Here is a 121,896-nt window from a genome sequence, read left to right as displayed (position 1 = left end):
ACAAGTTTTAATAATCTTGTTGAATTGCTGTGAGTGACCTTAAAGAATGAGTCTGGTGTTTAATATTTCTTTCTCATTTCCATCAGATCCCCTGTAAAGACCAAAACCAACAATGGACTGATTCTACTTTTGTTATTGCAAAAGATGCTATATAATGCAACAAATGTGCAATAATCCTAAACTGTAAATAGTCTGCAGCAAATACACTTTTTACTCATGTTTGCTAAAAACACAGAGCCCTGCTGGGTGCTGGCTGCTTCCAGTTTACTCATGCTGTATAAAATTCATGGATCCTCAGCTTTGCCAGAGTTGTACCAGGCGCTTAGAGTTATTTTATTTTGAGGGAAATTATTGTACATGAGTCACAACCACAAGAACAAACTGGCGTAAATGTGTAATTTTACAGAACATGTACTTTAAATAAATAACTGGACTAACGGCAGCCGTCCTTTGTCACCTCCCTGTGTGTACAGTTGCAAAGTAAGAAATTCATTAAAATTTGTTGGCAAAGTAACAAAAATATACAAAATCACCAGCCTCATCTAGTGGTGTGGTTTCAGATCGCCACCAACAAAATACCCCTCGCCTACGGCTACTGTAGAAACACGGCGGTGCAACTGTGGATGTGATGAAGGGAAAGTACAGTGATGGAGTCCAGTTCATGCCTATGAGAGCTGCTGCTCAGTGGCGCACAAAGCTTAAGAAGCTTGACTTCCTGGGGAGAAAAACACCTGAATCTTCTGCATTGACTGGCTTATAGAGGACAAACTTTTCAAGACTAACGTCTTCTAGACTTTCCAGATGTTATTGGACTGAATGGAGCAGATTATGATTGTGAAACGAGTCATTTTTGTTTTTGATAATGATCTTCGTATTCAATTTCTGCCAAGTGATCTTCTGAAACCCCCCTAAATCTTAAACACTGGACATTGAATCATTAAAGATTAGTTACATGAACATATTGGAACAATTCAGATTCAGTTTTGGATGAAACATGTTGAATCAAACAAACCCTGTCTGGAATAAACCTGTGGATAAACTCTGGGCCTCCATCAGTATGTATCAGCCACACTACCTCAGTGTGTGTTTAATACAGTGCATGTGTCATCTGATTGATGGATATATTACTACAGTACATCGCTGGCACATATCAGCTCAGAACACATTCAGTTTTTTTCATATAGCAGGACTGAAGTTTAGTAAGAATAAATCCCAGGATGCATTAGTGCCAGGATCCCCTGTGACCTCACGTGATGAGGAAGCAGGAGATTTTGGCGGCTGCACGCTAGTGAAGGATTAAGGTTTGGTTAAAGGGCCTTCTCTCTCTCTCTCTCTCTCTCTCTCCCTCCCTCCCTCTCTCGCTCTTTTTCCACATGACCTTTTAATTATTGATTTTTAACTCGCGAGGCCTCGTCTCTTCTCTCATCTCCATCCTTCCTCCCCTCCATCGCACTGCCGCTCCCTGTCTTTTTATCTTTCTGGCTCTTTTTCTTCCAACACAAAATCCCTCACAACAGCCGCATGCACACACACACAGACAGACACACACACACAGACACACACACACACACACACTCACAGACACACACTTCTTCTCATCTTTTTCTCTCCCACTCGCCTCTCCCGCCTCGTTTTCTCCCTGACTTGTCTCCATATTAAAATGCGTAGCTGCTGGCCGCTAGCTGCAGTGTCAGCAGGGGGGGAATGGGGAAGGTAATTCATACCCGGCTGTCACCAAGGCTGGAGGTGAGTGAGCACGCCTCCTCCCTGAGGAGACAACCAGAAATGAGCCCAGCAGAGGAGCTCGGAGGCATCAATAATCCAGCACCTCTCCCTGTACTAACGACAGCCTCACACAGTCTCATTAAGCACAGCTTGCTCCTCCTGCTGCCGTATTTGTACAGTTGGAGCTCAGATTGAGATGAATGAAAGATCTCTATTCTTCATGCGTCTACTCTGCACTTAAAGGTGCGACTGAATAACATTATTCGGTCAAAACTGCATTTTTCATTGGGGAGATAATGCAACAGTCCTCTTGATGAGATGCGATTCTTGCTCAGGGATGTCAGCTCTCGACGTGTTTACACCCACGAGAGGTTTGGGTATATTTTCCATAGAGCAGAAGCCCGGCCCTGTGGGGTGCTTCTGTAAATAGGCTGTCACAGCTCTCACTGGGGCTCTATTAGGAAACTTAGTAACACACACACACACACAAGGAAAAATACAGCTACACTCCCAGAGACAAGTACACAAACATACACTGATAAATGCACACATACCAATCCACAAGATGACGCAGCTTGATTTTCGGGCTGCTGGCAAGTTTTTTAAATTCTCAAAATTGGTTTTTGGGAAATGTTTATATAAACCCCAGATATGTAATTGGTTTTCAACCCCTGGAGGAGCATGTAAACTGTGATTAAAAACAGAATTGGAGTCGGTTACAAAATGCCAAATGTTAAGGGAGACCTATAATGTTTTTGAATTTTTGTGTTTTTTATTCCATTCCTTCAGTGTTTTGTATATATTTGTTATATGTTACAAGATCTTAAAAGTTAAAAAGGTCAAAGCCCACACCAACAGAAGCTCCCCTCTCCCACAGAAAACACTGGTCCTGAAACGCCTCGTCAGTAGTCCCGCTTTTAATTCTGTGACTTTGTGACATCACACTACGTCACCATGTCACACATTTGTATAATTCATGTCTAGCAGCTAGTTTGACATGTAAGAATTGATTGAGCTCAGCTGCTCTGTTGTTGTCGCAGTGTTGGCTCAGGCATATGTGAGCTGACCAATCAGAGCAGACTTAAAGGGTCTTAAAGAGACAGGAGCTAAAACAGAGTGTTTCAGACAGAGTGTGAATACAGTGCTGCAGCACTGGACAGTGTGAGAAAACTGATGTGTTTTTTGAGCATTAAAACATGTAAATCTATTCTTGTAACCATAAATAAAATTATCAACCTGAAAATGAGCATCATATTTCTGCTTTAACACACAAAAGGAAATAGTTCACATCCATTCCCGAGCCCCTGACCCTTGATTTAAAGTGTATTATTATATTAGTGTATTCTCATTCTAAAGAGGCACACTGAGAGAAGAGGTCAAGTACGATGCCCTCACTTTGGCAGATTCGATCAGGAGCGTTCATGCCCGCCAGGCTGCCAGGTTACTCACAAAGTTCAAAATAGGCATTTATCCACCGCCCAAAACGGCTCCCAGCTCCATTCCTACTCTCTGCATCGCCTCAGGATAATTCTGTCCGGGGTATTCAAGGAATCTGTCTCAGGATAAAATAATCCAGAGACAGCTGCGCTCTAATTTTAAGTGGAGGGCCCGAGGATACGGGTGTCACAGAGAGCGCTGGCAGCCAGTGGATGTTAAAGTCAGTACAAATAAAAACAAGGGGCGTTGCACGTGAAGGGCAGAATCTCTTATTTTATTGGCTCCTCTGACACACTATTCTCAAGGGCCCTGAAGAGGTCAGGATCTGATCTCGGGGCAGAGAGTGAACCAGCGGTCAACTCATGATTCACTCTGAGAATTTCATCTGTCATTGCCGTGGCAACAGCACCTGCAGACAGATGAAACCGCAGGCAGCGTCACCTCAGGACCACCTCCTCTGTGTTGTGAGTGCATGATTGAAGGGTGTGTGTTGTAATCATCGAGTGGGACAATACATCATACAGCGTGTCAAGAAAGAAACACTTGTTTTTGTGTTTGTTTTTTAGTGTGGTTGTTTATGCATATGGTAAATAGTCATCGTTCACTAATACATGCATCATCATCTGATGAAAACAGGTGCTGCTGGTTGGAGCTGCTGCTGTGTCAGCCATCAACTGTAATGTTGCATAAGATCCAGTTGGTTGATTATCGTGCATCAGCATCAACCTGATGATGCTCTGAAACGCTTTGGCAGCGGAGTTCTCTTCCATTCATGCCAATACAGCTTTCGGGGATTAGTATTGACGTATGCATTTGCAAATTCATACATGGAGGTCATGCAGGCCGTCGCAGAGCAGCTCCAAAGGCTGCTGCGTAGATTCCTGCGTCTGCAAACAGCCGCCATGTTTAAAGGTCTTTAAACAAGAATCTGTGGGTGCTGTTCTGTAAAGATGACCCTGACCTCTGCGGGCAAACAGGAAGGAAGAGATGTTGATATCAGCAAGCGCTCAAAAATAAAAACTGTGTTTATGTCCAGACAGAGAAAAGGCAGATGTAACAGTGTGGCATCAGGCTGACATAACAACCTGCAAAATGTGATGCAACTAAATGTATCCGTGCAATAAAATATGACCTTTGTGATGCGAACAAAATGTTGCTGATGCTTTGACAAAGAGATCAACAAAGTGACCATACACTGTGATGCTGTCGTCTTTATAATTGGATTGCATTCATTTGTACAGGTGTTTCTGTTATTTTGTCCATCTTCTGCATTTTAAGTTGGATAGAGTGAAAGCAGTCTCCACAGTCCCCCTTCCCACCGTGTTTTTCACCCTGGTTTCTCTTTCTCTTCATCAGTCGATTTCTCTCAGTTTAATTACTCATCGTTGACGTAAAATGGTGAGAAATAAGTGCGTAAATGTGTAATTTTGCACACACAATTTGCCATGTCTGGCCAACTATGTTCTGTCCCAGGGCCCCAGAGATCCCAGGATCATCATCTATGTTATCATTATCTTTTGTAATAATTTGATTCACTTGCATTGGTTGCACAATGAAACCATTATTCCTCCCAAAATTGGGACGCTGTGAAAAAAAACCAAACCCAGAATGTAATAATCTGAAACAAACTGTGTTAACTGGCAACAGTTTTACAAAGTGTTCCCAGCCCCGTAATAGTGTTCACACCAGGGCTGCCCAAAGTAGAGCCCGCAGGCCACCGTAAGATTCTATTAGTCAGTAATTTAAAATAAAATACAATATGAATCTTCAGCTATGCAGCATCATTTTTCATAATCTGAGAACGATAAACACCTTGCCCAGAGAACTTGGGATCCGAGGACCATTTTACCTCTTAAAAAAACAGTAAAATAGGTGTTTGGTTTTGGCCCGTGGCCCAACATTAAGTTTCAGTTTTGGCCCTCCATGAAAAAAAAGGTTAAGTACTCCTGCTTTGTACAGCCATGTATCATTTTACAAAGTGGTGAACCTCGCACCATCCTTGCTTGTGAAAGACTAAGCCTTTAAAGGAACCAGTGGTGTATCATGCTATCATGGTGATTTGTTAAGGTATAAGAGTACTGCTTCCTTTCAGGGGCTGAAGGTAAAATATAATGAATCCAGCCTACAGCTCATGTTAGCCTCAGGGACTGTGCAGCAGGTTAATCTTCCAGTCATCGTTGTTTCAGACATAATCATGGTTTACATTTTGTCCAATTCCACTAACTACCTCTTCCTCTGCTGCTCACCTCAGATTGGTTTGACCCCTGGGCTGAACAAGGTCACGAACAGCATTTCCTCAGCAGTGCCTGTCAGCAGTGTCTGCTCTGTGAGCCAACAGCTACAATGTCAGAGCAGGCATCAGGCTCCTATAGGCTGCCGACAAACCGTAGTAGTGGCGTGATGGATGTCAAGTCTGCCAACTCCTGCCGAGAACGCTGAGTCATTCTACGCATTCCCAGCACTGAGCAGGATGCTGCACCGGCTTCACCGCTCCAATTTTTTATCTGGGGTCAAAGTCCACAAATAGCTGAGCCCGCAGTGGGTCACAATATGCTCCATCCTGAATCTAAATGGTCTGACTCTGTGGTTCATCATGTTGCACTTGTATCCAACAGTTCATCCCTTAAGTATCAGATAGGGGTCCGATAAGATCTGTCAGCCTCTTATAACATATCGACGCAATCCAGTTTATGTTTCTGGTTTCCAGACTCCATCACCCACTGGAAAGAAAACAGAGTAATAAATACAGCTTTGATCTTGAGAGCGTGGAGTCTGTTTCATTAATCAATGCCAGGGGTGCTGCTGGCTGTGCATCTTTCTCTTCTCTCCACAACCTCCTCAGGGAGGAATTTTATCACTTTAAGGTTCAGCTCTTTGAGATTCCTGCCGCATCGGGTGATTTCAAATGAGAGAGGAAGAATTTTTTAGAGAAACTTTACCAGAAGTCACATCGGACAAAGATCTGAATTATGTTTTTCTGCCTCGCTTTCACGTTGCAGTTGTCTGCAGCACTCGTGTCTGTTGTAGTTGGATCTTCTCTAAACATTGGTCTAAGTATAAGCCGCTCCTGCAGCAACAGCCGTCACTCATGCTTATTTCAGTCAACATGATGCATACTTCCAATCTGTTTGTTGTGACAGCAAGTAACAGGCATGTCTTGATATTTTGAGACTAGAGCGGAAACGTGTGGATATATTCATAATCAGTAATTACATTTACAACATTTGGTGCGCTTATATTTCCAGAATACCTCGATTGGTCTTTTCAACAACTGTTACGAATGGAAAACATAATAATTACACAATTTAAATACATTTTCTGTACGAATCTGCATTATTACAAAATATAAGATCTTTTCACTGTAAGTTTGAGGCATGATCTGTTATCTCAACACTTCTCCATCCCTCCCACAGTGTTCTCCTCTTCTCATGTGTCATATCCAAAAACCAGAGATGACATCTCCATACATTTTGCCCACACACTGTATCATGTACAGGAAATAAACCTCACACAATGAGAGCACTGTAGTGGGAATCCTGGGGGCGGACAGGTATGTTGATCCTGAGAGTGCATTGTGGAAATAAGCTTCTGTCAAAGCAATATCTCAGCTTTAAAGAGCTCGAGCAGATGGCTGAAGTCAGTACGCCTTCAGGGGAGCAGCGTGCCATAACACTCAGGTGGGAAACAGAGTGGAAGCTGCAGATCTTCATTGCAACGGAGAGGGTCTGAGGTGGATGTGTTTAAAATAGGACGCATGTTTTTCTAATCACAAATTTGGGATTGCTGTAACACAGGTGGTCCACAGGAGCAAAGCGAAGACCCCACAGCAGCTAAACAAACACATGGCACAGATTTGGAGGAGACCAGCTGCAGAAGGAATCTGGTAGAGCTGATAAAATGCTTCTCATAACGAAGAGGGATCCCTTTTAAATGCAAGGACTAAAACTTAGGCACCGAAATGAAATGCTGCATTATGGGCTTTCAGAGGAAGCAGAAGAAGTTTCCTGTCAGCAAAATATTGTTGGAGAGCAGTTTGTGCAAAATACATAGTGTGAATGTGTTTGAGGCAGAGAGAAATATGAAAGGTGACATTTCGTCCTTCTGCTGTCACAGTTGCTGAGTGGTCACCTGCATCCAAACCCCCTAAAAATACAGTGAGAACATTTAGTCTTCTTGTTGACCTCTTAAACTCAGCTGACCTGCCAGGGTCAACCATGACAAACTCATGCTGTGCATCCAAACATCGCTCACACTCACAGAGCTTTATTTTGGATTCTAGTGTAAATTCAAAAGTTTCCATAAACAGTTAACATGTCAGGATGAATGTTAAGGAAATGTGTCGAAAATAATAGGTCATGTCAATCCCATGGAATGGTGCAACAAAAACAAAACAAAGAAATGAGAATGAAAATCAAAAAAAGAAAAAAAAACATATGGTCTTGCAAACAATGAAGCTTCAATTAAGTTGTTACAGAATAAACACGGTATTGTCTGACAGCTGGAAAGACTATTTTTTTTACCATAAATAAGCTAAGAAACTGCACACGAAGGAGCTAATTGTTGAACTACAACATGGCCGATGTTAGAAAAACTATGTGCTCTTCAACAGTTAATATGTCACTTCTATGCCATGTGAAGAGCCATGCTAGCAAGGCTGTACTCAGGTACAGCAGTGGTTTGGGCTTTACGCTGACGCTAGCATGCTAGCATGACAACATCAGATTGATAATGCTAACGTGCTGGCGGAGCGTTGCATTTACCTCAGAAGTCGGAAGATGGATTTGGGAATAACGTCATACGCGAGTTGACCACGTGCCAATACAAGAAGTCGGAGAACCAGTTCTCGCCAGGTTTGCCTTTGTTAGCCAGTGTTAGCAACATCCACTGATCCACTACACTTCCCAGTTCAAATCGAACACACCATATATATTCATTACATTTAGCAGGTATAATGTTCACTATGTTCAACCTCTTCATTTAGCCAATTGTTAACATGCTAATATTTGCCAAACACAAAGAGCAACTGAAGCTAACAGGACATTGATAAACTAAGCATCGATCAACATAAACTGTTGAGCGAGTGGTGCTACATGAAAAGTCGCCAAAATTATTATAACTCACCCTGAGGAGGGCCGACAGACAGCTGACATTGATGCCACTCGATGCTAGTAGCGTGGCTGAAACACAAAATCTATTTTGGGACCTCTCAGTCTCTGCAGTCTACAGCTGCTTTACATGAAAAATTGTTTATTATGTCATATATTTGCATCATGCTGCCATCCTCAAACTGAGGCCAGCTGCCATTCTCTGTCCTTGATTTGTGCGTGGTGCATCGCTAATGAGATCATTTGCCATGAGGCTGAGCTGAACTACGCACTCCTGGACAGCACGACTCATCTGTCAGTGGTCTGTCGAGCATTATCTTTATTAAATTATAAATTCAGGTATGTAACTGTCAGACTGTGCTCAAGCGAGAGGCTGGTGATAGTCGTGTGTGCAGGATTACAGATGAGAGAGGGATCCAAAGAAACACAGAAAAAGCTGAGCGTCTGATGCATGAAGGGATGTTTTCTGTCGGTGAAGCGAGCTTTAGCCGCTGCGAGATGAAGGAACTGAGAGCAAATCTCATCTATTAGTCATGAGGTTTAGTGTGGACTAGAGTGTATCTGCAGAGCTTTGCGTTGGGCTGTGAGTGACTGTGCAGTGCTGCATTACTCCACAGCATGTGCCCTCCCTGTGCCTGCATGCCTCTCCCTCCTCTTCTCCGGGTTCCTCCTGGCTTGGCTCGATAATGTTGAGTCATAAGGTGGGAGGGAGAGTCACCTCCCTCGCTCCTGGAGCTTTGAAGATGAAAGGTGGAGCTGATCACATTCATTCGGGGCTGTGAAGTTATATCCTTCCTCTCAGATTTACGGGGTGGAGTTATTTAGAGCGAGGTCGGGAGAGTCATGTGGTGTAATAAAGGCCTCCTTCCCAATTATGTCGAGTTTAAACTCTGTCAAGATGTTAGAAATACTGAGGTCAAAATGTGGCCAGATACCAGGAATACTAAAAATGTCTGGAAATGTTTTATATGTGTGTTTTAGCATTTCATTTGAAAACCACGTATCTCCAAGACATCACCCTTTCATGAGCAAAGAGACAGTCCTATTTTCAGCTTTGTGACAAAGCTTTTTCTCCACACTATCCAGCGGGTATTGAATAGTTCATTCAGCCTGAGAAAGAGAAGAGTAAGAATTTTTTATCTGAAGAATTCAAAATCGCCAAATTTGGAGATACATGCAACTCTGCACACTGTCAGGAACACAGCTCTGATGGGGAAGTAATGAATTTATGAATGTATAAATGTTTTATTTACTGGCCTACAGGAAGTAAAAATGAAATACACTGAGACTGAACCATCCTGGAAACGGCCTTTAAAATACCCATCAGTGCTTGGTCGATTCTTGATTTTGTCAGTGAAACTATAAATGTGCAACACGGCCTGAAAATAAAATCTTTACATCCCGTCTCACAGGCATAAAATGTAGCCAGGAGGTTGCATATGTAACTAATCTTTGCACTAATGGAGCTACTGTAGCTGTATATGTACGTTTAACTCCATTTATAGAGCTATTCTCTTCTGAAGTGGCAAACATTGCTCTCAGTGGATGTTTTTATTGCTTTACAAAAACTGTATATAATAAAAACTCCATTGAGTGGATGATTCACATTTATATAGTGCTTTTATGCGAAGTGCTAGTATCTGCTCATGCCAATTAGAAGTCGGGTGAAGTTCCACAGTTGTTTAGTAAAAATGCTGCAATGCTGTTTTGCTGTGAAACTCCAGAAATGTTTGGACTACGATGCATGCTATATCTCCAGTGAATCGAAACAGTGAATCGTTAATGAGTATGAAAATGATGTGAGTCAGTCGACTGGGAAATTTTGGCGCGACATGAGAGGCAGCGCTCTCCACCGCCATCATCAAGACATCACGTGAGGGAGCTGTCTTTGGAGTTTATGCAACGCAGCAATGAAGTTGTTCTGGCAGCTCATGGCGGCCATGCCTTCAACCCATCTGTAGAGGGATTGGCTGGTTTATCTTAGCTATTCCCTAACTGAGACATCAGAGGACTTACTGTATGTTTGCTTGATGATTACTCCTGTCAATTAGCAGGTGTGGATTGTTTTGGACGACTTACCAGCAGGCTTACATGCTTTTTTTGTGCGTTAATGTCACGTCACTCATTCTGAGGCACAGTGACTTGAAATGATCTCCTCCTCTTTTATTCCTTTGTAAAATGTCACATTATTGTGTTTCGAGGTCGTGAATATGGTCTATTAAAGCTGGATAAAGATTAAAAAAAACAATGAAATGGTCAAAGGATGTCTGGTAATAAAACTTGATAATATCACAGTAACTGTAGTATTTTCTCAAACCAGCTCCAAGATAATCAGAAATCACTTCCTTGCTAGTGATCCATGTGTGCAGTCCTATTTATGCCCAAGTATGGCACTGCAACGTGTGATGCTGTCACCCTCCTCCGAGCTCCAAGGCTCTGTCGGAAGTAGCATGTTTGGCTATATTTAGACAAAATAACAGTTTGATGTATAGTGAACGGGTGGAGGAGAAGTAGATGATGCTACAGGAGACGTTTGGGACGTTTTGACTATTTTTTCTGTATTCATGAGAATCCATTGTGACTGACAATAATTGAAGCAGCCCACAGGCACCGTTCTGTGTGAAGGCGCAAACCTTTTCTTCTCGTCCGCAGGGAGTGAGCGTTTGATACTCAAAAGTACGGTGGCCCCGAGGGTCCAAACACAGCGACATTTCACAAAGCACAATTCAGTAAAACACAATAACACCTTGGAAAACAAATCAACGTTTCACAAAACTCAAAATTTCACTTATTGTCTCTGATTATACAGCCCCTCCCTCATGACGGATCAATGTGTTCCTGTTTCTACTGTGTACAACTCTCAGAGCTAATTCTTCCAAGTGTGCTTTCACGGCCCCACATGCCATTTTAAAGGGACAGTTTATATATTTTGGATGGGGATCCACCCTCAGCAAAACTTGCCAAACACTCACTGAACGTGCTCACGCTGTGTCCTCAGTGTGTGCACACTGGGCACAGAGCAGCTACAGTGTGCTGTCCAGGCACACACTCGCGCACACACTGTTGCATAACGTGACGTGATGGTGCCGGTGGCAGTTATCGGCTGGCTGGTGCACAGACGCTGCTGCTGTGGCTCTGATCTGTCTGACATGGGATAAACACGGTGTCAAGCCTCACGTGTACAGTGAGAGAGGGAGCTTATGTGGTCGGGAGGGAGAAATGTGCCGCTGTCACATGCTGCACGTCTTTGTTTACATCTCAGCCAGCAGCAGACAGATTGTGTGTAGTGACTGCTGGGCAGCATTGTCCCTCCATGTGCTTCAGAGCTTGTGTTACAATAAAAAAATAATGGACGTTTAGGCACAAAAAAACAAACAAAATCAGTTTTCTGACTAGGAAGATGATGTTGAAACATGCTCCTCACACCAGGATCTTATGCCAGTGGTTAGAGTTTGACTACTCAGCAAACTTGCACTGGTGAGAAACACAAGTTTTAATGTCAGTAAATGACAGCTACAGTCTAAAGTCGTGCACGAACACTTTGCCAGCAGCTGGCTTGTTAGTCCCAGAGCTCGCTCCCTCTAAATCGCAGGATTCTCGTGCATCTGTGAGAAGACAGCGAGGGAACAGCGAACAGATGCTGATCATTAGCACAAGAATAACATGGAGTCCCGTTTCCAGGTTGATGACCAGACAGCACTGAATCTAGACATCTGCCTGAACACCTGACAGGAGCATGTACGAGGCAGTGGCTCGTTGTAGTTACGTGACAAGGTAAACGGCGGCGTTTCTAACCGACATGTAGATTTACAGCAGTTAAGATGTCACAGTCCCACAGAATGAGCTGCCAGTGCTGTCACTGTGAGTCTGTGTGGAGCTGAGATAATGATGCAAAGTCTTTGATTGTGATGTATTTGAATGTATGAGAGCTAACGTGGAAATAAGATCATTAAATGACTAAATCTTTATGGTGGTTTTCAAACTGGGGTCTGGGGACCAACTGAGGTCCCTGAATGGGTTGTAAGGGCTCCACGGCAAAAGTAGGAACAGAATAGTTTAACTTCTTTCATACTGTTTTTTTTTATCATAGCCGGATAACGGTTGACTATTTGAACGGATTCTTAAAGACAACATCCTTTCAAAATCTTGGGCCAGTTACTCGCTTGTTCTGAAGCTTTTGACCAGATCATACGCTCCTCATCAGCAGATGTTGTTTTGCTCAGTTGTCACTGAATAAGAAAGGTTCAAACTTATATAATTCTGAGATGTTTTTTGGGGCTTCTAGAAAATGTCCAAAAAATCGCAACAAATGAGCCACATCAGCTCAGAACATGCAATGTATGAAATATATATATGTATAATGGTCTTAGTTGATTAATCTGCTTTACATTTCAATGCTAATTTGGAGTTAAATTTTTACTTTTAATCACCATTTGTATCTTCAACCTCCCGTTTGTCCTTCCTGTCGTCTTGTATTTTATTCTCTGCTATACTGACATGAGGTCTCTACGTCGATGTGTGATTTAAAATAAAAGTGAATGAATACAGACTTGTCTTCACATACAAACTGCATTTTTCACTTATCAGACTGAACAAAAGGATCATTTTCTTCTGTACATGCAGATAAGAGGAACAAAGAAACCATGATTTTATCCCCGAGTGCCCAGCATGAGGCCCTGTCTGAAGACAAGCAGCTATTCTGCGCCCTGACAGTAAGTTTCTCATTTCTGAGCTTGCCTGTTTGAAGAGTTCATTATGGAGAAAAGAAGAAAAAGCAGCTTGTCACTGTTTAAAATATCTTTAATGGTTCAGTTGGTATAGGATTTGGAAGCATTAAGTCAAGACATGGTCAGCAGCCATACAAAACGAAACCAACTAGTCAATGTCGACTGAGAGAAAAATAAAATACAAAGGCAACACACAAAAAAAAACTCAAAAAAAGAAAAAAAGGACAATTAGGCAACGTCAGGTCATCACAGTAAAAAGATACATCGATCCTACTCAAAATCAACAGCATGCTGAAAATAAAACCGAAGCATTTTCAATGATGATCACACACACGCGCACACACTCACACAGACACATTCATTCATCCACAACTTGAACGAAGGCTGTAAAACAACCCTGATAGGTCAAATGTACAGTAAGACGCCTTTTAGAGGAAAAAAAAAATGCATAGACAAATAAAGAATGTTTTAAAACAAAAGTAAACATGAAAAGACAAATGTCTTCGTCAGCGTGACACACCTGTTGGCTGTTTACATTTGCGATGATTGCTGAGGACATTCAAATAGAAGTTATTGCCAACAAGATAAAATGGATAACAGTTTACCCATTGGAAAAAAAAAAAAAGATTTGTTTTTTTTTTTCTCTGAAACATTTTAAAAGAGCTAGTAGCTTCCACGAACGTCAAGAATGTACAAACAATGGTCATTGTGGCAAGGCTTCAAAGATCCTCCACTTGAATGAACATTATAAACCACGAGGCAGACATGCTTGGCTTCAAAACATTACGTTACAATTATTTTAAGTTATACAAGTTAACAAACTGTACTTAAAACACATTAAATATTGAGCATGTCACTAGAAAAACATGTCGATTGTTAACAAATATTTCATTTGAGCTATTCCAGTTGAGTCAATTAACAGAGAAGGTTTCTTTTTTTTTTGTTTTTTTAAATCACACAGGGAATAAAAACAGGGTTACAAAGGTTTCTTTTATCCATTGAAACAAACATAGAATCTCTGTGCTAAATATCAAAATGTATTTTTTGCAAATATCCCATCGATAATAGTGCAAGAGATACAGTACAGTCAGAAATAGCACATAGTTCTTATGTTTAGTTACAGGTAGAAAAAATTAGAGTTTGTGTATTTTAGTGTGAACAAAGAGCCGCCGCTGATGACGTGAAGGAGCGACTCATGTTAGGACTTCACTATCTACTGGTTCTCCATCTTTAATGATGTGTTGGAGGAACTGGGAGTCAATTCAGTAAACAATAAATTACAACTACAGCTCGTCTCTCATCAATTGTCTTGATCATTATGTTAATTTTATCTTACAGATAAAAAAACAACAAAAGTACAATTGGCACAATCAATTCATTATTGTATTTTTCCAACTATCTGTACAATAAAAAAAAAAGGTTTTACATGTCACAATAACCCAAAACCAGTGTGTGTTTGGGGAGAATGTGTACACCTGTGTTTCATGTGATTATATCTGCTAGTGTCTTTAATTCGTGTGCTTTCTTCAGGAGAAAAGCACTGTTGCACTCTCAACAGCCTCAGGTTCAAAATAAAGCAGCAGAAGAACAAACAGGGCCTCATTTATAAAAGCGTGCGTAGAAGAAAACTGTGAGCGCTCGTCTTAACTTAGAAATCACATCCGTCATGACACCAGCGTCATTATCCTGCCCCGTTAATTCCCATGATTAAACATGAAGGATTAATGACGGGCCTGTTGTGAGTGTTAATACACACATCAATCAGCACGTCATTCTAGTGTTTGTTATTGTGAACAACACTGCAAATGCAGAAAGAGAAATAGAGAAAAAGATGTTGAGTATGTTAAACTTATCTCTTTTGCTTTTGTTTATATTTCTAGTATGCCTAATAAAAAGATGATCAGGAAGTCGATTTATTCTAAAATGAAATGGTGAGATTGATGCAGAAGAGACCATCTTGTAGCTGCAAACTAATTGAGAAAAAGAGATTGATGTCGCCGGATCGTCTGGCTTCTACAACTGACTTTCTGCTGCAAAGAGGCGATAAATAAACAGGCCAGAATTTGATCTAAATTGAAAATAATTATCTGAGAAGAATCATTAACACATTGGATTTTATTTGACTACTTTGCCTGCGTGGGAGATGTTCGCTTCCTTTTCATACACATGAAATATTTATAAATGAGGCCCCTTGTGTGACAGAATACAAAAAGCCTTTATAACAAAACAGCTAAATCAAAAACAATTTCAGCCCCATTAGGGTAAGCAGAAATAATTAAAATCTCTCCCCTAACAATCATCACATTCGCTGCTTGACCAAAACTATATTTCTCTTTGCTTCAATCAGCTGCTGACTGGTCAATTCCTCCAGCGACCACAGCAGATATAACACGTAACACTGCCTAAAGTCTCAACACAGACGAAATAATACAAAAACCATCAAAAAGAAAAAAAACTACATTTGATATTCATCCACACAATCTGTGAGTGTTTTCACTGACTGCCTTGTTGCCAAAGCTTCAACCCACAGTGAAGCACTTGAGTGCATCTCAGGTAATGGTGTGCCAGCTTGTACGAGGAGGAGTCGGGGGGTGGGGAAAAGGTTGGGGGAGAGCGAGGCAGCCACCTCCTGGTGTCTCTTCCCCTCCTCTTCCGTCCCTCCCGGGTGCCCCTCCTCTCCTGAGCTCATCAGTGACGTGATTGTGGAGTTTGGGTTGTTGTGGATCACGTGCGGGGCGGGACGGGGGCGGGGCGGGATGCAGTGGGGTGGAATGAGAGGGAGGGGGGGCCGAGGGTCACTGGCGCCGATCCTCCGTCTCTGACCGTGAGAACGCCATCACCACGTCCTCTGCACCTGAGAAGGGACGGCAGAGGGTCAGGTAAGTCCTCCAAACAAGAACAAGTACTCTTTAAACTACACGGATGGTGAATTTCATCTAACATGCTCTTCTGCAACAAGACAAAGTGACAAAAACAAAAACAAGGACAATCTAGTTTACTTTCACTGTTGTGGATGTTGTGGATGTGGTTTTTAAACCTGTAGTGTGAAACTTTTGTCTCCCCCTTTGGCAGTGGGAGTAATTACAAGAACACGCCATTCTCCTATTTGCTGTAACCTACAGTCACTGTGGTTTGTCTCCCTTTCAGCTTTGGCAAACCAATCTTTGCTTCTTTGCGTGGGAAAGTCGCCACAGACAGAGTATACATCGAAATACAGAGAGATTGATCTGGTGGTGATCGGCTTAATCAGCATTATGTGAACTTGTTTAACAAGGGCTTGAATCTAACGTACATATAGGGCTGTCCCAATGATCATTTAATGCTTAATTGAAAATCGTCCACGAATATTTTTAAGGCTTCTGTGATTTGAGACAAATAAAACACAATAGAAGAGCTCCATTTCTTGCTCATTATTAAGTGTTTCGTTTTTTTTTTTGGTGCAGCCGACGCAACGCCTCCTTCTTCAAAAAACAAAACAAAAAGAAAGCATTTGAATACTGTTTTGGGACGTCGATCACCATGGCAACGGTCGAAGCTTTGAAGCTTCGAAGCATTCAGGTCAGGCCTCCGGTGGTTCATTTGTATATAAAAGTCTTGCACCAAATATTTTTGTGCAAGACTTTTAGAATTAAGTGTTACAGTTGATTATCGAAGCCAAAATCTGTTTCATAACGGTGCCCTCCCCCTTTTTCTTTTCAGTGCTATTGTATAAACCTGCACACTCACAATTCTTATTATTTTATTTTTAATCATTCTTTACCTTCTTTGTTCAGTTTTTCATTGCCCTTGTTTCTGGCTGTGTGTCTGTTTCTGTGTAGTACACGGAGAGCAAACTTTCATGATAAGTTCAGTTTAGTCTGGGATTAGGTAAAGTGTTGCTGTCTAGCACAGAAAAGTTATATTTACTTTAATGACTAACAGGAAATGTCTCATCTCTTTGCTTCACATCGATACTGGGTGTGACCTGTAATGGAGGGCTTGTCTGAATGTAGGACTACCAAGTGAAACACACACTCCCGCTGAGATCATCTGCATTCGGACATATCCATAAGAATCTGGCATCAGGCGCTGAAATGTGTCACAAGTAACCAACTAGGATCAGATTTTGCTTTTCTGCTCATATTTATTGTCTGTATGACAACTGCTATACAGAAGAGGACAAATCAAAAAAGTTTGGGATGCTTGTCGTGTACAAACAAGGCTGCTCAGTGTGATCATGGATGTATTTGCATTCAAACTACCCTGCTTTTCTGTCTACAGGCATCCCAGACCTGTCTGAACTATCCACTGATCACCCAAAACAAATTTTAGCTCAAAGTGTGAAGCGAGCAGAGTTTTCTCCAAGTCTTTGGATCCTGTCAGTATCCTGTAAATCCTGTCAGCTGTGAACTCTAAAGCTGAGAGGGTATACACCGCCATGGAAAACCTTTTGGTGCATTCAGGTAATTTCATAGACTGGCATGTTCACCTGTTGTGGAAAAGCCACCGCCTGCCATTGCAGCGCCCTGACAGGAGATACTGTAACACGCTGAGTGGCCTGCTGACGGCAGCATCCTGCTCTGCCATGATAACACTTAGATCTGAGGCTTCAATATTGTTCAGTCTCCTCTGCTGCTGCAGCTCAGCACCGTGAGGCGCACGATTGTCTGTCAGTAAACAATGCTAGATTACAGATGGTGATATCAACTCACTAAGCTGTGGAAAAAGAATCTATGGGCCCAAAGAAAAGAGACGAGGCTATCTACAGTATAGATGGTTTGATTTCTGTCTACTCTTTAGTGCTGCATTCACTTTTACCAAGTTAATGAGGACAAATCGATAATTACAACCTCCTCTGGGTTGAGTCAACTAATGGATCCTGCCTGCTACACAATGGGACTTCGTCAGCTGGCTGTTGTTTAACAAGGATTCGTTCGTTAGTCTTTTGCCAACTGTGATTCATCAAGTCGTCTGGGGCTGCCAACACCTGCTGAGACGGTTTTTTTTTTCTGCACGTATATAGATTTTCCGATTCTATTTGAGTAACATGACATAAAATACAAAGTGCTCCTTCAGGGCCTCATATTTCCAACTGTTCCTCTGTATAGACCTAATTTTTTTGGCAAGGACTTATAATTTGAGCAAAGCGAAAGAGAGAGCTAAAAATGTGTCTGCCAGATAAAGTAGGAAGTATTAAAATCCCTCTTGCACTGTCATGCTTGGCAGCATGGTGAACTGCATTTGCTTCTTGGTAATGGAAACTGATTGTGAATATATGAGAGCACAGAGTACATACAGCAGCATTTCTAGTGCCCTAAAACCCTTAATTAAAAACACATCTCTTACAGAAGAGAAGAGCAAATGACAACGAGGTGCCGCAGCCGACAGAAAACACGATCGTATACTGAATTACAACATTTGACAAGCTACGATCACATAATGATCATTAACACCGTGTTCCAACGCCTTTGTAGAAGGTTGAGAAGATTTTCGAACGGCGCCCTGTGCGTGTCAGCTATAAAAAAAAAAACACTTCATCACAGCCCTCAAGTGCTTGTTAGATTTAATTATTGTAGAGATATGAAAGTAGGCCAGGGACTGTATTTGGCACAAAGGGCGGACCCTCCACATCAGACAGCACAGACCCTCCAAACACTGAATTTTGTGCTTCATTTGGCTATCTCTGGGAGGAAGATAATTAGCGTGTTTCTATTCAGGTCATTGAGAGCTTGCTGAGATCGAGGCTTTTTCGGGTGGAGGGCCCTTTTTAATATGAACTTTCATGTTTTTCTTCCCATGGGATCTTATTGGCTCACCAAAGGAGGTTATGGCAAAGATAAAGCCAATCGGCGAAAGCAGCACCGGGAGAAAAAAATAAGATAGAGATAGAGATAAAAAAAAAAAATATTGGCAAAGACACGCTGTTCGACTTCAGTTAATAACATAAATCTCATCTGCTTCGAGACAGCACGTACGGATAATGATGCTCGAACAAGAGACAATTACGTAATACAACACAATAGGGACTCGACCCAAACTGCGCCACAGCTGAATAGCACGGCTGCTCGAGATGATGTTTTGGCGCATGAACTAGCAATAACACCCATTTATCACAATAACTGCCAGTCTGAATCATTTTGTGTGAAGGAGTTCACCCTTGTATAACGGGCAGTTCAGAGGAAGGACATGTCGGACTGTGTGTAACTGGAGCCCGGTGACCAGCAGAAATGCTCTCAAAATACATCCACAGAGCTGGAGATGGCAGGGCTATATCTGTTTTACTTGAGCACTTCGCCTGAGAGTCATGTTTGGACCTCGCCCTGCCACACACACACATGTACACACACAAACACACACTCACACACACACAAACAAGCTCCAGCCAACACGATGGAAACGTCAGGTCCCTCAAAGCAGTTGCCTAGCGACAGAAAAAAATCTAATGCTGCTGCCTATGAGCAAAGATCTTTTAGGTTGTTAAGATGCAGCTCTGGCCCCTCCCTCCACGGTGCACTGATCCCCTCCTCGCCCGGCCTGATGGGGGGTAAACACAGCGGCTCCGGATGGTGGATTACATAAAAACCAGCAACAACAGCCATGTCATCTGATTTGTCTGCCATAAATACTTTCAAAGAAAGAAGAGCCCCCTCCTTCATTACAGAAATGGGCTTTCTAGGAAAGGAAATGCACAGAGGTTAAACTGTTTCATTGCAAAAGTCAAAGAGTGTTTTTGTGTGGAAGAAATAATAAACAGTGGTTATAAAAAGAAAGCAGAAAGAAAGATAAAGTTTCTTCTCAGCTATGTGCTTAATAGTGATGGGAATCTCTCAGCACCACATGACTCAGAGGGCTACGATATGATTATAGAACAATAATCGTCGCATCTCAATTCATCTAAACCTTTTTTTTCTGTGTGACTATTTGGTATATTTACAATATTGAGTATTTACAATGATCCAAAATGAAAACATTTACTTGCATTAGTCTGCACCAACAGAAGCTCCTCTCTCCCACAGAAAACACAGCTCCTGAAAGGCCTCATTAGCAGTCCTGCCTTTAGTTTCATGACTTTGTGACATCACACTACATCACAGAGTCACACATTTGCATTATTTATGTCTAGTGACTGGTTTGGCACATAAGAAATGATTTAGCACAGCTGCTCTGTTGTTGTCAGCAGTGCTGGGTCATGCGTGTGTGAGCTGGCCAATCAGAAGAGACTGGGTTATTCAGGCGGTCCCTTGATAAGACAGGAGCTAAAACAGAGCGTTTCAAACAGAGGGGGAAAACAGCGCTGGAGTACTGGACAATGAAAAGAATGATGTGTTTTTTGTGAGCATTAGCATGTAAACCTATTCAAGTACAAAACCCAAAAAACAGGAACCTGAAAATTAGCCTAGTATTATGTTTCCTTTAAATTTCTGATAATAGATTTTTCTGCATTGGAACATAATCTTTCAAGATAGATTTACAATGCATCTAAGAACCCACCTCTAGCCCTTCATCCAGTGCTAAAACAATATTTCTATTCATTGTCAGAACAAACATCTGATTAACTAATCAACTGTTGAAGTCATTTAAGATTTTCTTTAGGTTTGATCCTAAAGAAGAGAACAAATTAAAGAACAAATAATTATTAATCGCAGCCTTAGCTTCATCCCACCAAAGAAGCCAGAAGCAGGAACATCCATCTATTCAGCTGAACTAATTCACAAGCCAACAAAGTCTTTCTTCACACTTCTGAGGGACTTTAAATCAATATGTTGCCTGAAATTAACAAAAGAACATACAACGTTCCACTGAAACCTGTGAGGATAAGAGAGCCGTGAAATGAACCCAAAGGGAGTTTGTTTGAAGTTGCAGGCACTGTGCTTTATCCCCCGAGTCCCTTCAGTCTGAATAAGCAGAGAAGCTGCAGCCATATGATGACTCCAGTGTTGCAGTGATGAACCACTGAGTTATTAGTCAGAGCGGCAGCAGCATTTGAGGTCACAATCTGTGCAGGGTCAGCTGAGAGGATAAAGACATGGGATCCCCCCCACTCACATGACAACGACAGCAGGGGCGGGTTAAGAAGCACGAAACACAACGGGGGAGTGTGTGTGGTCCAGCTAAACATGTCAACAAACACAGTTGGTCTTCGTTTACATAGTGTATTTAGAAATCATCTGCTATTTAAGAGTCACATAAATGATTACTGATGATTGACGCATTAGCTCCAATCACTTCTCTTTCTTTTTAACATATTTTTGTAAGCTTACGTTTTATTTTACATTCTTCTTTTCTTTATTTTTCACTTTGCCGCCAATTGGTTACTTTTTTGGATGCTGCTGGTTGATTATTATTTCAATGGTATTTTAAACATCTATTTTGGTCTGGTGGACGTTTTAAAAGACATCATGTATTTCCAGACTTCCTGGTTAATTAAAGTTAGAAAAGAATTTAAGTCCATTTGTCTATTCTAACGAGTTGCAGCCAAATGTTCGTCATAATAACATTTGATGAAACTGACCAAAAAAGATGGCAATGGCAGCGTTTTCCATAAAATCTGTTATGTAAATAAAGAGAATGTGAAACTAAAAAAATCCAATTAAGTAGATAACTTATGCAAATGAATGACTCCATGGAGTCAGATTTGTGCAGAAGTTTCACTTCACTCCGTGATATTTCAGAGCTTGATAAAGCTTATTGGGTTGAAGCAAACAGTTTTCTCTTCTAAATGTACCCTTTATAGATGCATTTAATTAATTTGACATTTTGGTGACCACATCAAGGGAGTAAATTTGATTTTAAGGCAGCAGATTTTCATGGATGGAGCAAGTCCATAACTCAATCAGTTTTGTATAAAATTTTGGTTTGTGTTGCCAGTGGCGCAGAGAGGAAATTGGCCAATTCAGCACATCCGAGCAGGAAACAAACCTTTAGCATTTTGTCTATACAACCAAATACCTATTGACTCATTTGAGAAGGTTAACAGTGTATTTAATGGAGTGCCTGTGTTTCAGTGCATAAGGTAGATGTGAAACTTCCAATCTCAGTCTCTGGCTCTGATTCATGCTGCAGTGAGGAACAGTATAAAGTCTGAATCGATACCACTCTGCCCTGGCCAAGTCGCCAAACAAAGGTGGGTCCTTGTTCCGTGTTGCATGGCTTTCACTTCAAAAGGCAGGTATAAGCATTGTGTGATACCGTGATTGTGACACAGACAAAAAGAAACAAGATTGTGTATCGATTGCTCAGGGCTGCAGTAATATCTGAAACAGGAGTGGCTGTATTTCTGTACGAATTGATGGAACTGACGGAGAGAGACTGGAATGTCACACTCTGCCTGTGTAATTAGCACTCCAGCTTGCCTCCAGGCCCCCTAATGACACCTGCTCCAATCTACCGATGTAGCACGTCGCAACAACACCAAAGCCCACAGGGAAGCTTGGCTTTCCTGGGACAACTGAGGTTGCTATAGCAACGCCTCCTCGTCTATCCTCTTTTGTTAAAGCCCTCAGACTTCCTTCTGGGAGGAGTAAACTTTTCTTGTCAAATCAGACAGGATAACAAGTCCTGAGATGGCTGGCTTTATGTGTGGCTCTGACAAACCGTATTGTTTAAAGTGACATGATGTCAGTTGTAGGAAGCTGTGAATAAGTTAAAGGACGGGAAGAACAGCAGCCTGATTATGAAGACAAAACATCTGTACTCCACATATTATGCTAACTACTGTGCCACAGAGAGACACAGTTATTATTCAGTATTACCCTAAAAGAACCAATTACAGTGAAAAAATGCTTCATGAAGCCAGGCTTCACGAAATAAGTTCACACTTCATTTCCAATCATAATAACAACATTTAATCATATCATACAGTGCCTTGCTCCCCACTGTCCTCCGCTCCTCCACAGCGCCAAAATTCAGCAACATCAAGGTAGAAAGCTGAATGGGAAAAATATTATGTGTGTGTGTATATATATATATATATATATATATATATATATATATATATATATATATATATATATATATATATTCTCAGCGCCAGAGCCTTTGGCAGAGAATTCCTCTTTGGCCCGATTAAAATTGCAAAACAAAAATCTTCATTTGCATCTATGGTAATCAGCCAATTAAAACTATCTGAAATGCAAATTCAGTGACCCATAGACTTAAAAGAAATATGAGTGGCAACCCCCGAGTTGGTTTTGTCTTGTTTCTTACAAGGAGGAACCAGATTTGGGGAATAATTTGTGGTTTCCAGTCAGTCTGATCAGATGTGATGAAGGATAACAACATTTCTGGATAGGTTACACTGCAACACTAACACATTTGTTTCTTATCAGAGTATGCTAATCTTACAGCAGCAGTGATGTTAAACAATTGTCAGATTAGCTTCTGGATGCTCTCACACCTACACTTCTATTTAACATTTCCTGAATACAGCCCGGCCTTGATTTAATCTAATCAATATGTCAGTGTGTCTTCACTCCACCACCGTGCCCTCAGCGCCCTCTAAGCGTGCTGCCACTGGATCGATGAGTCCATGTCTGACACGTGACACTAGCGAGCCATGCTGAGACCCTTGAGGACGCTGATATCAGAGCATCCTGCATCAGCATGTTTAAACTGTCCTCTGTGTGGCTGGATAGAAGCTGAAAAATCTCTCTGGTTAGAGTCATCTGACCTTTAACAGTGACTCCAGCACTAACAGCCTAAACTCTTTTCCAATTTAACAATATTCAAACAAAGCATATTGGTATGAGAGGTGAAAAAAGATTGTATGAACCTTTAAAATAGCAGACTAAATGGTATTACTTGACAAGCTGGAAGGGGTGAGTCATCCACTCTAAATTATAACTCTTAAGTGTGCTTTTTATTGCAGCTGCTACCAAACCAATATTACTCTATTTTCATCATGAGCTTGTGCAGGACACGTTCAATTTTGGACAATGCTATCGGAAACAGCATTGTCATATGGTACCAGAAAGAAAGGTGTATTTAATATCTCCAGCTCAAACTAGACATTTAAAAAAACATTTGAACTCAGTACAAGGTGGAAGACATTTCTCTTTAAGTTGTTTTTCTCACAAAGGGTGACTATTGCTCAAGCTCACCTGTACAGAATAAAAAACAATACCAGACACAGACAATCAACCTTTGCTAGCTCGTCACCGAAAGTGTTTGTCTGGCTGCAGCACTGTGAGGATCAACTACAGAGAAACACAGTGAACCAGAGAGAGCACAACCTGATTTAACCTCACACAGAGGTTCAGTACAGTAGGCCTAATGTCTACAGCTTTCACTATCTTAAACATTCCTTTAACATTCCTCAAGAGTGTGCTGCAGAAATCAACCAGGCCAGCATGAGGCCTGAAGGTGGACCTGCTGTGTGCAGACACATTAATGATACAGACACAAACAACTGTCACTATCCTTTGTGAGTGGCTGCCCAATCTGAGTGGTGGCAAGTACGACATTTGGGTACTGCAACACCACAAGGACAAGCACACGCAGATCGTACTTTGTTAATTAGTAGAGCTGCAACTGACGATTATTTTCATTACTGATCAATCAGAATCAGGAATACTTTATTGATCCTGTGGGGGAAACTGTGTGTCAATAATCTGCTGATTATTTTCATGATTAATTGTTTAGTCTATAAAATATCAAACCATTTTGAAAAAAGTTCATATCAATTTCCCTGAGCCCGAACTGGAATTTTAATTTTTTTTTGTCCAACCAACAATCCAAAACCCAGAGACTGTTCATTTATTGTCATAAATGTCATTGTTACCTTTCTTCTTTCTATCGACTAGCCGACAGATTAACTCATCATTGTAGCTCTAGTAATCGGTTATTTGAGATCTGTGCTTCACTAGAATTATGTTTTAAAAGGCACAATGACTGTGAGCAAGTTGCGAGGTAATAAAATGTTTCCTTTTATCTATGTTCCCCTAGTATGTATTACCAAGTGTAAATTAGATCAAATAGTGGACTTCCCTCTTCATATAACTGAACCTCTTCACACCACCTCAAAATGATCCCTGAATGTGCTGATACCTACAAACTGCTGTCCTTCAGTGCAGCGTTTAAAAGTGATTAACTTTCAGCTATCTCCAAGCTGCCTAATCACAGATAAGATGCAGACCACAAATTATTTATTGGCACACTGAGGAGGCGGCAGGCTGCCAAATGACACTAAATGTGTCTGTGATGTTTAATGCATAGTCGGAGCACCTTTCACCAGTCATATCGTCCATAATTAACGTGGCTCTTCTTAGCGGTATTGACACAGCACAGACATGGAGTCCTGTATTGACTTAAGGGCAATGAAGGTAGAGAACGGGGGTATGCTGCACAAACTGACCATGAGGCTGTAGTTGTTTGACCAGATAGAAAAACCTAACCCTTTTTCAAAATCATGACTTCAAATCAGTGCTGATCTCACTTCTTAAAATGTGATCTTTCCTATCTGATGCAACGCTTGATGAAGAAAAGTACTGCAAATAAAATTTCAATGATGCATCCAATATTGCAGATGAGGCAGAATATATGACAATGCAGTTTAATTCCCTGCAGGTTAAAACAAAGATGATAATAAGCGTCAGAGAAGGACAAAAAGACAAAGTCATTGTGCCATTACGTGCCTCCTTAATACCCTATAATAATAAACAATGAAAGCCACAGTTTTATCAATTCAAACAACGCTGATTGTTTCTTGCAACGGAAGGACACGCACAAGGAGACATAACACTCCACTGTAGGTAAGTGTCGCAAGCAATTTTCCCCGACTTAAGCTCCCCTGAGGGACCAATATCATGAGGGACTAAGCGAGACCCGGGGCCCCGCAGGTTTACCACAGGAGGACAGCAGGGCTCCTATCTCACAGTGTGTTTGGGCCGAGCCTGGAAAGCTGCTGATAAATCGACTTAGAGAAATTCATCTGGAACGATTTGCTGCTGCTTTCTCAGGTAACTGCAGTGCCTCTGCACATACAGCATTGTGTTTACTGTGGCGCCCTCTTGTGGTTTAAAAACACAACATCTATAGAGGAGATAAAATAAGCTCAATAGCACCCTCTGGTGCCATGAAGAAGCATGGCCATCATAGACCACATTATCAAGCAAACCAATGCTTATAATGACATATGAAATGAACAGTGATTTGCTTCACCAGATACACACATTAATATCTGAACTGTGTACTCTTTCTGTGCAACTACTCATGAGAAGCAGTGGTGAAACTGGCGATGCGCTCATGCTGAGGATGAGTCACACGTTTCCAGTCAGCCACACTGTTTGCTGTGTGAGTAATCTCACAGTACTGGTGGGCCGCTGAGTCGGCCTCGGTGCACAGTCAGGGAATCCGTTGGGCGTGCTGGTGTAATGACTCCAGAGGAGCAGTGTGTGTGTGCGTGCGTGTGTGCATGGAGGGATTTTCCCTTGTTTTCAGCACTTCTATGACCTGCGAAGGTGGTGTTTTATGAGCTACTATAAAGTGTTTCATATATTAACCCACTATAATAACACCTCTTATCCTCATACCTTCAAAAATCCAAATATTAAAGCTAAAACTATATAAACTTACACTATTACCCTGCATAGTAAATACAACTAACTCACAATTGACAATAAAAAACAATTCTTTTGAATGGTTTACTCTCAATAAAACAAACAATTTGATAAAAAATCAAACAATAATAACTGCACGTAATCTGTGTGTGCGTCACAGCCTTACCCTGGTCTATATTGTGCTGTGGTAGCTGGCTCATCTGACTGTGGACCACACCTGCGTAGTTCCGGAGAAAAGCCTCTTCACTCGGTGTAAGCTGAAGTGGAGTAAACAAAGTGAGAGTTCAAGTTATAAAACAAGTACAATTTTTTTTACTTTGCATGAGTAGTCAAGTACGCTATCATGCTGATTAGTGCAATCAAATCTTAATCAAAACCAATTCTCCCAGAGGTAGACAGGTGACATTTTGGATCCAAAATATTTATTTTTACATGAATTATTCACAGAAATCATTTGGTTGTTCTTTCTGCCCTCCTTTTGTGTTTTGGTACGCATCGCTCCCTTTAATCATTTTAGACTTACAGGAATATTTTACTGTTCTGTCCATTTAGAAAGGGAAAGAGCTATTGGTAGACAGAGAAAATGTAATTCTACTGCAGCAATAACAATCACAAAGTCTGTCACTGAAAGTAGAGCATCTTCTAATGTTGTCTCTTGCTGACGTGTTTCGACACTGTGGTTATAGCTTTGGGAACCATGTGTTTGTTGACTGGAAACCGAGACCTAATTGTATAAAAATCTAATTTATAGCAACAAGCCTAACACTTCTGTTAGGAATAGATACACCACTGACGTAGAGAAACAATCGAGACTGGGTTATTCCACGTAGAATATTAATAATGATGGCAGCTTTTAGCCATGTAAAGTGAATTTGTAATAATATCATAAGTTATTTATGAGATTCTTTCGCCTGTAATTTACCATATGACAGTTGGGCGATTGTATCTTAAGAACTGCACACTGTCGAGCTTATGAGGCAATCATGCCTCATTTCAGGGTTCTCATTTTAGCCGACTGTAGATCGCCCAAATGACAAAATGGATCTCTTATCTGTTGTCTGCATGCAGACTGTGTCTGTTGTTCAAAAAGTGCCACAGAGTGATGAGTATAAGGAGGGATGGCTCTCTGACTGGTTCGTCCTCCACACTGGTTTAAAAATAAAAACCCTGCATATACAAGTATTTAAATCTGCTTGTCATCTTTTTTAAAAAAAGGTTCGACGGTTGGCATGTTTGCATAACATCCTAGCTTCTGTAAACTTGCTGTCATTTAGAACGCACACAGGTTTTGTGTTCTCCGGAGGTTGTTAATTATCATCTTTGCTCAATTCCTCCGCTCTGTCAAAAGGCATTTTGTACCTGAGCTTAACAGAAAACACATCTCTGGAGCTGCAATCTGCTCTGCCTTATGCAGACACACAAAAATCAGGTGGCTGTATTTTCTTAGTGATGTTAGATTTGATAGCAAGTGTGTATCCCCGTGGGATTGCAGACTGCTGTACAGAGCCACCCGGAGTCTTTGACTGATCTAGATGGCATTCAACAAAACAAATTATACGTTCAATTTTAATAGAATTTTGACATGGTAATGATGGTTTCTGGTCTTGATGTCAAGGTTGGCATTAGGGTAAGGAGATTGGACAAATATATCTGCTATCAGCGATTGGCTGAGGCCATCGCTAGTTGTCTTTTAGGCGATTTTAGGGCTATGATAGGGCTTGATGGTGGGCTATGAGCCAAAAGGCCAACATTGCATTGTTAAGATGCAAAATGGTACTAGTATCCCAAGTTTCGTTAATTGACAGTGCAAAGTGTCACTCTGCCCGACATGCTGAGACTATGAAAAATATTTAATGTTATATTTTTGCGTCGCAAAATTACATTAAAAATGAATTAAGATGTCTTTTTCATCACACCATATTAAACCTTAAGCTTTGGCCAGCCCTGATCTAAAGATGTGTGTCAAGACGCTGTACTTACATTTGATCCCATTTTCTTGAGCATGAGCAGGACCCGCACTTTCTGTTGAATGTACATGTCTTCAGGAGACTTCCCCGGGGCCTCCTCGCGGTTCATCCCCCCTGCTCCCGTGGCTCTGGACACACAAACAAATCCACGTTACACAAGACCTGCGAAAAGTCGCAGCTACGCAAACAGTCAGTGTTATTAGAAGTCAAAAATACTTTTATACACTGGGTTGTTTCAGCCACATAATATGACTGGGCATAAGTTGATAGAACCAGGCAGCTATAACAGTGATTTTAGTTGTTTTTTCCGGTTTCTTTTATATTTGTGTTCTTCTGTATGACTATGGTATTATATATGAGTTCTGTACTGAATAGAACTTCGTCAAAAGCCTTTTAAACACAACATTTGTAACCACTGTGTAAGTTATGTTATCTCGGCTCTTCAGCAGACATTAGGCTCAGACTCGCACTCAGCTTTACTACTGTTATTATTATAAAAACAACATATAAGACTGACTGCATTTCAATAATCAAACGTTTTCAGACCTGACTTCTCAGACATACAGCACTGTGTGATAAGCATTTCATTCATATGATCCAAACAGTGGTCATATCAGAAGTCTGGGGCCTTGTCTCCATGTAGTCACAGAGCAGGTTTGGCATTTCACAGCGTGAATGGCTGTTATTAATATTGCATGGCAGTTTTCACACAGATCTCGCCCCTGCCTGCTCCTTCCCTCTCTTATTCTCTGTCTAACTAATGACCTATTTTCACTGTCAGTCTGCAGAGATGCAAAATATGGGCAAAGGCGGAGAAAAAGGGGGAGGGAAAAGAAGGCGATAAAAGGAGATGCCAAAGCTAATGCGGATGACAGAAAAGGGATAGGTTCCGCTGTGATAGCACACACACATCAAGGTCGGTTGTTGTCGCATTAGATCTCTGCTGCTACGCACCAACAAGACAAGGCAGACTGTGCAGCTTGATATCCAGCCTAAATTTGCTAATTGAAAAAGCTAAACATGCTGAAGAAAAAATTCACAGAAAGAGTGAAATTAATCTTTAAAAGGGATAAATCTGGTGTCACAAAAATACGATTTAATGGAGAGGATATCAGTATGCAAGTCAGGATTTGTTCTCCCCTAAGAATCTTTCATAAAAAGCCTACGGGAGCCACAATGACTATGATAGTTCTGGCAATTTATTTTGGCCTCTTATCTATACAAAGGACCACTAATGCATGTTGACAGGCTGTTTGATGTGGGGTTATATTTAATTGAGGAGCTGGCTCGCCGTCCCCCCTTCTCAGAGCCCTGGGGAGGAGGGGGGAAGATGAATGGGGCACCGTTGGCCATTGGCTTGCGTTTGGGTGCCACTGTGAGCTTGTGGATTCATCCAGATCAGAGCAGCTGGAGACCATGCTTCTGGCTATAGTCCTCATAATTACAGCCACCTTTGGTTGGCTGTTTACTGCAAGCAACTAGCACTTGACTTTTGTATTTGCCTGTGTGCAGCCACACAAAGTGGAAGCAAGTGAATACATTAGTTGGTCACTTCCACCTTCCACCTGAGCGGCAGGTGTAGTTAAACTCAGGAGCCACTGAGGACTCGAGACAGACATTAAAAGATGGAGAAAGTGTGTCGATGCAAGTTCCTCAGTGTGCCTTGAGGCTAGTGTTGTGTGAATGTATCTGGGCAGGGGTAGTGATACAGAGGGGATGTTGTTGGAGAGGGTGGCGGTGTCTCCATATCAGAAGCAGTGACACGTTTGATCACGTCTCCAAGCTCCTCGCTTCAAACAAATGGAAGAGCTAAGACTCCGGGCAGAGACCCACCAATGAGATGACACACAGAATGAATGAATCAACTCAAGAGCACCAGTCTGCCCGCCTCTGAGCCTCACTGGGAATGACACGGTCACTGTATATGAGTTGATGAAGAGGATGAAGAAATAGAGTTGCAACGATTGGTTGATTAGTCGATCAGAAGAAAATTAATTGGCAGCTATTTCGATAATTAATCACTTAAGTTCATTTTCACGCAAAAAAAGTCAAACATCTGCTGGTTTCTTAAATGTTAAAATGTGCTGTTTTCCTTATCAGTTATGACAGTAAATAACAAGACTTTGGGTTTTGTACGGTTTGTCATTTAAGGCTGTCAAAAGTGTTGATACTTTGATATCTTTTTCAATACCACAGCTTCAGAACGATACAATATCCACAATTAATAGTATTGAATACCCCAAAGTTCTACTATTGTATCTAAATTTAAAATTCTGTTATTGTAACAACCTTATTATTATTTCCTTGATTAATCGATTAGTGATTTATAAAACAGGGACTAAACAATTAACCGATCAATAGTGAAAAACATCAGCGGATTAATCGATAAGGAAAATAACCATTGGTTGCAGCACTAGGAGAATGACTGACAGACAGAATTTACCCTAATTGCCAAAAGGTGTTGTTTTGTCCTGAGATTTTCAAAAACAAGGATGATACAAACATTCATTAATATTCAGGCTTATTTTGAGACTTGATAACTTAACTATTTTCATGTCTGCTACAGCACAAAAGGCCAGTATATTTCACATTCATCATGTGTATAAATAGGCCCACCGCTTTCATGATTGAGGCATTTCTGATCTTCTGATGTTCGCTTTTGAAGTTTGAAAACTGGCCATATTTAGTAACATCGCTGCCCAGGCTGCCGACTGTTTTGAGGGTTACAATTTGTAATTTTACCAGCGAATCGCATCAAACTTTCACAGCGGTATCTGCTTTGAGATTGATTGACAGAAAGATTGATTTATTGATGACTATTTTGGCAGGTGAATAACTGCAGAACTAGAATCATTTGAATTCTGGTACTCCGTGAACTGGATGATAACATGTATAAAACAGTGCTTAACATTGTGCATATGATTATGTAACCAGTAGTTCCATCCATGCAATCCTGCTGAACAGAACAGCTTTCCAACCACGTTTATAATTCCAGCAATGCGGCAGATGGTACTCGGGTGCCTGGTGTGCAGCGCCTCACTGCGATGGGCTTAACCTCCAAATAATGTCTTCCTGGGTATCACTGCTGGATTACAGCATTTTTAACACATTGGGTCATTGTAAAGTCCAGTGGAAGATGATTTTAAAAGCCAAAAATGTCCTCATAGTCAGGTGTAATATTTGACAATATGAATGCTGCAGCTATTTTTTTTTTTAAGTTTGTACTCATAAGTACAAACAATAGTGAAAAATAAGAAATCTTAATTTCCCAGACCCTAAGGTGAGGTTTAAATTAGCTGGGGGCCATGTGATAAAATCAGGATTTTGGGGGGCTGTATTACACAACATATATCTCAACATTTTGAAATCTCCTCAAAGGCACTTCATAAATAGGCTGGGTGACATAATTGAAAATATCACATATTTTGGACCAAATACCTTGATATTACCACAGTATTGTAGGGATGACTACTGGTACTTTCATTGATATAACTGATAAAAAAAAGATATGATGACTAAGTGGCAATATTTAGAACAAGTAGAGCAGTCTAGTAAGAAGAGAAATGTACATCATTTTACTGTAATTCAGCCTTTAAAATCAGGAAAAGACTACACTTAAGCTACATCACAATATAACGATATCCACAGTCAAAGATGATTTATAGTCTCATATCCCAATAACAATAGAAAATCAATATCAATACATTGCCTAGCTCTGGTTCAAATAGCTTGTTTTGTCCAAGAAATAGTCCAAAAACTCTAGGGTGTCGGATTACCTCTTGAAATTGCTTGTTATGTCTGACCAACACCATCAACCCCCAAAATATTAAATTTAAAATTATGTAAAACATTAAAAACTAGCACATCCTAACATTTGAGAAGCTGAAGCCAGCAAATGTTTGGGATTTACCTGGTTACAAGGTAAATTTAATAAAATATCAAACAATTAATCAATAAGAAATGTTGTTGATCCATTTCTTGTGACCTAGTAAGATTGTCCCTAAAAACATCTGCCTTTTTATTACACATTAGAGCTGCTAAGCAAACAATTATTATCATTTTCAGTTATACTGCTGATTATTTTCGAGATTAAACGACTGATCGTTGAAGCCGTTTCACAAATGTAGACCGACCCATAAATTCATTGCAAGACACTGACACGATTTGTCATACGTCTCTTAACATTTCAAGCTGACTTCTGTTTCAAACTCCTCTGGGGGAACATAAAACAAAAAACTCTTCTATTTATAGAGAGAAATGTCATGAATAACATGGCTGCCACAAACAACCAAATCCATCTAGACTGCTCTTTGACAGTTTAGACTAACATGCTTTATTTGTCTGCCCTGACACATCCACTAAACCATTTTTAATTAGACTTCTCAAAGAACTGAAACATGTTTCATATTTTATATAATAAAGCTATAAAACAGTTACACAGCTAAAAACCTACACTAAGATTTGTAAGACGACCCTTCCTATGTAAAGTCTGCTAGCAGCATTAAACTGATGTAAACACTCTTCTGTGTAACATGTGTTACATCATTTCAAGGACCACAATAAGGATCCTGTCAGGCTCTTTGTCTGGGCTTGATGTTGGGTTCTAGAGGTGGGCTGGCTCAACACTAATCCCCCGGGGGATGCTCAGCCAGCCTCAGACGCATGCGGCTAATATTCCAGACGTAATCAAAGGCTTTCTTTAATGCTGATCTGGGCCTAATCCCCCCTCTCTGCCCATGTTGGGCTCTTGTCAGTGTTGTGATGTTGGGTTGAGCTGAGACATCGAGCTCTGTGAGCCCCTCTAGGCAGCCCAGTTAAACCACAGCATCAATGACACTGAACTGAGAAATCTAAAAGAGACAAAAAACAACATGACACCCAGCTTAAATCCTCCAATCGGTGGTGAGACACAAAACTGACATGGAAATATATTGTGACGCTGCACTCATTTTAACAGTTCTGCTGTCTAGCCGTTGAGAATCGTCTCAATCATTGGGTCTCAATTCATTGCATTCAAGTGTATAATAAATTAAGTTTTTATAAACACATTAAAACGTACTTTGAACATATGTACGTTGCTAAATATTGTTTCTCCCTTGTGCATACAATTACAGTATATCTAATCTTAAAAAACATGATTTAATTCTGCCTTTGAAAAACCATGACGAATCATGGACAGCTGTTTTGAAATCTTATGAAAAAACTAATTGATTAATCGAAAAAATAGTCTTCAATGAAAAAAAAAGTTAGTTGTACCATTAAAAGTGTTTAATAAATAATAATACATTTTGTTTCTAGGTTGGGCATAAAAATTATGAGTATTATATAGTAGTATATTTCATTCCTTATAGACACGTTTGACATTTTTGCTTGAAATTAATCAATGACTGAAACGATTATTTGCTCATTCAAGTAGCTGGGAATTAATTTTCTCTCCATCAACTAACTGATTAATCGACAAACTGTTGCAGCTCTAATTGAGACAGTATTGTATCACAAGTAGCATCTGCTTCCCTGCCCTCTGAGCACATAGCAGGAGACTGAATATCTGCTGCTGTAGTAGGAATATAGTTGGAATCCATATCAGGATATTAGTAGGGATTCACAATATATATTGCACAGATAATAATCCGCTAAATAACAGAATATTTACATTAACGGCAGATGAAGAAATTATAGCCGATAAATCTAGCCAATAATACAAAGCAAAATTGCTTTTGTTGACTTAACAAGTGCAGAATCTAAACACAGTAGGTGGTGGTATGCACCTGTGAAGTTGTTTTGTGAGTGGCCAACAAACACACTGATGTCGCACTTGTAACGTCATACTGCAGCACCTGTGTAGAGCCACGCAATGTAGACAAGAGCCACACATGTCATCACTGGTGTGGACATTTTTTTACAAGGAGAACATAACACAAGGTAAAAAGTCTTCAAGTTTAACCATAAAATCTTATCACAGCTATGGAAGATCAAGCAAACCATCTTTGCTCACTACATCTTAGCCGTTCATGCACCCAGGTGTGCATTAAAAAAAGCATAAAAATGTTGGTTTCTATTATCGGTTATTTTATCAGTATTGGCCATTAGAGTCAGGTAATAATCGGTTATTGTATTGGCTGAGTCCATGTCGTGCATCCCTTGATATTAGTATGAATGTTTTCTTCAGATATGCATCGTGTTATGTTAAATGTATGAGCGAGGAAAAAAGGCAGTGAACTGTGTTCCTCTGGTTCTCTGCATCCCAGAAACCTTGTGTACATTAATGTCTCTAAGAAATAAAAACATGGAGAAGACTTCTCAAGATCATTTCAACACTGTGACAGGGCCACACAGTGCAGTGAGGATCTGCTGCCAGAGATTACAGTATGCAATGTGATAGGCCCTCACATTTGCTGAGGTCCATGAAGGGCAGAGGCTGCTGCCACAGTGCACCGGCCCAGTCACACAGGGCCCGGTTCACTTGTCGAGCTTGTTATTGCCTCAAGAATCAGCTGCCCGCATGAGTCACAATGTCTGATTGTTTTAGAAATCAAATTCCTGCAGCAAGCAGAAAAACAAGAAACAGGTCTTAGGATTGATGGACAAATTTGTCTTTGACTTCAGCGCTGCTAACAGCCTGAACTCTTTAAATCCCTGAGAGGTCGACAGCCTCTCGGGAAAAACTGAGAAGGAAAAATAACTTGAATTCAATCATGAGCTGCTCCAACATCTCAAGCAAATGTGTGAGAAACTTAAGAAGGCTAGAAGCCTGGTGTGGCTGCCAGCTGGGCTGCAAACAACCTGGCCTGGTTCTGTAGAGCAGCTGTGTCACTGCAGGTACACACTCGCTCACGCACACATGCTCTCCTCTACTGATGATTACCCATGTCACGAAACCTAATTAAACTAGTAGTAGTCATGCTGAAATTAGGACAGAACAATAATCTCATTCAACACTGCAGTTCAGCATCAATTTCACTGTTTATCTTGTGACTTTATTAGACCAGAAATAATTGGGCTCCAGCTTATTATTATTTTGATTTTCAACTAATCTGCCACTGATTAATCAGTTAGTTATTTTTTATAAAATGATGTCAATAAAATGAAAGCAGTACTAAATACTCACTTCCTTTATTTTAGAAGCTAGAACCAGTAACTTTGGGGATTTCTGCTTGATTTCTGACGATTAATGATGATCAACTGTTGAAAAATGTATCGCTATCAAGAAAAAAATCCTTACACAACTTTACAGCTGCTACAAATGATCATTCGGAAAGATCATCAGAAAAAAAAACTGTGGAAAATTCTTGTCACTCATTTCACAGAGCCCAAAGGGTCATCTTCAAATTGCCTCTGTCTTCCAACCAACAGTCCAAAACCCAAAGACTCTTCATTTACTAGAAAAGCAGGAAATCCTAACATTTAAGAAGCTGGAATCAGCTTGAAAAATGGCCGAAACGTTTAAGCGATTATAAAAATAGCTGGTCACAATTTTCTTTCATTGCTCGATCGATTAATCGTTGCAGCTCTACACATTTTAATAATGATGTCAGTCTGATCGTCTGAGCTTATACCCATCCAAACCTGCAGGAAACATCATGAAAACTATTTGACCTGCCGCACACCCAGCAGACTGACTCCCTCCAGGTCGGGGCAGCATGGGGTCCTGAAACAGCGTGAGCCAGACGAGCAGACATCGCAGGCCAGAAAGGCTCTGGCTTGGACTTAACTGGATGTCTGCACGCTGCCTTTGTGTGAAGCCATCTCCTCACATGTACAGTGCCCACAACAATGGCTACAGTATTTGGGGACAATGGTGATGAACTGGATTGTGAAAACATGATTGATAAGTAGGTCATGTCTTGTTGTCACCACGTGAGGCATGAACTCAAACAATCCTGTTCAACTGCTTAGTTCATTGCTGGGTTTCTGGGTGTGCTTAACTGTCCTTTGACTATTGCTGTGCCACGTTAAGTTAATATTAGGACCTACAGAGAGTGAGTTTAAGATCATTTCTACCTTGAGTCACTGGGAAATACAAGCTTTTCCTAGATAGTAAAAAAAAATATTACCTTCAGATTATGCCAACCTAATTTTGCAAATTTCTCCAAGACACCATGTGTGATACAACAGGGTTTTCCACAGACCATGCTATATAGGCCTAACATAATTAAATCTAGTGTATGATCTCAGAACATCTTAGCTCTCTCCTGAGGGTCCCTCAGAGGAATTGAAACAGAAGCTGCTGCCTTAAGCTGGTCCCTTGGGGGTGCGGCTGCAAGATTTCAAAGGAGCCAGCGTCAAGGCAGAGCATAGAAATCTGAAAGTTATATGATCTGTGCGCTTGGAGGAATACAATGCAATGCAAATGTGCAGGATAACATGCACAACAGACAAAGAACTGCGGACAAGAAAGATAGCAGTGCTTTCTTTAACAGTTAAAAAGCCTCGCTGGTGTTATTTGGACAGGGTGCATAAGCCATGCATGGCCGCAAGCAGCTCTACTATCATCGTGTCACAACAGGCCACTACATGGGCTGGTTAATAATGCTGACAGGCTGACAAGTTTCTGTGCCAAGTGCAGAGCAAGAGGTTGTGAGATGAACCAGCCCACCCTCCCAAACTGCGCTCGCAGGCAGCTGATGAGATCCCCTCGGGGATCAGGGGGGTTGAGCAGGCGCTGAAGAGCACCTGCCCGGAGTGTGAGGAGGCAAGGAGGGGTGGGAGGCGAGGCCGGGGGTCCTGATTTCTCTCCAAAATCCATCCAGCTAGGGGAATGTGCAAACTAAGGCGGGCTTGACATACTGTGGTTCATGACCAACTCTGCTAGTTGCCAGGAGGATTGGGAGCGCTTGCCCTGTGGCCAAGCCTTGATACCCACTGGCTGCAGCAGTCATCAATGCCCTGCTGCCGGCAGGCTGCCAGCTTCGCCACTCAGAGGGTTGTCAGCTATCTGACATGTGGGGGAAAGCAGACACTGTAAAAGGCAGGGTAGCACAATGCATCCATGGGTGGTGTGATCCAAAAATAGAAAACCAATGAAGGAGTTATGTGAAAAGCAAACTTGAACATTAAAGCCAATTTGAAAGAGAGTGAACACATGAACAGGCGCAGCATTTTGAATGCTCTCTGAGTCGGAGCACTGCCATGGTTGACTGTAGGTGTTGTGAGTGGGATAAATGGGTCTCTAATTTGTATTTACATGTAGGCTTGTTTCATGTACATGTAGTCTGCTCATTTTCTTGTCAGCAGGAGACACAAGTGTTGTTATTAAGAAACGTTAAGTACAAAAACGTTAACATCTTCACCGCTGCTCGCCTACAAGTAACGTTAGTACAACTGTAACGTTAACGCTAACGAGGTTGTGCACTAACGTTAGCTGAGATTTACAGTTTTTCACCGGGTGATTTCTCGATGTTCGTACTTAACTTTAAAGACAAACTCGTAATGAAAAAAAAAAGCAAAGCAGATTAAAACGAGTTGGTTTTGTCAGAGACGGATACACATGACTGTGAACGGTTCCTGTTATCATGTTGCGGGACGCAGTCTGTTCAAACTGTAGCAGCGCTCTTGCTAGCAGGCAGCAAGCCTTCACCGCATTTTCGATATGAATCTGAAGCAATATCCGTCGTGGAAAAATGTTTGGACAGTGCTCCCACTGACTTGCAAGTCGCGTTCATTTTCACCCGACAAACATTTAATTTTAGTCTCCACTAAACCAGCGCTACCTTTGGCTAATCAGCCAATGCTAACCAGCCAAGCTAGCTCGCTAGCATGCCCGAGACAAAAGCCTGTATGAAGTTCCTATGGGTGCAAACACCATCCAGGTGCCGCTGCTCTGCCAGAAGTGTAAACGCCGGGATTCAAACACACGTACCGTTTCAGAAATCCCCTGACAACGTGCAGCTCGTCAGGAAAACGAGACATATGAGCTTACCCCTCCTGGTCCAGCTTTTCTTTCTTCTGTGCTCTGTTTGAATGGTGTGTTGTTGTAGGAGGGCGTCCTGTTCCGGGGTCACATCCCTCCAGTCGGCAGAGCTACGGCGGACTGACTCAACGCAGCCGGAGTCCTGGTGGATGTGCAGTACCGCTGCTGGCCACTGGGGCCGCTGCTGGCCCAGCATACACTGTACCTACATGTTGTACAAGACTAGACTGTCCTCTGTACACACGTCTCAGAAAATACTAATAAATAATACTACTACTATACTACTACTACTACTACTACTACTACTACTAATAATAATAATAATAATCATAATGATAATCATAATGATAATCATAATAAAATAACTGTAATAAGTTCTGTTAAAACGAATTTTACAACAAACTAAATAAACAAACTGTCTTTGTTTTCATTATTTTATTAACTGAATAAACAAACTGTCCTTAAAGGACAACACCATTTCTAACTGTCTTACTTTGTTTATATTTGGCGGACCCTGCCACCTTCCTTGCTTCAAACAGTGTCCTGGGGACCTTATTTTCCTCTGAGGACAGCTTGTTTATTCAGTCATGAGAAAAATAAATATTTCTGAGTTTTCATTATCTTATCAATATTGTTAATATTTCTGGTTGTTTCTTTTTTCCAAAACTACATAGTGCCCCTTTAAAGGAAAACTTAGCCTTAATACAATGTATATTCCCTGATCCCCAAGTCAATTATGAGATAAAATGTTAAAATAAAAGGAAAGAAAGTCAAAATTATGAATTAAAAAAGTTTGAATTGACACACATTTTTAATTATGAGATAAAAACAGAAATTATATTTTACAAATTATATTAAATTCTTAACTATGACATACGACAATTATGACTCATAATTGTGAGCTAAAAAGTCAAAATTGCGAGCTAAATGTTGACTTTTTATCTCATATTTATGTAATTTTATTTAATTTTATTTTTATTGACTGGCTGAAATGGGCTTCCAGAGATTTGCATTTTTCTTTTCCAATTTAAAATAAGAATTCCCATATTATAGTAGCACAAATGCAGTTTCTTAATTTTTAGGCAATCTGAACACTGCATCATACAGTACATAAAACATACCTGTGCTCATGATAGACATATCACTGTGAACTTTGTTATATTATTGCCAAAACAATAAACAACCGGAAACCCACCAGACAAACACTATCACATTTGCCAAAAATAAAATCTGAAATGAATTTAATTGCTGCAGCCCCAGTTGAGGAAGAAACACTCAGTGTGTTTGTTAAAAATAATAGGGGCTCAGACAGGATTATTGTGCATTGATTGATACATAAAATGAATAATTAATTTACCTTTCCTCTGTTCAGTTGTAAACAGACTGCACATCTGTCTGCTATGCTCTAAAAACTGGATCGTCTGATTTTCTAAACTTTACCTGAGGGAACGGGTAAAAACATGTTTTTGTGAAGCATGAACTCCCACTGTCTCATACGGGAGACCATGACATGAAATGGAAGCTGCAAACTGGTAGAAAATAAAGCTAACATATAGCTTGGATCCTTGAAAGCATCAGTGCGCTCTGCTGTTGCAAAGTGTTTATTGAGTGCACGTTTCCCTCCCAACAGCAAGTGAAACAAATATAAAAACAGGATGCAGATAAAGTACAGGTCTGGAGGATTTATCTGTTTTAGCTGCACACATGAGAACGAGGCTTGATTCTGAAAAGATTTGTATCATTTGACTGAATTCATGAATTACAATCAGTCCAAAAGGCAACAGCAGTACATTTTATTTTTTACAACTTGCAAAAGTAGCTTAACGCAATAGACCCACTCCTCATGGCTTAAAGCAGCTTAAAGCAGCAGTGTTTAGCTGAGCCCATACTGAGGGACAGTGATGACCCATGTTTGAAGTCTATTCCACAGTGAATATTTGAGATCTTTTAAATCTTCTCGCTGTGTAATCTACAGCAACTCTTGCTATGCTGTAAAAGTCATCATCATACAGAGACTCATATAAACGGTACAGACGGTACATTGACTGTCATGCCAAATGAAAAGGCTGTGAGAAACTCATCGTCTTCCTTGCAGGACTGATGGCAGATATACAGCATGTAAAATAATCTGAAAGCACCATAGAGTTAAATCATACAGCTTGAACAGACAGACACCATTTTGAACAGCATTAGATATGTCAAAACATGGGCGACGACACTACAAGCACAAAATCTCTTTCATGGCACCTGGCACATCAGTTCTAAAATGCAATGGGAATTACAGTGTATAACTTAAATATCAGAGAATAACACAGGCACACACACACACACACACACACACACACACAGACAGACAGCATCATCTGAGATAGTACCCAAGGTCCAGATTCACACTTTTTAAAGGTCCGCGTGTAAAGTACCAGTACATGGCTTATATGAGTCCATAGATGATTAACTTTGGGTCTTAATGCCTCATGTATTCATTATTTTGTCTGATCCTTTGACCAAACATTTATATATCTTTGCCTGGCGCTTGAGAACGTTTAATTTTCATTTGCTCATGATAGCTGTGATTAAAGGAATAGTCGTACATTTTGGAAAACACACCTCTTTGTTTTCTTGCGGAGAGTTAGACGAGAGAAAGCGATACCACTCTCATGTCCATTAAATATGAAGAGGAGACAGGCCAGGAGACAGTTAGCTTAGCTTAGCATGAAGACATTGAAACAGAGGGAATCCAGTAGCCTGGCTCGGTCATAAGGTAAACACTATTCACCTACTAGCCTGGCAGGATTTAGGCACGTGCCTCGGGCCTCCTTACCACTAGGGGGCAGAGGGGGAGGAACATCAACTGCCTATAATAACGCTGCAAGATGTAAGAATTTTGGTTTAAAAACATTTTTTAAAATGAACCACCGTACTGAAATAACCGTCTATGTCTATTTTCTGTGTTGCAGAGATATTTACTGAAGTCACCATGCAAACCAGCATTAGCTGCACGGCTAAATAAGCTAACTAAGTTAACTCGCTATCGGCAGCTTCAGTTAGCAAGAGTTAGCAGTTACTGCTATGCTACCCCATTTGTTGTGAGACCTTTGACAGGTGGTCAATTATTGCACCTTTAAATAATGTTTAACATATAACATATTTTAAAATATATAAAAAACATAAAAATCTTCCAGAATCTCCGATTTAAAAGTTCCATGTTTATGTACTCATTCATTTTTTAACATACACAACTATATTTTTCCTATAAATATATGACTAGCCAATTGCGCATGACTACAGAAATATAAATAGGTAAGCTGAAATATTTATCCAACTAAATTAATAGGCATAATAATCATCATGTGGCAGTTAAGTAATTTTGTTTGTTTACCAAATATCAAAATGTGCGTGTAGTGGGGGCCCAAAAAGTACAGCCTGCCTAATGTATGTTTCCTGCCTACCAGCACCTCTGAATAGTTGTGGTTTTATTGGTAGAAATGCAACGTGTCCTTTTTATGCATCAGTTTTTCTAGAGATAAAACAATCACGATATAACATGTTAATTCGAGGTGCTGGTAGGCAAGTTTGTTTCGTTCTGACAGAACCAGGCGGAGCTTCACATTTAACGCAGGAACATGATAGTGATCTAACTCTCAGCATATTTATCAAAATATCAAACTATTGCTTTAATGCACAGTAGCTGCTTGGTAAGAGTCTGCTGGGACTCACAGGCTGGTACAAAGGGGTGTTATTAAATTAAAGGTCCCATTTCAAGTTACTTCCTCACCTTACAATATTCTGTATAATGTTACAATGCTTCCTGTCTACTGGCACTACGAAGGCGACGTACTGTACTTCAAGGCAATATTACACATCAATAAGTGATACAGCAGTAAAACACATCTCTTTAAAATATCCTTCATGATTTTGTACAAGTACTGCAGAGTTACCAAATTAAATAAAATACCACGAAATAAAAATTCAAAAACAAGACACAATTGCAAAGAGGCAGTTGAAATGAGAGGAAATGACACAGCCATCAAGGGTTGTAAACCTTACAAAAGACTTGAGGTGAAACTGCTGCTCTGTTATTGTACTCCAAGACTTGTCTAAAGTCGTCATAAAGTTCGTTTGCAGTTTGCTCCCTGCTGAGTAATGCAGTCGGTGAGATGAACTTTCAGTCCAAGCTTCTGTTCCAGTGATTCATGACGCTTCTGCACAAGCAGGTGGTTTTCAAGTAGCAATTGTAACACATCAAAAAAGCATAGTTTATATGTATTTTGTTGATATGTCCTCAAGGCAAAGGCATTCCATTGTTTGACGGGAAAATGATGAGTGTGAGGGATTTCCTTCATTGTGAAAATACCGGTGTGTTGAAAACATGTTCCATGATCGGATCATTGTCTTTGGATGCCTCCACTTAGTCGTTATGTACCACAGACAGGCCAGTAAGTTGTAAACAATTGCTGAGTGTCTTTGAATGCCATTAATAAAGTAAAATATTTGATTGTGTTTTCATCCCTTTTATCTCCATAAATTAAAATCCATAATTTTTGGTCTTTCTTCAGGTCCCTTGGTGCAGTGTTCTTCATGGTCTATTATCTTTGGCCAAGGAGTGCATCATCCAGTTGACCTTCGTCTTCCAGCTCTCCCGCAGAGCTTCGTTGAACTTGACTTTGAAATTCTTCAGTGCCTCTTCCTCTGATTTCCCCAAAGCTAAAGAGTCCTTTTGAAAACAAATAAACAAAACATTGTCAATATCATTACCATTATCATCATCATCGTAAGCATTACCATCAGAGCTGTTGTGTACCTTTAGATACTGGATGTCTTTGAAGGAGGTGAGCTCTGGCAGTCCTGCTGCCTTCATCATTGCGAAGAGGTTGACGAACAGCGTCCCGTTCCGGCACAGGATCTTATAGGCACGCTCACAGTACTCCCTGAACCTGACAACATGGATAAAATAATCAGCCATTGGTTATAAAATATGAAGGGCTGTCATGAATAGTGTAACGCTTCATTGGTAATGTTGTTATTTGAACTCTTAATCAACATTGAAAAGCTGCAGCTTTGTTTAAAAAGTGCATATTTAAAGATTAGGTTACACTGATATTATCAGCACTATACTATTTGTAGAGTTAGATTCTGGTGCTCGCTGCATATGATTGTGTGAAAAAGGAGGTAAACACCTGTATTAAATGGTAACTCCACCACATTAAAGTGTGTTTACAGGTCTTGGGTGGGAGTACTACTGCATATGTGAATAAAGAGTTGAAGCCTTTTGTGGCTCCAGAGTAAGCTGCATGTAATCTGATGTGATGTCACACATTGGCTAAATTGCATTGTGGGTAACGTAGGCGCCAGCTTTTCAAAAGGAAGAAGAATGCGGGGAATAAAAAGCTGATATTTTTATTTTTGATCATTTGTTTTCAAACTTTCCACGATGAGGCCAACAGAGAGGGCAACGCTATATGAGTGGAATGTTTACGCATACATTACCCACAATGCAACTTCTGCTACTGAGTGACATAACTGGAGGCAATTTATCAGATTACATTCATCTTCCTCTGGAGCCACAAAAAGCGTTATACTATTTTTTTCACATATGCAGTGAAACTCCTCAAGGCCTGTAAACACAATTTAATGTGTAAAATAGGTGAAGTTCCCCTTTAATGTGGCGGTCTAGCTGCCACCTTAAATTACATGTATATTACCACATTAACAAAAAACCTGTTACGGCTTTAACACTGTTATAGTTAATTATGTCATTAAAAAATGAGTCATTTTATGTGTTTGCACTCGCTAAGTGCTCGGCGCTCCATTAAATCTGATGAATCACTTTATTCAAATTAAGAATGTTCTTTGTTTTTTCAGGTGTTGACGTCATCAGGAAAAAGACTCCCACACACTTGCAATTAATTTTAATGACAACAACGTTTCGGTACTTAGGCCTTCATCAGGTTATCTCACAAGACAAGGTGTTGAGCTCATAAAATATGAAGGCAAACAGTCAAAGCTTTATTCGAAAACCTCAATAGTTTAAAATGTTAAAAAATGACACTCTGTACAGGCCTTAAATATAAGAGCAGAATCCCAGGTCAGGAAAAAGACTAATACAAAAATATTGTACCTCTCAAACTTTTCACTGTTGTTCGTCCGTCCTTGCTGGATCACGTGGACAAAGTCGTACGTCAAGATGAAAGGCACACGCTCCCTGTTGATGCCCAGTTTCCGCTTGAAGTTGCCCAGGAAATGCCCAAAGTCAATGTGGAAGAGCTGAGGAGCAAAGGTGAAAATGAACTTCTGGCTCTGAATCCCTCAGCACAGTCAAATTTAGACATAAGGAATCACCTACTGAAAATAAAGACTGTTCTGACAACACACTCACTGGAAGTCACAATTCACATTATTACTCCTTATTAAAATTGACATACCAATCGATATTAAATCTTAAAGAGAAGAATCATTTGTACTTTTTGTATTTTTTTATTTAGCAGTGAAAATGCTATACTTTTGATTGGGCCACTAAGTTTGTACATCATGAAGTAAAGTCAGGTTCAGCATGGGCTTAAAAGGACCACCCATTCCCCACCTCATGTCTAATCGACCCTTGAGGTAGATTTCAGCGTCTTAATAAAATATCACAGTACCTGTCCAGTTTCCCTGATCATGATATTGTCATTGTGACGATCTCCGATGCCCAACACATAAGTAGCTACACAGTAGCCAGCACAGGACAGCGTGAACTCTTCTATTGCTTGATCAAGTTTGTCTCTGGTGGAAAAAAAAAAAAATGAAAAGAGGAAACAAGGAAGCAAAGCATGAGTAGGTTTCGTTCTTACAGGACACACAAATAGTCCTGAGGTGGAATTTCCTCACTGCTTTATGAAATATTCACAGAGGAGTTCCTGAGTCCTATTAATGATTGACCGTCACTTCCTTTCACAGTCTAGACGTGCAGGGGGCTCACTGTGTCAAGCTTTTACTAATTTTCTCCGCTCCATTTTGGGTGCTGCAGCATTTCAAACTAATTACCTTTCTGTTCTGTCTTGCAGTCAGCGGGGCCTGTCTTGCCAACGTGACGTACAAAAGGCTTATTCATTACATTGAATGGTTCTCTCTCTTCGAGGAGCTTTCAGAAAAGACAAGACCTTCAGACAGTCTGGCACCAAATAAAAATCTACTCTCGTTTAATGTTCCTGAAGCTGTAGTCTGCCTATGCACTTTGTGTTGGTCTGTCACGGTTTGAAAACGCTGCACATAATAAATATTTAGAAGTAAACAATTTAAACCACACGCACAGACTTCCAGACAACATTTCATGAAGCATTAAACTTGCTTGCTCCCAACATAGATGGGAGAGAATTTTGTTCATACTATCAAGAAACAACAGCTACATACTCTGCACCTGTGTGTACCTAAAGGAGGCCGATTGCATTTCTTATTTCTTTCCTTTCCTTCAGTGTTTTATATACAGTATGTTCTTGTGCATGTAAAAGATCTCGGAAGTTAAAAAGGTCAAAGTATGCACCAACAGAAGCTCCTCTCTCCCACAGAAAACACTGCTCCTGAAACACCTTGTCAGTAGTCCTGCCTTTAATTCAGTGACTTTGTGACATCACTCTACATCACCATGTCACACATTTGTATAATGTATGCCTAGTGGCACGTAAGAATTGATTTAGCTCAGCTGCTGTTGTTGTTGTTAGCGGTGCTGGCTCAGGTATGTGTGTCAGACAGAGGGGAATACAGTGCTGCAGCACTGGGCAGTATGAGAAAACTGATGTGTGTTTTTAGCACTAAAGCATGTTAATCTATTCTAGTTATAACCCAAAATACAATTATGAACCTGAAAATAAGCATGTGCCTCCTTAAGTGAAACATTTGAGGACATATTTTTTATAACAAAATTTTGTTTTCCTGCATTACCATTCATTATCTGTTTTATCTATTTACACACCAGCCTCTATGATTAAGTGCTGCACAGGCAAACCTCTAGTTGTTGACCAATTCAAAAAAACAATTGAAATGTCCTTGCATCTGCTTACAGATACCTTAGTGTGCGTTAAAGACCATTTATTACTTGCTTACATGCATTTATAAAAAAGCAAATAGGGGGAGCCTGTAAATAAAGTCTGACCAACAATACCAACACTTTCTGTTCAAAACAGAGCTGGCGGATGTGACACATTTCACACCAAGACTGCATTTCAATTCCCTACCACACAAAAAATACTTTCAGTGCTATAGTTAGTGCACTTTCATGGCAGTTTGTTCACACATCTTGCAATGCACTCGGACAAATCTTCACAAAAACTGTTAAATAAAACAATACATATATAAACAATACTATCCTATTGCTCGAAAAGGAAATTACACATATTTGTACCGATGGACGCCAGTGAAAACACAATTTTAAATTTAAAAACTTCCCAAACAGCAATTGCAGAATGGCTTTTCTGCACATTTAATACTTTTGTTTGGAGCTACGTTCTACCACTATTGTTCTCTTGTGTATAACGTTACATTACACGTAACAAAAAACAACAATTCTATATGCTGGCCTCCTAAAGCCAACTTGAGTTGCTCAGCCTGTTGTCACTGTGTGACCCCAATCATGACAAACAACTAGAAAATTGATGGATGGATAAAACACTGTGGCTTTGAACAGCGTGTCCATAATTGGACCCCATTCTGGATTCCTGGGGTTAAAGAGCGCCATCACTCCAAGAGAGGTCAATAAAATTTTCAAAGGAAATCATCAAACTCACTCAGGATTCTTCGATTTGAGCCAGTTGAGCAGGGTTTCCTTGTTGAAGGCTGCAGTGGCGGCACTGTTACTGCTGTTACGCTGGATATTGGCGATGGTGTCTGAGTTCTTCACCACCTCGATAAGACCCATCTTGTTCCCAGTGGACAAGCAGCCGTATGGGATCATCCTGTGAGTGTGTGTGGGGTGAAAAGAACAACATCAGGCTGGTCCTCTACAGGAGCTTTGTGCGCAAAAGCATCAACAGCTGCTGTAAACAACTGCTCTGACTGTACTGTACCTGAGATCCAGACCTTCCTTTTTCCATAAATTCTCCATGAGCCGGATCATCTGGAGGGTCAACATGTCTTGCCGAAGATCTAAAGGTGATGGGTGAAAGGTTGTATTTACATTTTATGCTTTAGACCCTGGTACTGAGTGTGTGTGGCCATGTACTCAGATTCTCTCGTATCTCACCGTCTCCATTCTTGAAGATGATGCCCACCATGTCTCCTTGAGCACAGTGGTTCTTATACATCAGCCAGAGCGGCTTCATCTTGGAGTCCATGAACCTGCACTTATCTGCACTGCAACGGCAAACACACAGTCATTATGAACACATGATCATTATAACTGTGTCGGGTTCATAGACTGAGGACAAACTGCACTTGAAAGTGGAGAAAATGCCTGGTTTTACAAAATACCGTTGCTTTTTGGTTTTTAATCCTGGTGGCATTTTACAAATATAGTTGTTAAATACGTATGCATTAATGACTTTTGTCCCCTGTAGGCCACTGTAGGAAATTAGACCATTTTGTCCAGCACAAACAAGCCACAATTATTACAAAAAACACTGCCCAAGGGGATGAAGATGAACAGATTGGAGACAGAGAGGAAAAATAGTACCAACTTTATATAGTAAATAGTAATAGTACCCTTTATGTAAGGGCATTAGCTGTGAGAAATATTAGTAGGTGAAGAATGTTGGGGGTGTTGGGGGTGACTAGTTATGTATACGTAACAGCGTTACTTCATTAAATTACTTAACACATGTAAATGTGATCAAAACATGTAATCAAATTACAGTTACTAATCAAATGTTGGTGATAACAAAGGGTTTACATCTTAATATATTATTTTTAGTAAAACGATTACATGTACAATATCACAATCATTCTGTTGATTCGCATCTTTTTGCCATGCAGGACTGTCTTCTTCTGTCAAGGGTCAGTAAAGCTGTTGGGACAGATTTGAGTGCATCACCATCAAAGGTAGGGTGGCTTACCAGGAGCTGTATATGTCCAGATAAGCTCTATACTATACTCACATTTTGAGCATTGTTTGTGTTTGGTTCACTTATATGAATGTGCACCGCCTCTCATCAGCCAGTCAAGTCAAGGGGCACTGCTCTGAATAACCTCGGTCTGTCATGCCCGCAACCAGCCGACCACGTCAAGGCATGTGGTCATGTTGTTGGACAAGAACCCCTCTCTGTTCTCGAAATAATATTCAAGATCATTGTCTGATCGTAAGAATTGTCTGAAACACTTTTGATGAAGGTTTAAGGGGAAACAAAAGGTATGTATTATTAATAAACTGTGTTTCTGAGCAGGAGCAATGTGCAGAATTTTTTCTCTCAAGACTGAAGTGATAATTTCCATCTGAGAGTTGGATGTGCGACTATTGCCTCTGAAAAAAAATGTGCATGAAATTCAACAATATGTTCCTTATGAAATGAGAAAAAGGGCTCTAACATTACTGTGGAGTGTATATCTTGTTTACCAGCAGTGAAAATGCTGATGATATATAAATTCTCGATGTCAAGCCTGAGACATCGAGGTCATACAATGTCTGGTTTATGCCTAAACATCTTTAAACATCTACATTACTTATTACATTTTTCTAGGAGAACTAGTAGTCTAGTACCCTATTACATTTTAAAAGTAACCTTTCAAACACTGAAGACGGCATTTAGTATAAATTAAAATACAGTCTAGGGTTCAATTGTCAATATTCAACATAAATGTATTATTTTGTAATTCAGTAAATCCAGAAAGGGACCAAATCTGCTCCTGGAAATCCAATTAGGCAGTGCAATCTGTAGTGTGTGTTTGTGTGTGTGTGTGTGTGTGTGTGTGTGTGTGTGTGTGTGTGTGTGGCACTAACCAGATCTCAGTGAGGATGATACTGGGGTTGAGTGGTGACAGCAGGTCTGACAGGGCCTCCAGGTAGGACTCCTGTTTGATACACAGCTTCAGGTCATCCACCGTCATCTTCTGGGAGCCCGACTTGACGAAGTCGCTCAGAGCCTTCATTTTGCCCAGAGCCTCGTTCTGTGCAGGAGATTTAAGACAGAGGCTCAAAACAAAAACACACACTTCAGAGCTTGAAGTCAGAGGGTGTAAGTGTGTGTGAGTTTACCTGTTTGGTTAAGAGCTTGATGTGTTGGATGTTTCCCCTGCAGTAGGCCTCCAGGATCAGGCCAAAGCGCAAACTCACAGACGCCACGTGAATCTCCGACCTGCAATAAACACAAATTCTCCAATCAAACAAAAGGCTGCAGACACACGCGATCTTGATTTTAATTTTTTTTTACTGCTGGACTGCATCTCACCTGAGATGCCAAAACAGAAAGTGTCCTATCCTCCTGTTGGACAGAGCCCTCTCTAACAGGAAAATGGTGAGGTCACAGTCTAGATAGGACTCGTACTTCAAGACCTGGACCAGCTGGATTAAGTACTGCAGCAGTTCGTCATCACTGCGTGCACAGAAAATGTTCCATTAATGATCATTTTGTAACACAATGAGTGCAACACCATCTGGGGTAGGATGGCTCTCTGAATATGAGCAAAAACATGAAAATAAATGTGTACCGGAGCTTCCTGAGGCATCTGATAGTGAAAGAACGGACCACTGGGTCGGGGAAACTGTAGTCTAAGAGCTCCAAGGCGTGGATGGCAGGAAGGTCCGGCCAGTTCCTCAGTAAACTCACCATCTGAGGAGAGTCAAAACTCTTATGTGATTGATGGCAGATTTAACTTCTCACGAGACGCGAGTGCTGTAGTGGACTGTGTTTCTACTTTAAATACATTTTCAAGAGCTTTGCTGGTTGGTAGTGCTGCAAAGATGAATCAACAACTACAACAATTAATTGTTGCAATAATTAATCAAGTAAAACCCAAAAAGGTCCATCTCTGATGGGATCATTTCCCCAATGTTGTCAGACAATAGCAGTCTAAGCCTGTTTCCTAGGACTACTGGACCAAGACAAAAAAAAAAAAATTGTACAAATTGCTCATTTAGACCCCAAAATATATTAAAAATTAGGACCCAAGTTAAAACTGTGTAACCAAGTAAACCAAAACTGATCACAGTGGGGAAATTCTCTTTCAAAACTCTCGATTTATACCTGAACTACGTCCTCACGCTTGTTCCACTTGGTGATGAGGAGCAGCTTGGACAGACTTTCAGGAAAGCGGTCGCGGACTTCTGCACGCAGCTTCCACAGGAGCTCCTTCTCGTCCTCGAAAAACTCTGTGTAGTTTTTGTTGTCCATGATTTCCTTCAGCTTCATGTACTACAAGAGAGTGACACGACATGATAACAAAAATGTGTGGTCAGCAGGAGACCACTTCTGCTTCGAACGTGTGAGAATTGTAAAATGTGAGAAAGTCTCACCTCGTCTTTTGTGGTGATAGCTGCATCACCATTCCTCTCCACGTCACTTATCTGAAAACAGATGAGGATATTTTTGACTAATGCATACACAAATATCAGTATGTCCTCAAATAAAGCCTTTAGGGAATAAGCACCTTGTCAAGTGGAGGGTAATAGAGAGGATGTGGCCGGATGTTGCTGAAGCGAATGAGAAGCCCGGCAGCGCTGTCCACGTTGGGGTTCTTCTCGACTGTTCCCATCGGGTTCAACAGGTCGCCTTTGTCATCTGTGATATAAATGTCAGATATGATTTGTTTTATTTAGAAGATTTGAATCCATTTAGTGAGCACAGTTTTCATTTTCAAGTCACTTTTGTATCTCCAAAAGTGCCAAAGACAATACAAAGCCCTCATTTACAGTCATTTCCACATCTTAAAAAGGCTATCTTGTGCATCAGCAAACACATCATGAGTGAATATGTGGGGTTTTGGTAGCGCCACATGTCACTTTGGGTATTTCAGCCCTCACTGTGTGCAGCCAGGCGCTGCGGAGGAGGCTGTTAACGTGTGAGGTGCTTTTGAAGAGGAGGAGATGTAAGAGGAGGCTGAAAGTACCAGGGACAGATGGCCAAGTGGACAAGAGGAACTCCCCGGTCTTCAGCTGGTCCTTGTAGTCAAACACCATGGTGTTCACCCAGGCTATGGGACAGTCCTGAAGAGAGGGACAAGGAGGATTAGGCTGGTTGACTGGCTTTGAAGACCAATCTGCAAGCAGTCACGCGAAGAAAGAAAGCGAAAGAGACGAAGAGTAATCTCGTTTGCAATCATGATTGTGTTAAGGTTTGATCAATTGCAACAAAATACATTAATTTAGTTACAAAATAATAAAAAGATTGTTTGTTTTCTTGTAAAAATTCATATAACGGTTAGTAATTTGTGGGATATAAAGTAAGATCTCCATCTATTTCAACATCTATCTGCTCTTTTAAAACCAAATAATTTTTGTGACATCCAAAAGACACATTTAAGATTCTTTAGAAATAAAACCTTTTCATCAATAAATCCAAAACGTATTGAATTATTAAAAATCTCTTGTATAACATCTGCTTTATTTCAGATGTCGTCTGACTTAAAATCAAATAACATGAAGAGAACATCAATACTTTAATGAAGCACGTCTTTATGGCAACTTTGACTTCATAATTAATTGTGTTAAATTATAAAATGTGAAGCAAAGGACGTTGCAGCTTCCAGTAAAAAAATGTACTTGACACTGAAGTTATATTAATATGGTCTCAAGCGTTGGAATGTGAAGCAGCAAAAATGGAAATAAGATCCAGGCAGAGATCAGCTGAACAATAACACATTATAAACACATTTAGGCTGAATGTACCCAGCTAATAAAAGAGACGACGCACAAAAATAAGAGCGGCTACAACAGCTCAACTTCCGTCTGTATGTCTGCCTGCAGGACTTCTCTTCCGGGCAAAAGAAGAGAGAAGTTGCTAAAAAGCGGAAGTGGCCTCGCTGCCCAGAAACCCACCTGGGCAACTTGTTTAGGCAAACATGTCACCCACAGCTGCAGAAAAAAGAGGAATTTGCTGTTGTTTACTGTACTTGTCAGCATACAGTATGTGGGTTTTGTGGAGGCTGTTTCAAGTGCAGCCTGTCAGTGCAGTACTACTGCTGGTACATGTAGGTCCGTGCACAAAACAGGCTAAAAACAATAAGTAAATAGTAAGAAGGAGGTAAGAACTCAACCTTAGTCTGCCACGTGTGGCATTTTATTTACTTTACTAATAGTTCAATAAAGTATGAAGTGATAGAACGTAACTAAATACATTTAATAATGTCCTGGTCTTTAGTAGAATTTTGATGTACTTGTACTTTACTTGAGTATTTTCATTTTCTGCTTCTTGATACTTCCACTACAGTGTGGAGGTATGTTGAGATACACATAAATATACAGAATTAAAACTTTAACAATTAAAACAAAAGAACAAAACTCAGTGAAACCAGTTGCACTCTGAGGTGAAGTGTTTTGAGATCATCGCCTCAAAAACACACAACAGCTGTATTTATATGTCCTGTACATGTTGAAGCTGTCTCATGCTTTTCATATTGTTGATCAGTGAATTTTACAAAACAAATTGGGTGAACTGTTCCTTTAAGAAGAATTACACTTTTCCACTGTACTGGCTCGACCTGCTTACTTACCTGGTGACTTACTGTTTACAACTCTAATATTTGCATTGCTATATATATTTTACCACCTGTTTATCCATTACAATATATATTTTTCATTTTTTATTATATATGTATGTTCATGCCTGTCTAAAACCCCTTCTCATTATATATATACATTTACTGCATTACCGCGCCAACCGTTAACATTTTATACATCTTACTATTAACTTTACAGCTGTCCCCCACAGCACTACATTTATTTTATATATCATATTTTATTTAGATATTTTAACTCCAGCACTTTTATATCTTTATGTGCCAAATTCTAATTTTATTTTCTTTTTTAAAATATAAACATTTCATATATTTTATATTTGTCTGAGCACTGTTGGAGGGAGCCAAAAAACGACTGCTTTGCACAGTTTTTAGGCTCCTGCTCTAAACTCTCCAGGTTTGGCCTTAAAGATGAGAAGTCAATTAAAAGGTAAAGTGCTCAGTGAGTGGGAGTGCTGTAAAATATGAAATGCATCAGTAAAGATGAATTCAGAATTCCTTGAAAATGTTTGCCAATTCCTTCCTTCCTTGGTGTGATGTACAGATAAAAGAGCTGCAGCGGATGAAATGTTAACCGCAGCTTTGCCACTGAACACACTTGCACAACCAGACGCAGCAGCAAAACACACCCACACAGCACACACACTGACTGTGCACACTACACACTGGAGAGGAAACAGATCTGTTTGTGCTTGCTAACAAATTCACGCCCACCAGCCCAAACACTCGCCTACTCAATCACAAGCCGTACAGTGAGGCTCGAAAAAACGGCACTGGGTCTCTGACGGACTCACCGCTTTCTTATTCTTCTTCTTGGTGCCTCGGGGCTTCTTGGCTTTCTCTATGACAGCATAGAGAGCGAAGCACAGGCGGCTCATGCGAGGCAGGTCGGCCACGTTGATGTCAAACTCCAGCTTTTGATCCCACAGTGGCTCAGAGCACACTGTCACCTCCGAGCTTGTCACCACCTTACAGAGCAGCTCGCTGCCGTGGAACAGGCCGGCCTGCACCACCAGCTGGATGGACACAAACACACACACACACACACACACACACACACAGACACACACACACACACACACAGGAGTGATTAGGTGGAGGCATGACATGTGGCTGAACAGTTTAGCACTTTGGTAAGGGAGATTGTTTGTGGAAGATTGACAGACTTCACCAGATGATTCAGAGTTTCCTGTGCAGCTCTGGCTATGAGTCAATGGGTCTACACACATTCAGAACGTAAGCAGGTGGCATGCAGAGTCAGTCAGACATGATAAACAACCAGCAGGACTCAAAATCCAATATTCTGCGACCATTAAGCTCCTGCCTTTTGGCAAATCAAGATATTCTGAATCTATATTTACAAAATCTACGAGTGGCTATTCTCCCCCAGGCTGTGTTTTCAAGCCGTCGCCTGCCAACTGCAGACATGACTGATAATTATGTGACAGGACAAATTCGCCATCAGTCATGATGTGCTCTGAGGCAGCAGCCGGAAGTGCACTTACACTTAATAACCCATCCAAACAGTAACACAGTTATGAAACTGAATCACAAACACAGACACACATTAACAGACTGCCCTACGTGTGTTCTCACTCTCGTCTTTTTCTTTTCTTGTTTGTCAAAAACTCTCTTTGCAAAATGCTTTACGTTAGGGCTGCAACTACCCTCTATTGTCATTATTGATTTATCTTATTTTCACAATTAATTACAGCCAATAAAATGTCAAAAAACTGTTAAGCAATGTTCCTCGAGCCCAAAATGACGTCCTCAAACTGCTTCTTTTGTCCAACTGACAATCCAATATTCATTCACTGTCATAAATGGCAAAGAAAAGCAGTAAATCCTAAATTTAAGAAGCTGGAACCTGTTTGTAAAATGACTTAAAGGACCAGTTCACCCAAAAATGAAAACTCTGGCTTCATACGACTTGTCCGGCGTAATTGAAGTCTCCGGAAGCCCTGAGATCCCAAATTGATTTGAAAAGTTGTTATCTACATCCTTGACATGCGGTCGAGCTTTTGCATCAGCTTCAGTCGGGCTGCGGGCTAATGCTTTTAGTTCAGCAGCGACAGTGAAGATTTCGGCATAAAAAAGGGTAAAAAATAACGTCTTTTCAAACTAATTTGGGTTAGGCTTAGGGTTGTATGGAGCCATTTTTTTTTTGGGTTGGTTTTTTTTCGGTTTTAAAACAAGTCCCCATCCACTTCAGTTGTTTAGCAGAATGCTGCAATGCTGTTTTACTGTGAAGCTCCAGAAATGTTTGGTGGACAGTGAAGCTTAACCTGACTTTCCATCAGCAGGGGGTTGAGTAGATAATGAATAATGAATAAAAAATTTTGGGTGAACTGTTCCTTTAAACGAGACTAGTTGGCAATTAGTTTGCATTCATTTTCTTTCAATTGACTAACTGATTAATCAACTAATATTTGCTGCTCTACCATTGACATTTGCAGGGAAACATCTTGAATTTGACCAACACTGACACTGAACTACACATTTCAACATAGCTTCGGGCCTGTCTGCAATAGTAACACCATGCATGCATCGGCTTCAAAAAAAGAAGTGCACTGAAAGCGAGAGAGGGAGAGACACCATGAAGTCTGCCTTTTTTCTTAGAATCTAGGCCTCAGAGTGAGACGTAAAAATCAGATAGGCCCTCCCCACTTCCTGTTTTGAAGTTTAACCAACCGCCTTGATGAATTATGGGAAACGTGTGGTCTGCACCATGTGACCCCCCCTGTCACTTACATGTCAACCTTCCGCTGTTGGTACAACTGAAATAGAGATATTGGTAAACAAGTGAATGCCGCACACTTCATTGAGCAGCAAAGTCAGAGAAAACCCACACAAAACCACACCGACCTTCATTCCTTCGTCTGCGTTGACTCGGCTGCCCTGCAGCAGGTGAATGTAGAAGGGCTCATTGATGGACCAAAGAGAGGAGGTGTTCTGCTGTAGGATGAGAGGAAATTTTATTTTTCCCTCCCATTCTTTGAATTCTGAACTACATTCATGCCATTGAATCTCAAGTCACGAAACTGTTGCTACATTTTCCTGTTTGGCAAAAGATAGTAACAACAAAGTAGACTTTCAAAAGAGAGTGAAAAAAGGGAACAAACTTTGAAACTAGGAGACACTGACAAAAACTTCTCCAAGCTACTTTGAATAAGTCTGAAACAGTCAATTTTATTGTTCTTTACTGCTAGTATTTTTTTCTTCTTCTGTGAATCATGTTAGATAAAAGCTAACAAAGTAGGCAATACTACAAAAGGTGAAATGCAAGCAGAGGTGTAAATTATCAACACTGTGTTTCACAGCATGTTTCAAAGTCCACGGTCCGGTTGAGGTACAACAGGGATGAAGAGAGAGAAAGAAAGAGTGCTGCTCTGTTAATGAAAGACGACATCCATCCGCTGACCTCTCACCTTCTTCAGGGGCAGTGGAGGAGGTCTGGACAGGGAGCGACTCTTGAATACCTGGCTGCACATTCGACCCTGCTCCTCCTGATATTTGCTGATGGTGGAGTGGTGCACCATGGTGAGATGAGGGTTTTGGCCATTTCTCAAACATGCGAAAATGTACTGAAAGACAACGGGAGGGGACAGAAGAAGAGATTTTGTTGTTTACTGGTACAGCTATCAGTCAGTTCACCCACAGATATTTCCCAGTGTTCTGATAGCACTGGTTAACTCCTGCAGGCAGTTCATTTGCTGTAGGTTAATGCAGCCCAAATCTCATTATGTGTGGATGGATGCAGTTCCTCTCTGCAGGGCTGCTAGACAGATATGAGTCACCCCTGCAGGTAGCTGCAGTTTGAAAATCAACACTGGGGTCTCCTGCCACCAAAATCTCAACTCACCCCGCCCCTGATCTGACAATCATTTCAGCTATTATAGGGCTGACTGCCGCTGCAGGGAAAAACTCACCCAAAAATACATCCAGTGAGAAAATAACAGCTCTAGCGCCAACAGAAAGTGACCACTGCTCTTGTGCTTTTTCATGTTTAATCGTGTCTAATTAGACATTTTGACACTGACCGACATACACGGACTACTTAATGCGATAGTGGAAAAATCTCTAGAAATGTATCGGAATCAAGTACAATTGATTGATTGTATCTGCTCACTATGATGCACCTAAAATACAATCAAGTGACAGGCAGTTTTAGGTTAAAGGAGCACTGTGTAGTTTTGGCGAATAAATCAGGAGTGAAAGATCTTTTTTATGCCTAAACAAACTACATAAACAAACCCTCTTCATTTTCATGACTGAATAAACAAACTGACCTTAAAGGACAACACAATTTCATACTGTTTTACTTTGTTTATATGTGGCGGACCCTGCCACCTTTCAAGCTTTAAACAGTGTTCTGGGAGCTTATTTTCCTTTGAGAACAGCTTGTTTATTCAGTTATGGTAAAAATACATATTTCTGAGTTTGTATTATTACCTCATTCATATTGTAAATATTAAAATTCTTAGGTTTTTATGTCTTCTCCAAAACTACATAGTGCCCCTTTAATGTTTTTAAAAAGATTCAACCACTGGTTGGTCAGCTTCTTGGCAAATTGGGATTTTAAACAAATCTACTGTATAACTATTAAAAAATAGCAACCTAGTGTTTTTTCAATACATATCAGTTCTGAATATTTGAAATAGTTTCATTTCTCATTTTCAGCGGTTTTGATCCGCCGGCAGCAGCTGCACTCTCTACAAAATGTTATGCCCTCAGTGTATCGTCAATTTTCCCCGTGATATTGAAAATAGTATCAAATATCGATATTTTTCAAGAAATTCCAGTATTGTGAACACCAGGGAAGACACAAGACAATGTCCAAGTCACTTAATATTCCTCAGTTATGTCAATGACAAAAAAATAGCACAGTTATATCCTCAGAAATTGAGTCCACACGAGAAGACCATTAATGAGGGAATCCCCTGAGAAGCCAGCCCAAACATGAAGACAAGGCAACACAGAATATGCTTGAAAACAACAATGCTAATGTCCAATTCCCGCAAATCCCAAATTTGTCACTTTCACTTTTTCTTCATTTAACTGCCTCATGCAACTTTCTCCCCACAGAAGAATGTGGCAAAACTGGAGCGTCTAAATACGCAAAAGCTGATGAAGACGTATTATTCACAGAGTCGAGGCTGAAATCGCTGCCAAAGGTGCAACTCAACACAACTCAGAAATACAATTTGAACAAAACAATAAAATCTGAAAAGGGCAGCTGTATTTCCACACAAAACAGCTCCGCTCAAAGACTCACTTTGAACTGGCACATGGGGTGGTTCCCATAGATGAACTCCCACCTCCCGTTGACCTGTAAGGTGTAGTCCTCGGGCTCCTGTCTCACAGAGCGAAAGACGGTGGCCTTCTTCTTCAGGGCACTCCTCATCAGAGCCACCGGGATGTCCTGAGGATCCTGCTGCAGCATGAAGCTCTCCTGTGAGGGCCACAGACAAGTTAATCAAAATAAAGGGGCCAGCTTAACAGTAAATCAGACCAAATGCAGCTTTCATGTCTGTGGATGTTGTTCCTGAGTGATGTTTTGAAGGTTGTGTTGTAGGAGGGGGATTTCCAAAGGTGCTCACACTTACTTAAAAATCATCCTCCTCGCCATTTGTTGACACAAGGTGGAACTACAGTTTTTCCAATCAAAGCTGTTGAGCTCTCTTTATGTGCTGCCCCATCATACCTGACAGTTTCACACATACTGTGTGACTCATAAAAACTACAACAGCAGATCAACTCACATCGCAAGCCTCAAACTTGACGTTGATGAAAATCTTCTTGGCGTTTTTTGACTTCACGCTCCCACACTGTGGCGGTGAGCTGCATGGCTCCAGGTCACACGGGAAGCTGAACTCCATCCACTGCTGCCACGGCAACGCCTGCCGCTCCTGAGCCTTCACTTCGCAAAAGGTGCGCATCTTCGTCCGAAACTCATTCACCTCGTGGTTCTTCTGGGCCTCAAACTCATGCAGACCTGAGAAATCATAATTAAAGGTGTAATACGTAAGAATCAGCCACCTGTCCGATTCATATGCCAAACACATTGGGGTCAGCATATCACCAGAGTTACTGCTAACTGCTGCTGTTAGCTAGTTAGCCCCGTTAGCCAGAGCCCTTTTATCTGACTCTGCCTGGACTGGGAGCTCAGAGGACCGGGGGAGGGTTGGTGTTTTCACTGCTAGCTGGTTAGCATGCTAACTTACACATGTTTAACGTCACAAGTCTTGTTTCGTTTTGTTTTTCAATTTTTGCTCATTTTTTAAATATTTACAACTTAATTTTTCAAAACAATTTTGGTATGCAACATTTACTGGATCTACCTGAGAGCTGGCCATGTTTTCATCAATGAAACCCAAAAAAGCATAAAACGACAGCTATTTTGAGTGACTAAACTGAAGCCTAGTGAGCAAAGCGTAATAGATTATACTACTGTATGAAGACATGATGAGGTCAAGATTTTACTAACTGGAATGAAAAATGTTACTTAGCATTAGTTAGCCTAGCTGCGCTCCAATTTCAATCTAAATTAGCTCACAGCTAACAAGTAACTTTATCTTTCAAGATTTTTCTGCCTCTAGTGCAGCTCAAACCAGCCCTCTGAATCACTGTCATATTCTTTGTTTGTCCATTCTATGCTGTGCTGCCGTTGAGCTTGTTGTAATGGCTGTTTCTCTGCTTGTAAAAAACAACCGAGCCAATCAGAGTTTTGTATGCGGGATGGGTCACCCTCCTGTGCCACAGGCTGAAACAAGGTGGCAGAGAAATTGCCAAGAAAAAGGCAAAAAGTGGAAGAGATTAACACCGTTTGGGTTGGCAATATATTTATATTCTATCATCATCATGATAAGAGACTATATATCTTCTTAGATTTAGGATGTTGTTGTGTCTTCATATGGCATAAGCGTTGTCTTTTCTTGGTCTTTAAATGGCTGCGTTACAGTAAAGTGATGTCATTTTCTGAACTTATCACTGTTCTACTCGTTCTAACAGTTGCCTTTAATTTTTTAACCCTTTATTTTACATTACTGATGATTATTCATAAAAAAAACCTAAAAAACAATTGTATTACAGTATTCCCTACAATACCATCATGGTATTTGCTCAAACATATTGATGTATTTGATATTGACCAAGCATTAATGAAGTGATTTTGAGGAGATTTAAAAATATTATGATATATATTGCGTATCGCGATATAGCCTAAAATATTGTCCTCAGGCCATATCATCATGCCCTAAATACCTTTGTGCAGGTTGTTGAATGTTGATTTATAGAAATAACAATTTTAAAAGAATATTTCTTCAGTCAACGTCAAAAGCATTAACTGCTTCAAGCAGCCACTACTGAAGCTTCCTTATTACCTGAAAATGATGATGACATCAGATCTGCCACTGTCAGTCAGCACTGATGGCTTAGTGGCAAACAGTCAAACTTAAAGGGGCAATGTGTAAGATTCTCAGTTGAAGACATTCAAGCGTTAACTACAATAATCATCAGAATGTGAATAAATAGCAGTTTGGGCATCATGATGTCTTGATATTGTTTATATATACCATTGAGAACTGGCCTGTCCCAGTCCAAAGCTCCTGTGCTAGCGGTGTGAACACCGGCCCTCCCCTGGTAAGCTCAGGGCAGCTACAGTACATATCACAACCTCTCAGCCCATGGCTCAAAAACAGGAGGATGCTGCTGACCTTTGCCAATCAACAGGCTGATTTGTGTGTTGGTGAGCTTCTCCACTCGGTCACCCTCCCTCGCCACCAGCCTCAGGACGCACATGAAGGGCCGCACGTCGCTTATGCGCCTCATTTCCTCCTCCAGTTCCTCCCTCTCTGCTGTCTCGTTGATGCAGGTGAAGACATATGCGTCGGGATCACCCAGTGCACTGAACAGCGCCTCGCTTCTGGCATTTTTCCAAACCATCTGAAACAAGAGACAAAAGCAATGCAGGAGGTTGAGGGCGCAGAGTTCATCAGTGTACAGTGTGTTCTCTGTGCATGTAAAACATATGCTCCAGGGGTCGTGCGCACACCTCGAGCTGCAACTTTGCTATTTTGGGAAGCGAGAGAAAACACGTTGTTGTGGAACAACATGTTCGCCTCTAATGAGCTACAATGACAAGTTATTGTGCATAAATATGACCCCGGCAGTTTTTGAACATTTTCTAAAATTCCTTGTGAATTACGCACGATTGGAAAGACATTTAATCTCTTAATCATCTTAACAGCTTCCAAGAGTATCATTACTTAACACAGCTAAATCAAACAGCCTGAAGTGGCAGAACTGTTGGCATAGAAACGGGCACATTCACATTTAACAGCAGATCTGCTCCAGCAGAGAGCTGGCCGTGTATACCAAGGAGGAGAGAGAGCTGTGGCTCCTTCTCTTTCTCACAGTTGCATCAAAACTTCAAGATGGATCAAGAGCACCAGAAAGCGTTGTTCCGATTTTAATTAGTTTAATGTCTGAAGGTGATATCAAGGCGACCAATTCGCTTGAAAGCGTATTGAGTAAATATTGTAATAAACAACAGCATTTCGCAACCGAGGTCGTCAGAGCCGCAGCGCAGCAACAGATATGATGCAATAACACCGTATATCATCCATCAGCGGTGAAATTGATTCTATCAAAGGTTTACTGGTCTCTAAAAGCAGTAACTGATTATTTAATCGAGATATTGAGGTTGACGTACTTTTTTGATGCTCTTGATGGTGTCATGTCGACGCACAGGGAATTTGAGGAAGATCCCAGTAGGCAGCAGGAAGTCCATCACTATCCCCTGGTCCCCCTCCTTCTCCCATTCCTCCTGCATCCCATACTTCCCCGGGGGCATGGTGACGGCCTCTCATTTACCGTCAGCTCCTCTGCTGCTCACCGGAACACACGCGCACACACACACACACACACACACACACACACACACACACACACAGAGGAAACACAGCCGGGGTTAATAAGTCCACTATTAACATGTGTGTTACAGTACGTGTACGTGTGCAGTGTGTTAGGCGCTGTAACGCTGTCGTTTCTCGCTGAAGCCCTGAGGGATTTATCTTTATGAGGCTGTTCAAGCACAGAGAGAGTGTGCACGACATGAATTGACACTGATAAACAGGAGCGTGTAGTTGAACAGCCTTGTGTGCACCTGATCCCTTCTTTCATCTTCTCAATGCAGTTTAAAGGTGCATTATGTAGTTTAGCGGAAGAAATTTTAATCAGAAGACAAAGATCTTCATTGACTGTTTTTTATTTTCGTGCCTGAACAAACGAAATAAACAAACTCTTTGTTTTCATGACTGAATAAACTGAATGAACCTTAAAGGACAACACACATTCATACTGTTTTACTATGCTTGTATTTGGCGTACCCCGCCACCTTTCTCGCTGTAAACCTTATTTCCCTCTGAGAACAGCTTGTTTATTCAGCTATGGGAAAAATAAATATTTCTGAGCTTGTATTATTACCTCATAGATATTGTAAATATTAAAATTCTGACTTTGACTTTAATCTCCTAAGCTACATAGTGCCCCTTTAATGCATGAATATTAATATAGGGTATGAAATAGTAAACCGAGGCGATTTTCAAGTGTGTTTTTCAAGTGCTGCTGTCAGTTTATGATCTGCAGTTTGGTATACAGACTTAAATCATGCGTCTCCACCCTCACACACTGAATATTCTGCCCGGGGGTCAAATGAGGTGAAGACACACAGAAAGGAAACTTAAATTGACTGAATAACACGCACCACAAAAAACACAGATTGTCTGGGACATTTTACGCCCTGTTTCATGTCAGCCTATTCAAATGACTGTGCAGACAGAACACGGTGTATTTTGAATGCAATCTCCAGTAGTTTGCCATAAAGTAATTCTACACTATTGATTTCAGTAAGAGGAAACTTGTGCTGTGCGAGCTGCAGTGTCTGCCAGATGTAGGCTGACTTACCATCCCGTTAATAAACATGTATTTGAGTGAATTTAGTCACACCTGAAGTGTGGATGTACTGACACAGGCTGACACATTATGTAGGATAATTGAGAAACATCTTTCCAAATCAGAAAAGAAAACAAGAATGTGCACACGCAACCAAACTCCGTTCATAAAACGACACATTTAAGCTGCCTGATTCTAAACTAACACATGTATCATGAGCGAGAGCCTTTCCAACCTGTTAACGCAGACAGACACTTGCCTCAGGTCTCTACACGCCGGTCATCTCCTCATGCTCCTTATTACTGCGAAGATGGAGGCTGGAACATCACGGGGACATGTCTCTCTCTCGGGCGGGCTGGGTGCTGCGGGTCTCTCGGCGGAGAAGCGAGGTGAGGTTGTTGTAAATCCAGCTCAGACAGAAGAAGCGCCGGCACGGCTCGTGTGAAGCGGTGAGGGGGCTTCCCTGCGTTGTCATTCATGCAGTGGTGTTGTCGCATTGAGCCGGACTGACTGAGCGGCTGCGCTCTGCTGCCTCTCTGCCTCTCCGGCTCCCTGCGCGCCAAGGGACCGTCCACCAAAACTTTAGTCAGCGCGAAGTGAAAGTAACGTCTCTCTCTCTCTCTGTCTCTGTCTCTGTCTCTGTCTCTCTCTCTCTCTCTCTGTCTCTCTCTCTCTGTCTCTCTCTCTCTCTCTGTCTCTCTCTCTCTCTGTCTCTGTCTCTCTCTCTCTCTCTCTCTCTCTCTCTCTTCAACGTCCGCCCTCAGTCCCTCCGAAATACTTGTGTGTTGGTGATCTTTAGTGTTTTATTTTTTGTCTTTGTGGTCGAATATTTGAAGCACTAGTCAATTAATCAATTAGTCAATTGAAAAGAAATTGGCAACTTTCTTGATATTTCCTTCTTCAGGCAACGTGTCAAAATATTTGTCAGGTCCAGATACTCAAATGTTTTCACATTCATTCTTTTCAACATTTTTCTCACAAAGCAATCATGATAAATGTATTTTATCCTGTAGCCTAAGATAAAGGGGCACTCTAGTTTTCGGAGAAGAAATTCAAACTCAGAATTTTAATATATTTACAATATATAATATATATATTGTAAATATATATATATATATATATATATATATATATATATATATATATATATATATATATATTTATCTTTAACTAAGTAAACAAGCTGCTCTTAGAGGAAAAATAACGTCCCCAGAACACTGTTTGAAGCTAGAAAGGTGTCAGGGTCCGCCACATGTAAACAAAGTAAATCAGTATGAAACGGTGTTGTCCTTTAAGGTCAGTTTGTTTATTCAGTCATGAAAACGAAGAGGGTTTGTTTATGTAGTTTGTTTAGGCATAAAAAAAGATCTTTCACTCCTGATTAAGATTTCTACACAGTGCTCCTTTAACCCCAAACTGCCTGTCACTTGATTGTATTTTAGGTGCACACCATAGTGATTTCGATACATTACTTCACTGTCACACAAAAAAGATCGTAAATGTCGGTCAGTGTCAAAATGTCTAATTACACACGATTAAACATGAAGAAGCATGAATCTGAGTTTCTGAATTTCCTTTTCAAAACAACATAGTGGTGCTTTAAATAGTATTATGAGTATTATAAGTATTATGAGCACTAATCACAAGTGACTCACTGCAGAGATCCTGGACCCCTGTGAGTGTTGGAGCCTACATATTTACATATAGCCGACGATTACTGGTATATTAATGTGCAATTGAGATTTTACGGTTGTATTTGTTCTATGTGATGTTACTTTTTATCTGTTTTATACAGCGATGGATGGAGTACTTCTATTTTCTAGTACTTTATACTTCCACTCCACATCTACACTTTAAAAGCAAATATTGTACTTTTTACAGGCAAAATGAATTTGATAACTTTAGTTACTAGTTACTTTTTAGATTGCATGGTGCATCAGAGCCAAATGTGTTGATGTGAATTTTATCGATAATCAGAAAAAGAAAAAAATATAATAATAATATCAGATCTGATAATTGGCCAGGCTGATAATCAATCATATACAGATTAACTGTATACAGTTTATGCATACATGTAAATATATGTATAATTTACTTTTACTTGTACTTTTGATACTTTATACTTTGATACTTTAGTACATTTAATATAAGATTCTTTAAGACTTTTACTTTTGCCAAAGTAAGATTTTAACAGTATGACTCTTGGGTAGTTCATACAACACTGATTTCATAGATTTATCACAAAGAGGTCACACGTTTTGTATGTAAAAGTGACATGAAATGGAAATACCCAAGTAAAGTACTAGTACTTCAACAGTACTTAAGTAAATGTGTTTGGTTCCTCCACTGTATTGGACTGTTGGTTGGAAAGAATAAGCAATTTGAATATGTTTCATTTTAATTATTATTGTGACTTTATTGAAAATAATGAATCAATGAATCAAGAAAAAAAGTGAGCGGATAATAATAATAATAAATCTTTTCTATTCAGTGTTCATCATCATCAAATCAAGAAAGCTTTGTCACTTTGTAAATGACTTAGTAATAAAACTGTTAATTGATGAACTGAGAACATTTGGTATGTAAAGCGTACAGTAGGTACTTTCTCCTCTTGTCTTCCTTCCACTATTGTAAGTTTCACATGTCAAATCGCTCCGACCCAAAATAAACCTGAAGTGTCTCCTAGTTTTCAGAGTTCTTGTAAGTCAGACGGAGGTTAAGTATATTTCCTGGTACTATAGTGTCACTTCAGAGAGTCCAGCCCACAGCAAGGTGTCTATTTTGGTTGAAAGGAAGTTAAATTGTGCATATGAACTTCTTGCTAATGTGCATTTAAGAATATGCAACCCTTCATGAAGCTTTCATAAAAGAAAATGTTGCATTGTATCTGTTTATGAATTCCAAAAATGTAAATATGTAAATAAATAAACATGTAAACATAATGAATATACAATTTCGTGAAAAGTTAAACTTTTTCCAAAATAAAAGCCGATAAAAATCTAAAAGATACAACATGCTGTGTAAATCAAAGTCTTCAGAAGACCCCTAACATTACCGACAGTGAGCTTTACTTTTAATATCAGCCATTATTTATTTTAAAGAGTTGTATGTCTGAGTTTGAGCTGAAACTCTGGTGGGGAACCAGCCTTCCTTTTTTTTAATATTTCCATACGGTAGCCATAAGACATGTGATAATTTTAGGTTTGCAACAATAGTGAACAATGATACCACTCTCATAGAAGTGGAACACAAACCACAGTAGTGCTCCTGTTAAAAAGGGGAAATTGAGGGGCCACCAACAGCAGCACTATATTACTGCTGCTTACTCTCAGCTATGTGATGCATAAAGACTTGATATCTTTGCCAGATTATGTCTTGGCAAGACACGTCACAGGTGAACAAAAACATACTACATATATTTATCCGTGAGTTGTTTGTATTATAGTTTGGTTTGCAGGTGTTAATCCTCCATACACGCTCAGAGTCTTGGTGGTCTAAACCTCTGAAAACTTTGGTTTCCTGTTGAATGCTGTCTTAGAGGCTACTGCCATGAGCACATTATATCTGGCAGGCTCAGTTCATGTATTTTGAAAAACACAGCATGTGTTTGTGAGTGCACTCTAGACCAGCTGGTAAAAACAGGAAGTGATCGTGCAGAAGAGAAACTTTTGGCCAGAGCTGCAGACTCCGAAAGTACGAATCTGCTTCCCACCCTTCACCCCTGAACAGTCAGTCAACTGCACAGAAAACAACCGTGTCAGTAAACAAGTTACAGTTGAGCCGTTCGTCTGTCGGTTCTCTATCTGCTGTTGATAGGAGCTCCAGCTCCTAACGATCAAGAGCCCCAAAACAGTAAGGGTTAGAGTTTAGATCATTTTCAACTGGGGTTTAAATGAAACTGCAGGTATAACTTAACTAATTTACTGGTAGTTAACAGCCTAACTGGAAACCAGTGGTTCTGTAACACACAGAAATACAGCCATCACCAGAGGCAGTGATGTTTTCAGTGCAGCTAAACACCAAATATTAAAATATCTACCCTGACAATGAGTGAACACTTATTATTAGGTTGATCATGTGATGTTCAGATATGTGACCTGTTTACTGTTTCTTACCCGCAGTTCTGTCGGGGGACTGACATGGGGGTCTTGGCTTCCTGGAGAAGAATTGCTTTGGCCCCAAAAGCCAAAGAGAACAATAGACAAGAGTTCATATAAAGTTTGCGCTTCGCTGTTCAGATGCTTTTGCTTTTGTGTTGATTTTAATAAAACATTACAAGAAAAAGAGATGAGATCATCCACATAGGGGTAGAAAAGCGCAAGTTAGTAAAAACAAAAAAAAAATGTTTTTAACAAAATGGAAAAAGCATCGCTTCACAATAACGTGTAAAACAAAAACAAACATAAAGGTGAACGACAGAACGGCGAATAGTCATTTTTACACTCAGTGTTGTTAATTATCCTTTCAGAAATTCTTTTTGTGCCAATTGTAAAACAAAACCCAGCAACATTACAACAGTTACAGTCAAATACACACATTTAACAACAAAGTGCCTCACATCATCACCAACACTGAGGAGAATATTAATATAAATACACAAAAGTGGAAGTGAGACGCAGCTCATTTCGTGAGGCTTTGTATTATTATACTATTGATTTATTTAAACGTATATTGTTTTTTGACATTTGTAACCTCTGATGTACGGCATATGAAATGTACAATGTGCTCCTTGCTTTCACACATACTGCAGCCTTTCACATCCTTATTGCTCACAGCAGATATTGTGTAAGGTCGGCATGACTGTTAAGATAACTGGTTTCACGTAAGCAGTGAGGAAGCCTGAGGTAGCCTGTACTCATCTGAATCATTTAGTACTCTACCTAGGAACAGCAATGCAAATGTCCAGAACAGATAAACACCTACACCATGATATATTTATCAGCAAGAGTCTCCGTATAAAAACGTGGTTAAAACAAGGAGCACACTGTACACTTCATGTCTTACATCAGAGGTTACAAAAGTTAAAATATCATTTTAAATGAATTATTAGTAAAATAGTCATTTCAAAGAGGAGAGAGTGTGATAACTCAAAAAAAGCAGTGTCATTCTGTGTGGGTGTTGACTTGCGCTCTTACTAGACATATTAATAATCTTGCAGTTTCCTTCTTTATGAATGAAACAAACAATTTGTTAATTGGTGAGGTCTACATGTGGAGGTTGGAGAATTTGGTCACCTCTTGACAGAGCCAGGCTACCTGATTCTAAGCTAAGCTAAGCTAAGCTAACTGGCTGCTGGTTCAGCTTCACACTGAACATGCAGATATGAAACATATCTTTCTAATCTGATTCCTTCAACATTGTCATTGTTAGCATGTAAGCATGTTAGCTCAAAGCACCACTGTATCTAATTGTGCTTACCTTCTGTGCCATCACTAATTTTAAACAGAGAGTAATTCAACATCTGTTGACAAGACAGAGAATCGAGGGCAACGTATCCAGAAAGCAAGTTTTCAGTTTCACAGACACTGGCTCTAAAGACGGACACAGGTTTGAAGGTCAGTTTAAGAAAAATGAATAGGTTTCAGACAAGAATCAAGGCTGGAGCTGTTTGAAGGGTGTAACAACCAAGTTATGTGAGACTTTTAGCATGTCCCTGGTTTTATTTAAGATTTGTCATTTATTCTTCTTGCAGATTCAGCTTTCCCACGTTACCTTTGTAGAGGCTTAGTGGTATCATGCAGAATGATACCACTAAGGTTGAACATAAGGCTTGGGCTCTCTCCTTGGGAGAGGGAAATGTTGGTCAGAGAGTGAAAGGGTGTTCTGAAGGTCACAGAGGAGGGGAGGCTCTAATTGAACAAGCAAAAGGGGAACCTGCAACAGTAACTGACACCTAGTTTAAAATGGAAGAACTAACAAAGAGCACAAAAGCCAAAAGAGCTCTGGTTAGGGTGAGGGATAGAAATTTAGGTTATTAAACACAGCTGAAGTAGATAGCCATTTCACAATTTTCAAGAAAAAAAACAGAATAATTCAGATAAAGACCTGGTATTTGTATATCTGACCGTGAGCAAGTTTGACGAAAATAACAAAATGTTTTCTTAAAGGTGCAATATGTAAGAATTTTAACTAAAAACATAAAAATTTAATTATCAACAGAATGTGAACAGTTATGACATCTTTGTACTGTGTTGCAGAGATATCTACTGAAGATAGCATGCTAACCAGCTAGCACTGAACCATCCAACCCAAAGCTGCTAGTGTTGAAAACACCAACACTCCCCCTGGTTCTCTAAACTCATAGTCCGGACTGCCAACTTCATGTGATGGAGAGTTTATTTTACATTATTTCATTAGATTGCAGGGATGTGCACACAACTTACAAAACGGAAGAACTGAAAAGGGGATAAAATGACATTAGTAGTCATGTAACCACTTTACTGACGTGCACAAGGGGATCATATTGTTGAGGGAAAAAAATACACTATATTCTTTTATAGCAGCCACATACAAACGTTTCCCAGCTTTAAGTTTACACAATAAACTGGACTGTGTTGAGTTTGCCAGCATCAGTGATGTGGGACAGGATATTTGTGGGTACAAACAGTGAACCTCTACACCTCTCTCAACAAACAGAATGATTGTGTTATTTATCTAAATCCCTACAAGCCTCTTTTTTTTGTCCTTGACAGCTTGGTCAATAATGCACTTCTACTTGTTCCCTCATTCACTGTGTCAAATTCAGTCTTTCATCGCTATGGCAACAGTTCAGATGTCTGACTTCCCTCAAGGCTTCAATGTACACTGGGTGATGAAGTTTACCAAGCCAGGCAGCATTCTGAAAGATTCAACAAAGACTCATCTTCAGATTGAAGAAAAGGCTAAAGATGGAAAAGCTGCTGGAGATAAATTGCAGGTGCCATCAGTTCCAGAAGGGGGCAAACTTAAAGCTTTAGGCCAACACATAATCTAGAAAACAGATTTTTATACCTGCACAGAGAGAGGTTTCTTAATAAATTACAAAAAAATAAATACATTAGGAGAAAAAATACTTTATTAAAAAAGTATGGGTCCAGATGAAACAAGGCAATGTTGTTTCTTACAATCACACAGACCAAACAGCTTTTGCAGACACACGTTTGCATTGCAGAACACAGTGGCATAACAACCCTTCAAACAATCAGTGACAATATGTAATAATACAAATTCATACTTCTAGTCAGAGACTTGTAATTTGACATAATGGTGATGTGAAGTCCAGTGAAAAAGGACAATATTCTTCAACTCCACTTTGAATTTAAATTCAGAAATAAATTAAATTAATCTTTAACTGAAAAAACATTTAGGTTTGTCTCATTCAGGAAAATTCAGCATTTTCAGGTCAACATGTACATTATTCCTCAACGAATGAGCCTTAATCAGAAGACACTAGGTTACACATCAAGTACAAACAAGTCTGTATACAGTATGTTAAAAGGTCACAATAGTTTAATAACTACTATTCATTATTGTCTTATAAGACAATTCCCAGTCATTTAGATATCTTTCAGTAGCAAGTTTCAGTTTTTTCAGAAACTGTCTTTTACATTAGTTTCATTAATTATTACTTTGGCTCAATATAACTTCAAAAAACCAGGCAAATGCATTTTAAATTCACACAAATTTAAATTTGCATTAGGAGTGTGAGAAAACCACATGACCCAGTAGATACTCAAAATTATTCGTCTCACGTTCAGTCAACAATGTGAAAATAAACATCCAAACGTCTAACAACATGTGACTTACACGAAAAGCAAAACAAGCTAACTGTAAACTGTTTACACATATCTTACACGTCCAAAATGTACAACTTTGTTACTTACATGTTCAACATACACGCACAATAATCAAAAATCTGTGCTCTTCATCTATAATAGAACAATTCAAAAATACGACACAACCAAACACAAAGGAAAGACAAGTGCAAAATCATTTTAATTTAATATGCAGGTGTTTGACTAAAAGTTATACAGGAAAAATTAGTTCACAGCCCAGTTAGAAGTAAATCTATCACAAGCCTTTCTTTTGCAAATCTCATGTAAATATGAACATGATTTCTTGTTAAAAATTGGAAGCAACAATTTTTATATTGCACTTAAGCTTGGGAGTTTTACCCCTAACAAACGAGCTTGTGAACAAGATATCTATAAGATATAACAGAACGTTAAACGGTTTGTTTCTGTAGTGATTGATTGTGACATGTGTCATTTGTTATGAGATATAAATGACCTTAATATTAAAAATGTTGGCTGAAACCGTGTAACAAAACATCAGGATAGGGCTTGACAAACAACTTTGTCCGAGCTGAATATACATAGAAAGGCAATGGAAAACACCAGCGCTGTGAAAATTTAACACTACAAAGAAAATCTGTACAAATTTTCAAAACTGCATCAATACAGCACAGGCTTAACATGCTCCTCTATGTTCTCAAATTTTTGGCTAACAAAAAATATTTTCCACTTGGGAGAATCAATGTACTCCCCACAGTCACAGTAAGTAGATAAGACATGACCCTCTGTGTCTGAGCAGCATCGACTGAACAGTACATGATGATTGCACATTTCACAGAACGGTATTTAAAACGCCATCAAGCATCAGTGCAACACTTGGGCCTTTTAAATCAATTACACATGCACCTGTGTTTATAAGAGGAGCAGTGACAAACCAAGGCAAACCAAGGCCACATCACAGAAGCCAAAATATTTTCAAACCGTCATGAACTACTTGATATTCATTTTTACCATACTGTCTTCTTGAAACTCCAATCAAATAGAGGTACAGTGCTGAAAATCTGTCAGCTGACATCTGTGTTTTCCCTAAGAAGTAACTAACTGCCAGAAAGATGATGTTTTCTGGCGTTGCTGAATGACCTTGAAGCCAGTAGACTAGACAGAGGCCAACTCACTCTGTGCAGATCACAAGAGAACAGCAGCAGCAAACTCGTGAACCTTTCATCCCCAGTTGTGGTACATGTAGAGGCCAGCGAACAACAGGTTGGAAGTCAGGCTCATCAATAAAAGCCCTGGCCAGATGAGACGCTTCACAACACCTGCAGATGTCACAAAAAAGCTGATTAATTTCATCATCGTTATTACATTTTGACTTCAGAGCTGATACAGGTGTCTCAGCTAGTTCAAGTTTAGGTTCATGTTAATAACACCATGACAATGTAATTTAGGACCAGTGTATTTTGAGCAAATTACGATTACCTACAAAACAGGGAAGCACTCATTCCATCCCGGCGTTTTAAAGCAGATCTGATAGACAAATGTCCCCGATCCACATCAAGTAGACCTTTTGTTCTACTCTGTTCACTTAGAGCAGTAAGCTAACCATGTAATGCTGCTGTAGCTATATTCGCCACATCATGCGTGTTCAATATTACAGAAATAAATTATTATCATTAATAATAGTTTGGTTGGACTTGACTTTTATTTGGTAGCACTTTATAATAACCATATTTAATAAATGCTAAACCTATAGTTAATTAAAGTATAGTAAGTTGTTTTCCTGTTAACAAATAATGAATTGCTTTAAAACAATTTGTTAATTGTTTGGCTTAAAAGTTGCAACTGACGTTAACAATTTGTAAAAGGTTAAATATTGCACAGTTCATTGATCAATATTTGGATGCTGATTATAAAGGTGAAACTGATGTCTATAGACCTTTAGAATTACTCAACAACATATAATGTTAACAGTTAAATTACTATTAACTCAGGTTTACTTAACTTTAAATTTACCATTTACTAATGATTGTTATTGTAAAGTGGTACCATATATGTCACTATTGACCGCTTTATTGGCTCCTAATAGTCTTCTTGGCAAAATTTCCCTCCAAAATGATTGATTAAACAAACAAACAAATGAAGCCCAAGGACCAAGATGACGTTACATTACACAAAAGTCACGACACCAAAATTTAACGTGATTTCGGACTGATCTTGGACAAAGTGTCTTTCGGTCATATTAAAATCAGACAGTTTACCTTTCGGAGGAGGGGTGCTCTCCAGCCCCTGTGTAGTAGTACCAACCAGGCATGCTGAAGAGTCTGAGGAGCTGCCTCGCCTCTCGTCCTCTTCAATCACTGTGCCGTCCCTTAACAAAGAACTCAAATCTGCAAAGAGATGGAACCAGTAAATCATGAAGTCATAGATAAAAACACCTAAACATGAAGTTATTAATGAATGTCAAGTTTTTTCTCCCCATTAGGTGTAGGATGTTTTACTGTGCCATCTGGTGGTGGTATTATGAATGACAACAATGTATTTTACTACAACCAACCAACATAAACGCTTTACTTTTAACAGTTTAGCCGCAGCTGTACATACCATTTTGGCTTTGGAAGGGTGATATGTCACGTGAAAAGCAGCCGCTGTAGATGGAAGAGCTCTGCTCCACAAGGAAGTGTGATGGAGACACGGGTGGGGACATTCTCGTGGGTTCTGGCTCCGTTGAAAAAAGCCGGAGCCTCTGGCCACTAATGTTGAGGCGAGCAGGGCTGATGAGGGGGCGTCGATGTCTGGCAGAACCTGTACTGGATGTAACCGACCCGGCTACTGAAGGAGTTGGAGAGGGGCCCGGGGATGACGGGCGGCTCCCAGACTTCAGGGAGAAGTAGTCTGGGCCAAGAAAAGCAGTGAAATGTCAAACAAGTGCTCTAAAAGTGTTTTTGATTAGTTGAGATTACATAATTATCTGATGTTTTAATACCTGAAGATGGGGAGTCTTTGTACTGTGAAGCCGGTCTGCTTCCGCTAAACAGGAAACCAGAATCTGAAAATAAGAAATACAAAATACAATTCAGCACAACAATGATCCAGGACTTTCCTTAAAAAATGTTAGTCAGTCAGAAACCGAACTCCACATAAAAGCTAAGCTAAACCCACTTAAACCTAAACATAGGCAGCTTTATGCTGATACGTTATGCCATTACAACTTAAAGGTTAGTGGTGACATGTGGGGGTGGTCTGTCAGTCAGGTTATGTTGATGATATTCTGAGCTCTAGTGGCAAATATTTAAAATAATTATCTAAATAGTTGATTAATTTTCTGTTGATCATCTAATCTATTCATGGACTAATCTTTTCTGGTCTAAATGCAGCTTTAAGAGATGGACTATGGTGCTTTACTGTAACATCACATTACTTTCATTATAAATGTTAAATGCATTTTCTTATCCATCATGCAACATGCAAAATAGAGTAAATTAGTAAATTAGACAAGCAGAACTTCTTAAACGCCATGAAAATGACATTTGTGGCCCAATATCCTTAAATTCAAGTACCCAACATAGTGTTGTTTGAGACACGGATCGAGGATAATTACTGTTAGAACACAGAATTTTTATGAGAACTATCGGGCTTTACAGAGGCTCTGAGCCAACACTTAAATCAAAAGAACTCCAAATGCTATTCTCGTACAAAATGCATAAATTTAAGCACTTTCAATGACCCGTTTCTATTTATTTCAATGCCTTCATTTTTAAATGTATTTCTCACAAATTCACAAACTCTGAACAATTTGAAAATTTGAACAAGGACCAGTGGGAATGCTGACATACAGAAAGTAGAGAAATTGCAGTGAGTTAGAAACGAAATGATGCTTCCATTTTTTTACTGAAGAATTTTGTTTTTTAAAAAGAAACAAAAATAAAGCAACCCAGCATGAGCACCGAGGAGCCAGAAATGAAAGTAAAGCTAGTGAATCTTATCAATTACAAATCATGTCAGTATGCAAGAAACCATACTGAACAAGCAACTCAAGATAAAACATGTCTGAGCAGCTGCGGGAAGTCATGCAACAACAACAGTAGGCAGAAGAGGGCTGGATATTCCCACCTGTGATGAGTGACTTGAAAATCTTTTTTTTGTTTGTTATAGGAGCACAAAATGACATGGCATACAGTTCCAATAAACAAATCACAATGCATAGAAAGATCTGAAGATCAGGAGAAGGAATGCATAGATATGCTAGCATCAAATTATTAACTTTTCATTCACTCAAACTGAAAGAAATAATTCTAGTGTTACCTGTCCTGCTGAGGGAGGGGATCGTGCCGAGGCTGAGGGCTCTGTTGAGGCGCCCAGGCAGGGAGGAGGGGGACGCCTTGCGCTCGCGAGGACTCTGTTGGCGGTTGATGAGCTGTGAGAGGTTGGGGGGCGGGGTGGGGATGAAGGAGTCTGCCAGGTCAGGAGACAGGAAAGGAGGCTGGCTGCTGAACGGGGGGACTGCAGAGCTACCTGCAAGGTATCTGCAACACAAGAGCAACGGAACGGTCTACTACCTGAAATCAAAGTTCAATTTGTGATTTTATGTATAAAGAAAGTATTTTTTTCAACTGCGACTCATTTGCTCCACACAATTGTCAATATTCTACATTAAATATAAACTTTGCAATTCATAACAAGTAAAAGAAGTGTCTGAAATCAAATCAATGCACAACTAAGAACCATACAGCTCTGGCATCCATTTAATGCAAGCACTTATTAAACGACAGCAGCTACAGCAAGGCTGTCGCGGAAATGTTGCTGCAGCTGTCGGGACAACACGCAGCAGCTGACAGTGCCTACAGTCACAGAGCTCCAAGAGAAATGCTGCCCAGCAATACAGCTCAACTCTCTCACATTTTCATAACACACAGACATAGCTTAGTAGTTTCTATTCAGTGCAGATCAAGCCTCATAATTCTCGGGGAAAAAATAATCACCGCAGCCCTGACTAACAATATGCCGACGTTTTCCTTGAAAGAAAATGCTGTGTAGAAAAGCTAACACTGTCTGAAACTGAAAAACCTACACAGGTAGATCGGATGGTGTGTTTGTGTTGAAAACAAACAGAGAAGTCATATCCTTTCACTAGTAGTTTATTAAATTCCATGTACAGCAAGCATTCCTACAAAGTGCTCAAATTGAAGCCTCGCATTCAAAGCAAGACACTCAATTTCAGCACCGACCACACAGTATGTTTCATTGGGTATGTTGCAGGAAACCTTTTCCACGTGGACGGAACTCCAGGCTGCTATAGCATTTATACAAACACAGTTAACGATCAAATTGTGATATATTTCTTTAGCTTATTTATACTTGGTTTGAACGGCAAATTATTGTCCCAAAAAACTACTCAAATTTGGCATAGTAACCTTTCGAAGTACTGAGTTTTTAGTGTTTCTGCAACACACACATTTCGAAAACACACACACTTCTAAAACATTTAGGTATGACACGATCACATTTGTTAGCTACATATTGGATATCATTGATAACAGTGCGGTAAAAACAGTAACATTCACAGCTCTAATAGTAAAAAAGTTCTACAGCTATCACTAAAACACTACAAATATGTTTGTTTTTATATGGCAGCTTAAACTTATGGTTAACATACAAGTTTGAAGGTAGTGCTTCTCGAGCTAAATGCTTGACACAAATCAAGGTCAACAGTCATACAGCTCATCAGGTAGAAACAGGAATTCTCTAAAACACACATATTTAGGCAGATTATCTGGCTAGATATTATGCATATTTCAAAGCATAACAAACATGCACACTGAAAGTTTATAGCAAACAAACTTTTTTAGCACAGCATGTCAAACTTTGGCAAAGATAATACTTACTATAATACTATAAAAATGTACCTTACATGAAACCAAAAAATATCATGCACGCACAGCGAGGTGCCGACCAGTGTGAGCTTCAATGCAAGTCCATCAAAATTGAAAATTAAAAACACACAACTCTTCTCCAGTACGGCAGGCTTTATTGACCTCCATCAGGGAGGATGAAGGCAAGAGAGAATAAAGCATGGGGTACTAGAGAACAGTTGTGAAGTGTGTTTTAAATTTGATTAAATGTATTCTTTGTCAAGAGATTAAGATGCAGCTTGTAACATGATGCGGTTTATAAAAAAGGTAAAAAAGAAGGCGATCCCAGGTCATTACCGATTGATCCTATAGGACTATTAAGCACTGCAGTGCTTTCACGAGATGTTTTCGGAGACTTGGAACTGCCTTGGAGTTACTCTGTGTGAGTAGTAAAAATCTTACTATACTTTCCCTATAACCTACAAACAGCATCTTTATTATATTACATTTGGCAACACTTTTTTTTGCAAAAATTCACAATTTAACGCTTTGACACTACTGCACGAGGGCGGTGGCTTGAGAACATAACTACCTACAGGAGGACAGCATGAAATGCAGTTTGACTGCTACAGTACTCTACCCACGAATACAATCTACACACTCTACAGCCATTAGTTTGTAATACCTTTTCACATTACTGTATAAATATCCCTTGACCCACTACATTTTAATAAAGTAAAACAAAAGAGGTTAACAGAAATATGTTGGCGAGATGTTAGGGCATGCAACAAGTACGTTTAGTGTTTTCAATACATCAACATGTTAGACTGTTGGCAAAGGAAAGTTAAGTATAACTGAAAGTAAGCAACAAAAGAGGTAAACAAATCTGATATTTTTAGCTGCAAATTTAAACCAGCGCAAATTTGTCTTATATCACACATTAAACTAAACAGACTCTTAACTTTGATGCTCATGCTGTAATCCACTGAACTCTGAACTAAAAAAAATGGACCTCAAACATGAAAGCGTGCAGTGGAACGGTCATCCAAGTCAGAATTCAAGTGGGAAACTTGGGCAAGGTCCACAAAGCCTGACTTCACCAACACAAACACACGTTACAGGAGTATTGTGGTGCATAGTGATCAATTACCTTTTAAGCTTTTCATCACTTTTTCCTCTATGTCGTGTTTGTGCTACATGCTGTCACAAAAATTTGTCGTCCCCATTTTCATTTCCATTCAGTTGACTTATGCTTGATTAAAGTCTTGGAAAGCATGCCGTACAAGCCTAGTCCTCCTGTCTCTTCTTCAGTGGCCTAATCTGTTAAATGAGCTTTTCAGCATTTAGATTCGAAGATGAGAATACCAACTTGGAAATATCGACTTATGTCTAATGTCTGCAACTCAAAATAACACTTGCGTGACCTACATACGACCAGCCAATAACCAGATATAGTTGCAGAGTTAAGCACTTTTAAATGTTTGCATGTTCAAGCGTTGGTACAAGGCCACTGGAAACTACCACTTAGACATGATTACCTCACGCAAATGTCAAGACATGCCAAGCACCTCACAGGTAGCCACCTAGAGGTAACGCTGTTAGGCATCAGCTTACAGCACAGAGGAGAGCAACAGACACATAATAGAAGTGCAGTATAAAAAGTAAAAGTGTCTTGCAGGGGTCACTGACTTACAGCGACAGGCCTGAAAATGAAGCATGATCCAATAGAACTCACAGAGGCACAGGACCACAATAATGGCAACAGGAGAAGATTTGCAAACAACAAATCCTTTTAACTATTTTTAGAAATACATTGATAAACTAGTGACTGCTTTCCCAGGCAGCTAAGTGTTTTGGTTTTCAAATGGCAATTAGCACATGGACCAGTCCTCACACAGGAAAAACAACATACAACTATTTATCAAGATTTGCAGAGTCTGTACCTAGTGGGCTGTCCGGATGAAAATGCAATGGCAGCCACTAAACTACAAACGTAATCACGTCACACGTGAAAAAACTTTCCAGCTGTGCTTTGGGAATCGATCAGCTGCGTCCTAAAAGATTCTTTACAGACATCAGTTATAAATAATGGCTTCAGAGGACTGATGAAATATCCAGGGTCACTCTTCGTTCAGAAATTAAAGATGATGTAAAGGAATGCAGGAGGGATGTGACTATTCAAAAAAAAAAAAAAACAATCACATCTTGAGTAGTATTTCATGCAGCTGTAGTTAGTAAATATAGGTAGTAAATAATGTTCAGCCTACAGCTTCAACAGCATGTTAATAAATAAATTAGCACAATCAAAAGGCTGTTATACATTCCAGTACAGTAAAGAATACAGAGTTTAGTACTCGTTAGGTGCTTTAACATTAAACTCCCACTATGTAGTTTATTACTGTTGGGTTCTTTCCGATCACATGATTCCTGACAGATTCCCTGTCAGGTCCAAAAATAAGAAATCTCTCATTGACACCTTCTTATCATTCCATCTTATTTTTGTGCAGTAATATCCCCAACTGCAAAATGACTTTAACCTCCAAAAATTGAAATATACCAGGCAACTGTAGCCAATGAGTGTGTGTGCTTGAAGGTGAGGTTTTGATGTGACGAGCAAACAGTCTTTTGTTCATATCATGGACCGCACACACACACACAGTCCTATGCTTTAAGTCTGCCATTGAAATGTCTTAACCTCACAGTCATTTGCACACCGCGGTAACAGAGGGGAGTAAAAACAGACAGTGAATTAAAAACAGCATGATCTTTGTACAGTTGTACTTGGACATTGCTAACACTTTTTACTTTTGTTTTGATCTGGTTTGAAATTAAAAAAAAGGGGACTTTTTGCAAAATCCAATGTTTCAAACACAACTATGACATTACTGCTCAGATTCTGACCTTCGATATCTGGTTCTTCTTGGGCCCAGCGGTTTGCGAGTTGCCACAGCAGCGGCAAAGCTGACGAGGCAGCAGAGGGAGGAGGCACTGAGCTTGGCTGTGTCAATCCAGCCCAAGGCAGCAGTAAAGTAGTTCTCAGCCAGGTAGAGGCACAGGATGACGAACCACAGGACAGAGGCCACCGCATCAATTCTCCTCAACCTGAAAATGCAGCGACACATGAGCCTGCAGAGTTTGTCTGACAACCCTTGCAAAGGAAAGGAAATTACAGAGGTGGTGACCGCTTACCTCACAGGCCCTGCAAAGAAGATAGCAGTGAGACAAGTCAACAGGCCAACAGAGACTATAGCCAGCTGGTTGTCTCTTCCGAGCTGCCACACCAGCTTAACATTTTCTTGAGCCTTGTCTGGGATCAGCTCCAGCAGATTCTGCCACACAGGCACGCCTCCACTACTTTCCTTGTCAGGGGTGGATTCGTTGGAGGGTTTGGGCTTTGGTGGAATGACCCCACCACTTAGTGTCTGTGGGCCACTGGGTGAAGTGAGCTGGCCCGGCAATTCACCGAAAAATGTGGCAACTAGGAAAGCACATATCAGGAAGCCGAGGACCCGCAACAGGATGACCCCCATGGGAGAAGACGTAGAATAGGAGCTCTGTGTGCAAGAGAACGTGTTTTAATTGAGAACCCTGACATTTTTACAACACATAAAAATCTACAAACTGCACAAAAACTAATTTTGACATATTATATTAAGAAAGGGCAAAAATACATATTGGGAAAGTAAAGCAGATATGCGTTTTCACTTAACCTGTCAAAATATCTCAGAAACATGGTATGTATTTCAGACTATACTTACTACTGGTGTAGGGGAAGAGAATCACAACCTTTTCTGTGTTTCATGTAAATTGACTTTGGAGCGCACTGACCTTTACAAAGCCCTTGTCTGATTCCCGGCTGCGTCGAAGCTGATGGTTTAGGAGCACTGTTCGAAGTTGCCTGTTTTGATATTTGATGTAGTACTCCACAGCTGTCTGACATGGCCTGCATAATTTATAGGTCTGCTCAAGGTGGTGCTTGTAAGCCTCAATTTCCTCATCGTAGTTCTCCTGCAGAACAAGCAATGATACATGGAGTGTTTAGCGTTGTCAGTCATGGTAGCGATAAAGATGGTGTCGTAGTGAGAAGAAAAGAGCACGGTACTTACATCGTCCCTCGGGATAAATGAGGCCAACTGCTTGATCTTTACAGACTGGTTGGTATTGCACTTCCTGCAGAGGAGCATCTGACAGTTGACAAACTGCAGTGTCTTGGGTGTCTCAGTTGAGGGAAGGCCACCAGATACTCCATGGTTCAGATGCTCCATGTACTGAGCTGGGATGGGCTTGTTGTAATCCCCATTCTGAAAACAAGACAGATCAATAAAAGATTGATGTATAAGCTCAAAACTTACAGCACTTGCCTCAAGAAGAAATCACTGCAGTTTACGGACATGCAAAGACTTCAACTTTGGAAACTCACCTCCTGGAAGCCATTATACTGGTCACAGTTGGGACAGTCCCAGCAGTTCCTGTTCCCATAGGGTACCACTGTGTTCTGATTACAGAACCAGCAGTTCACATTTGCATGGGTCGGTTTCTTCCTGTAAAAAAAGTGGAGTTCTTAAACGATGCAACATAACACTGTTAATTAAACCTGAAGATGCATTTATGACGTGCAGATATTTCCCACAATTTGTGTCGCTGCGGTGGATAGTTGAGTGGACAGTCCGATATCATGTCAATCAAGGAAAAGTTTGGGGTGTTACTTCGGTAATGCATAGAAACAAAACAACACGATGAGGCGACATGTCATAAATTATATACACAGAACACAACAACCAGTTAAAATACGTGCATGCACAATGTGAAAACCATTTGTCGTAACGTGAGCGGCACAAAACTATCTACCGTCAAGTTAGTTAGCACCACGGCTAGCAAAGTTAGCCGTCGTGCTAGCATAGACAAGCGGACCCCTCTTACAGCATAGGAAATGTCTTTGTACGTTTACAGTTAGCAACATTATTTCTTAATCGTCAAATTTATGAACTACTGGAGAAAATTTTAAACACGGTTTGCTAACTTGCAGGACCGTTAACGTGGATCTAGCTAAACACATACACCGCGGTGCAAAACCGTCAAGTTACCTGGTGGCAATCTTGTAAATCAACGCTCCACCGGCGACGACCGCCGTAGCTCCGACCCCGCTGTACATTAGCTCGGGATATTCCAACAGAAGCTGGTTAAACGCCTCCATTTCCACCGAAATTAGCAGTAAATAAACTAGCAAAACATGAGAAATGTAGTGTAACTGTACCGCTAAACACGGCGCGAGAGCGCACGCGGCAAGAGGATCCCCTTTTGTTAACGCCCATGCAACGGAAACGGAACAACGTCATCGCTTGGACGCGTTCCAATATTTTTATTTCACTAGTCCTTTTCGACTTTACTGTTTATTAAAGCACTCATTATTAAATTGTATCACGTAAAAATAACACTTTTAGCCATAATATGAGTGTTTAGGGTCATCGCTTTATTCAAAATAGATATCGACCACACTGGTTTGATTCTAAGCAACACGTAGTGTAGTAGACGGGGATGTGTGATAGTGTTGGAACGTGGCAGGGGACCGTTCCTGTCTTATTTTCCCTCGCTTGGTTTAAAATCCTGAAAGGGGATTTTCTTAATAATTTAAATTATTATTTTCAAGAAAATTACCTTCTGAGACATTAGTTACATATTTAGCTGCATCCTGTCAATGTGATATAACACACATGATACCTAATGTCGTGACAAAAACACTGACATGACTGACATTAATATCCTCAGGTCAGACAGTATGCTTGAACTTTAATGCTAGACCTGCTCTATGTAAAATAAATCTATTCAAAAGTGTCAGGAGTTAACTTTTATCGTGATTTGGAATTATAATAGAAATAAAAATGGAATGGATTTAATGGAATATTGAGAAAAAAGAGAATAATCGTTTACCTCAAAGTCTATGCTCAAAAAGAAGTAAGCATTTGTTTATTACTAAGGTAATGGGCTGTATTGAATGACAACACAATAATAACAATAATAACAATAATAATAATAATAATAATAATAATAATTCCAATGAGAGTATTTGATGAAAAAATAGCATTTTATTTTAACAAACATGATGTATTTTACATCAGCTAAACATTCAAATAACACAGAAAAACTGATCAGTGTTTCACTGTCACAACTGTAGCAGCTCGGAGAAAGAAAAAAAAACAGAGAAAAGAAATAAATAACATCAAAATTCAAACATATAGGCCCGTCAAAAAAATATTATAAATACTAAAATAATCAAATGTAAAAAAATTATTATTATTATTTTTTTTTTAAAGTAAGTAAAGTAGGCTAATTGTTTAACCTATGGGGCATAAACTAAGCCTCAGACTTAAACCGGCTGTCTTCCTGCAGTTCAAACTTGATCTGTGACATTTCTGAAGCATAATGCAGAGTGTTGACAGTAATTCATCTGCACACGAAACTGTAACTTATCAGAAACAAACTCATGACCAGCTTCTTTAACAGTTTTTTAACAGTGAGGACGTTGACAACTCATCAAACTACCACATAATTAACTTTACCTGACACATGAATGACAGCCGTACTGAAATGGTGAAACAGAAGAACTTTGAGTCAATAATGGCTGTCAGCGGCTTGAATAAATCAAAACCTCACAGGTCAAACGAGTGAGCGAGCGGTCCCTCCGCCTGCCTCGCGTAGGAGGTGAACTGCTGGTAGTTGCACGGCACGGAGACGGTGCCTCCGTCGGGGCTCATCGGCTGGGTCACTCCGCCATAGGGACACCCGTTGTGGGGGACCAGCACGGGCGGGTGGCGGTGGTAAGCGGCGTAGGCAGGGTGGTGGAAGTGGTTCGGCGGACAGTAGGAGCTCACCGGGACGCTGGGTGACACGCTGCGGGGTGCTGGGTATCCGGTCTGCTGGGACGAGCCGGGCTGGCACAGACCCCAGGAGCTCACGTAGGGCTGCAGGTAGAGATGCTCGGGGTAGTCCGCTGCGCTCGCGCTCAGGTAAGGCACACTCGCGGGTCTGAAGGGCCTCCTCACCCTCCTCCTCCGCCGGTAGTTCCCCTTCTCAAACATGTCCTCAAACGCGGGGTCCACCATCCAGAAGTTGCCCTTCCTGTCCGCTCCGCTCTCTCTGGGCACCTTGACGAAACACTCATTTAATGACAAATTGTGCCGTATACTGTTCTGCCATCCCTTTTTATTTCTCTCGAAGTATGGGAACTTTTCGATGATGAAATCGTAAATCCCGGCCAGGGTCAGCCTCTTGTCCCGGCTCTCCTTGATGGCCATGGCGATGAGAGCCACGTAGGAGTACGGCGGCTTCTCCGGCTGCTCGGTCCCCTGCGCACCTTCGGGCTCAGGAGGGGGCGAGTTGGAGCTGATGTCCAGGAGCTGCACGCCCTGGTCTGCGGGGGATTTCTCCTCTGCGTCCATGGCTCAGGTATCCGCTTGTGCTGGGGCAAAAAAAGCTGCAGTCTGCCGCTCAGCAAGGCAGCGCTGTGAGTGTCCGCAGGTGCACACACTCCTCCCACAGGTACAGAGCGCAGCACCCAGCTCCTGCTTTCATCTCGCCGGTTTCTCACACGGTTGATGCCACTGTGTGAGGCTACTGAGCAGCATGTTTATATTGAGACACCGGCCACACCGCTGTGTTGTAACATTAATCTAAATATTCCCACTTTGGAGTGAGATCATCAAAGACCCAGAGCCCTTAACATTATTGCAACATTTGCACCTGGAGCCTCCAGGTGCAAATGTTGCAATAATAGTAAAGTCACTGCATGTGACCTGCAGTCTTTTATTAACAGCATTTACTGGTTTAAAATGACAGTTATGTTCAACTTGCAGTTTAATAATGGATTTAACAAACAATTTGACGTTTAGAAATTTGATAATTTAATTCTTGACAGTTTGTAAATGTTTGTGATCTTCAAGCAGACATGTGACTCAAGTCAGTTAGTCCAAGTCTCAAGTAACATCAAACCTGACAGGAAATCAATAGATTTAATCATCAGTGAACAAATAAGCCCTGATTTTTGTTTTTGACCAGTTATTAATGCTCTTCAGGCTGCAGCTGTATTCATTCTTATATAGTTAAACCAAGATGCCTGTTTTAAAGTACAGTATATTTGATGCGCATGTCCCATAAGCTTCCAAATGGGGAAAACTTAAGAAATTATATGAAATTAACAAACAATGCCTTATATTTTATGTTTGCATTTACAAATATTTTCTTTAAGCTGTTTTTATGAGATATTTTTCCTTATAGTGAACTAAAATAACTCACTAGGGAAAAAATTTAAAAGAAATCAATTCAATGTTTTTGTCAAACATTCCGAAGACGTCTATTGAGGAGTCAGAATGAAAGTTTTAGTGACGTGTTTTTTAGATGTCTCAATTGAACCTTTGTAACCTCTATTGATGTCCTGGTGACAACCCTTACAGGGTTCAGAATGAACGCTTTTCATCATTTAAGACATCTTTTCAACTTCTCAAAATGAAAGTTTTTATGATGTCTTTCTTGGACTCACTTTAGCAAAAGTCACAGAGTAGAATCACACCTCCAGCCTCAGCCTCAGTATATGGGGCAGACACTCAACAAGGTGAGCTACCAGGGCATCCTCCAGCTTCACTCCTAAAATGATGCCATAAAAACTTTCATTTTGAACTCTGTCGGGGTGTCACCTGGCTGTTAATAGTGAAGATTAAAAAGACATCTAAAAAAGACTTTCTGGCTCCTCAATCGATGTATTGTGAACGCTTGATTGGCCCTGAGGAAAAACTTGTAACACTCTTACTTGTATTACAACTGAAGAGTACACTAAAATGTGTTTCTGAAACATTCGAAGTAACAAATAGGCAATGCAGTAAAATAATCTTGATTTATTTGATCAGCACTGCTGAGTTTGACAGTTTGATCTGAGTTTCATGAGCTGGTGCTTTGCTCTCGAGTCATTTACATAAAGCAAATCATGTTTATGCAAAATACGGATACGGTGAACGGTCCGTTAACTTGGACCGGATCGCTCTCTGTCTCCCTTTTAAATTAAAGGTCTTATTGATAACATTTTGACAAATGATTTTTAAAAGAGACTCAAAATCCGGCATGTCAAATGGGTGAATTGCTGTTTTTTTTTTAAATAACAGACATAACATATAGAAAATATGGAAAAATACATAAATTCAAGGTTTCAATAGCATTCCTGTTTTAGGAAATTCTTGTTTAATTTTGTTAAAATATAAAGAAAATTAAATATGTGATTTTGCAAGTAAGAAAATCATATAATATTCATATTTGGTAGTAAAAAATGACCGAATTAAAAGTTTTACCTCTGAAAAATGTAGTTAATTTGATCAGACTGGATTTCAACACACACATTTCTTTAATTAATTTGCATACAATTTTGAGTGTTTTATTCAACTTTTGTACACTCTTGGTGTTCCCGGTCATCAGAAATGAATGGGGGAGACTACAATTAGTGTAAAATACTGAGCTCAGGTACATCCTCATTTGTCAGATGGACACACACACGCGCGCGCGCACACACACACACACACCTTGGGTTCCCTGACAACCACTACGGGAACCTTTGCCCAGTAGTGTCTCTCTCACGGGAACAACACCTGTTGGTAGTTCTCAGAGACAGTCGCAACATAGTTTCAATATTATTGAACTTTCTTGTAGCTTTGGTATATTATGCTTTTTTGAGGCCTTGCCCATTGTGTGGCAGCACCATGGCAGATCGATATACCATAAGTGATGCTCTTGATTATATATTGGATCACCACACTGGTGAGGAGGAGAGAGGCCAGGAAACTGACAGTGAGGATGGATTAGAGGAGGAAGTGTCAGAAACTGAAGATGACACAGGATATAGCAGCAGTTTATGGGATGCAGAAAAGGAAGAGGTGCAGTCTGTGTGTGCCAACAGATGTGAAAACAAGCACAACGTGCCATGAATGCAATGCATATATTTGCAAGGCACATGCAACAACCTGCACATACTGTCCAACATTTGCATGAGAAAAAACACCCTTGAAGTTTGAGTTAACCCACTCCACCAAGTTTAGAAGCCTGATTTTGTTATCAGTTTTCAGTTTTTTTCTGTTATAAGGTAAAAACTCATCTGATAGACTGATGAACATTGTAATGTTATTGTAGTTTTGGGATAACTTCCTTTGTACACAAATAAAATCTTCCCAGTCAATTTTGACCAGGAACACAACAGGTGTTACTTTATGTGACTGTATAGAAAAATTAAATGGTTTCAAAACAAATGTCCCTGGTAACTTTGACCCAAAGTAGTCCGTGATAAACAGTATACTATGTTTCATCTGATTATTTCTTATAGTCAAAATAATCCAGAAATGATGTTTTTTAGAACTCGAATTCAGGCATACAGGCCATAAATAACAAATAGAAGCTCAAAACTTGTAATGTTCACAAGAACTTAAGTTGATAAAAAATCTAACACAACAAGTTGTGATAATATATGTATTATTACAGTTTTTATGATGAGTCTTAATGGAGTGCGGAACACTAAATTGTTTAACATGAAATGAACACAACATGAGGGTTAATATAGTTTTGGGAAATAAATGTACAGACATCTTGCCAAAAACACAAGAATGTCGACAAAACCAAAATAAATGGAATAAAGCAGCAGTCCACACCAGTGTCCTATTTTATCTTTGTAGAAATACCCTGTAAAGATATCAACGATGATTCATTTTAAAAGTCACTTCCTTGACCCCATTTACAGTACAATCAAATATCTAGAAGGTAGAAGGTCCTGCTTTCAATAGAAAAATGAATAGTATCCGTCTGTCTAGAGCTACAGCGTAGAGAAGTATTGAGGCTTGCAGGTCGTAGCCCAGCATACCACCCACATACAGTGAGGCATGAACAGCCGGCCAGGAAGATAATGATCACCTGCTCTCACCAGACAGTCTGTCTCCCGTCAACTGATAGCGAAACACAGATCTTAAAAAGAGAGCACCCAGTGGAGAGGCAACTTTAGCAGGAACTACGGGGCTTTTGAGTGGACCATTGACATCGCTGTTAGGGTTTTATTTAAAGTTACACTGAATATTTTTCTTAAACAAGATATATATGTATTTGCAATTATAATTGCAATAATTATATGTATCATGAAACCTATCATGCCGACAGGATAAAGAAATGCAACAAATGATTCTTACTCATTTTCTCTTACTCAAAAACAAAATTTTCCTGCAAATTACAGTTAAATTCTACTAAATTATTTCACAAATCAATTTCTAGGAGACATATTTGTAATCAAACAGTGGGGTGCAGGCGGGGCCACCCAATGTTTGAAAAAAAGCACTGGAAAAGTGCACGCCTGGATGCTCTATCGTCTGCTCTTGTGAACCTCTCTCTCTGATTTCTCAGTTTTTAAAATAACTAATAAAAATGACAGCACACTGTCCTTTTTTCTCAAAGCTAGATTTACCTCCTGATGACATATGAGTGGTGAGGCACCAGGCTAAACACAATCTGTGTAGTTTAAGCCATCTGAAACTTAAGAAGAATGCAGATCTGCCATATCCTTAAACAGCCCTCGAGTGTGACCCAGAACAAAACAAGGTTTTCAAGGCTGTATTCAAGTGCTCAGGCTGTGCTTTCAAGTGATACACAGCCGCCTTCACATTTAAAGTGATTAACTCTAGTGTACTATGAATTACAATTGGTCCAATGTGTTCAGAACATGCAGAGTTTTTAAAGAAGTAGTTTAATGAATGAATATAGCACTCTTTGTCTCTCTCTTCCCACATCAATCATAGCTCGTCTCTGAGATCAAACAGTTTCAAGGGTCCTTGTGTGTCCTTGATGCTCTCTGGTTATTTCTCACTAATGGAGAGATAAAGCTCACACACCGTTGCTATTACCTGGGAGGACGAAAGATCTGAGAAAGATATCATAATACCAGTGAAACATAACTCGATGATGTGCACTTGTGTTATCACCTAATTTAAAAATATGCAAATGTAAATAACTGGTCAGGGACTGAGATGCTATGTGTAACATAAGAACTTGACAAAGCCGATAAAGATGTGCAGCTCTGTGGTTTGATATGCAATTCATCGCAAAATGTCTTACGTGTTATTGTGTTCTTGAAATCCAATGTAAAGCACCTGTAAAAATACTTCCATACAGTCAATTCAACATTTAATGTAACAATGTAATAACTTAATACAATGTAATAACTAAATGAGCTTGTAATGAGTTATATTCCTTTGATATAAAATGTATTTTTCCTGTAAACCTGATTGTGATGATGAGAGGTGTGTGAGACCGAAACTATATCGTGTTGGAGGACAGTTGTCATTATTCAATTAAACATGATACGACACGACATGATGCGATATGATACAACACCACTAGACACAACACAAAACAACACAATGCAATACGACGTGATATAATAAGATACTACATGACATGTCACAGCACAACATGAAACGATACGACACAATACAATGCGATGCAATGCAATGCAATGCAATGCGGTACAATGCAATATGATACGATATGTACGACTATACTTTAATTTGTATACTGGAGTTCAATTTGCTGCTAATATGTCAAATAACTAAGCAAGTAATTCTATATTATTGACAAAACTGTATTTATACAGAACTTTTCAAACCAAAGTTGCACAGTGCTTGAACTTTTTCTACTTGTTATGGAGTATTTCTTCATTTGTGAATGGTTTTTCTTCAGAACCCCTTTGCCTGCACAAGTTTTTGGAAAATAACCAGCAGTCAGGATGAGCACTTGAGAGAGAACAATGACTTTCAAACTGCTACAATCTTCCCTGTAGTCATTCCCCAAATACCTTTTATGCACAGATGGTGACTACATAGCTGCACTGGTCCAGAACACTGACTCGTCTTAACAGATCAGGTGGCTCAACACCTCTACTTGGGTGCAAAAGGTTGAAGGGTGTGTGTGTGTATCTGTTTCTGTGTGTGTGTGTGTGTCTGTGTGTGTGCCCCACAGCTGTAAATGGCTCTGTTGAGATTTAGGCAACAGGATACCCTGATGTTTGTAAGTGAGATGAGTGATGTCCAGCTGCAGACGTTTTCTCAGCTCAGTTGTTGCTTATACCATTAACGATGGCTCTGTTGTATTCAGGTGTCCCAATTCAGCCATCACTGACTTTGAAATTCACACCCATGCTTTTCCTATTATGATGTGTAAAAACGTCCTCAAAATCTTAGTTCGGTTTGAGTCAGGTCCCTCCGTGGTGTTTAAAATGTTTCAGCAGGAACTGATTACATATTTACAGGAACATACACGTGTAGTTGTACCGCAGTGGAGAGAGCAGGTATGAAATCTGACTCATAGGACACCTGCAAAGCTGTGATCAGTGATAAAAGGAAATGACAGTATGTGTTGTGGCTTCTGTCTAAACACAAGTGCGTGTGGCAGACCACAGCCGACTCCTCAATTTACAGTAGTCATTTCAGGCACCACTCCCAGGCCTCCCTGATCCCTGGATTACAAGAAACCTGACTTCCCCCTGTCAGTGAGAGACCAATCAACACACTTGATCTGATTTGATGGCCAAAACAAGAATGGCTGAGTGAGAAGTTTTGAGGCACGAATGTTGCCACATTTCACATATTCAACAACCAGGAAAATGGTGTATACGTATGGATATTTTACAGGTGATAAATGTGTTCATTTCCTTCATTCCTCTGACACAGCTTGCTGGCTGGATTCCCATGTGAGGTGCGGCTCTGGCGCAGGTGATGAGATACAGGTTCCTTGTTCAGTTCACGATGCCACTGAACCGTGCCTCCTCCCACAATGCATCCCTTTGTAGGGTTCTACATGACAGCCTGTCAACCAGTTCTGTGCCAGTTTGGCCCGGCAGCCCACATCTGCAGGAAACCACTCCCAGCTCCGACCTACACTTCTCTTTGTTCGTACAGGCTGCCCAAACTGAGAATATCACACTAAATCAAAGGTCATAGAAGATGATAAATGTGTGTGTGTGATTGCAGCTTTTTAGGATCTTTGTTCTTTGCTGTTTCACATACATCCACTCACGTAGTTCATCTTATGAATGACTCCACTTTGGTGTGTCAGAGTTTCTCTGGATAAGTCTCTTGTAATAGCTGTTATCAATCAAAACTTGTCTTCACGGTGGAGACTTAATGTTTCAATCGCAGGTTTAAGGTAGAAATAACACTGTTCCACTCTCCTGTCAACTACCTAAATACAATCTCTGCCAAGATAAAGTCAGCAAGGATTCCTCAGTGACAGATTGCATGCTGACAGGAGCAGGTGAAAAACCTCACAGTGACACAGATTGTGTTTTATCACGCAGTGTATCTGCGAAGCACTTTACATTTGGAGCGCTTTAATGATGTTCTTATGATATCGAATAATTACTGGACACTATCAAACCAACAAGCTTCCTGTTTGAAATGTTTCCTCGATCCAGATCAGCCTGTTGCCACATGCGCGCCCTTAGTTTAAAACAGCTATGCAAAGTCTTGTAACAGTCTTGCCTTTTTTTTCCAAACAACAGCTGCAAATACAAATGCATGATCTTAAGATAGCTGGGAAGTTTGCGACATCTTTTTGATAGAAGATTTCTGTCGAACTCAACTGAGCCTCTCCCAGATAGGTGACTGACATTATATGATAGCGACACTGTGAAATACCAACCCAGCTTGAACACTATGCATGTTCCAACATGAGGATACTTTTGTATTTTTCATGTTGCATAGCAATCTTTTCTGCTCAACCTACAATGAGATCACATAATACAATAAAACATTAATTATCCCAAAACAATTTACTAAACTCATAATTTCCTTGAGGAAGGGACTCCTGTCCATACACAACATTTGATACACATTTTTCCTCCAACATTTTCATATTTTCTTCTTACAATAAACATTTTTCGAATGTTAAAGAAATAGTCTCCAGTCCTTTCTGCAACAGATTTGGGTGGCGTGCAGACACTTTCCACCTTCTCTGTTTGTCCAGTATTGTCTTTGACCTATAGAATGCATTCAGTAATTGTCCGTTTGTTTCTCTCCTGTGCCATCTTGTGGAGGTGACTGGAAAACACAACTACAATTCACTTGAGGTAGATCTCTGTGCCACGGACGATGGAAGGTCAGTAAAGGCCGCAGTCTCAACACCCATTAAATCCATTCGACAAACTGTGGAAAAAAAACAAGAAAGAGTTAGTAAAACACAATTATATTATTAATTAAACATAAAAAATCAAATAAAATAGAAATTGAAATAAGGATTTAAAAGCAATTCAAGTCACAACTTTGTTTTAAACTACAACATAGTTGCATACTATAGCAACATAGTTATGAGACAAATGTACATCAAAAGTATAAACAGTCAATAACAAAATATATGCATATGTCTACATGTATATATGAATGACATTGAAAAAAAAAAATACATAAAACAAATGTATATGAATCATATAAAATAAGATAATTTGGGGTAGGAGCAACATTATCCTAGAAAATGCACATAATCACATCAGTTCAAGAGGAACTTTAAAGTGGCCCACGGACGATCACCAGCAAAATTACCTTGTGCTATTTATTCATTATCTTAATTTAATCTTCTCAAAATCAGTGCCATACCTGAGCAAATCAATGATCATGTGTAGTCCTCTATAACTATTAACCAGATCACTCATGGATTCCCATTGAAACTTATATTAATAGTGCAGTACTGTCTATAGTAGTTGTGTGATTAGTAGCAGTATAGTACTTTAAACATATTGTGATAGAGGATCACATATGAAATAATTTAGTACAGTTGTTATACTGTTATCTGCAAAATCACTTGCAGAAATATGTTATCTAATGCAATAAATGTAGATAGTTTTTGTGTCAATACAAGCTAAGCAAAGTTGAGCATACACATGCAGAACATGAGGTAATTCACTGCCTCAGTGCTATTCTGCATTCTTGCAGCAGAGGGCAGCAGACTGACACTCTTCAGGGCTGCAGAATGATTTCATGGATCTCTTTCTCAGTTTTTGCAGAACCTGTTGACATGTTGATGAATGTGAGGATGAATGTGAGGATGTTTCCATACTGCCATGTGTTACCTATCAGGAGCCTAAAACTTAAACATCCAGGAGCTTCGGTGTTATGATGAATTTTGTTATTACAGGTTTGGTTTATTTTGTGGTGTCATAACCAGTGAATGCAGAAGAACAGACGTACTGTAAAAACAGGCAGATTTTCAAGTTTTTCAACATACATTTTTATGCCTTCTTAACTCCATAACATGACCCCAGACATAAAAAAAACTTTTGCTTTGTGACTTTTGGGATGTAGGCAGGATGTTCCTTTATGTGTTGTTGAACACATGAATTAAAGGATCATCAAAACAAAGGGGCTTTCGTAAAATCCAAGCAGTAGTAGGAAGAATGTTTGCCCATTACATGCTTCCAGCCCTAAAAAAAGCTTCAATGCTTGAAAAATGTTTTGTGTTCTGCCCTGTGGTGACTCCATAGTTTTAATGCTCTGTGACTCTGTGAGAAGGTTGGTAAACAACATCCAATGTTGGACCTGGTGACCCTTCAGAGTTGTCATTCCGACACGTCCCGTTCCAGATAACTTTGAAGTCAAAGACAAAAAGAGGAAAATGTATCCCCGGGGTCTTTGGAATTCATGTGAGGAACCACAAAAACAACACTTCATCAGGGGCACCATTCAGAATGGTGATCAGCAATATATGGGCGAATTCAAATGAGAAGCATTGTGTGAGGGAAAAGCCAAAGAGATTTGTCTCGTCCCTGGCCCCTTCCTCCTTTTTACCATCCTCTCATGAGTGACTTTGATGTGGACAAGATGATTGAAAAACAAAGCGGCGTGGCTCGATTTAATCCCAGTGGAGAATAGGTTAGTGGGATGAGAGGGTGGGGAGGGGGAGGCGAGGGGGAGAATGCAGTTTCATAAGGGGAGACAGAAGAAAATCACATTTCAGCCAGTGTATCAATCTGCCAAGGAAAGGAAAGGAGGGGAGGACAGAGGAGAGAGGGAGGGTGAGGAGGAGATCCAGAGCAGGGTAAAGTGAGCGGGGTGTGAGAAAAGGAGCTCCAGTTGATCGCTCTTTAGAAAAGGCCCCCCACTCTCCTGCTGGGTCCTGCTCAGCTCTTGTCCTCCTGGTACAATGCTGGTGGAGCAGCTGCCCCCCACCACCACCACCACCACCACCAAAGAACACCCCCCCCAACGTGCCCCCCAACTGCCCTCCATGTGCTGGAGCTCCGCTGACAGCCTGGACCCCAGACCCCGGCATATGGAGGCCAGACCCAGAGGCCTGCTCTCCAATGTGCTCCACAGCTGGGGCTCTGCTGGAGTGGGCAGCACAGCTTCATGCAGCCACATGCTCTCTGCTGACTCTCTGCACCCACATGTTACACTTCTTGATTGGTGTAGACAGGCTGAAAATCGGCAGAAGTACGTGGTCAGGAGAAGTAAAACATGGATTCTCATACATGTCTGGTGATATCAAGCCAAGCAGATGTTGCTGGTTTGGCTACTTGAACGGGTTTTAAGATATCTGTCTTTGAGATTTCTGCCACGAATCTCTATCATAACAGATCACTGGATGGATTACAGACCTGGTAGCTCACTGCTGTTACTTTGATATTATTCCAGTTATTCCCCTTTCACAGCAAGCATTAATAGCAGAAGAAGTGCAGGTGTTTCTAAAAACATAAATGACTATATAAAACATAAAACCTATGCTGGGCGCTCAAGAAGTTTATTTTAGATTCTGGTCCCAAGATCCAAAGGTTTATACAGATGTCATGCACAACACCAAAGAGTCAATAGCAGAATAAGCTGTTTGGCAGAGAAGATTTGGCAAATTTTTCATGGGCGCAACCCACATACTCAGCTCTGCTGCTCATCTCACACATGCATGTTCCTTATTTAAAAGGGAAATAAACAGGCTTTCCAACGGTATAAGATTTATTGCAAAGAAGCATAGTTACAACAAAGAAATAATCTACCAAACACAACTTTATTTCCAACATTTTGCTCAGGAAAATGCTAGTAATATTTGTGTTCAAAAAGTTAAATATGAACAAAAAAATACAGATCAATATCATCTTTCAAGTGAAAATGGATTTCATGCCACCATAACTGATACAACCACTGACAAACCACAGCCGACACACAAACCGAGCTCCAGCAACTCTCTTAATCACACTTTACACACTTTATACAATTATCATCTTGACCCCATGAATCAAACTATGAAGCGAGTACACTTGTTGGTTGCAGCGAGAGCTTTAGCTTGTGGCCCCATCTCAACCCCTCAATTCTGACATGAACTAATGTTGACTCATGGCAGGAATATGTGGCCATTCTGATGCTAATGTCAGCTTTAACCACCTACTTAACCACACAGCCCTCACTCTCCATACAGCTCCACTCAACCTGATCCCTGTGTGTCTGTGTGCCAGTCTGCGTGTGTGTGTGTGTGTGTGTGTGTGTGTGTGTGTGTGTGTGTGTGTGTGTGTGAAAGAGAGAGAGAGAGAGAGAGAGAGAGCGCTTTCTCCTACAATGTAAAGCATTCAATGAAACGAGGAACATTTATTTTAATAAATTCAATTCGGTAATCTCAGAGTTCAAAGAGCTGAACAACATCAAAATTAAAAATACTCCTGGGAGAAGGAGACAGGGCATATCCTGCTGCCCAATATGTGTCAACATGTCATAACCTGAGGGACAGTGAGTGACCGACACACACACACACACACACACACACACACACACACACTGTATATACTGTATACATAATTAATGTTATTAATTAATGTTATTATTAATTAATTAATCAATCTTGGTGTTGTGTTTGTGTTGTTATTTGTTGTGTTCTGTCCAAGTGTTTGGACAGATGCTTTGGCAAAATTGTTGTTAAACTTTCATGCCAATAAAGCCCCCATTGAATTGAATTGAACTGAACTGAATTGAATTGAATTGAGAGCAAAGATAAAAAGGGAAAAGGGAAAGGATGCACTGTAGCTTCATGAGGGTGTGAGGAGGGGGAGCATTGTGAGTTTTATACACATAAGCATTTTACTGAAGGCAAGCCAAAGCCACTTTTGTTCATCATTCTGCATCTTAAAGGAACAGTTTACCCTCAAATCAAGAATACAGATTTTCCCTCTTAACTGTAGTGCTTTTAATCTATTTAGATTGTTTTGGTGTGAGTTTCCTAGATTTGAAAATATTGGCGGGAGATGTTGGCCGTTTCTTTAATATAACGGAACTAGATGGCACTCGGCTTGTGGTCATAATTATGACCTGGTTACTCTACAGATCTTGTTGTGATAAGTTTCATGTAGGAACTATTTTCTTTCTACCAAGCTACATCCGCCAACTGTATCACCGTGCAGAAGGACGCGTACATCTACTCACATAAGACAGGCTAGCTAGCTAAGCTAGCTAACATTACAGCTCAGCAGAGGAGGATGTCCACTGAGGCTTTTCCACGTGATGACTCGGCTTGAACTGGTTTGACTCGGCACGTCAGCCCAGCGCGGCAGGGATTCACATTTCCATTACAACATGGCTAACTGCTTGAAGGTGTGTCTTTAACTGATCACCCACTTGTCTTATGAAGAATAGCTGCTAATGAAGCTCAGCTCACCTTAGTAAACACATTTAACATTCTTCACAATAAAAGCAAAATGTTTCTTAGCTATTTAAAAGCTTTTATTATGAAGCAGCACAATCAGAAAATGTTAAAACTTAACAGGACTCCTGAATCAGCTGAAAAGCGAAGACGCTGGAACAGAAATGCAGCAGACGTCTGAAAGTACAAATGACATGCTGGAGGGAAACTAAAGTTCAGACCACAAAGATTCAGTTGGAAGCTACAAAAGTAAAGTAAAATAAATAAAACACCTTCTTGAGTTGAGTATTGCAACACAGGCTTGTTTGAGGACGAGAAGGGGGCTTATCCTGTGTGGGCTGTGGTCACGACACGTCACCGCAGTCCGCTTGCAGACGGTTTGGCTCCACTCTGGAGAAGGTCCATCTCAGACCTGGCATAGTTTGACTCAGCTCAGCCAAAAGAGCCAATGGAAAAGCCCCACATTTGCAGATGCATGCTTCCTTCCATGTGGTGACACGGTTAGCAGGTGTAGTTCGGTGAAGAGAAAACAACTCCTACATGAAACACGCTGGGCTGATGTGCCAAGTCAAACCGATTCAGGCCGAGCTAGCCTGTCATCTGTGAGTAGATGTTTGGTTTGGTTGTTTGATAGAAAGAAAATAGTTCCTACATGAAGAGGCTCTTTTTTTTTTTGGTCCTTTGAGCACATCGAGCCAAGTGCATCCAGTTCCAATATATTTGAGAGAAGGCAGACGTCTCTACGACCGATATCTCCAAAACCTGATACCTCAAACCAAAACAGCGGCATGGATAAATATCACTACAGGTGAGGGGAACATTTGTATTTGTGATATTGGGTTGAACTGTCCCTGGAAAGCTTTGTTTTTGTTAAGGTTAAGTTCGGGTTGATTAACGATCAGAGTTCATCATCATTGTGCTCGTTACCTGTCTGGGTGGCTGTGGCTGTCAGGCCTGTGTTGGTGGAGACAAGGGTCACCAGTTAGCGATCTGACCCTTTAATACCAGGGGGATGCTTGCTGCTTGGCCTGGCATGGCACAATACAGTGCTGCAGCAAAGACAGGTGGTCATTAAAACTGCTGTAATCCCCTCCATGAATAGCTCATGGGCAGGAACAGAGAGAGAGAGAGGGAGAGAGCGAAGGATGGAGAGATAGGGAGAGAAAGACAAAGAGAAAGAGACAGACAAGGGCAGCAGGGGGAGAGAGAGGTGAGGGTGGGGAGCGTTTGATGCTCGGACCGTGGGGCTCTTTAGCACAGTCTGCGGGCCGTGCTTCAGAGCGGATGTGTTAACAGTTTCAGGCTCAATGGAGGGAGAAATCCCCACAAAGGGAGGTGTACAAATATTGTGGGAAATCCGTCCGCTCTTTAATATTTCATGAAGGCCCACAATCTATTCATGGGACTCCATTCCTTTGGAGGGGCCCACATTCAGGCTCACTCCGCAGGCTCAATGGGTAGCCCTTAATTGAGTGCCCGCTCATTCTTCATCTCCCTGGCAGATTGTTCCCCATGAAAGCCCCTGCCTCTTCATCCTCCTCTTCTTCTCCCTGAGAGTGGCCAAAGAAAAGGGGGCATGCCTTGCTGGTGGTGCATGTGGGAGGGTGAATAAGTAAAGGGGGAGGGGGGGTGGCGGTGGGGTAGTTGTGGATCAAATATGATAATAGGGCAAGAGGGGATGGTAGTGTGCAGGCAGGTGGGGGTAGGGGGCTAATCCTTGGGGTGGGTGATGGAGAGAGGGCGTGAGGAGGGGGATGCATTCCCCTAGATGGCAGGAGTGTGTGTGGTAGCGTCTCAGTGGGTGTATGTCTGTGGGGAAAAGTTGTGAGTGTGTGTGTGGGAGGGCAGGGCCAGGTTAATGCTGCTTGGCATGGAGAGAGCTAGTTAGGGTGAATTTTCTTCTAATTTTCTTAGATACAAAGCTCGGGAGAGATTTTAAGAGGGAAAGGAATGACATGTCAGGGTTGGATCCAAACCACAGGACCAGAATGTACCGGTTGAGAAAAAAAGAATTCACGAATAATTTTTCATCCGTCATTTTTCTTTTATTAGATTAACAGCAACAGCCCGCCTCGACACTTGGGTGTTCTGCCTTCTATGTGTAAATCAAAACCTGGGTGCGTCTGAGGCTGCAGTCCATTGCATGTTGAAAGTCGTTGTTATTATTCCCTCCTGCAAATCTAAATGAGTCCCAGTGCATCTACTTGGGAAATCAGCTCAACACTACAGCAGCTGATTTAACATACTAAGGCTCCTGAAGGCTTCTATCACACATAAAGAGTTGTAACAGCATGTTTCACAACACAAAGTAATAACAGATTAACAAGTAATTCGGCTCACAAGTAACTGTATTACTCTGACGTCAGGTGTGTTTATGTCAGCAACTCGGCCGAGATGGATCTTCCTAGGGTATCCGACTTGGATTTTTGTCCTTTCCGTTGCACTAAAGACAGAATCGCAATATTTCAGAAAGAAATGACACACAATAACTATTACAATTACAATAACTTCCTGTCAGAAAACCAATGCATCGTGCATTAACGTACATACAGTTTAACTGTCCAGTGTTTTAGTATTCATTTTTAAATGTTAGGGTAACGGCTTCAAATGATGACAGGAAAACAGATAGAAAGGCAGAAAACTGGCTGTCTGTTTGCAAGGTGAGGAGATATGTGAATTCTGCACACATCTCCGCATTACAAATAGACGTCAGATTCAATCTATTGCATGTCCAGAGGTTTTTTCAATGTTCTGACTACAGTGGCTTGCACATTATAAAAGAAGCTAGTGAGTTGTAGGCTCTATTATGTCTGGAGCTTCACTGAAGCTAAAGGCTAAAACTCTGGATATTTTGGCCTCTGCTGCTTCGATTTTGACTATGCCCTTAAAAATATTTATTTTCTGAGTCCCTCAACTTTATGGAGGTGTAACCAAATGTGTGAGTGCTCAGCCCAAGTGTTGAGAATTCAATGCTGACTGAAGTGCCAAATATCTCAGCGTCCAAGGAGTGGAGCTCTCATTCCTTCCATTTTAACGTCTCATCACTCCGATGCATCCAACCGTCTTGGCGCTACCTTCAGTCCTCGTAACAATGAAAGCAAGTTCACCCAAAAGTTTTTCACTCAATCACAGCCAGAATATTTGATTTATTGCTTTTGATCTTCTATTGTGATAAGTTGAGTAAGTCGAGTATGAGGAGTCATAAATCCAATAAAACCCTCATGTGTGAGTGCGGTTTGGCTGCAACACAGAGAATCTGATCGCTGGTATCAAACTCGTGTCCTTGGATGTTATTCAGACCATGTGGATGAAGATCTTGTAGATCAATGTTAAGACTTCATCATAAATGTACACCTCATGCCTGCATTGAGCGCTTCATCCGGCCTAAGGCTGCCTCCGTGTCCTGGCTCAAGGTGGATGGCCAGCTGGGACTGTGACCTGAGGGCTCTGGTATAATCAGGGTTCCTGTGGGCCTCCAGCTGCAGTCCAGGCTCCTGATCCCTGATTAAAGGTCATCCTGCTCCTTCTAAGGGCCTGTAAGACCCTGGGAGCCTGGCTCACTCCCAGTGACTCCCCTTCACCCCTCCGATGTGTGTCCAACAGGCTTATGCTAGCTCATGAGGGACGGAGAGGACCTGCAGAGAGGAGTCCCAGAAAGGGGAAAATCCTCACATTCACACACACAGAAAACACAAGCAAGGATGTACACACACAAACAGTGGCTGCATAACTTATCCCTGTGGTACCACGCCTGGTATCCAGCCCCAGCACCCCCCTGGTGGAGTGTGGCAGAGCCATACTAAATGGATTCTGCAGAGGAAGAGATTTAAAGCTTTCATGGCGCTCAGTGTGTTCCAGGCGACCGCATCTCAGGGCTTTGATGGATTGTTCTCAGGTTCATTTCTGGATTTTCTGAGAGATTTTGCTGCGGTGACCCTGCTATGACTCACTGCTGCCATGGTTTAGTGGGATTTGTATGAACACGGGATGCAATTTTGTTTAAGGAGGGAATGTCCTGTATGTCATTTGTATAGCCACACTTGTGGTTGTGGAGTTTTGCTGAAGTTTTGACCTTTTAAGACTGCTTTTCTACCAGCTTAGTTAGCTTCATGTCACAAAGTTGAGAAGATGGTGGTGGCATGTAAACGTGAAACCACTAGAAATCTTTGAAGAGACGTCGGGACTTTTTCCAACCCTGTTTGTGGTGACGGACCCAAGTATTTTAAGCCAAAACAAGATCTTTTCATAACCCTAACCAAGTGGTTTTGGAGCCTAAACCTAACCAGACCATAAGCACAGCGTTGTCACAACATGAAATTGAACAGAAAGAAATGCTGCAACATTTATTCTAGCGATTGGGTCGTTTGCCAGAACAAGACAATGCAAAGTAAGTGATTTTAACCTGTATTGAGAAACTCAGTTGTTATTTGAGTTTCCTGCAAGACAACCTCAAAATACTGGGATAAACATAACATTTCTTAGGTGAATGACATGTACGCAGAAAGTATAGCTAATACTGTGAATTTCAGGACTAAGTCTGGAAATCGCTGTTGTGCAAGAGCCCGAACAATGAAAGGACTTTGCCTGAATCTTGTAATATGATTGTACTTTGCTTGTTAACCTAACAAGTGCAGATGATTAAATTCGCTGACATAATCCCCGGCGGCCCATGGGCTCAGGAGGAAGTGGTTCAGGAACAGTCTAATCCAGCCATGTCCGGATATGGGACACTCACCACGCCGCTCCACTGGGCTTTTGTATCAGCAGGTATTAACACCACAAGTGCCGCCCGAGACTGAGATGGGCACATGATTAGAAGACCTACTGACCGGCCCGGCTGAAAGGGCAGTTGATGGCGGGTTTATTCATCAGTGCATAACTTTGCACAACTTTGGTTTTCCTTGAGTGCATCTCAGAATACATTTTAGCTGATAAAAGCAGTACTTTATATTTCATTTCATATCCTAACTCCTGATTATACTCAGCCTTTTCATTAAATGCTCCATCTTGTAAGTGTTAAAAAACTTGACCCGCCGCAGCCCTGGTCTATAAATTAATTCTGCTAAGTGGCGGCACACAAGCCCCCGAATTATTTATACTTTTACTATTGGTCAGGGTGTCACTTAGATAAACACAGCGGAGGTTCATCTCATCTGATTCACAAAAAGCCAGAGTGTGCCGCTACCAATGGCTCTGCTGAACTCTGACCCTGATGGGTCACAGAGAGCATTTGTCCCTCAGTAATTGGACAGAAGGGCCCTTTCGCTCTTCATTTAACCTCTGGGGTCCGAATCTTTATTCCCCGACTACCATAGAGCCCCCGGTCCTGACCCAGTGTTTTCAGGCCCATCTTTCCACCCCCATCATAGGCCTTTGAAAGCTGGAGAAAAGCTGGAGTGTGCTTGCCCTGTCAGAGACAATGGCAGAGTTAGTGACCCCTGACCTGGCAGGCTGGGGCCATTCTTCCTGGATCAGGCACTGCCTTTCGCTACGGTAGGTTATTGCTCCACAGCTTGGCAACAGAAAGAGGGTAAACACTTGTTAAGATTCTTCTTCTCCAGGCTCACCCCCAGCTTCTTTTCTCTCCCGGTCGCCAGGCTTATATTTTTTTCTCTTTTGGGGGTTTGTGGTTCTGTTTAAGGATGGACAGGAGTTAAGACAGGTCCCTTGTTTGAAATTCAGGCAGCAGCTTCATAATCCATCATCCTGACAGCTCTTTGTCAGCAGTCCAAAGGGGACAGGAGTCACAGTTGCTCTGAGCATAGAGGGAAATACACTAGCTAAAGTAATGTAAATGGTTTAGACATGCATCTGCTTGTGTTTAGAAGCATTTGGACATTTCTTGAAAAAAAAAAGCTTTTCGGGTAAAAGCTGTTGTATAAGTGCTTGGCAGTCTGTCCAATTTGGATTGTGTCCATGTCCATGAAAAAAAAGCCAGTGAGTAAGACACATTATTGTTCTCAAGTTGGAAAACTGTCTTTAAAGGGGCACTATTTAGTTTTGGAGAAGATCTTCAAACTCAGAATTTTTAACATTTACAACATTAATGAGGTAATAATAGAAACTCAGAAATATTCATTTATTCCATAACTGAATAAACAAACTGATCTCAGAGGAAAATAAGGTCCCCAGAACACTGTTTGAAGCTAGAAAGGTGGCAGGGTCCGCCACATATAAACAAAGTGAAACAGTATGAAATTGTGTTGTCCTTTAAGGTCAGTTTGTTTATTCTCTTTATTCAGCCATGAAAACAAAGAGAGGTTGTTTATTCAGTTTCTTTGGCCATAAAAAAAAAAATCAGTCAGTGAAGATCTCTCTCTTCTGATTAAAATTTCCTCCCCAAAACTGCATAGTGCAACTTTAATATTAAATATTACAGTGTTAACTTCTGTAACTTCACATTATATTTAAGCGAAAGCAGCATTTTCATCTGCACTCTCGAAAAAAGAAACTTTCTACAAAGGTTTGTTTGGATGTATCTGTGAGCCTCTTTTGAATACACCATGTTGCTATCTGCATGGGGATGTGCTGTGTGACTCTAAATCCAACAAAATTGGGATTTCACTCCATCCAGAAGTACTTCCTTTCCTTAATCTCTTGAGTGCTGCTCTGAATCCTTGTGTGTCGCGGCAGTGTTACCATGGAGACTCTGCTGCCCTCCATGACGCTGCAGTGGTCACTGAGGAGAGACGGTGTACCTCATGTGTCCAGATGCTGAGCATGCGGCCACGGCGCGAGGAGCATCCTGTGAGGCGGCCGCAACCATATGGGCTGAAAGGGAGGACTCCTCTGGAGCTGCTGGCCTTCTCCTCGGGGACAGAAGCCCATTGTCCTGGCCCTGCCCTCCATGCCACTTAATGGTGCAGAACAGCACTGTACAGGATTGTAAACTGCTCTCTGCTCCTTTTGCCCTGTCGGGCCCTCAATAGCAGGGCCCTCTCCCTCTTTCCCTCTCACTCAGTAGGGGTTTTAGTGCCCTCTTCTTTCATCCCTTTCTTCAGCTGCCTCCTCCCTTTGCTACTTTTGCTGGGTTGCTCAATGTTCGCTTGAGTGATGGTCTAATTGTCAAGGAACAATTAAGCCATCTGATTTCTCCCCTCTCCTCTTGTCATGTCCGCTTTGTTTTAGAAGGGGGCCGCCCGAGTACAGGAAAGGGCTGGAGGTCACTTCAATATCTGTCTGGGCTTTAATGTAAAGCCCCCCACCATGTGGTCCTCAATTACTTCCAAGATAGAGGCGCGTCTTTGATAAGCTATGAGACCAAACCACTTAATTTTTCCTCGCTATTAAATTATTAATTTGTTTATGCATCTGCTGCACTTTCCACATGCTTTCAACTCATATTGATATCTCTTCTGATTTATCAACACGCTTGTGGAGAGTCAGACCTCCCAAAACAAGAGGAAAAGTGATTTATTGGCCCTTGTCTAATAATCAGCCCACTTTAAGGCCTCTCTCTTGTAGGCCCAATAAATCTGTCTCTCCTTCTGTAGACACCAAGAAATATGTCCCCTTTTAATAGACAGGTGACCCACACAGCTGGGAGACAGCTTTGCCCAAGATGGGATGTCTGCACACTTTTACCCCCGCCGCTCCCATTGTTAGTGTAATGTCACATCTGTGACCCTGTCTGCTCCCTTCTCCCGTTCGGTCTTTCATCCTCTTCTCTGCTCATACCTTCCGCTCCATTTCATACCGTCTAGGTTCCTCCCTACACGTGGAGGCGAGACTCTGCAGCGTCGTGCGGCAATAAGATGACCAGACCCTCATGTCTAATCCTGTTTTAATTTGACCCTCCTTCACAGACTTGTGGCTATTCCCCACATTGAGAAACAGGGACTGTAAACTAAATTCTCAGACGTTTTGTTTGAGACCGTCTGGGAGAGATTTTCTTACCATGTTTTGATCCCGAAGCTTCAGTTAAACATATGCAAAGCTATTGATAATGTAATCACAGTCTTACATAGATGCTGATCTCTGCACTTAAGTCTAGACTGAAGTCGGCACTGATAAAACTTTGTTACTCAACTACCAGGTCTGCAATTTTGTCTCATATCTTCCGAGCAGCACTGATAAAAACATGATGAATTAAATTTAAAACAAGAATAACTGAGAGGAGAAATAATGAGCTCCAGAGACTTGAAGATTTTAAGTAAAGGGGCATTTAAGTTGCTCTAGTATCCCAGGTACCTCACAAAAACACATTTAAATCACCACTGACCTGTAAATATGCAAAAAAAACCTGTAGCATGAGGAGTTTTGAGTCCTTGCTTGTCCCAGGTGTAATATTGGATCACAATTTTACATTTTATGTTCTGCTGTCATATAATTCAGCTCTGTGAATCTGGTGTTTCACTTTCAGTGTGGATTTTTGTGGAAGAACGGGAACGCTTTCCTCTTTCCTGATCCGCTGCATGCTGAATTTACAGTGATCTGATATGACAGCCAACATCAGATGTAGTCTATGAAAAACAACTCTATACTATTCAATCAATGATGTAATATCTGCATGTCAGTCATCTAAGACGTTGCTTTTGGTTTTGTCCTGAACATATTCCTATTGTAAAGCACATTGTAAATGCTTGTCTAGTAGTGAATATTTTTAGTACAGAATCATGGAAATGTAAAGAATGCGCCAGTTTTACATTTTTGTCTGTAAGTGCTCCGGCTTGATAAACTGCTTCTGTAATAGTCATCATGCATGGGAAAGTGTAGATGAGCTACTTTCTGGATTACTTCTACAGATGCAGACCTGCTGACCTTTGGCTCAGTACACTTCCTCCACTGCTTCCCAACTGTCTTTAGCTCTTGGTTAATGACTCCCTACTTAAATTACAAACTCACGTGATCTACAAAAGTTGGTGAGTTGGTACCTGCGTACTCTTAAAAGTATCTCTGGGTTAAACCATCGCTCATTTGTCTAAAAGATGGTTGTTCTTCTGGGATCGTCTTCGTGTTAATGGTTTGTACATACAGCCCTGATTCCAAACCAATCGAGTAATTGTTCTTCTCACTTTGTATGCTGCAGGCATCAATCGTCAAATGAGTGTATAATTGCATAAATTGATAAAGTTTATCAGTTGACGTTGAATATCCTTCCTTTGTATGATTCAGTTAAATAAAAGGATTTGCATGTACACAGCGTTATTGGGATCAGGCTTGTAGAGAAGTCTTCGGTGAGCAGCAGTCTTGAAACTGTTTCCTATAACATGCAGATAGTGACTTTATCTGTGAAACAAAAATGAGTTACACATGTAGATAAAAATCTATATTACTGTTTTGTACTCACTGCACAGTGTTGGATAAAGTGATGTTTATTGTCAAGATAGTTAAGATGAGCTTTAGTTGTGAATTTCTCTCTCTCTCTTTTCGGGGTCCGGTGCCTTGCTCAGGGGCACCGAATACAGTAGCTCAAACTAAAAAATGTGTGCTTGATAAGCTGAGAAAACTTCTTTTTTTTATTGTCAGGCTGCATATTTTTCACCTCACAGCTAGTGGTTAATGATCTGCCTGTGAGAGCTCGCTGTGTGACAGCAGTGCAGGGCACTGTGGTGCTAATGAGAGAAGAGGACGGCCAGGCCTCCCCTACCACACATACAGCCTTTTGTCTCTCCCTCTGCCCCCCATCATTAGCTTAATGTGGCCCTCTCCCTCAGCTAAAAGAGTTGCTGCCAGTTTGGCAATGGGTTCACAGATGCAAATCACTGCCCAGTGCTAATGGAGGTAAATGAAAATTAATTGATTCTCATTCATAGGCCCTTTTAGTTGCCCGCTCTCCCTCCGTGTTTTCTTAATATGCAGACCTTGGCCCTTCAACAATACGCGCTTGCCCCTCCACCTCAACAATTCAAACATATTGCAATTTACTTGCCATTGCTATGCAGAGTGGTCGACACAAAGGCGAGCAAGGGAGCACATCGTCCTGACACCTCGGTATGTATGAGATGTGTACCTTTGCTCTTTGACCCAGACCACAGCCTGGGGTGTGGCCCTCTTGTTACACAGTTAAATGGCTGAGCTCAAATTTAAGTTTTTCACTTAGCTGCAAAGGGATGGTGATAAACGGGAATAAGACTGTGCTGTATGCAATCTACCAATTTCAGAGCTATTTTATTAAGGAGATACTGAACTAAACTGGGCCAAGATGTAATCCATGTTAAAGAATTTTATGAATCTCAGGCTTTGAATTGTCATTTTCTGGAAAAGAGCACATGGTAGGTGACTGTTACTGATACATCTACCACAGACATCTACCTTACTGACATTTGGTCATTTGGATTTGTAACTTTCATCTTACAGTATCTACCAGTATCATACATGAGAATGACTTGTAGCAGCACTTAAAACAGCAAATACTGATCAGAGTCTTGGGACGGGTTTAATTAGAGGTGTGGGATTTGAAAGAAGAGCATTTAGGCATGGATGGGTCCAATTAAAGATGCTATCTAGTTGCATTTTGTGAAATGAAGGATCCAGCATTTGTTAAATCACGTTAAAGACTACAGGTGTGCTGCTCTGATTTTGACCATTGTCTTTTGATGGCCACAACTATATGGAAGTGGAATAGTAATTCACTGGAGCACCTACTTAAAACCATCTCCTATTTGTAGTTGTACTGCATCCAGCTGTCTAATCTGGTATAAAAGCAGTTCCTGGAAAAGTGCTGAAATGTAATCTATAAGATTTGTGTACACAGGCACAAACCTGTGGTCTAAATTGTGGTCTATGTTCATGAATCATAAGGGTCACATTTCATCAGTATTCAACTAATTTGTTTTTAGCATAACCAAAGTCATGATCTCTCCCTAGCCTTAAAGGAACTGTTCACCCAAAAATGAAAATTCAGTCATTATCTACTCACCTCCACACCGATAGGTTAGGGTTAGGGTGAAGTTTTGTTGTCCACAAAACATTTCTTTAGCGTCACAGCAAAACAGCGTTGCAGCATTCTCCTGAACAAAGGAAGTAGATGGGGACTTGTTTTAAAAACGTGCAACAAGAACAAACATGAAAGGGGCTCCATACAGGTTGTCCGGCCCAGAGACACCCACAAGCTTGACAGCTTTTATATATTATCAATGCACATTTTGGACTCATTTAGTTTAGATTAACTAACGTATGCTCATTAATTATGCCCATTAATGTAGTGCTGAGAGTCACGCAAACAATTTTACTTTTTGTGTCAATGTACAGTCCTATTGTACAGTCCTACAAGTCCTATTGGTTATATTTTGAGACTATTGCACAAACTGCAGCGATACTATACTTGGCTGTGCCTGTGGTTTTTTAGTGGTTGTCAGAGCTGTCTATGAGGACACAGTTAGAAAAACACGCACAAAAACTATAAAACAGATAAAACCTTTTTTACACTTCCTGGTTGCGACAGGATTAAAACTCTATCCTTGTTTTGTAATCGAGATTTGAAAGCAGGTAATCAGCTCCATCAGCACCTCCTGATACGACTATGATAATGAGGTATGATGGATGGAGATGTCACATGAGGAAGATAAGGAGGCTCGACTCCCCGGGTCACTTCTGCTCTGCCGCTGCCTGTCCGACCTGTTTGTTTACCAATCAATCGATCACCCTCTGTTTTCCTTTTGTGATTAACCAAGCCTCCTCTGCTTCTCCTTTTCCTTCTCCCCCTCTCTTACAGGAAGAAATGGAGGACTAGTGAAACATTAACCAGACGGAGGAGAAGTGACAGTGATGAAATGAGCCCGGAGGGATGATGCCGTTGTTATCTAGCAATGGGACGATTGTTCCTGAGCCTGTAAAGTGCTGCCCGGGGTCAGCTGAGGGGTCACAGTGGACTTTCAGCCAGGCTTTATCTTCTAGATGAGACAGGGGCTCATTATGCTGATATACAAGAGCATATTAGACAAATATACGACTAGGACAAAAGTGAATGCAGGAGATTTTATGCCTTTTCCGAACAAACAGGATGTTACTCTTAAGACAGGATATATGGCCGTTATAACTGTGTGAAAGCCTCGTTGCCGTGTATGTGGCTGAATTTATGGAAAGCTGTGAAAATTGCACACATGGTGTTTATCTCACCGAGTGAAAAACATCACGACCTCCCAGGAAGTGCTATTCATATAAAACTGAATCACATTCACCGGCTTTGGCCAATGACAGATAGCTTTACATCATTCCACGGACCATACCGTGAGACCACAGCGCCCATCAATTTAACAAGCAAAAATGTACAAAAATACCCCCCACCGCCCCCCCACCCCTCTAAACACCACCATCAACACACACCCACACACTCCCCCCGCCCTCCTCCGAAGTTCACACACACAAAATCGCACAAAAACCAACACGTTTCAGAATCTCAAACCAATCAAACCCAATAAAACTAACAAAGCTGGGCAAGTTTTTTGAGTAGGGTATGAAAGAGAACGAGAGATGGCCCTACAATGAAAGCCAGTGAAAGGAGGGCCATTTGCTAAGCTATCATTCATGAGGTATGGGTCCCATGCCTGTACAAGCTTGCTCCCAGCTCTACACACTTGTTGCCATTGTGACACGCTGGCAGAGAGAAGCCTCTGTAGTCCCGGGGATCAATTCAAACCCTGACAACACCACACTGAACCAGGGTGCCATTTGTTCAGAGGAACCCCCCGAAAACCCCTCTCCCCATCTGTCAGGGGGCCTCCGAGGCACTTTGTGTCCATGTGTATGTGTGAATGTGAGTGGGTGGGAAAGGGGGAGTGGGAGAGGAGGTTAATCAAGATTTGGATGCGGATGGGAGAAGGAGGAGTGTGTGTATGTGTGCGTGAGAGAGTGAATGTGTGGTAGGGGAGCACGGTCATTATGCTGATTTCCCTTTTTCTTTCAAGACGTTTAGAAGAATACTTTCTTTTTACATCCCTTTTCCCTTCAGCCGGGCAGTCTTCTGCCACCTATGCTGCCCACTTTTATGCTACGGCAAGGGTGGTCAGAGGGACAGAAATCTGGGAATCAGGTCAATTATGGATGGTGGCTTGCTGATAAGAGTGAAAGAAAGCGAGCAGGAGAAAGCGGGAGAGGGAGCGAGACTGCTGTTTTTTTTATCATCCGGTTGAATACTGCTGGGTCGCTGCAGCAAGTCTGGCCTGACCTGGCCGCCTGTTTTGTCAGATCTGTTGTGACGCTCCTAACTAGATCTGTTCTCACACAGACCTCCCTCTTGAGAGCCACATAAACTTGATTTTTTTTCCCCCCGCATGGTGGTTCCTCCCTCCAGCAGCTTCACACGCATCCGTGCACACCTGCAAATTCTCCAACCGCAGCTTTGTTTTCTATTTGTGTGCGTGCCATTGATGATGCAGAAAAGACGCGACAAAGCAGGACAACTATTTGTTCTTCACTTAATTAAGAAACCGAGAGAGTCCCTTTCAAACGCTTCCGTGCGGCAAGCAGCCTCAAAGCACAACTCCTGTTCAGTTCACACATCCGTGGCCCTAAAAACCAACCGGGCACTGTTTCCCGCTGACCGCAGTGTTGGATTGGGGTTCATGTTGGTTCTAGCTCACAATGGGACAAGTGCTGACCTCTGGCCTTGGGACTGACCCCCTCTCTTCCAGGGGTTAGGTGCTGAGACAGATGTGGGTAAACTTCCCCATGTGAACAAGAGAACAGGGGCCCTCTTGTTAAAGGAGTCTGTTTTCTCCCTCGTCTTGGAGTAAGTAAACCTCAAAGTGGAAGGTGGGTCTAATTGGGAAAGGTCTGGATACGGGGTTCAAATAGCAGTGGACCAGCTGAAGAGTACAATGGATATCAGTGAGGAAATGGGAGACTCATGAAAAGGTTTTGGTGTGTCCATGCTCCTAATTGGCAGTGAAGGTGTAATGAGCATCAAAAGAGGCCTTTTTACTAATTGGTACAATAATTACACCTTTTTTTATTTTGTTAAAAAGCAGCATTTGAAACGGACATTCTTAACTCCAAAATAAGGCGTACCTGTAAACATGATCAACATTACAAAGAAATGTAAACTGTAGAATCTAAAAGAATAAACCAAAACCCAAAGAAACCTTCTTATATTCTTATATCTGATATCCTGAAAAGGTACTTTATATGATGAATCTGTGCAACTCAAAGTTTTCCCTGCTGTTCTGATATGTCACCAGTAGGTGGCACTCCAAGTCTGAAGGCAATGAGGTGACATGAGTGAGTGTCACAGCACAGGAGCCCACAGAGATGAGTGATCAGACCCAAGAGTAGAATATAGAAATCATGCTTAAAGTTGTCTCCAGCTCACTGGAACACTAAATATAGTTTATTTATTCTTTTAAAATCAACTTTTAGTATCATTGTCAATGTATTTAAAACTTTTGTATGAGTGAGTTTCAGTAAGTGAATAAAAAAACATTATAGCTTATATTATATAAGCAAGAAGTTTGGTTGAAAATGTTCAAAAATCATCTACAGAATGTGAAGAAATAGCAGTTTTGACATTATGATGTCCGTTTGAACTTCTAGCTGCACAGCTAACTGAGCTCAGGGCAGCTACAGTGAGCAGGATTAGTGTTTTACTCTGGTGATATGCTGACTCCTTGGATTTGAGTATGAATTTGACAGGTGGCCAGTTCTTACATACTGCACTTTAAATGAGCCAACAATATAGATTAATTACTTAAGATCTATAGCATATAACTACCTACAATAGACTATTAATATCCTGTTTATTATTAATCTAGTTATAACACACTCCCATTGAGCATTTTCCACCAGCGGTGGAAAAAGTTAAGGTCTTTGACTTTGGCAAAAGTACTAATACCACGATTTAAAACTCTTTGTCACAAGTTAAAGTATGTAAGTACAAGAAAATGGATTCAAAACATAAGAACATAAGTGCTCACTACGCAGTCAGAATCATCTTTTTATTTTATAACATAAATCTAATATTAATTATTATTGATGCAGTAACATGCAAGTTGCATTTCAATTGTAGCTGGCTGCAATAATTAATAATGATAATTTTATTCATTTTAATACTGTTGTGTGATTTAATTTCTTTTATAGCAACGCATTGCATTTCATAAACACAGTTTGAAATCTTCATCCGTAAAGTTAATATCTCCTAAAGTCATCAAATAAATGTTGTGAAGTAGCGAGTCTAACACCTTCCTCTGAAATGTTGCTTTCCACCACTTTCAAGTTAAGTCTGATGAGCTGTTGTTCTTTGCTTATTGGCTGTAAAATGTTGAGGATTACTTTCTCGTGTGCTCTCTCTCATTGTTGCCATCATATAGTAAAATAGTCTTTTATTTTGGAGTTAAACTATAAATTAACTACATATCAGGGAGCCCTATTCTTGTATCTTTCCTCGACGCTTTTGTGCTGTGTTAACGTTATTTTTCTCCTGATTGCTAACACCAAGTATTCTAAGTTTATAAACAGAGTTTGTATCTAAATTTGCCATAGTTTGGTTGCCTGGGTTATCAGTAGTAATGTTTACATGCCAGTGAAATACCAAGCCAGGCTTCTGCTGGCTCCTGTCTAATGAGTGCTGGTGAAACTAATAATTAAAAGCATCATCAGACTGGGATACCAGTAGAGAGACAATGGCTGAGAAAGGTAATAACAGGCCATTTAAATCACCCTAAATGGGACAGCCTGGTTGGATTCAGGGGAGACCTTTTCTTCAGCCTTTCAGACGCGGCCCAGAAATGTGAGCAGTGTCTGCCTGGAGCAGCATCTCTCCCGGTGTGTCAGTGGGAGGACGAGAACCATGAGTGTCCTGAGTGTGAACCTTTCATTTTTTCCGTGGCCGAAGAGTCATAAATGTCTTGTTCCTATTGTGTGGGAACTCATCTTGGACATTGTCCCTGTGGCTCTGCCCACCAGTAGCCAATAAGTGGAACATGGTCTCCTATCGAGCAGCAGTCTAGCATTCCTGGCATTTCCAGTCGGCTGTCTGGCATAAGGTCGGAAGAGACACCGTCAAGCCGAGAAACCTTGTTTTGGTCCCTATTCCTGGTGAGGAGGTCTTGGTTGTCTCCAGACTGGAATGCCATTGTCTTCAGCATGTTTTCAGTGCAGGACCAAAACAGACTCTGTTTGACCTGATGATACAACCAACATCTGAAGTACTTCAGTATGTGACCACAAAGACCAAAGACAAGTCTGACATAACCTGATACTTACATTTGTGACACTTTTGATCAGTGTTGGGCAAGTTACTTATACATTATGTTGCAATATTACTGTCTGCGTAGAGTAATATATTACTTATTACATTACGTTTTATTGACTTTCAACAAAATGCCCAAATAACCTCTATAGGACAGTTAAATAGCCAGATCTTGGACACAGGAATGAGCAGGCAGACAAAAGGAGCAAAGTCTGATATATTATGAGATAGGAATAAATATTTTTAATTGTAGGCTCAGTCATATGAGACACAATAGACCTATGCCTTCTATAATGTCGCCTATAAGGTCACGACAAGACAAACATCTTTTTTTCTATGCGTTATTTTAGTCCTCAGAACAGGAGTGCATGGGCACATGTGATTCAAGAATGTAAATTAAAGTGCGCTCCGAGGATTAGGTGTCATCATCAGGCCGACGAAATACGGCTCATTTCAGTCACACAGACTGAACAAAGAACTTATAGGCTCGGCTATATTAAACACACAGGGCCTATATTAAAAATGTCAGACTATTCCCTGAAGAACTGTATGGAAGTTAAATCATTTTTAAAGTCAGTGGTTCCCAACTGAAAGGAATTCCTGCAGCACTCTATAGGGACACCACAAATGGGTTGCAAGAGCCAACTGGATAACTCGCCCTTCAGGCCTCTAAAAATGATCAGATAAAATGCATTGCAAACTCTTTGGTTAACTGCTAAATGTTTAATAAGGGGTCATACAAACTCTTGGGCATATCACCAGTTCACTGCCAATCAAGAACCCCATGAAGGACCCCAATGCTGCAGAGGCTCTCCACAGATTTCTGCCTAAGATGTGAGTTCAAGGCGGATTTCCTATTCAAAGCTGCTCCTCGCAGTCTAATATCTTCCAGCGCTGGGGTTCCTTCCTGCGTCCGCTGCTTCAACTCCAAATTAAATGAGGAGAGAGGAGAGAGGGTGCAGCATCCCGGGCCGTGTAGGGGTCGGCCATGAATTACAGCGAATTAATAAATTGAGTCCCTGGAGGGCAGGAGACGGGCCTGACGCTCGGCCCTGTAGCCCAGTGAAGGCATCTGCTTAATCAACTCTGCAGTGGGAGTCCGTCATTATGAACTCAACAGTATTTCTCAAGAAAGGTAACCAGGGCCTTTTCTTGTCCTAATGTCAATATGAGTTGTGGATTGATAACTTTAACAATGGTGCCACTTTACTGAAAAGATGTTACTTTGTCCTTTGCAGCACTGTTAAAGGATAACAAATATGTCTGATATAATATGAATACCATCTTCACCATCTTAGTTTAGTGTGTTAGCATGCTAACATCTAGTAGGCTGTAATTAGCACTAACAAAGTATGACTTAGACTGATGGGATTGTCAGTGCTGAACACATTACCTGACCTTGATCTTGAATAACTTTTGGTTTCCAAATTTCTCGTCAATCCATCCCATAACTGATATTTCATATTAAACTACAAATATCAGCATGAACAATCATGCTACTAGCAGGTTTATTCCTGAAATCTGAGAGCACAGGTGACACCGAGACTGACTGTGGATAATTATGGATGCACTCACTTTCGTTAGCAACATGGCTACTGCTAGCAGCCTTGCGACTGTGCAAAGCAAAAAACAATTGAAAAGAAAGAATCCGAATTTGACCTAGAAACCCTGGTCTCAGTGGATGAAAAGAGAGAGTGAAACACCCTGTTGTATTAATCAGTAGGCAGGTTTTGTCGATTACTGATCTAGTAGAGGAAACACCGGTTCTGAACCGCCTTGAGCCATGGTGGTAAGGGGACACACATCTGCAGGGGAACAGACTTTCACAGAGCACCGTAGTGCTCTCTTTCGAGTGAACGCTCGCCCGTTTCTTCTTGTTTTACCTCAGTTTCTATTACTCTTTTTCTTTTGCAGTTTCCACAGTTATTCCAGTTGTCCCACCGTTACCTCGGGGCTAGTGATCGGGGAAAAACAATGCCTCTTCCTGTTTTGGTTGCGCCTGGCAGACTGGCTTCCTTTGTGCCGTAATGCGACCATCATTTTATGCGGGGAAAAATCAGTCCCAGTGGACAGGCTGAATAGCATATGAAAGCGAGGTTTATAGAGACCTAATCTGATCTATATGCAAATGATTAATTTTTTCTATATCATCACTACACTCTGCAGTCAGTACTTCAGAATGAAAAGTAGAAGCAAAAAAGTGGTCTACCAGTTTTTTAAAATATCAAGACTACAAAATGTTGATATTTCAGGTATCAAAGTGTACTGACAAAGTATTATTAGTTTCCACCAAAGTATCAGATCTTGTAATACAATATGTGCTCCTATAGAGCATTATCTAAGTTTTTATGTTTATGGTTAAGGTAATGAGAGATTATGTACTAGGTTGCTTAATTTGGTGAGTACAATCTTATTACTGCCATTAGGAATGCTAGAAACTACTTAAGTAAGTCTCAAACTGGAATTAAATAGATGTTTCCTTTAATCACTCATCCTTATAAATGTAAACTCTCTATATTCTGTCATCTGTAGTTTGGTCCTCTAGCACCAGTGTGCACATACGAAGATTTTCTGGATGCCACACAAATTCAAGTTACCACCATTCAATCCATCCAACTTGCATTGGAAAAATCTCAGGGGAAAGTTAATGAGGAGCATTAACTCTTACTTGCAGTCATAAAATAAAGTGTTAAAGGGAAAACAGCATTCACTGTGTGTCAGTGAACCCCGAGGCCCAGTGTTTTACCGCTCTGGATTTAAAGTCTCGTTACTGGGAGATTATTAGACTTAATCTAGTAAAGAGGAGCGTGAAGATCCGATCACCCCGAAGGCCTCCGAGATTCTTTTGAAACAGTAGGGGAATTCATTCGAGTCGGCCATATGCTGCCTCCCTCATGCCTCTGCTCCGAGGGGGGAGAGGTGCGGCTAATTCTTCAGTGAAGCCCATTCAAACATCACCTGAGGCACTTAGCTGGCAGGTAGCGCCACAGCCAGCGGTCAGAGCAGCTCTGCCTGTCATGAATGTGCAGGGAGGTTGTTGATGGAGCACCGGGTCACCCGTGGAGTGGAGGAGGGTGAGCCTTGCCTCGGGGCAGGTGGTGGCTGGATAGAAGTGGAGCAGTGAGGTGCAGAGGGTGACCATCATGGGAGCCCTTTGAACTGCAGGCTGCAGGTGGAATGTGCTTAGTCAGCAGGTCACTTTTTTCATCCTGCTTAAGGGGTGAGCCTGGAGAGTCAAGCTAATGCTAATTGTCCTTGATGTGGTGACTGAGATTTACCAGTCATCATGACCAATCCATTGTCCAGATTCCCCAGCAGCAGCACAGACTCTTCCTCGGTGATCTGGTGAACCAAACACTCACTATTAGAAATTAAACAAACGGATCTAAAATCAGAATCAAGCTAAAACCAGGACTCCTGCCTCTACTGATTCTATTATTGGATACAACTAGATGCATAGGTCCCAGTGATGACCCTCTGGGGTTTCCTCACCTGACACAGAGTGTGCCCAGGATGATGATCTGAAGGAGGAGAGAGCCTGAGGGCCACAGCTGCTGTTTTTACAGGCTGAATCAAACCATGATGTCCTCCCCACTGTGACATGATCCTCAATGGAAACACATTTTGCAAAGCAAATGAATGATAAATGTCAGGGACAAAATCACCTTGCTTTCAGGCTTATTGAATACACAGAACCATTACACAGTATAGAAGACAACAATCTGCTTTCTTGCAGAGGGTATTCTCAGAAACTGCTGATGACGAGTTAAATTCTCCTCCATCTTTAATTTAAGAAATACAGCCAAACAGAGAGTATTGTCTATAAATATCATTTTTAAGTTATAGAAGAACCAACCTGGATATGTTTAGCATACATCCAAACCAAAGGGAAAAGAAAGAAACGCAGAGCGAAGCAACAGACTCAAACAGAAACACATACATAACGAAAACAAGGAAAACCCTGAAGCTGCTTTTTTATGAGGCCATTTCTGTTTTGCAAAGAATTTTTAGAAAGAGCATGACAGCTATGAAAAAGTGCCCCATATCCTTGACTATACGACATCTCTGTTATGTGAATGCAACCAGGACAATTGAAAATAAAGGATAGCTGACTAAATATCTCACGACCGCTGATAATCTGCCGATTTTCATGATTTATTGAAAATTACAAAAGATTTTCAAAAATGCTCTTCGGATTTTCACAGAGACTAAAGTGACGTCCTCAAATTGCTCCATTTGTTTTTTACCAACAGTCCAAAAATCCAAAAGCTCTTCACTTACTGTCATAAAAGACATAGAAAAGCAGCAAATCACCACATTTAAGAAGCTCAAACAAGCAAATGTTAGACATTTTTACTTGAAAATGATGTAAACAATTGATTAATTTATTCCTAAGATAGTTGAAATCATTTCTTTGAGTCTAATCGATGAATTGCAGAGGTGCCCCGTCAGGAGAGGCGAACCAGCCAAATGTTTGGGACCCTCAAAGAAATTGGGGAAAGGGGCCCCTGATGGCAACTACTGTATAAACCCAATTAAACCTCCCATAAAGGCATCAAGCTGTGCACTGCTGCTGCCTCAGAGTGCTTTATGTGTTAATTATCACTGAAGTTTTTAGTTATTAATTTAGGCTTTAATTCATATTTGAACATTCTACTGATGTGAACATTGGAAATAAAATAAAAAAATGTGTTGCAGCTGCAGCTAATTGGTACAATCAGTTATATTGTTTAAAAGGATCAAATGTAGTCAGTAAATTGGGTCATGTGATCGTCAGCAGGACAACAGAGTGTACTTTTCCAACATCATGCCAACAGCAACTTTCCTTCTTGATACCTATCACACTGAAATGTTGTTTTTCTGTGTTTCATGATGACGTCTGATGAAGGCCACAAGCTGAAACATGTCGGTCTCACACCAAAGTTGTTCTATAAACTACAAGTGTCTCTGGACTTTTGACCTCTTGAGACTCGTTTCCCTCCTCCGTGAACCTTGGGAGGAGAGACGCTTCTCTGTTTCCAACAGCATGATGTGAAACTATTTGAAACATTCACTAAACATATGTACGTATCTCCAAAGCTAAATTCCATTGGAAAGGTTGTTGTTGAGATGCCTGCGTGACCGGAGCCACATGACTCAGTAGCCTCGCTATTCCTTCAGAGGAATCCCTTTGTGTGTCCCCAGACCCAGGGCATCTGACCACAGGGGCTCCAGACCATCGGAGTATTACACACAGACACACCAGCATACCTCAGCCTCACCCCCCGTACCAGTAAACACACTGATTCACAGCAAACAAGGGTGTGATTTGTTAGTCAAAATGAAGCGGGTGAAGCAGCACTCAGGAGATGCTGAATTTGCATGAGGGGACTCGACTTCAAAGACACAAAAGGCGCTTGTTTCTTTAATTGTTTTACCGACTGTCTGTTTCTACTGCGCTGATAGCATCAACATAAACAGTTATAAACTCTGTCTGACTTTTTATGAGAGGGAACTGGTGAAAGCGGGCGTCCTGGTGGGCTAACAGAAAGAGGTGTGCCTTCACTCAGGGAACAATTAAACAGATTAGGCTTGATCAGCTCAGGACTGTTGGAGCATATACTGTATATCTGATGGTGCTCTGAGCTGTATACCACGCTGTCCCCGCTGTGTGTCACACCGCTGCTCACAGCCAACAGATCAAGGCCTTGGCCCCTCGTGGTCCCCTGTTAGCCCCCAGCCAGCCTCCAGGTGGGCGCTGCTAATGAGCCCCAGTCGTAGCTCCGGCGTGGGCCTCTTCTTCCCAGGATTGGAGGGGGCCACGGAGGGGGCAGAGGGGGTCTGCTGGCTGGGTCAGCACCAGGCAGGGGGCTGGGGATGGAACAAGGAAGAGAAACACAAGAGGGAGAGCTGAAAATCACACTTTTCAGACCTTATTAATGGTGAGTTTGTATATGAGTGTGGGAAGATCGAGCGTGAGGGCCGTGTAAGGAAAAAAGGTTGTGCCACATGGTGCTTTATGAAACAGGAGTCCATTCTGTGCTCTTTGATCTGTGTTTATTGTAATTGACTGCACAGTAGTCCACTTGTTTCCGCGCTGGTTGAATGGGCCAGGCGGTAGGTTCTCTTTGCCTTTACAGTGTGAGATATTCCAGAGTAAACAACCCCTCCTTGAGCCGCGATGAGATCCACGTGAAAGAGAGCGCAGTGACTAATGGGAGTGTTTGTCTGATGCTGCCAGCCTCCGCTTTTGTTTCCTGGGCTTTTGATGTGATTGATACACGGTGTTTTCAGAGGCACAAATCGTCTCCTACGCAATGTTTGGCCCAAAATAAAAGTTAAAGGGAGGGTACGCGCTGTGAAGTGTGTGAATCTCCACATCAGAGGGGCAAAGGAAGGGCGGCGGTGTTTGGGGTTTAGAGGGGACTTTGATGATGGGATGATGATCGAGGTGACCACAAACATGGAAACGCTGTAAAGTCCCGGCCCTCGGTTCAACCATTGTTTGTGCTGGTCATTGAGGTGGTTTCAGCGATGACTAACACACGCAAAAGTTTTCTTTGCCATTTTACTCTGGACATAAAAGAATCCCACAAACTTGTCCTGCGAGTCTGTGTCCTTTGTTTTACCTCTGGCCTTGAGCAGGAATGTGCTGAGCTCAGCCTCGGCAAGAAAACCACGACATAAAGGATCGAGTCAAGGATCGGTACTCCACCAGCGTCCTGCAAAGTCAGCATGTGCTGGACAGTGATTTGTCTGTAGTTAGACAGCAGCCTGTCTTCTTCATTTTCTTATGTTAATAAGGGAAACTGTGATAGCTAAGAGTGGTTGTTTTCTAAGTGGAGGGCTGTTCAGAAGACAGTGCAGTCAAAGCTCAATCAACCTTTGTTTTTCACCTAGAGTCTTGATTTGTCAAATACACAACAATTACAGTCATGGCAGTCAGTCCTGACAATTACATGCAAGTTATTAGGTACTAAAAAAGAAATAAAACAATAAAACATATTAAAGTGAATGAAACAGTGAAATTAGTTCAGTTTTATACTCAGATGTACTGATGCATTGGGGGTAATGAGAAAATGCTTTGTCTTGTTCGGTGGTTAAAGCAACAAAATGTAGCCTCCTGGAGAAAGACAGCTGATTGTTGCTGCTGGAGTACCGATCCTTGTCTCATCCCCCGATCTTCATATACTGAAGCTTGGGTTCGCAGCTCGGGTAGCACGCCAACCCAGAGCGTCAGTATTTGACATCAGCTATTTTGTCCAGGAAGTTACATGTTGTGGCTTTAATGTCACCTAAACCTAATGCCACTTAAATCTAACCGCAGAGATTCATATGTGTTATGGTATAGGACTTGGGATCCTCTGTCAGTAAATTCTGAGCAGCAGACACTTAATTTCCTGCATTCTGGTGGAGTTTTTGCACCAATTTGTGGTGGAAATGACTTTATTTATGTAACAGGTGGCAGGTAATACTAGGTGACGAATCAAAAAATGTAATGGTCTACGTCTGTTCTAGTAGCGGCTAACATAGACTCAAGCTGTTAGCCTCAAGAAGACCTCAGGAGGCTACGGAGAGGTCTGGAAAGCTCACTTCTTTCTAACTCCGCACCTCCAGATTGATTCTCCAAGACCTCTAAACACACTGTGATGTGTAAAGTCAGTTCAGTTCCCATTAAATGCAAGATAACCAAGAATATAAACTGACCCAAATAAAAGAGTTTACCCGTGTATTTATATTAATATTCCTCAGCTGATAAAAGGTTGATGGTAACTCTGCCACACAGCTTGCAGCCCGGCCTTCTCCGCCTGTCACTTCGTCTCTCAGAATGGGCAAAGATTAAGGCTTTTTCTGGTTCCCTAACCTCCTTTCTGGGTGTAAAAAGAGTTGGTTTTACTGGGTCACCATTTTTGCACGTGTTGGATCTCCTGCGGTGCTGGTCAGTCAGAGTGGAATAGCCCTGCTTCATGGGTTCACATCAACGCCATAAAGGAGTCTTTGTGGCCCATGAGAGGGGTCATCTCTCTCTTCCACTGGCCAATAAACGTTCACATTCTCCACCTTTCTTATGATTTTGTTTAGCTCGCGGGCCCTGAACAAAAGTGCAAAGACTTGAATTATTCACAGGGAAATGAATAAAGGATTAATTTGCATTGATTTTGCCCCTCCACAAAAGGAGTCATTTTTTGTCCAGAAGAACGAGCGAGCAAAGCATTTCTTCAACCAACAAAATCGAACAATAAGATCAACAGCATCTTTTAATATGGCTATCAAGGAGGGAAATCTCAAAATCGTCGCTTTGTTGGTTTGTTAGTTTGAAGGATTTTCCACTTGGTCTGCCGGCAAAGATTGACTGTGACTTTTGTGTTGAATCTACGCTTTTGGTCACAAATTAAGAAAACATCAGTCTAAATTTGAATAAATTGGCCTGTGAAGGTTTGGAGAGGGCCTTTATAAATCAAAAGTGACCGAGGAGTCGGTATGTTAATGCAGCGACAAATGTGCCTTTTTCTGCTCTGTGTTCGCTGCATTCACCACAGCCTGTGAAAAATCTTGTTCTCCTTTTACACGTGTTCGGTTCGGCTGGAATGGATTAGACACAAGCTCGGTTTAAAGCAAAGGAGGAAAAAAGGTGATTTTCTGCCTGATTTTTCTGCCTGTATATTTGTTATTTGCAACCACGTTGACATTTGGTGTTAATGAAGCACAAGAAAACAACCTGTAGTTTAACAGTTACAAGTTTCTTTACTAATTCACTCACCCAGAAAGATTGATGTTCATATAGGAGAACGTGGAAGACACTTACTTTTACCCTGCATTTGTCTTCAAGTGCATTTACTCAAGTGCTGTACAGTTTTAAGGGCACTTTTAATCTATTTGAGAGTTTCCATTTCATACTTTATATATTTTGGAGGCAAATATTGCTCCACAAAGAGGAAATAATGCAGAAATAAATACAAAAAATACATACATAGATACATACATATATTTGGAAATTAATAAATCAAATAGAAAATGAAATGGAAAATATATTAAATATAACAGTTAGTGCATTTAATGGTATATTCTTTTGTTTATTGAGTCATTTTTATTTTGATTTCTTTGTGTTTGACAAAGTAGTGCTTTTTTAAAATTAATTTATTTTATTGACAATCAGATAATAAATAACTGATTCTGTTATTCAGAAAAATGCTGAATATCAGATCGGATCATTTTCTGGGCCTATAATGAGTCGACCTGTACTCTACAGTACACACGTAAATATATTTACTTGTTCTTTTGATACTTTTTACCTAAAAACATGTCATATCAGATACTTTAAGAGTTTTACTCAAGTACTTTTATTATAGTATTATAGATTATAGTTTTACTATTACCAATGTAATATTTTACTTTTATTCAAGTAAACTTGAGGTTGTTGAAAAAATATTTCTTTGACTCTCTGATAGTATTTTCAACATATTCACCTCATATAATAAACAGTACAGTATGTTATATG

General features: G+C 40.8%; 4 protein-coding genes across 5 annotated transcripts; all 4 read right to left on the bottom strand.

The window, feature by feature from the left end:
• Positions 1-13,046: 13,046 nt before the first annotated feature.
• ctnnbip1 (catenin, beta interacting protein 1) lies at positions 13,047-38,551 on the bottom strand. 2 transcript variants are annotated; one of them, XM_084366985.1, is made up of 4 exons: positions 38,416-38,551; positions 28,510-28,624; positions 26,696-26,786; positions 13,047-15,848 (listed from the first exon to the last, which is right to left on the bottom strand). In XM_084366985.1, exons 2-4 carry the CDS (start codon positions 28,603-28,605, stop codon positions 15,790-15,792), a joined length of 246 nt encoding a protein of 81 aa, XP_084223111.1. In that variant the 5' UTR covers positions 28,606-28,624; positions 38,416-38,551; the 3' UTR covers positions 13,047-15,789. The 2 variants fall into 2 exon arrangements, with proteins under 2 accessions (XP_084223111.1, XP_084223110.1); XM_084366984.1 differs by having other exon boundaries at positions 38,356-38,545.
• A 1,440-nt stretch (positions 38,552-39,991) lies between these two features.
• On the bottom strand, positions 39,992-63,537 carry pik3cd (phosphatidylinositol-4,5-bisphosphate 3-kinase, catalytic subunit delta). The gene is made up of 23 exons (XM_084366681.1): positions 63,254-63,537; positions 61,754-61,928; positions 60,756-60,984; positions 58,803-59,035; positions 58,316-58,492; positions 56,469-56,624; positions 55,906-55,995; positions 53,835-54,056; positions 51,415-51,511; positions 50,956-51,086; positions 50,822-50,872; positions 50,553-50,720; positions 50,017-50,138; positions 49,758-49,901; positions 49,565-49,664; positions 49,310-49,476; positions 47,621-47,730; positions 47,445-47,523; positions 47,166-47,333; positions 45,045-45,168; positions 44,525-44,670; positions 43,208-43,340; positions 39,992-43,120 (listed from the first exon to the last, which is right to left on the bottom strand). The coding sequence occupies exons 2-23, from the start codon at positions 61,892-61,894 to the stop codon at positions 42,983-42,985; spliced, it is 3,126 nt and encodes a 1,041-aa protein (XP_084222807.1). The 5' UTR covers positions 61,895-61,928; positions 63,254-63,537; the 3' UTR covers positions 39,992-42,982.
• Positions 63,538-70,026: 6,489 nt separating this feature from the next.
• On the bottom strand, positions 70,027-81,967 carry tmem201 (transmembrane protein 201). Its single transcript, XM_084365724.1, has 11 exons — positions 81,700-81,967; positions 81,036-81,156; positions 80,722-80,916; positions 80,444-80,623; positions 79,805-80,169; positions 79,517-79,717; positions 75,069-75,289; positions 73,750-73,812; positions 73,368-73,658; positions 73,025-73,153; positions 70,027-72,085 (listed from the first exon to the last, which is right to left on the bottom strand). Exons 1-11 carry the CDS (start codon positions 81,807-81,809, stop codon positions 71,988-71,990), a joined length of 1,974 nt encoding a protein of 657 aa, XP_084221850.1. The 5' UTR covers positions 81,810-81,967; the 3' UTR covers positions 70,027-71,987.
• A 954-nt stretch (positions 81,968-82,921) lies between these two features.
• Positions 82,922-84,061, bottom strand: foxl2l (forkhead box L2-like). Its single transcript, XM_084366130.1, has one exon. The coding sequence runs from the start codon at positions 84,049-84,051 to the stop codon at positions 83,263-83,265; it is 789 nt and encodes a 262-aa protein (XP_084222256.1). The 5' UTR covers positions 84,052-84,061; the 3' UTR covers positions 82,922-83,262.
• Positions 84,062-121,896: the final 37,835 nt, after the last annotated feature.

This window comes from Pagrus pagrus (assembly GCF_965226575.1).
Source record: "Pagrus pagrus genome assembly, chromosome: 11".
NCBI lineage: Eukaryota > Metazoa > Chordata > Actinopteri > Spariformes > Sparidae > Pagrus > Pagrus pagrus.
This window is presented reverse-complemented; position numbering and strand designations above follow the sequence as displayed.

Coding starts and splice junctions, on each gene's coding strand:
- ctnnbip1 (XM_084366984.1), bottom strand. CDS start 38,405: ATGTCTCGTTTTCCTGACGAGCTGCACGTTGTCAGGGGATTTCTGAAA. Junction 28,625..38,355: donor GTCAGGGGATTTCTGAAACG/GTACGTGTGTTT, acceptor TTGTGTGTCCAG/AGCCACGGGAGCAGGGGGGA. Junction 26,787..28,509: donor TCAAGAAAATGGGATCAAAT/GTAAGTACAGCG, acceptor ACTCCACTTCAG/CTTACACCGAGTGAAGAGGC.
- pik3cd (XM_084366681.1), bottom strand. CDS start 61,894: ATGCCCCCGGGGAAGTATGGGATGCAGGAGGAATGGGAGAAGGAGGGG. Junction 58,493..58,802: donor TCAAGTTTGAGGCTTGCGAT/GTGAGTTGATCT, acceptor TGGCCCTCACAG/GAGAGCTTCATGCTGCAGCA. Junction 49,477..49,564: donor TCAAGCTCTTAACCAAACAG/GTAAACTCACAC, acceptor TCTCCTGCACAG/AACGAGGCTCTGGGCAAAAT.
- tmem201 (XM_084365724.1), bottom strand. CDS start 81,809: ATGGAGGCGTTTAACCAGCTTCTGTTGGAATATCCCGAGCTAATGTAC. Junction 75,290..79,516: donor AGAAGAACCAGATATCGAAG/GTCAGAATCTGA, acceptor CTTGTGTTGCAG/ATACCTTGCAGGTAGCTCTG. Junction 73,659..73,749: donor CAAAGACTCCCCATCTTCAG/GTATTAAAACAT, acceptor TTCTTGGCCCAG/ACTACTTCTCCCTGAAGTCT.
- foxl2l (XM_084366130.1), bottom strand. CDS start 84,051: ATGGACGCAGAGGAGAAATCCCCCGCAGACCAGGGCGTGCAGCTCCTG.